The sequence below is a fragment of the Sapajus apella genome, unplaced genomic scaffold, assembly GCF_009761245.1.
Source record: "Sapajus apella isolate SASKATOON/1434 unplaced genomic scaffold, GSC_monkey_1.0 scaffold146, whole genome shotgun sequence".
In the NCBI taxonomy this organism is placed as follows: Eukaryota; Metazoa; Chordata; class Mammalia; order Primates; family Cebidae; genus Sapajus; species Sapajus apella.
Window position 1 is genome coordinate 897479 of NW_022437086.1, and position 143803 is coordinate 1041281.

The following is a 143803-nucleotide window of genomic DNA, read 5'->3' on the forward strand; positions in this document are numbered from 1 at the left end:
AGTTCAGAGCCCTTTAATGTAAACACCTTTCACACTTGCGTCAGATACTTAAAAATATATATATTTAGCCAGGCGTGGTGGCTCACGCCTGTAATCCCAGCACTTTGGGAGGCCGAGGCGCGTGGATCACTTGAGGTCAGGGGTTCGAAACCAGGCTGTCCAGCATGGTGAAACCCTGTCTCTACTAAAAATACAAAATTAGCTGGGCATGGTGGCAGGCGCCTGTAATCCCAGCTACTCGGGAGGCTGAGGCAGGAGAATCGCTTGAACCTGGGAGGCGGAGGTTGTAGTGAGCCAAGATCGTGCCACTGCACCCCAGTCTGGGCAACAAGAGCAAAACTCCATTTCAAAAGAAAGTGTGTGTGTGTGTGTGTGTGTGTGTGTGTGTGTGTGTATAGTGATGCATCTAAATTCCTAAAAATGTTTTTAAAATGTACCTATTTTTTCAAAAGCAGTTTTTTAGATCAAAGGTGAAAAGGAAGGGAGTTCAAATGACATAGGGAGGTCACCAGAAGATGCACAGTTAAGTTCTATCAGGAGATTACACACCATGTGTTACCCAGTCAACCCATACCACTCTGCCCAGGCTCTGGCCTGAAGTCTCAGTCACATTAGGGTCCCACAGCTGACAAGACTTGGGAAGACAGATTCATTCTAATTCATTCAAAAGAGCTGGCAGCATATAAACAAGGATAGCAACCTACTAATACTGACGGTAAAAGACGTCACTCTCAAGGCACAAGATGCTTGAGTTGGCCTGGCTGAGCATTCTCTTCCTGGAGGCAAACCTCATATGTACTGAATGACGACATCTCAAAAGGAGGAACAAAATCCAAGCAAGAGTGATTTCTTGTGAGTGATGAAGTCTTTCCACAGGCAGGGTCTCACTCTGTCACCCAGACTGGAGCACAGTGGCTCAGCTGACTGCAGCCTTGAATGCTTGGGCTCGAGGGAGCCTCCTGCCTTGGCCTCCTGACTAGTTGAAACTTTAGCCCTGCACCACTAAGCACAGCCAATTCTTTTTTTTTTTTCTTTTTTTTAGAGACAGGGCCTTGCTATGTTGCCCGGGCTGGTCTTGAACTCCTGGGCTCAAGCGATCCAGTCTCCTTAAAATCACTCGACACCTCTGCTCTAATCCACCTTGAGCTAAATGCCACAATGGGGACCTTACCTAAGCACTCCGGTTCCTTTAGGATAAAAAAGGGACTTCTTGCTATTGTCCCCATAGATTTTTAGCCACAAATAAGATGACATCTTTAATCTTAACATTGAGAATTAAGTGATCAATATCTTCCCACAAAATTACAAATCTGATTATTGAAATTAAGCAAATCACTCCAATGTGCATTCTAACTCTATTCAGAAGAACAAAACCTGGCTTTCATTAATAGTAATAAATATTCCAGATTATTCATTTCATTCTGAATTTTTGTAATTTAGTTGTGATAGGCAAACAAAACATACTTGCCTTAGCCTGGTAACAATCAGAAGCCTGTATAGACGAGGTGTTCACCATCTTAAATAGTTACCTATGTGCCAAAATATAAATTGAATGCTGAACTGGCTTTATAAATAACTTTTTTTTTTGAGACAGACTTTTGCTCCTGTTGCTGGGGCTGGAGTGCAGTGGTGCAATCTCGGCTCACTGCAACCTCCACCTCCCGGGTTCCAGTGATTCTCCTGCCTCAGCCTCCTGAGTAGCTGGGATTACAGGCATGCACCACCATGCCCAGCTAATTCTGTATTTTTAGTAGAGACGGGGTTTCTCCATGTTGGTCAGGCTGGTCTTGAACTCCCGACCTCAGGTGATCCACCCGCCTCAGACACCCAAAGTGCTGGTATTACAGGTGTGTGCCTCTGCACCCGGACAAATTTTAAAAGTTAACTGAATAACCTAGGTATGTCCCTGTGGATTCCACGAGGATCACATCTTGATCAGCAATGTGCAAAAACTGAACCAGTGAGTGATCCTGTTCTGTCAACAGCTCAATGATGAACACCAGTAGTCCAAAAACAAAAGCACAAAAATTGTATATAATTGTTGCATATAATCAAATATGTATGTCTTAGTTTTCAAATAAGAAATTCTAACTTGTATGATTTAGCCTTTGATGATCTAATGAGGAAAGATTCATTAGAAATAAAGATGACAGAACTATTTGTTGGAGGTAGAGGGGATCTCAGGAATTATTTCATGCACAGCAGGAAACTTCCTAACGAAAACAAGAGAAAAACAGGGGCTGGGCACAGTGGCTCATGCCTGTAATCCTGGCACTTTCGGAGCTAGGGCAAGCAGGTCACTTGAAGTAGGAGTTTGAGAACAGCCTGGCCAACATGGCAAAATCCTGTCTCTACTAAAAATACAAAAAATTAGCCAGGTGTGGTGGTGCATGCCTGTAATCCCAATTACTTGGGAAACTGAGGCAGGTGACTCGCTTGAACCCTGGAGGGAGAGGCTGCAGTGAGCCAAGATCACGGCACTGCACTCCAGCCTGGGTGACAGAGCAAAACTCCATCTCAAAAAAAAAAAAAAAAAAAAAACACGATATAAGTTGAATATAAGAAAAAGGCACAAGGATATAAGTTCTCATTTAAAGGTAAAGAAGCTAAGAGTAGCCACGTGCAGTGGTTCACGCCTGTAATCCCAGCACTTTGGGAGGCCAAGGCAGGGGGATCACAATGTCTGGAGTTCGAGACCAGCCTGATCAACATGGTAAAACCCGTCTCTACTAAAAATACAAAACTTAGCCAAGCGTGATGGTGGGTGCCTGCAATCCCAGCTACCTGGGTGGCTGAGGCCGGAGAAGTGTTTGAACCTGAAAGGTGGAGGTTGCAGTGAGCTGAGATCATGCCACTGCACTCCAGCCTGGGCAACAGAATGAGACCCTGTCTCAAAAAGAAAAAGGAAGCCAAGAGTGAGAGCTGTCAAGTAACTCACACTCAGGGCTTTTTCTCAGCACCATGTGGCCTCCCTCTTTGCAGGTGAATAATGTTATGAAATGCCTGTAGGAAACAGAAATGGCACGTTTCCAAAGAAAAGTAAGTTAACAGGCCGGGCGCGGTGGCTCAAGCCTGTAATCCCAGCACTTTGGGAGGCCGAGGCGGGTGGATCACGAGGTCAAGAGATCGAGATCATCCTGGTCAACATGGTGAAACCCCGTCTCTACTAAAAATACAAAAAATTAGCTGGGCATGGTGGTGCGTGCCTGTAATCCCAGCTACTCAGGAGGCTGAGGCAGGAGAATTGCCTGAACCCAGGAGGCGGAGGTTGCGGTGAGCCGAGATCGCGCCATTGCACTCCAGCCTGGGTAACAAGAGCGAAACTCCGTCTCAAAAAAAAAAAAAAAAAAGAAAAGTAAGTTAACGTAACTACTTCAAAGGAACACACACCCCCTCCAACAAAAGAAAAAAAAAAACTGAGGTACAGAAATGTCAAGTTTCAAAGAAAAAAAAGCCCAAAATCTTTTATTGAATTAGATAAACATGTATGCTTACTTCAGATTCTTTTAGGAAACTACTCCAGTGTTTCAAAATTAATATATATAGTTTGAGATGGAGTCTCGCTCTGTCACCCAGGCTGGAGTGCAGTGGTGCCATCTCGGCTCACTGCAGCCTCACTGCTGGGACTACAGGTGTGGCCACCATGCCCAGGTAATTTTTTTTTTTTTGTATCTTTAGTACAGACAGGGTTTTACCATGTTGGCCAGTCTGGTCTCAAACTCCTGACCGCAAGTCATCTGTCTGCCTTGGCCTCCCAAAGTGCTGGATTACAGGTGTGAGCCACCAGGCCCGGCCAATAGTTTAAGCTTCCAAAGAAATCTCATAATGAAATATGGAGGCTGGTAAAAAGCAAACAGCAACAATCTCACCATCACAGAACCCTACACGTCACCAGTGCTTTTCTTTCCATTTCCTGTCCCGGGCACTGACTTCAGCTAACCAATGACCAATAGTTTATCCCTGCATCCCTCTTAATCATCGAGGCATTTTTTTTTTTTTTTTTTTTGAGACAGGTCTTGCTCTGTTGCCCAGGCTGGAGTGTAGTGGCATGATCATAGCTCACTGCAGCCTCAACCTCCTGGGTTCAGTGATCTTACTGCTCAGCCTTCAGAGTAGCTGTGACTACAGGTATGCACCACTGCACCTGGCTAATTTTGCATTTTTTGTAGTGGATGAGGTTTTACTATGTTGCCAAGGCTGGTCTTGAACTCCTGGGCTCAAGGGACCTTCCCACCTTAGCCGCCCAGTATTGAGATTAAAGGCATAGGCCATAGCACCCAGCCTACCGAGGATTTATATGTCTTCTTATCTTTTAATAGTCAGGATATCCCAAAAGTGTTGTATCATAATGGTGAAAGCTGGTATTTTGTTACAATTGTATCAGTGTGCTTCTTGTGTTTCACCATTCAGTTTAAGGTAGTTGCTGGGAGGACAAGAACAGATTTATGATTTAAATCAGGGCTGGTAAACTGGCCCTCTGGCTAAACCGCACCATCTGTTGATGGGCATTTGGGTTCTTTCTACCTGTTGGCTGTTATAAAACATGCTGCTATGAGCACTTACAGTTTATATGGATGTTTGCTTTCTAACTTGCATTATTTAGGCTTTGATGACCCAAGAAGTAAAGATTTTCACTTATACACATAAGTGTCCACATGGATGGTATCTTTTGGGTAGACACCCAGGAGTGGAACTGCAGGGTCATATGTGTATTTTTTGTTTGTTTGTCTGAGATGGAGTCTTGCTCTGTTGCCCAGGCTGGAGTGCAGAGGCATGATTTCCCCTCACTGCAACCTCCACCTCCTGGGCTCAAGCGATTCTCGTGCCTCAGACTCCTGGGTAGCTAGGATTGCATGTGCCCACTCCCACGCCTGGCTAAGTTTTTGACATATATATTTTTTAGTACAGACAGGGTCTTGCCATGTTGGCCTGGCTGGTCTCAAATTCCTGACCTCAGATGATCCGCCCCCCTCAGCCTCCGGAAGTGTTGGGAGTACAGGCATGGGCCACCGCATCTGGCCCATATGTAATTTCGTGTTCACTATTGTGAGGGACTACTAGACTATTTTCCAAAGTGGCTGCACCATTTTACATTCCCACCGGCAATACAGGAAGGGTCCACTTCTTCCTCACCTAACCAACACGTTATTATCCATCTCTGTTTAGTCACAGCCCTCCCAGGCCAGGAACTGGTATCTCATCACAGTTTCACTTTGCATTTCCATGACTAAGGATGCTGGGTCCCTTTTCATAAGCTTATGAAGCATTCATGTGTTTTCTTTGGTGAAATGCCTATCCAAATCCTTTGCTGGTTAAAAAGCAGTTTTACAATTTATTTTATTAATTTTTTATTTAATTTAAAAAATTTTATTTAATTTTAATTTACAATTATTTAATTCTTATTTTGAGACAGGGTCTGTATAGCCCAGGCTGAAGTGCGGTGGCATGATCTCAGCTCACTGCAACCACTGCCTTCCAGGTTCAGGTAGTTCTTGTGCCTCAGGCTCCCGAGTAGATGAGATTACAGGCATGTGCCACCACACCTGGTTAATTTTTTTTTTTTTTTTTTTTTTTTTTGAGATGGAGTCTCGCTCTGCTGCCAGGCTGGAGTGCAGTGGCACGATCTTGGGTCACTGCAACCTCCGGCTCCTGGATTGAAGCGATTCTCCTGCCTCAGTCTCCCGAGCAGCTGAGACCACAGGCGCCTGCCACCACACCCAGCTAATGTTTGTATTTTTAGTAGAGACACAGTTTCACCATGTTGGCCAGGATGGTCTGGATCTCTTGACCTTGTAATCGGCCCGCCTTGGCCTCCCAAAGTGCTGGGATTACAGGCATGAGCCACCGTGCCTGGCCTAAAAATTTTTTAAATGTATTTTTTATTTTGGTAAAAAACGCCTAAAATTGAAGTTACCATCTTACCTATTTTTATGTTTACAGTTCAGTAGTGTCAAGTATATTTACACTGTTGTGCCACAGATCTCCAAAACATTTTCATTTTGTAAAACTGAAACTCTATACTCATTAAATTCAAACTCTGTCTTCTCCTCTGCCCAGCCCCTGGCAACCATTTTTTCCATTTTCTGTTTCTGTTTTTTTTTTTTTTTTTTTAAGACAATCTCTCCATCACTAGGCTGGAGCGTAGTGGCACAATCTCGGCTCACTGCAACCTCCACTTCCTGGGTCCAAGTGATTGTCCTGCCTCAGCCTCCTGAGTAGCTGGGATTACAGGCATGCACCACCATACCCAGCTAATTCTTATATTTTTAGTAGAGATGGGGTTTGGCCATGTTGGCCACGCTGGTCTCAAACTCCTGAGCTCAGGTGATCCACCCACCTTAGCCTTCCAAAGTGCTGGGATTACAGGTGTGCCCCACAATACCCAGCCAACAATTTCTTTATCCATATATCTATTGATGGATATGTGGGTTGCTTCTACCTCTTGGCTACCACAAATAAAGCTATGATAAACAGGGGTATGCAAATATCCTTTAGATGTGCTTTGAATTCTTTTGGATATATACCCAGAAGTGGAACTGGTAAATCACACTGAATTCCATTTTCAATGTATGTATCTACTTATTTTCTGAGAGTTTCACTCGTTACCCAGGCTGAAGTGCAATGGTGTGATCTTGGCTCACTGCAACCTCTGCCTCCCAGGTTCAAGTGATTCTCCTGCCTCAGCCTCCCAAGTAGCTGGGATTACAGGCATGCACCACCACGCCCGGTTAATTTTGCATGTTTAGTAGAGATGGGATTTCTCCATGTTGGTCAGGCTGGTCTCAAACTCTTGACCTCAGGTGATCAACCCATCGTGGACTCCCAAAGTGCTGGGATTACAGGTGTGAGCCACCGCACCCAGTCTATTTATGTATTGTTTATTTTTGTGAGAAAAGGTCTCGCTGTATCCCACAGGTGGGAGTACAGTGGCATGATCACAGCTCACTGCAGTCTCCATCTCCCCAGGCTCCAGCCATCCTCCCACCTCAGCTCCTGAGCAGCTGAGACTACAGGCATGTGCCACCACCAAGCCTGGCTAGTTTTTTTTTTTTTTTTTTTTTTTTTTTTTTTTAATAGAGACAGGGTTTTGCTATGTTGCCCAGGCTGGTCACCAACTCCCAGGATCAAGGGATCCTCCCGCCTTGGCCTCTTAAAATCCTGGGATTACAGGTATGAGCTACCACGCCTGGCTGCTATCATTTAAAGTTCTTTACCTATTTTTTAATTGAGTTATCTGTAATCTTATTATTGAGTTGTAAGAATTCTTTGTATATTCTGAATCCAATTTGCTTCTCAGATATACGATAAGCAAATATTTTATTCCAGTATATGAATTGTCTTTTTAATTAAAAAACATTTTTTTTAATATCACTGAGAGTAAGGTATTATTTTTGGTTTCAAGACAGTCTTGCTGTCACCCAGGCTGTAGTGCAATGGGGTGATCTCGGCTCACTATAAACTCTGTCTCTCAGGCTCAAGTGATTCTCCTGCCTCAGCCTCCTTAGGAGCTGCAACTACAGGCACACAGCACCCCAACAGGCTAATTTTTGTATTTTTAGTAGAGATAGGGTTTCACCATGTTGTCCAGGCTGGTCTCAAACTCCTGACCTCAGGCGATCTTTCCACCTTGGCCTCCCAAAGTGCTGGGATTACAGCTGTGAGCCACCATGCTCAGACTAATTTTTTATTGTTTTGAGACAGGGTCTTATTCTGTCACTCAGGCTGGAGAGTAGTGGCACAATCGTGGCTCACTGCAGCCTTGACCTTTCAGGTTCAGGTGATCCTCCCACCTCTCAGCCTCTCGAGGAGCTAGGACTACAAGTACATCCCACCATGCCTGGTTAATTTTTGTATTTTTTTTGTAGAGTCGGGGTTTTGTTATGTTGCCCAGGCTGCGAAAGTCTCAGATGTCTGGGTTCAAGGAATCCTCCTGCCTCAGCCTCCCAAAAGCGCTTGAATTACAGGCATGAGTCATGCCTGGCCTTTATTTTTATTTTTAATTTATTTTATTTATTTGAGACACAGTCTCACTCTGTCATCTTGGCTGAAGTGCAGTGGCATGATCTTGGCTCACTGCAACCTCTGCCTCCTAGGTTCAACCAATTCTTCTGCCTTAGCCTCCCAAGTAGCTGGGACTACAGGCATGCACCACCATGCCCAGCTAATTTTTTTTAATTTTTAATAGAGACAGGGTTTCACCATGTTGGCCAGGATGGTATTATCTCCTGACCTTGTGATCTGCCTGCCTTGGCCTTCCAAAGTGCTGGGATTACAGGCATGAGCCACCGCACCCAGCCAACTATTTTTATTTTTGAGACAGTGTTTCACTCTGTTGCCCAGGTTGGAATGCAGTGGTGTGATCTTGGCTCACTGCAACCTCTGTCTTCTGGGCTTAAGCAATTCTCCAACTCAGCTTCCCAAAAAATAGCTGTGACCTCAGGCATGTGGCATCACAGCTCGCTAGTTTAATTAATTTATTTATTTTGGTAGAGATAGTAGTCTTGCCATGTTGCCCAGACTGGTCTTGAACTCCTGGGCTCAAGTGATTCCCCTGCCTTGGCCTCTCAAAGAGCTGGGATTATAGGCATGAGCCACACTGCACCTGGCCAGTCTTTCTCATTTCTAAAGCCTACTGGGACTGACAGGGATTCTGTTGAATCTATAGATCAACTAGTGGAAAAATTGGTTTTCTACTCAAACTAGCAGGGAAAAAAAAGAAGAAACTATTAGTGACGTGCTCTGTATATGTGACAAAAGTAATGTTTCAGAAAAGATGATATCCAAGAAGTATTTAAATTAACCTTCTGCAATATTGGTGTTTCCTTTAAAAAAAAAAAAAAAGGTGCTTATCTTTTAAAAATATATACAGTACTGAACCATTTATGAATGAAACAGAATGTTGTCTGGGATCTAATTCCAAACAATCTGGGTTGAAGGAGTTAAACCTAAACGAGATTGGCCACATGTTAATTATTGAAGCAAAGTGATGGATGTGGCCAGAGTACCCCATTATTCTCTCTAGTTTTGTATGTTTGAAAAACCTCATAATAAGAACATCAAACAAAACGTTAGTCTAGTGTCAAGCCATGGTAGTATCCTTAGATTTTTTTTCCCTAGAATTAACACTATGGCCTAAACTAATCTGTCAATAAGACTTAAAAACTCACCATTTAGTAATACACTCACCAGTAATTGCCCCATTCAATCATGGTTCCTGGCTGAAAACAGATTTAGATTTGGTTTGTTAGTTCTTCTGTGGAAAAAATACAGAAACAGCAAATAGCAGTATAAAAAAACATTAAGTGACAAAACTACTTTAAAAAACCTTTTTCTTTTTTTGAGACAAAGTCTTGCTCTGTTGCCCAGGCTGGAGTGCCGTAGCTCAATCTCAGCTACTGCAACCTCTGCCTCGAGTTCAATTGATTCTCCTGCCTCAGCCTCCCGAGTAGCTGGTATTACAGGCGGCTGCCACCATGTCCGGCTAAGTTTTTGTATTTTTAGTAGAGACAGAGTTTCACTGTGTTGGCCAGGCTAGTCTCAAACTCCTGGCCTCAAGTGATCCACCCATCTTGGTCTCCCATAGTGCTGGGATTATGGGAGTGAGCCATTGCACCCAGCCAAAACTTTATTTTTTTAATTTAATAGAGACAGGGTCTCACTATGTTGTTTAGGCTGGTCTCAAACTTCCAGGCTCAAGCGATCCTTCAACCTTGGCCTCCCAAAGTGTTAGGATTACAGGCGTTAGCCACTGTACTTGGCCTGTATCCCTTTTAATGATGCTGTTACATGGGGCTTTCTTTCTAGTCCTCAGTAGGAAAATGTCTAGAAAGTGTTATGAAATATTATTGCCCTTTATTCTTATCACATTGTATAATTTTTCAACAGTTACAATATTGATTAGCTGCTCTCGTTTAACCACAATAGATGGTGCATATTGTACTTCGTCCTGCACTTTAGGTCTTTCTTCTTAAAAACAGAAATGCTAGGCCGGGTGCGGTGGCTCAAGCCTGTAATCCCAGCACTGTGGGAGGCCGAGGCGGGTGGATCACGAGGTCAAGAGATCGAGACCATCCTGGTCAACATGGTGAAACCCCGTCTCTATTAAAAAAAAATACAAAAAATTAGCTGGGCATGGTGGCGCGTGCCTGTAATCCCAGCTACTCAGGAGGCTGAGGCAGGAGAATTGCCTGAACCCAAGAGGCGGAGGTTGCGGTGAGCCGAGATCTCGCCATTGCCCTCCAGCCTGGGTAACAAGAGTGAAACTCCGTCTCAAAAAAAAAAAAAAAAAAAAAAAAAACAGAAATGCTGTTTGGAAAAATATCAAATAATAAGCATTATGTGGTGTAAGGCCATAAAACGCAAAAGAGCTTAGCCTGGTGACAGTGTGAGACCCAGTCTTAAAATATACATGTATATTTATATATATATGTGTGTGTGTGTGCGTGTATATATATAGAATGCTAAACACACATCACAGAAGGTAAACACAAGTTCTGTTGTCAGCCTTACAAAGTGCTTGTGCTTATTCACAGAACAGCAAAAGGAATAACTCATATTTCTGTACTTACTCGGAGTTGGTAAGACCTGAGTTCATATATATTAGGTCCTGATCGTGGGACAGGCTCATTCCAGAAACTGAACTCCAATAGGAGCTGATTCTTCCTAGAGAGAAGCATGTCACTTCTTGCCTTACGGAATTCCAAAAAGTCCTTTGAGTAAAAAAAATGTGCTCATGAAATCTTCTAATACTTATATATAAGCCCATTTCAGTAACATTTATATTTCTACAGAATACTATAATAATAAGCAGGTCCCAGTTGGCCTGAGACAGTCCCAGGTTACATCTGTTTAGCTGGTGTAATCATTAATAGCATTCCTTTTCAGTCTCATAAGTGTCCAGGTTTAGATGACAAATTACATAGTGATCCTAATTATTTAGATGGCAATGTAAACCAATTTAATTTTCTTTATTTTTAGATTCTTCTAACAGTGTTTGATGGCACATCAATAGAAGTGGCATGCAGACTATGAAACAGCAGATAATTCAAAAGCTATTTATATTTGTCTGGAAAGCTATACAAAAGATTTTCTTTCCTAGTGATGTGTAGCTGTTAAATTTCTCCCTACTGCTGAGTACCTGCTAGTGAAGAGAGGGTGGAAAGCAAAGTCAGCCCAAGATAAAGTATATGTGTTTGGAAGACAGTTCCTGAAGTAGACAGATTTAGGTCATCCAGGGCTAATTGTGTCTGCCATGCTAATTGATACTCCAGTCACCAATTTTTTTTTTTTTTTTTTTGAGACAGTCTCACTCTGTTGCCCAGGCTGGAGTGCAGTGGTATGATCTCGGCTCACTGCAACCTCTGCCTCTCAGAATCAAGTGATCCTCATGCCTCAGCCTCCCACGTAGCTGGGATTACAGGTGTGCACCAACACGCCTGGCTAATTCTTGCATTTTTAGTAGAGATGAGGTTTTACCATGTTGGCCAGGCTGATCTCAAACTCCTGGCCTCAACTGATATGCCTGCCTTGGCCTCCCAAAGTGCTGGGATTATAGGCGTGAGCCACTACGCCCGGCCCAGTCATCAGTTTCAAGGTACCACCTTATCAGTTTCAAAGTACAATTGACTTTTTTTCTTTTTTGAGATGGAGTCTTACTCTTTCGCCAGGTTGGAGCGCAATGGCACGATCTCAGCTCACTGCAACCTCCGCTTCCCAGGTTCAAGCTATTCCCCTGCATCAGCCTCCTGAGTAGCTGGGATTACAGGCACACACCACCATGCCCGGCTAATTTTTTGTATTTTAGCAGAGACAGGATTTCACCATTGCCAGGATGGTCTAAATCTCCTGACCTCATGATCCACTCGCCTCGGCTTCCTAAAGTTCTGGGATCACAGGCGTGAGCCGCCGCGCCCGGCCTACAATTGACTTTTACAATAAGAACTATTATTTTAACAGTATTACAACTGTTTATATTTAAATACAACTTCAGGAGTCTAAACAATAAAATTTGTGACAAAAATGAAGTTTATTAACAAAAGCTGAAGACAGAAAAGTCATTTAATTCTGTACTAACATCTATATATCATTAGTCTAAGTAAACGTTTTTCAAAACCATTACCTTATTTTCTCTGAGTTTATTCATGACTTCTGTGAGGGCTGGATAGCCTCCTTCATACCTCCAGAGGTGGACTGAAATGAATTTTTAAAAATATACATTCAGAATTTCATGATATTACTATTTGAAAATGTTCTAGATAGGTGTAATGTTATCACAACACAAAACTGTAGACTGGGTGTGGTGGCTTGAGCCTGTAATCCCAGCACTGTGGGGGGCTTATGCAGGAGGATCACTTGAGGTCAGGAGTTCCAGACCAGACTGGCCAACATGGTGAAACCCCATCTCTACTACAAATACAAAAATTAGCTGGGTGTGGTGGCACGCGACTGTAATCCCAGCTACTTGGGAGGCCGAGGCAGGAGAATCGCTGGAACCCAGGAGGCGGAGGTTGCAGTGAGCCGAGATACCATGCACTCCAGCCTGGGTGACAGAGTGAGTCTCCGTCTCAAAAAACAGAACAACTATAATGCGCCACGTGTTGGCCTATAAGTTACATCATAAAGTTTCAGTAATAGATTCAAACATTGAAAGCTATTTTAAAAGGTTTATTTTTTTTTTGCATGAATTGTTGAAGAAACTACTTTAATCATAAAATTAGACTGAGACTTGGAAAGCTTTGATAAGAACAAGCATTAAATTAGAAAATTACTTAAGTGTTACATAAGGCTTAAGGAAGAAGTGTTTATTCCAAAGACTTCGCTTCCTACCAGCTTGGTCCTGCTCGCCATACCACGTGTTCCAAGTCCCCACCAAAGTACAAGGGTAGTGTTTATCTTCGTGAATCTTTGGCAACACCTCTTGACTTAAAGAGAAGAAACAGCAACACTAATTAAACAACCAGCAAAATTTGACCAGGTGGACAGCACCTGATCAGTAACAGGAAAAAGACTACCTACTAGTGTTCTAACAACTGACCTTAGAATATCCTTATGATAAAATGACATGTGGAATTAACCTTCTGGATGAATTCTGTTGAACTCCAACACCCTGCTGTTCAGAAGCTTAGGTTTCTGATACCCCAACTATCTAGAAGAGCTGTTGAACCAGTATAAAGATGGTACAGAGAAACCAAAGGTCCCAGGATTTCGGGAGTCTACTATTTTCCATTTGAGGGAAAAACAAATACCACCAAAAAACGTTCTGTTGGTTCCAACGACAGGAAGAATGAGAGACAAGGGAAGAGCAGAAAAGAACGCAGAAGAAATAAGGAAGATGGAAGGGAAGAAAGTCATGTTCAAGACAGGCAGACAACACAAGCAACACCAGCAGGCAGAGGAAACAGAAGCAGAGAACAAGCTGGCCTTCAGGAAGGAGGAAGAAGACAGAGCTGGAACACAACACATTCTGGAAGCGACCCCAACCTCCAATAGTCCCCAAGGGCATCAACGTGGCAGAAGAATCAAAATTAAAGATACAACGTGACGCATAAATTACGTTCTACTCAATTCAATGGGCGGAGGGGATGTGAGGAGTGTCACGTAGTCTTATATCAAACACACCAACCAATTCATTCCCACTCATTGTGCAGGGATGGGGGCAAAGCCATGTCAGGTCACGGCAGTGTATGAATTTAACAGGGGTGTCAGAGGGCAGCCTGGTTCCATGCCTTCCTATGGTCTAGATTCTAACACACAGGGAAAGGCAAAGGGAAGAGTGCAACTGTTTTATACCATGAGAAAAGCTAAAGCCTGTACACTTTTTGAATAGAAAAATTATGATGAAAAAGTATCACACAGATTCAACAATGGATGCAAAAGGGGATCAAGGGCAAGAAATGGAACCTGTTCACATTACTTGCTGACACTGAGTGATACTTAGCTAGTGATTACCACCAGATGCTGGGGCTACAGGAGCGGGGTATTTAAGTACCATGCGCTAACCAATTGTGCCACTGGAGCTCCGGAGGACCAGGGATGTCTAAATGACAAACAGAGAAAAGTTCCAAACGGCCCATGTTTAACTAACTGAAAACCCATACACCTTTATGACCCAGTATAGTGACCACATCCTGTGTACTTTAGGAAGAGTAGCATTTACTTTTTAAATTCGGATCTGATATTAAATGTATCTGATGTGTACTCATGACCGTTCAGAGTAACATGGGATGCATGAGAACGGAGGACGGAGAAAGAGGAATTATGCTAGGAAAATGTCAAACATTTCCTTTTGGTCGCATGACATGAGCAGGAATAAACGACCCTGCATTGGAGGCAGCCCAGGAAGGACGCCCAGTACCCAAGTCCCAGGTGGGATCCAGAGAGGGGCCTGGAGACAGGACCTAGGTTCTTCATCAACACAAAGTCACACATGGATTTGTAGCCACTCCTCTTTGCTGGGGACCCCAAACCTGCTCTTGGGAGCCCTGGCCTTACCTGAATGGAGGTTGTAAGGCAGGCAGTACTTGTACCCAGAACTGGATGGGTTGGGCAGAATCCCATTACTGGGACCCCTAAAAACCAGGCAGGAATTAAGTCTTTATGTTCTGGAAACAGGGAGCTGCTGAAAGTTTCAGAGAAAAGAAAAAACGTGATGAAAAAAGAAAACAGAACTCAAGCAGATCAATCTGACAAACTCTGGAGTAATGTATCACAGGGCAGGGAGGAGACACAGGTATAGCCTGGAGCCCAGAAAGGGAGTAAAAAGGCTACTTGGGAATGGGGCTCAAGAGGCTTAGAGAGCGAGACAGAGAAGGAAATGAGAACGAAAATACATGTCCGATGAAGAATGCATGGATCTGGGTGACAGACTCATCACAGAGAGCTAAGGAACGGGCTGAGTAAAACAAGGTGAGCCGCGCAGACATGGAAGTTGGAATAGCAAGGTGATTCTACATGCCGAGTTTGAAGTGAGAACACGACATCAAATAGAAATATGAACAGACAGCCGGAAATCCGAGACAGGAGATGAAGTGATAAGACAGGACAGAAAAGGTAATCCAGGAAAACATCCGTATAGGGAAAAACTCCATTTTATGAGAAAAGACTTAGAAATAAATATCTGCTTTGTTTTAGGGCATTTTTAAATAAAGAGAAATGTGCTGAAATGAGCAAGAAATTCAATGCTAGTATTACATTTCATAAACTATCTTCAAAAATAAAACATAACAAAAGATTTTTCTTCTAAAAAGTATGCTGATTATAGGGACAAAATTGCTTTCTTATCAAAGTAGTAGATATTAAAGGTAAAAAAAAAAAACAACCAACTTTTTCTTAACATTTGCTCACAATGGATCATTAAAATGCCATCTCTTTTGAGAGCCAATAAGCTTAGCTCTCCCTTTCGTCTTAAAGTTCACAAATTCTGTAAGAAGGCTTGGGTCTCAAATCACAGGAGAATCAGCGGAAGAGACTTGGATCCCCGAGAACAGAGGAGTTGGGAAGAAATGGCAGCTATGTTCAAATATACACAGGACTCTCACAGGGCAGTTTCACTTAGGGGAATCAATGAAGGATTCAGAGATGTAAATTCTTATTCCTAGCAATCAGAGCTGTCCAGATATGGAACTTACTTCACGACAGGCAGTCAGGAAGGTCTGCCGAAAGGACTCCAGCATTGGATAAGCAGATGGGTTAGACATCCTTGCAAAGTTCCTCCAAACCTAAGAGTCTGGTGACATTCTATGTGATGATTTAGCTATGTGAGTGCTTAAAATCAAAATGCCTTTGGCAATCTTATACAAAGCTCAGTTTAAGAGGCTCTGAATGTTCAGGTTCAAAGGAGAGGGATGAAAGATCTCTCTCTATGCTATCAAGTGTTAGTGGAATTAACTAACAAATAACATCATTATTTTTCCCCAAGTAAAGGATAGTTTGGTATACACACCAAATTTTGTTGTATGCTTCTAGGCATTCCGGTTTAACATTGTGAACTGAAACAAAAGAAAATTCAACGATAAACTTAGGAACAAACGGGAAAAGAGAGACAACTATGAAGATAGCAAACCTGTCACTCACACTGTAATTTGTAGAGACTGCTTGTTTCCTTTTTGGCTAGGAGATTGGAGTGAGCATCTTTTCTTGGATCAACTTTCCGGACAAATAAGGATTGAAGCCAGCTGTCTTCTCGAGATCTGTGGCTGGAAGATGTCCATGTCCTACAGAATAACAATGCCAACTTTATTAACACATGATTTACTAATTTTCATCTTACAATTAAATTTCTACCATGAATGCTGTCAGAAAGTGAGGATAAATTTGACTGAAGTCACAAACTGTACTTTACTCATGAATTTTTTCATTTCTTTGAGATTGGGTCTTGCCCTGTCACCCAGGCTGAAGTGTCGTGGTGCAACAGCTCACCGTAGCTCACTGTAGCCTCAAATTCCTGGGATCAAGTGATCCTCCCATCTCAGCCTCCTGACAAGCTGGGACTAGAGGCATGTGTCATCTTGTGTGGTTAATTTTTTAAAAAAATTTTTGTGGGGGTAGGGTCTTGCTATGTTGCCCAAGCTGGTCTCAAACTCCTGGCCTCAAGCAGTGCTCCCACTTCAGCCTCTCAAAGTGCTGGGATTACAGGTATAAGCCACTGCGACCAGCCCTACTCACAAATTTCTTTTTTTTTTTTTTTTTGAGACGGAGTTTCACTCTTGTTACCCAGGCTGGAGTGCAATGGCGCGATCTTGGCTCACCGCAACCTCCGCCTCCTGGGTTCAGGCAATTCTCCTGCCTCAACCTCCTGAGTGGCTGGGATTACAGGCACACGCCACCATGCCCAGCTACCTACTCACAAATTTCTATGTGCAAGTTTAATTCCCATACACCAACTAACAGGAATACAAGTTTGTTGACCTCCCTAGAGGGCAGCGTGGCATCATCCATGTCAGAGTGGAAATCGTGTATGACTGTGGCCCAATGACACTTGTGCTTGTGTGCTACAGCCACAGCTACATTCAGCCAAAGCTGAACGCACGTCAACATTCACTGCGGTCTTGTTTCCAGCTCTTTCCTGGCACAGGCCTTTTCAATAGCCTTCACGCAGACTGGTTAAAAGAATCAGGAAATATGCCAGTCAGAAAATATGCACTCAATAAAACAATGAAGTACATCTACATATACTGATGTGCTGACATTTCCGAGACATGTAAAAAACCAGGCACAGAACAGCACTATACATACACCTGCAAAGTGAGCTGTTAAAGAGTGATTACTTTTCTTTTTTGTTTTTTTTTTTAAAAGATGGGGTTTCACCATGATGGCCAGGCTGGTCTTGAACTCCTGACCTCAGGTGATCCACCCACCTCAGCCTCCCAAAGTGCTAGGATTACAGGCCAAGCGTGAGCCACCACGCCCGGCCAAGAGTGATTACTTTCATGAAGGTGCAGAGGATTAAAAAAAAAAAAGAGTGATTACATCTGGGGGACATGACAGGGCCTGGGGTCGGAGTAAAGATTTTTTTCTTTTCTGTATAACCTTCTGGACTGTCTGAACAACTTCTACACCTACACACACACACACACACACACACACACACATTTGAGATAGAGTCTCACTTTGTCGCCCAGGCTAGAGTGCAGTGGCATGATCTTGGCTCCCTGCAACCTCCACCTCCCAGGTTCAAGTGATTGTCCTCCTGCCTCAGCCTCCTGAGCAGTTCGGACTACTGGCGCATGCCACCGTGCCCAGCTAATTTTTGTATTTTTAGTAGAGGTGGGTTTTCATCATGTTGGCCAGCCTGGTCTTGAACGCCTGACCTTAGGTGATCCACCCGCCTCAGCATCCCAAAGTGCTGGGATTGGTGTGAGCCACCACACCCGGCCAATTCCCCATGTTTATTTTACATTTTAAGTTCATTAAGCAGAAATTGTGTCCACAATTTTTCTGTTAAATAAATTGTAAAAGCTTAGGAATGACAATTATGAACAATTAAGAAAAGGATATAACAACCGTTTCTAAAAATATTGACTAGGCAGCTTCATTAAAATAAGAAATACAAGGCAATGACTACTAACAGTTTTAAGTATATCCTTCCAGAAATACAGAGGCAAACAAATATTATGTATATTTACAGATAGGTAATATTTTCACCAATAAAGGATGCCTTTGAAACAGAAATCTCCCCAACTGAGCATTTATTTCATATTTCAGTAATACCAAAGTCAGCCTGGGCAGCATAGCAAAACCCTGTCTCTATTAAAAAAAAAAAAAAAGTAGCTGGGCATGGTGGCTCGTGCCTGTGGTCCTAGGTGCTTAGGAGCCTGAGGCAGGAGGATCGCTGGAGCCTGCAAGTTCAATGGTGCAGTGAGCTATGATCATGCACCGCACTCTAGCCTGGGCAACAGAGCAAGGCCTGCCTCTAAATCAAACAGATAATACCAAAGGGATTCCCCTTAGGATGGGTACAATGAGGCAAGGGATATACAAATGCTTTGTAATCTAAAAATGCAGAGCAGAGGGTGAGACTAAAACAATCAACACAGCGCACAAACGAGAACCTCTGAGTGGCATGTCCTTATGAACTTGGGCAGCAACCATCTTGACAAATGAAAAACAAGCTGGCCCAGTATCACCTCCAACCGTCACACTAAGATCTCTGAGTGCCAGGTGACTAAAGCTGCCTAATATGCCCAGCCCGTCTAGTCATTCCAGTTGCAGCTATGCCAATGGCTGCCAGAGTGGAAGATCTGGCTTGGGTTCTTAACTGACAGTGACAAACGCCAAGATGTCAGGGGGCACTTTCCAGAGGGTAAGGAAGGACGCACTATACAAAACACTAGACTTGAGATGGAGTCAGCATTCTGTGCTGGGCTCTATGGATACAAAGATGAAACAGACGCCAAGCCTGTTCAGTCTCACAGAAAAAAACCTACTGGTAAACAGCCAGAGTGGCCACGGACACTGTAAACCTAGACATACGCTTCGGGAGCTCAAGTGAACCCACCATCAGCTTGGCCTGCGAGGCACAGGAGGGACTCCAAGAGGGACATTCTGGCTCTGTTTCAGAGGGCAAGCAAGACAGGTGGACAAGGCAGGTGCTAATTCCAGTCCAGGGGAACAACATGTACAGAGGCATGGTGCCAGGACACTGAATGGCGTATTTCTGGAACGGCAAGTTGTTTAGCAAGGTAGAAGGGCGTGCAGGAGAATGGCAAGATACAACCAGAGGGCGAGGCGAGGGCAACTTCATCCTGTGCGGAGTGCAACGCTGGCAAGTTTTCAAAAAAGATCTAAGTGTCAGCCAGGTACCGCGGCTCATGCCTGTAATCCCAGCACTTTGGCAGGCTAATGCGGGCAGATCATCTGAGGTCAGGAGTTCAAGACCAGCCTGGGCAACATGGTGAAATCCTGTGTCTACTAAAAAATTTTTAAAAATTGTCCAGCTGTGGTGTTGGGTACCTGTAGTCCCAGCTACTCTGAGGGCTGAGGCAGGAGAATCACTTGAACTAGGGGGGGCGGAGGCTGCAGTGAGCCAAGATCACTTCACTGCATTCCAGCCTGGATGAGAGAGCCAGAAAGAGCAGCCTGGGGACCAGCTCTAAAGAAGTACTTGTTGAGGGGAAGACTGGAAAGAAGAGGAGCAGATGGTCAGGTGGATACCCATGGAAAAAAGGAGATTCTAAGAACCAGTAACCTCCAAAGAAACGAGTGTGCAAACAGCACAGCATTCGGAAGCACGGGCCAGGGGAAAGGAGGCTGGCAGACCAGTGCCAAGAAGAGTTCTGCCTTAAAGCAGCAGCTCCTGACTTCCCTACCTACCACCTCGCTCCCTCCAGCCCCCACACTGTACCCTGTCTTACACACTGCAGCTGCAGAGACCCTGTTCCCACACCTTTCATTTTGAGAAACTTCAACTCAGAGGAGTTAAAACACGACAATGAAGACTTTTCAGGATCTAGATTTTAAAAACAAACATTTTACCATGAAAAATGTTCCTCTCTGTATATACATTTGCTTTTTAATTTCTTGTTTTTTGAGACAGGGCTGTGTTCTGCTGTGTCAGCTACAGTACAGTGGCATGATCTCGGCTCACTGCAACCTTGGCCTCCTGGGCTCGAGCAATTCTCTTGCTTCAGCAACCCATGTAGTGGGACTACAGGCGTGTGCCATCACGCCCAGCTAATTTTTGTATTTTTAGTAGAGACAGGATTTCACCATGTTGACCAGGCCGGTCTTGAACTTCTGGCCTCATGTGATCCATCCGCCTTGGCCTCCCAAAGTGCTGGGATTACAAGCATACGCCACTGCACATGGCCCTATGTTTGCTTTTTAATTTCTTTTTTTTTTTTTTTTTTTTGAGATGGAGTCTCATTTGGTTGCCAGGCTAAAGGGCAGTGGCGCAATCTCGGCTCACTGCAACTTCCGCCTCCTGGGTTCAAACGATTCTCCTGCCTCAACCTCCTGAGTAGCTGGGACTACAGGTGCATGCCACCACGCCCAGCTAATTTCTCTATTTTTAGTGGAGATGGGGTTTCACCATGTTGGCTAGGATGGTCTCGATCTCCTGACCTCATGATCCACCCGCTTCAGCCTCCCAAAGTGCTGGGATTACAGGTGTGAGCCACTGCGCCTGGCCTTAAGAATTCTTTAGATGTGTGGCTGGGCACAGTGGCTCACACCTGTAATCCCAGCACTTTCAGAGGTAGAGAGTAGGCGGGCTACTTGAGGCCAGGAGTTCGAGACTAGCCTCTCTACAAAAAATTTAAAAATTAGCTGGGCAGCTGGGTGCGGTGATTCATCCCTGTAATACCAGCACTTTGGGAGGCTGAGGTGGGTGCATCACTGGAGGTCAGGGGCTTGAGATCAGCCTGGGCAACGTGGTGAAATCCTGTCTCTACCAAAAATACAAAAATTAGACAGGCATGGTGGTGCACGCCTATAGTCCCAGCTGCTCAGGAGGCTGAGGCAGGAGAATTGCTTGAACTCAGGAGGTGGAGGTTGCAGTGAGCCAAGATCACGCCACTACACTCCAGCCTGGGCGACAGAGTGAGACTTCACCTCAAAAAAAATAAATAAATAAAATAAATAAGAAAATAAAAATTAGCTGGGCTCGTGGTGTGGGCCTGTAGTCCCAGCTACTTGGGAGGCTGAGGTAGGAGGATCCCTCAAGCCCAGTGAGCCAAGGCTGCAGTGAGCCATGGTAATGCCATTACACTCAAGCCAGGGCAACAGAGCAAGATTATATCTATAAGGAGAAAAAAAAAAGAATTCTTTAGTTGTCCCCTCCACTGACAGGGAATCCACACAAGTGGTGCTGAGGGTTGAGCCAGGGCAGTGGCAGTGGAGAGGGTAGATTCAAAGCATACTAGAGGCAGATCTGACACATCTGGTAAATGACAGATGGGGGAAAAGAAGAGGACTGAGCTTGGGGAAAACTGTCTGGTTTCTGGCCTGGGCCACCACATGGAAGAGGTTTCATTACTGGAGAACGAGAACCCAAGAAAAGCAGGCCTCGTGGAAGGAGGAGGAGTTACATCCTGGGTACAGCAGCATTTTGAGCACCTGTGGGACACTCGTTCAATGTCCAGGAAGCGGCTGGGAATTCCAAGCTTGCTGCTGAGCAGCGCTAAGGGACATGTGCTGGCTGATGTACATGCACGGATGAGGCTCCCGGGAGGACTTTACTCTTCCTTTCTGAAACCGATCCGGCAAGGTCACCCACAACACCCCTGTTGGCAAACCCTGTTTTCTTCTGTCATTTTACCTCACCCTTTGGCAGCAGATGGCACTCGCTCCCTCCTCCTGGCCGCTGTCACATAGCAATGACCTTGCCAGCTCCCCTCCTACACACTCAGCCTGTAGAGGCTGCACACCCCAGGGCTTGTTTGGCAGCCCCCCTTCTCTCTCCACGCTCTACCTCACACAATCTCACACATTCTTACGGTTTTTCTTTTCTTTGAGACAGGGTCTGGCTCTGTCACCCGGGCTGGAATGCAGCAGTATAGTCTTGGCTCAATGCAACCTCTGCCTCCCAGGTTCAAGCCATACTCCCACCTCAGCCTCCCAAGTAGCTGGGACTACAGGTGCATGCCACCGCGCCAGGCTAATTTTTATATTTTTTGGAGAGACATGTTTTGCCATGTTGCCCAGGATGTTCTGTAGCTCCTGAGCTCAAGCAATCATCCCACCTCAGCCTCCCAAAGTGCTGGGATTACAGCCTGAACAACTGTGCCCTGCTTCCTATGGTTTAAAAAAAAAGTTTCATTATACAAATTTTTATTTATGTGCTTATTTATTATTAGGGACGGAGTTCCGCTATGTTGCCCAGGCTGGTCTCAAACTCCTGGGCTGAAGCAATACTCCTGCCTCAGCCTTCCAAAGTGCTGGGATTACAAGCGTTACCACACCTAGCCTCTATGATGAAAAATTTAAGTCAAATACGAAACAGTATAATGAAATCCATGAGTGTATTAACATTTAGCATTTCTTTATACTGACAACTCCCAAGTGTTACCTGTAGCCCAGACACCTCCTTTGAGGAGTCACATGGTTAAACGTCTATTTGCTTTCCACTTGAATAGCACACAGCCTTCTCAAGCTTTACCAGGTTCTAAACTGCTCTGAATTCTTCCTCCCCAGCTCTCCTGAGTTACTGGTAAGCTCCTGGGTGGCCCTGGGTGCCTTATTCACTGATGTTTCTCAAGAGTCAGCAGTACCTGGCATGTGGTAGGCACTTGTATGTTTGCGAAACAAAGAACTCTCAGCAAACTCTCAGCTCTCAGGGCCAGCACCCACTTAGCTGGCCACCACCCTTAATTCTGCCCCTCTCCCAAGTCAGAGTGATCTTTTAAAAAAATGATCAGGCCGGTGTGGTGGCTCACAACTGTAATCCCAGCACTTTTAGGAGGTCACAGCAGGTGGATCACCTGAGGTCAGAAGTTCGAGACCAGTCTGACCAACATGGTGAAAGCTGGCCTCTACAAAAATACAAAAATTAGCTGGGCATCATGGTGCATGCCTGTAATCCCAGCTACTCGAGAGGCTGAGGCAGGAGAATCAACTTGAACCCCGGAGGCAGAGGTTTCAGTGAGCCAAGATCGCAACATTGCACTCCAGCCTGGGCAATAAGAGTGAAACTCGTCTCAAAAAAAAAAAAAGAGATCAGGCTGGGCATGGTGACTCATGACTGTAAACCTAGCACTTTGGGAGACCAAGGCAGGTGGATCACTTGAGGCCAGGTGTTCAAGTCCAGCCTGGCCAATGTGGTAAAACCCTGTCTGTGGGTAACACCCCCATGGGCACTGTGGAAGGAGAACTGTCCAGACCCCAGGCACAATTAGTGCCTGAAGAATATCTTAGTTTATAGTGTTATTACTTAGCTATTTTCTTTATATAATTCTTTATATATAATCATATATTAGTTTATAGAATTAGTGCCTGAAGTGTAACTTACTGCTTACATATATCTAGCTTATATAATCATACTTAATACTTATATTTAGCATACTTAGTTCTATATAATCTTTCTATATAATCATATAGGTATTATAGTCAGAGCTGTACTGACACATTTAGTGCTGATTTATAGAATCCTTTTATATAACTATATAGTAGTTTATAGTAGGAGGAATGCCTAGAGCAGTCACAGAACAGAAGCAGTACTTGGGAAAACAGCCAGATCAGGACGAGAACCAAAGACCCAGGTGGTGGCGTCCCTGCTTGAAAGGGCATATGCTGTATGGCAGGGTTGGAGCAAGAGCCTCTCCTCCTGATAAAGGAGTTGTAGTACCTTACATCCAGTTCCTGTGGAAAGTCAGCCTCAGGCCTGAGATCCTGGAAGCAACTGAGGGAGAAGAACCCCTCTCGTGTGATTAATCACAGCGGCTGTACACCCTGTCAGTCTTTTCTTGCTTCTGTGCTAGCTCAAATCATCCTCTCATAAATATCTTTTTTTTTTTTTTTTTTTTTTTTGAGACGGAGTTTTGCTCTTGTTACCCAGGCTGGAGTGCAATGGCGCCATCTCGGCTCACCGCAACCTCCGTCTCCTGGGTTCAGGCAATTCTCCTGCCTCAGCCTCCTGAGTAGCTGGGATTACAGGCACGTGCCACCATGCCCAGCTAATTTTTTGTATTTTTAGTAGAGACGGGGTGTCACCGTGTTGACCAGGATGGTCTCGATCTCTTGACCTCGTGATCCACCCGTCTCGGCCTCCCAAAGTGCTGGGATAACAGGCTTGAGCCACCGCACCCAGCTTCATAAATATCTTAAGAGAAGAGCACAAGTCTGCCAGCTCCCACTGCATTGGCTTACAGTAAACTTCTATTAGAAATCCTTTGAAGCCTCCAGCCCCCAGATAAGAAGGGTTGCACACGACACCTGTTGTACACAGCCCACCTCCTTGCCTCGGTGACCTAATAGGGGTGGGTCCCTTTTCTGTACACAATCCTCTATTACTACGCACGGCACGGCCCCCTACAGCACACAGCCCACCTCTCTGCCCAGGTGACCTAATGGGGTGGCCCCCTTGCTTATGACTCACATGATTATGTATGCCCTATTACTAAGCCTATAGATGATGACCAGCCCCCTGCTTGGATCTAATAAACACAGACGCTTCTGGGCATTTGGGGCTTTCACTGATCTCCACTCACAGGTGGCATGGCCCCTGGAGTCCAACTACTCTTCACCAGTTCTTCAGTGTCCTGTCTCTTTACTTCTCGGATCCTGCACCTCAGCACAGCATAAGGGACACCCCACGACCCTATGGGGCCAACAGCCCTACATCTGCCTATACAAAAAACACAAAAAATTAGCTGCACATGGTGATACGTGCCTGTAGTCCCAGCTGGCTATTCAGGAGGCTGAGGCACGAGAATTACTTGAATCCGGGAGGCAGAGGTTGCAGTGGGCTGAAATCACAGCACTGCACTACAGCCTGCGTGGCACAGTGAGACCCTGTCTCAAAAACACAAAAAGATCAGCTCGATCATGTCACACTACAGCTTATACCTTTAAATGTCTTCCATGGCTCTTAGAATAAAGTCCAAGCTCTCTCAGCTGGCCTGCAAGGCCTGGAGTTATGGGACCCCCTTTCTGCCACCTCTCCTCTAGCTGCTCTTCCCTTCCCTCTTGCACTCCAGCCTACTAGACCGGTCTTGGTCTTGGGTTTCCAGTACCCCTGGCCTCTTCCCACTCAAGGCTTTTTCACATACCCTTCAGGTCTCAGCTTAATACCTTCTTCTTCGAGATGCCTTCCATGAATGCATGTGGTGGCTGCCTGATTTTGTCAGCCCCTATGTCAACTTGTGAGTCTGTGTTCTGACCGCTGCCGTGGCTCCCTGGGGATAGTGACCATGGCTATTATGCCCAATTCCACATGGCTTCAACCATATCATACACACTAATGTCCGGTAGAACTTGTAGATGAACTGAGTCTACCTAGGTTGAGTTCTAGACAATGTCTGTAGTTCTGAAGAAGCCAAGAAGTAGTTGTCAAAAGGTCCAGGAGGACCTAAGAGGTCAGACAGAGAAGGACTCAAGGTCAACACATCCAGCTGCAGTGGGAGGTGGGGGTGCTGGGCAGATGCAGGTCCAATGCTCACGGTGACTAGCTTTGTGACCCTGGGCACGTTAGGCTAACATGTTGGGTGTACAACTTCAGTGTCCTCTCTTTTGGAAAGAAAAAAAATACAAATATCATGGGCTCATATTTCCTGTGTGAAAAAAATGACTTCTGGCTGGGCATGGTGGCTCATGCCTATAATCTCAGCACTTTGGGAGGCTGAGGTGGATGGAGCACCTGAAGCAAGGAGTTAAGAGACCAGCCTGACCAACATGGTGAAACTCCATCTCTACAAAAATACAAAAAAAAAAAAAAAAAAAATTAGCCAGGCATGGTGGTAGGCGCCTGTAATCCTAGCTACTTGGGAAGCTGAGGCAGGAGAATCGCGTGAACCTAGGAGGCGGAGGCTGCAGTGGGCAGAGATCACCCCACTGCACTCCAGCCTGGGTGACAAGAGCGAGATTCCATCTCAAATTAAAATAGAAAAAAATAAGACAAGCCATAGATGCTCAGTAACAATAAAAATAAAAGGATATTGATTTGTTAATCAATTTGGAGACACAAATATCAAATTAAAATAATTTAAACATCCAAGTCAAGCATCAGTGTTACGAAAGGTCACTGGGCCTTCCTTGCAGCCTGACAACCTTGGGTTCAAACACCTTGTCTAGGCCAGGCATAATGGCTCACACCCATAATCCCAACACTTTGAAAGGCCGAGACAGAAGGATCGTTTGAGCCCATTTCAGACCAGCCTGGGCAACATGGTGAAATCTGTCTGTACAAAAAATTAAAAAATTAGCTGGATGTGGTGGTGTGTGACTGTAGTCCCAGCTACTCCGGAGGCTGAGGTGGGAGATCACCCGAGTCCAGGGGGTCAAGACTGAAGTGAGCCATGTCTGCATCACTGCATTCCACCTTGGGGGACAGGGCAAGACCTTGTCTCAAAAACAAAAACCTTTTCTAGGCTGGGTGGGGAGGCTCACATCTGTAATCCCAGCACTCTGGGAGGCCGAGGCAGGCGAATCACCTGAGGTTGGGAGTTCAAGGCCAGCCCGACCAACATGGAGAAACCCTGTCACTACCAAAATTACAAGATTAGCCGGGCGTGGTGACACAGGCCTGTAATCCTAGCTACTGGGGAGGCTGAGGCAGGAGAATCGCTTGAACCTGGGAAATGGAGGTTTGGTGACCCAAGATTGCACCAATGCACTCCAAGATCGAGACTCCATCTCAAAAGGAAAAAAAAAAAACAAAAAAAAAACCCACAACCACCACCAAAAAACCGTTTTCTAGTTATGTATCTCTTGGCCTTATCTCTAAAATGTAGATGCTGCTATTTATTCTTCAAACTACTACTGGGACTAAATTAAATAAGCCATGTTATGGCCAGGCCTGGTGACTCACATCTGTAATGTCAGCACTTTGGGAGGCTGGGGTGGGAGGATCACCTGGGTCAGGAGTTCGAGACCAGCCTGGCCAATATGGTGAAACCCCGTCTCTACTAAAAGTAAAAAAATTGACTGCGTGTGTTGGTGAGCGCATGTAGTAGTCTAGAGGCTAAGGCACAAGAATCGCTTGAACTTGGGAGCCAGAGGTTGCAGTGAGCAGAGATCGTGCTATTGCACTACAGCCTGAGCGAAAAGTGAGACTCTGTCTCAAAATACAAAAATAAAAATATGTAATCCCAGCTACTCAGGAGGCTGAGGCAGGAGAATTGCCTGAACCCAGGAGGCGGAGGTTGCAGTGAGCCAAGATCGCGCCATTGCACTCCAGCATGGGTAACAAGAGCGAAACTCCGTCTCAAAAAAAAAAAAAAATTAAATAAATAAATAAATAAATAAATAAAAATAAACCATGTTATTGAAAGCTCCCTGGCCTACGGGGAGTTTAACACACAGTTCCTTTTGTAATTTTTTTTTGAGACAGAAGTTTCGCTCTTGCCGCCCAGGCTGGAGTGCAATGGCGCAACCTTGGCTCACGGCAACCTGCGCCTTCAGGGTTCAAGCGATTCTCCTGCCTCAGGCTCTGAGTAGCTGGGATTACAGGCATGCGCCACCACGTCCAGCTAATTTTGTATATTTAGTAGAGAGACAGGGTTTCTCCATGTTGACCAGGCTGGTCTCTAACTCCCAAACTCAGGCGATCCGCCCCCTTGGCCTCCCGAAGTGCTGGGATTACAGATGTGAGCTCTTTTGGTAACTTAAACTACCCAAAGCAGTGAACACGAGAAAGCAACTCCGGGTAAGTCAGGTTAGGCTTTGCTGTCTGAATGTGGAAAATAACACGTGGAAACGTCAAGGTGATGAATCCGGACAACCAATCCACTGAAGTGAGAAAAACAAAAGTTTAAACAAGAGCCCCACGCCTGAACACTTGGTGCTGATAACGCTAAGTACTTTTAGAGCCACGGCCGGCTTTAAATTCCAAGTCAAAGACGCGAATGCTCTGACCTCCTCCAGGAGCTGCCTTCCCCAGCCTCCGCGGAGGGCTGGCCCGGGAGGATCCGCTTCGCGTCGTCTTATTTCCCACCCTCAGCACCTCAGAGACCGGGGTCACCAACGCCCTCTGCAGACGCGGCCACCCAGGCTCGGAGCAGCCTCCGGCGGGGACCCAGCAGGCGGCGTCCCGGGCCTGCGGCCTCAGGCGCGCGCTGTCCCCGCCCCCGGCCCCGGGACGCGCAGCTCAGGGCCCCGCAGGCCGGGCTAGCGCCGCAGGGAGGACGCGGCCTCCGCCCCGAGCCTCGAGCGCCTTCCCGAGCGAGGGCGGAGTCGCACCGCGGCCGGTCCCGCCGTGACCTTGAGCCCGCGGGCGCCCCCACCCCGCCCCCGCTCCGGCCCCGCCGCCCCGAAGCCGGGCGGCCCCCTGAGGTGGGAACGGGACCGGGACGCAGATCCGCGCCGGGGAGCCCCGCGCCCTCCGCCTCGCGGCGGCCCCTGCCCGGCCGCTCCAGGAAAGGGCGGTGCTGCTCACCGGAGCCCCGGCAGGAGGCTGCAGGGGGCTGCCCGCCGCAGGAGACCGCTGGCCCAGGCCGCTCCGCCGGCGCGCAGCACCCGCGCCGCCATCTTGCTCGGCGCCTCGGCCGCCGCCGCTGCTGACGACGCCGCCGCGCGACCCCTCCCCCGGCCGGGCCGGGCGCGGCCGCTGCAGTGCAGGGCACTGCCGCCAGGGGGAGCAGGGCGGGGCCGCGGGGGTTGGCGGGGTGCAGGTGCCCGCTCCCAGCAGGGCCGGAGGGCGCAAAGCCCAAGCGCGGCCGCTTCCAGCGAGAGGAGCTCGGTGCCCAGGAGCGCGGGTGCAGAAGGGACAAAGGCAAAGCTGCAGCGAGCAAGGAAAGCTCCACAGGGAACAAGTAACACTGTCGCCAGGGGAATGCAGGGCCTGGGCAGGGCAGTGGCAGTGGGGTTCCCCCACCCCATCCCGCCAACACCTTTTACATTTGGCAGTATGTGAATATATTGCCGTTTCAAAAAACAGATGTATTCTGCTGCTGGACACAATGGCTCATGCCTATTATCCCAGCATTTTGGAAGGCTGGGGCCAGAGGATCTTTTGAGGCCAGGAGTTCGAGACCAACCTAGCGAGCCCCCACTCTGCAAAAAATTTTATAATTACCCGGGCATGGAGGAGCGCGCCTGTGGTGTTAGCTACACTGAAGACTGAGGTGGAAGGATCGCTTGAGCCCAGGAAGTGGAGGCTGTATTGAACTATGATCATGCCACTGCACTCCAACCCAGGCAACACAGCCACATCCTGTCGCAAATAAAATAAAATAAAGAACTGTGAAGGTCTTTTTTTTCTGCCCCCCCACCCCCAAACTGTGAAGGTCTTGGGACGGCATGGTTCCCATTCATTTCAGCACCGGTGGGAACTGCTGTGGGGAGTCCTTGGTACCCACCCCCGAGCCATCCAGGTCTAGTGGGGACAGAATGTGCAATGATGATTGGACCGACTGTGACAAGTCGAAATGGACAGGTTCTCGAGACGCAAAAGAGGCACTGAAAAAAGCATGTAACCGGGGGTGGCTGTGAATTGGAGTATACATGGGGAAAAAGGTCCCCAAGGAGCTGGCAGGACAGCTCAGTCCTAGGGGAAGAAGGGAGGCCATCCCTGGCTCAAGAAATAACTTAAGCAAAGGCGTGGGTCTGGCAGGCTGGTGCTGTAGGGAAAAATGCATCCTCCAGGAAGATAAACCACAAATGTAGCTGGGTGCCATTGCTCACGCCTGTAATCCCAGCACTTTGGGAGGCCAAGGCGGGAGGATCACCTGCAGTCGGGAGTTTGAGACTATCCCGGCCAACATGGTGAAACCCCATCTCTACAAAAGTACAAAAATTAGCCAGGTGTGGTGGTGGGTGCCTATATAATCCCAGGTACTTGGGAGGCTGAGGTGGGAGAATTGGTTGAACCTGGGAGGTAGAGGTTGCAGTGGGCCGAGATCGAACTATTGCACTCCAGCCTGGGCAATGAGCGAGACTCTGTCTCAGAAAAAAAAAAAAAAAAGCCATAAATGTAACCATGAAAACTGCAACCAAGACAAGGGCAGCAGGAAGGGAGCTGGACCCTGGGGGTGGGGGAGAACCCGGGAGGACTAGGGGCTCCAGCGGCCAAAGGGAGCATTTCCAGGCTAGCGTGGGGCTGCAGAGGCGGAGAGGAAAGTGCCCTCAGGACTGGGCTGCTTGGAGGTCATAAGGTGGGCAGGAACTGGGAGGTTCCCTGAAGCTGGTAATCTTGGGAGCCAAGGGAGCATCAGGGCTCAAGGGGTGCAGTTTTCTGACTGGGGTAGAATTTGAACACGATATTATGGCAAGGAGCCACCAGCAAGGACAGGGTGGACTCTGTGGATAAAGGAAGGCTTTGCCTCAGAGCCGCTAGAGGCACCTGTCCCTTGGAGGCCAGTAAGATGGAGGCCAAGGGACACAAGGATAGCAGGCCAGAGGTGTGTGGCTGAGGACCTCCTGGCCTCAACTATCTTCATAAAGCTGTCGAGAACCCTGTAAGAAGTACTTCTTTTTTTTTTTTTTTTTTTTTTGAGACGGAGGTTCGCTCTTGTTACCCAGGCTGGAGTGCAATGGCACCATCTCGGCTCACCGCAATCTCCGCCTCCTGGGTTCAGGCAATTCTCCTGCCTCAGCCTCCTGAGTCGCTGGGATTACAGGCACGCGCCACCATGCCCAGCTACTTTTTCGTATTTTTAGTAGAGACGGGGTTTCACCATGTTGACCAGGATGGTCTCGATCTCTTGACCTCGTGATCCACCCACCTCGGCCTCCCAAAGTGCTGGGATTACAGGCGTGAGCCACCGCGCCCGGCCAATTAGTACTTCTTAACTGATCCATTTTCAGAAAACAGGCCTGGGCAAGTCCAGGCAGCTCCCTGCGGACATGACAAGCCCAACGGTACAGACATCAGGGAAGAGTGATAAAACTCACAGAAGTCAGCCAGGCGCGATGGCTCATGCCTGTAATCCCAGCACTTTGGGAGGCCGAGACGGGCAGATCACGAGGTCAGGAGATTGAGACCATCCTGGCCAACATGGTGAAACTCCGTCTCTACTAATACAAAAAAATTAGCTGGGCATGGTGGCACGTGCCTGTACTCCCAGCTACTCGGGAGGCTGAGGCAGGAGAATCACTTGAACCGGGAGGCAGAGGTTGCAGTGAGCCGAATTCCCGCCACTGCACCCCAGCCTGGTGACAGAGCGAGACTCCATCTCAAAAACAAACAAAAAACTCACAGAAGTCAGAGGAGAGGGAGAATAGCGGCGGGGTGGCTAATTCATAAAAGGAAAGAAAGTTTCACCACTAGGAAATCGAAACTTCAAGTAGGGACGGGGCCAAGATGTTTTTTTTTTTTTTTTGAGACGGAGTTTCACTCATGTTACCCAGGCTGGAGTGCAATGGCACGATCTCGGCTCACCGCAACCTCCGCCTCCTGGGTTCAGGCAATTCTCCTGCCTCAGCCTCCTGGGTCGCTGGGATTACAGGCACGCGCCACCATGCCCAGCTAATTTTTTGTAGTTTTAGTAGAGATGGGGTTTCACCACGTTGACCAGGATGGTCTCGATCTGTTGACCTCGTGATCCACCCGCCTCGGCCTCCCAAAGTGCTGGGATTACAGGCTTGAGCCACCGCGCCCGGCCTGTTTTTGTTTTTTTTTTAGACGTTGTCTTGCTCTTGTCGCCCAGGCTGGAGTGCAATGGCGCGATCTCAGCTCACCGCAACCTCTGCCTTCCAGGTTGAAGTGATTCTCCTGCCTCAGCCTTTGATTAGCTGTGATTACAGGTCCACCATTGCGCCTGGCTAATTTTTGTTTTTGGTAGAGACAGGTTTCACCATGTTGGCCAGGCTGGTCTCGTACTCCTGACCTCATGATCCACCTGCCTCAGCCTCCCAAAGTGTTGGGATTACAGGCGTGAGCCACTGTACCTGGCCAAGATGTCACATAAGGGGATAATGAAACTTAGGCAGAGTCCAGGAAGGCTGCAACCCTGTAGTACTCAGCCTGTGAGGAACGGGGGGAGGGACCTGCACACTAGGGGTTAATTGCTTGTTGAGACTGTACCGGGTGTGCCTGCCCATTAGACACCTGATCTTACATGACTGTTACTAAAAAGTCTCACTTTCGTCCAGGCATGGTGTCTCACTCCTGTAATCCCAGCATTTTGGGAGGCCTAGGCAGGTGGATCACCTGAAGTCAGGAGTTCAAGACCAGCCTGGCCAAGATGGTGAAAACCCGTCTGTACTAAAAATACAAAAATTAGCTGGGCATGATGGTGGGTGGCTGTAATCCCAGCTACTTGGGAGGCTGAGGCAGGAGAATTGCTTGAACACAGGAGGCAGAGGTTGCAGTGAGCTGAAATCGTGCCCTTGCACTCCCACCTAGGTGACAGAGCAAGACTCCCATCTTAAAATAAACAAACACTTATCAGCTGAGATTGAAATATTCACCTATTGGTTGGGCACCGTGGCTCATGCTTGTAATCCTAGCACTTTGGGAAGCTGAGGTGGGTAGATCACTTGAAGTCAAAGGTTCGAGACCAGCCCAGCCAATATGGTGAAACCTTGTCTCTAATAAAAATACATAAAACATTAGCTGGGTGCGGTGGCACACACCCAGCTACTCGGTAAGGCTGAGGCAGAAGAATCAGCTGAACCCAGGAGGTGGAGTTTGCAGTGAGCCAAGATCACGCCACTGCACTCCAGACTGGGTAACAGAGGGAGACTCCATCACAAAAACGAGAAAGAAAAAAAGAGAAGTATTCCCCTATTCTCCAAGGGTCAGAAAATGGAAATATACTGCTCAATGCTTCCTTAAGTCAAAATCTAAGTTGTCAAGGTGTATTAATGAATAGAAACAGAACTCACTTTCCATCTCAAATGCCAGTGGGAGAAGTCCTACAACTTAATGTGTCAGATTTTAGGATCTTACACCTATTTAATCTAGCCTAGGATAGAAGAAAAGTGACACAGAATTGTAAAATTTTATTTTCCACACGTCAACATTCTTATTAACACAGCTTGATCGAAAAAATTCTGACCATAAGCATATTATTTCCCTTTGGAACTGATGAAATCAGAAAAAGATTTATTTTGCATATATAGCATCAAAAATATTCACTTAATGTGGACTTATCTGTTTGTATTAAAAGGCTTTCTTCCAGCCAGGCGCAGTGGCTCACGCCTGTAATCCCAGCACTTTGGGAGGATGTGGTGGATGGATCACCTGAAGTCAGGAGTTTGAGACCAGCCTGACCAACATGGTGAAACCCCGTCTCTACTAAAAATACAAAATCAGCCAGGCGTGTTAGTGCGTGATTGTAATCCCAACTAGTCGGGAGCCTGAGGCAAGAGAATCATTTGAACCCGGGAGGTGGAGGCTGAGGTTGTGGTGAGCCAAGATCATGCCATTGCACTCCAGCCTGGGCAACAAGAGCGAAACTGTCTCCTAAAAAAAAAAAAAAAAAAAAAAAGGCTTTATTCCTTCAAAATAAAGGCTCTAAGATAAGTTCAAGATTCCTTTGAATGCAAAAAAGAAAACTGGCTGGGCACAGTGGCTCAGGCCTGTAATCCCAGCACTGTGGGAGGCCAAGATGGGCAGACTGTTCCCTGTTCAAGGCCAGCCTTGGTAACACACAGAGACTCTGTCTAAAAAATTTACAAAAAATCAGCAAGGTGTAGTGGCACGCTCCTATGTTCCCAGCTATGCAGAAGGCTGGGGTGGAAAGATGTTGGAGCCAGGGAGGTGAGGCTGCAGTAAGCCAAGATCATACCACTGCACTCCAGCCCAGGTAACAAAGCAAGACCCTGTCTCAAAAAACAAAAACAAAACCTTCTAAAACAGTGAGCTTACAAAATGCAACAGACTGACAGCCACACTTAGTGAAACATGAAAGTATGTTCACGGAGCAGACAATGTGAAACATGACCACAGACCGCTATGAAAAACCATAATGTGCCCTTTACTTCATTTGCTTTTAGCTATTTCATAAACACCACAGACCGAGTTTGAGATGAAACAGAAAACACTGTTTTTCCATAACATAAACATGGCAGTCTTTCCCTTTAGCTCCTTCTTCCACACCCCCTTCACTGTGCTGAAGAGATACTGAGTTCTTCCAGGTTTTTGCTTAGCTGCGTGACTTCTGAACTCAATGGACTCTCCAGGTAGGCAGTTCCTGCACAGGGCTTTCCTGTCACTGGATCTATGACTCTTCCAACTTTGAAAACGATCTCGGCTAGTTCATGTTTCACATGCTTTGTTCGTGGAACAGGTAAAGCTCTGAGCAGCACAATATCTCCGACTGTGCACTGCTGAAGGGCATCGTGGGCAAAGTAGGTTTTCCGCTTATTATAATACTGTTGAGAGAGGGAGAGAAACAAATCAGTAGTTCCCATCTGCGACTTGGTAAGGCACTACGTAATATGAAAAAGTAATGCACAGAAAACAAGCCAGGGCTTGGGAAAAGATAAGACACCTAAGGAGGCTTCTAGCACAAAAATTAGAGCCTGAATGATATAGTGAGACCCATTCTCTACCAAAAAAAATTTGCAAGGCATGGTGACATGCTTCTAGCCCCAGCCACCTAGGAAGCTGGGACAGGAGGACTGCTTGAGCCCAGGAGTTTGAGGATGCAGTGAGCTGAATCATGCCACTGTACTCCACCCTGGGGGACAGAGATCCTGTCTCAGAAACAAACCCTGGCCGGGCGCAGCGGCTCATGCCAGTAATCCCAGCACTTTGGGAGGCCGAGGCAGGCGGACTGCCTGAGTTCAGGAGTTCAAGACCAGCCTAGTCAACATGGTGAAACCCCCGTCTCTACTAAAAATACAAAAAAAATTAGCTTGGCGTGATGGTGTGTGTCTGCAATCCCAGCTACTCAGGAGACTGAGGCAGGGGAATTGCTTGAACCAGGGACGTGGAAGTTACAGTGAGCTGAGATCGTGCCACTGCACTCCAGCCTGGGTGACAGAGCAAAACTCCATCTCAAAAAAAAAAAAAAAAAAAAAAAAAAAACCCACAAAATTAGCTGCCTAATTTTTGGAAAATAGAATGATGCTTCCAGAGCATCATTGATCTTATCCCCAAGCTTTCCAGACCATTCCCTTCAGTACCGCTGCTCTATCAACATCTCTTCTATGCTATTTACATTCCTCTTTCCCACTGGAGCCCTCCATCTAGCCTGTAAGCATGCTGCTCTCACCACTACCACTAGCTGTGGGAGTCACTTACCCACTCCACTCTGAGCTGAGTGTTTTTCCACCATAAAATGAAGCTCCAATACCGGCACCTCTAAAGTTACCAAGACAATTCAACATTATAATATACATCAAGGACTTAGTTCTATGCCTGGCTCAACGTATTGCAAATAAACTACAAATGATAACTAGAATCACCTGTTCTATTTATTTACTGACAGAGTTTCAGCCTTGTTGCCCAGGCTGGAGTGCAATGGTGCAATCTTGGCTCACTGCAACTTCTGCCTCCAGGGTTCAAGCGATTCTCCTACCTCAGCCTCCCAAATAGCTGGGATTACAGGTACCCGCCACCATGCCTGGTTAATTTTTTATATATATATATTTTAATAAAGATGGGGTTTCACCATGTTGGCCAGGCTGGTCTCGAACTCCTGATATGAGGTGATCCACCAGCCTTGGCCTCCCAAAATGCTGGGATTATAGGCATGAGCCACCGTGCCCAGCCTAGAATCACCTATTCTTTATAACAAACCTGCTGTCGCAGGTGTTCCCATTTTAAATATGAAAAAAACAAGTTCAGGGAGGTTAAGCAATGTGCGTAGCTGTTAAAAAAAAAAAAAGAGTCAGTATTCAAACGAAGGTCTCCCAAGGTCAAGAATCAGGCAGTCACTCTTCCGCTTGCTCCTGTGTTTCTAATCCTTGATAATGAACAGCATGTCCACCTACCTGTGTGCCAAACCTTGGATGTGAAACCATCCCTGGCACCTATCGGTCCCCTGGCACAGCAAACAAATCAATGACTTGGTCCTTTCTTCCTGAAATAGTTTTTCCACTCCCTCCCTACTATATCAACTTTAATTCAGGCCCTATTTCCATCCCAGATTTTTGCAGTGGCCTCTTTGCTCATTCCCTTAACCCCAGTCTTCATCCCTACCCGTATTTCCAGGTCTGTCTTTGCTTGGCTTCAAGCAGGGATCCATAACCCCAAGGGCTGCACCAGCCCTCAGGACTGCAGGCTGATAGCACACAGTGGCCTGTCAGGAACAGGGCCACATGGCAGGAGGTGAGCAGCAGGTGAGGCAGCATGAGCATTCAGATCAGCAGCAGCATTAGATTCCCACAGGAGCACAAACCCTACTGTGAACTGTGCATGAGAGGGGTCTTGGGTTGTACGCTCCTTATGAGAATCTAACTAACGCCTGACGATCTGAGGTGGAACAGTTTCATCCTCCCGCTGCCCTACTTCCATAGGAAAATTGTCTTCCCTGAAACTGGTCCCTGGTGCCAAAAACGTTGACACTGCTGGCTTAAAGGATGAAATCTAGCTCCTTGGGAAGCTGATGCACAAGAATTGGTTGAACCAGGAAGCTGCAGTGAGCTGAGATCGCACTACTGAACTCCAGCCTGGGTGACAGAGCAAGACCCAGTCTCAAAAAAGAAAAAAAAAAAAAAAAAAGATGAAATCCAAAACACAAATGACCCTTCACAGTCTAGCTCCAACTGTCCTTGTCATTCATTCAAGAATGCCTACCATGCAAAGCTCTAGGCTCAATGTTGCCAAGCCACTGTATGTTCCTACAGAATATCATGCTCTATCATGGCTAAATGAGCTAAATGAACTTCCGCAAACCACTCACTATAGCTGAAATGACTTTCTCCCACCCAGTCCTCTGGATAAAACTTTTTTTTTTGTTTTTACATGGAGTTTCACTTTTGTTGCCCAGGCTGGAGTGCAGTGGCGCAATTCAGCTCACTGAAACCTCTGTTTCCCGGGTTCAAGCAATTCTCCTGCTTAGGCCTCCTGAGTAGCTGGGATTACAGGCACCTGCAACCATGCCTGGCTATTTTTTTTTTATTTTTAGTAGAGATGGGGTTTCCCCATGTTGGTCAGGCTGGTCTTGAACTCCTGACCTCAGGTGATCCTCCTGCCTTGGCCTCCCAAAATGCTGGGATTACAGGCGTGAGCCACTACAGCCCGTTGGATAAAATCCTTTTTCAGATTCAGCTAAAATGTCTCTTAATCAAGGTTACTCTCCCACAGCACCCAGAGAGGAAAGAATGAGATGCCCTGTTCTCTGTTGCCACAGTACTGTTTTGTTTTGAGATGGAGTTTCCCTCTTGTCACCCAGGCTTGAGTGCAATGGCTCACTGCAACCTCCACCTCCCGGGTTCAAGTGATTCTCCTGACTCAGCCTCCAGAGTAGCTAGGATTATAGGTGCGTACCACCATGCTCAGCTAATTTTTGTATTTTTAGTAGAGATGGGGTTTCACCATGTTGGCCAGGCTGGTCTCGAACTCCTGATCTCAGGTGATCCACCCACCTCGGCTTCCCAAAGTGCTGGGATTACAGGCATGAGCCACCTCCTCCAACCAGTGCTTTGCATACAGAATGACTATAGCAGTTAGAGTGGATTGACATTAACTCTATTTTCTTGGAAAGTGTAAACCGTGTTATGCCCACAGACCAGCAGACTGCCTGGCTGAAAGCAGATGAAAGACAAGAGAACTCTACTGAGAGAGAAATGTTTTTTGCTCAGGATCCAGGACATGCTGGTAATTTACCAAAGTCACGCGGAAACAGGAATGTTTCTCACCTTTAATAAATATGGATCCAGAACAAGCCTGGTTACTCTCACTTTAGCAGTCTTTTGCATTTTTGTCCCAATCACCTTCCCCACGATCCATTTGGCATGGACGGATGAACGAACTACGGACATTATGTGGCTTTGGTCACCTGAAAAGCAAATTCCAAAGTCTCATATTTTGGTGGTTATAATGCCAAATGAATTCTGTCTCAAGAACTGTCCAGGGCAGTTCAGAAAGTTTTTTCTTTTTTGTTCCCCCCTCAACCCAGAAACAGCTTTTATTTTTAAGCTTTCTTGAATTACCATTTTATTATTTACTGATTTAATTTTCTTGAGATGGAGTTTCGTTCTTTCCCCCAGGTTGCTGTGAAGTGGCGCGATCTCGGCTCACCGCAACTTCCGTCCCCGGGTTCAAGAGATTCTCCAATCGCTTGATCCCGGGAGGCAGAGGTTGCGGCGAGCCGAGATCACGCCACTGCACTCCAGCCTGGGCAACAAGGGCAGAAAAACTCTGTCTCAAAACAAAGAGATTCTCCTACCTCAGAGCCCCGAGTAGCTGAGACTAGAGTCCCGCGCCACCAAGCGGGACTCTATACAAAAAAATAATTTTTGTATTTTTAGTAGAGATGGGGGTTACGCCATGTTAGCCAGACTGGTCTCGAACTCCTGCCCACAGGTGATCCGCCCGCATCAGCCTCCAAAGTGCTGGGATTTACAGGCGTGAGCCACCACGCCCGGCCGGAATCACCATTTTAAAGATGCTCACACGTTCCCCATACCCAACCTCTCACCTTTACAGCGCTTACAAGGCGGTAACTTTAACGTCGCCAGGCCTCACATTCCCGCTCTGCACAATGGGCCTATTTCGCAGGAGTGCTTTGAGTGCCTGAGCCGCAGCACGATCGATACCAAGTTCCTTGTCTGTCACCACCCGCTGGGCAGCGTCCCCCCCCACAGGCTCGGCCCGGGTGGCACTGGGCGGGGCCACAACGGTGTCCCCGTCTCCGCCCCAGCGACCGAGGACACGGGCAGCGTTTGGGATCAGTTCATAATGAGGCCATTCCGCCAGGATTTGGAAAGGTTGGGGAGATTCGTCCCCTAGACCTGGACAGCTCTGAGGTCACGCGACGCGATTCGCTCTCAGGGCTCTCACGCGGCGGTGCCTCGGGTCCCCTGCAAACCCTCCCCGGGCAGCGACACCCCAGAGCCCGCGCTCACCTCCGCCACAGCTCCGCAGCCAGCTGCCCCGCGGAGCGCCGGTCGCAGCGGGATGGCGTCACGCCGCACGCACTGGCTCCGCCCCACGCCGGCCCCCGCCTGGTCCGCGGGCCTCCTCCGCGGGGCGCGAGTCGAAGGCAGGACCCCGCCCACTGTCCCTTAAAGAGACCCGCGGCGGGGAGCGCTGACCTCCTTCCTAACGTGCCCAGCGAGTGGACCGCGGCGCAGGAGGCTGCGGAGTGTTTTTTTTCTTTCTTTTCTGTTCTTTTCTTTCCTTTCACAGAGTCTCGCTCTGTCGCCCAGGCTGCTTTTCTTTCTTTCCTTTGTTGACTTGGAGTCTCGCTCTGTCCCCAGGCTGGAGTGCAGGGGCGCGATCTCGGCTCCCTGCAGCCTCCGCCTCCCGGGTCCGAGCGGTTCTCCCGCCTCAGCCTCCCGAGTAGCTGGGACTACAGGCGCGCACCACCACCACCACGCCCGGCTAATTTTTGTATTTTTAGTAGAGACGGGGTTTTGCCATGTTGGCCAGGCTGGTCTCGAACTCTTAACCTCAGGTGATCTGCTCGCCTCGGCCCCTCAAAGCGCTGGGATTACAGGCGTGAGCCGCCGCGCCCCGCCGGACTTTTCCTTTTTCTATTGCGTTTGGTTTCCGCTTCCTCTTGTGGTTTCCCAGGCATTGGACCAGGCCTTCCAAATCTAAGGAGCTTCTATTCATCAAACGTGGAAACACTGGAAACTTCTAAATGCTGAGATTAATACTATGCAGTCATAAAAAAAGAAGGAAATTATGTTTTTTGCAGCAACATGGATGGAACTGAAGACCGTCATCCTAACTGAAATAATTCAGAAACACAAAGTCAAATACTGCATGAGCTCACTCATAAGTGGGAGATAAATGATAGGTACACACGGACGGGAATAATCCACCCTGGAGACTGTGAAAGGTGGGAGGGTAGCGGGGCAGTGAGGATTGAAAATTACCTATTTGGGGTCGGGGGCGGTGTCTCACGCCTGTAATCCCAGCACTTTGGGAGGCCGAGGCAGGAGGATCACCTGAGGTCAGGAATTCGAGACCAGCCTGACTAACATGGCAAAACCCCGTCTCTACTAAAAATTACAAAAATTAGCTGGACATGGTGGCAGGTGTCTTGTAATCCCAGCTACTCCAGAGGCTGTGGCGGAGAATCACTTGAACCTGGGAGGTGGAGGTTGCATTGGGCCGAGATTGTAGACAGAGCCAGACTCCGTCTCAAAAACAAAAACAAACAAGTCTGCACGCCTAACCCCCAAATATAGAAAAATTAAAAATTAGGCCGGGCATGGTGGCTCACGCCTGTAATCTCAGCACTTTGGGAGGCTGAGGCGGGCAGATCACCCGAGGTCAGGAGTTCAAGACCAGCCTGGCCAACATGGTGAAACCCTGTCTTTTTTTAAAAAAATTAAAAAATTGTTAAAAAAAATTTTTTAAGTCACTCGTGCCCAGACAAACGTGCTTCTTTTTTTGGCAGCTCTGAGGAGTTACCAGCATAGTAAAACAAACTTTGTTCCTGCAGGCTTCTATCCCTCATCTTAATTTGTCTGCCTTATCTAGCCTCCAAAGAGAATCATTTACAAAATCATGTCTGCCTCCCAGGTCTATACCTCTCTTACCTATAAAAAGAGCATATAAGTCTCAATGATCTGGGCCCTTTTTGAGTCTGATACTATGTGTATGCAGTTTAAGTAAATTTCTATGCCGCCTTGTCCTAAAACATTTTTTAAAGTGCTGATATTGAAATAATTGCTTTTACCCCCTACAGCAAGCAGCTTTTAACATAAATTTTTGTAGGTTTTGTGTTCAGTATGATTTTAGTTATTCTTTCTTTTGTTTTTTCCTTCCTTCCTTCCTTCCTTTCCTCCTCTCTCCTCTTCCTCCTCCTCCTCCTTCTTCCTCTCTCTCTGTCTCTCTCTCTTTTATTTTGACACAGGGTCTCACTGTTACCCAAGCTGGAGTGCAGTGGTGTGATCATGGTTCAGCTTTGATCTAGGGGGCTCAAGTAATCCTCCGACCTCAGGATCCTAAGTAGCTGGAACTGTAGGTACATGTCATCATGCCCAGCTAATTAAAATTCTTTCTTTTTTTTTCTTCTTTCTTTCCCTCCCTTCCTCCCTCCCTCCCGCCCTCCCTCCCTTCCTTCCTTCCTTCCTTTTTTTAGAGATGGGGTCTCTTGAGGTTGCCCTGGCAGGTCTTGAACTCCTGAGCTGAAACAATCTTCCTGCCTTGGCCTCCCAAAATACTGGGATTATAGGCATGAGCCACCAAGCTAAGTGTTATTTCTTTCCTTTTCTTTTCTTCTTTTTTTTTTTTTTTTAGAGGGAGTCATGGTCTGTCACCCAGGCTGGAATGCAGTGGTGCAATCTCAGCTCACTTCACCTTCCACCTCCAAGGTTCAAGCGATTCTCTTGCCTCAGCCTCCCAAGTAGCTGGGATTACAGATGCCCACCACCACACCTGGCTAATTATATATATATATATATATATATATATATATATATATGTTTGTTTGTTTTTTAAAATTTTTTATATTTTTGGTAGAGATGGGGTTTCATCATGTTGGCCAGGCTGGTCTCCAACTCCTAACCTCAGATGATCCACCCACCTAAGCCTGTGCTGGGATTACTGGTGTGAGCCACTGCGCTGGCCAAGTTATTTCTTAATATCTGTGAGATGAAGGGAAGTCCCATATGGATATATATAGATGCATGCCAATTATGAAGAAGTGAGGTGGGCCATGAGCAGGCTGCCTCATGATGCTTTCTCAGTTAGAATGAAGACCAGGAGTTAATTAGGCTGTTGTTGGAAACTGCTAAGAGGAACTGCAAACAATAACCTACTGGAACAGACAATTTGAGGGCCAAAATACAGGTGTGGTCACTCTTCCTTGATCACCAAAACATCTAAGCAGCTGGTAAGGCAAGGCTAGGGAAATAATTCATCCATGCACTAGTTAGCCCAACATTCATTGACTTTTTCACCAACACTTATGTAAAACTTAGACTCCAGGGCATGCGCTGGGGCAAAAAGATGAATAAAAAGGACCTATTGGCTGGGCATGGTGGCTCAGCACTTTGGGAGGCTGAGGCAGGTGGATCACATGAGGTCAAGAGTTCGAGACCAGCCTGGCCAACATGGCAAAATTCCCTCTCTACTAAAAATACAAAAGTTTGCTGGGCGTGGTGGCAGGTGCCTGTAGTCCCAGCTACTCAGGAGACTGAGGCAGGAGAATCACTTGAGCCAGGGAGATGGAGGTTGCAGTGAGCTGAGATGGCACCACTGCACTCCAGCCTGGGTGACAGAGAGAGACTCCACCTCAAAAAAAAGGGGGGGGACATATTGCCCTCAAAGGTCCACAGACAGGGACAGATGAAAAAGAAACAATTATAAAACAGGGATGGGTACTGGGAGGCTAGAGAACAAAGCGCCTACTTTGGGGAGAGAGGAGACTTGGTCAATAAACCCTCACCCAGGGCACAGTGTGAGAGAAGACGGGTGTGGGGTGTGGGGTGCGGGGAGGGCATCTGAGGCAGGAAACAGCCTGTGCAGAAATGATTAGGTGTGAGAGAACATAGTATGATCAACAAGATCTGCTAGAGTATAGTGCGAGAGGAAGCGTGGCAGGGATTGAAGCTGGAAGCGCTAGGTCTGTGCCCAGAATGAAGATCTGGAGAAAGACGGTCCTTATTTTTCATTAAAGACCTTTGTCTTCAAAGTGATGAGCAGCCTTTGAAAACCACAAGTAGTTTTGCCAGTTTTCTTATTTAAGGATGGGGTCTCGCTCTGCTGCTCAGGCTAGGGTGCAATGGTGTGATCATAGCTCACTGAAACCTTGAACTCCTGGGCTCAAGTGATCCTCCTGCCTCAGCCTCCTGAGTAGCTGGAACTACAGACACATGGCACCACATTCTAATTAAAAAAATTTATTTTTGACTAGGTGTAGTGACTCACACCTATAATCCCAGCACTTTAGGAGGCCAAGGAGGACAGATCACTTGAGGTCAGGAGTTCAAGACCAGACTGGCCAACATGTCAAAGCCCCGTCTCTACTGAAAATACAAAACTTAGCTGGGCATGGTGGCGCACACTTGTAATCCCAGTTACTCAGGAGGGTGAGGCAGGAGAATCGCTTGAACCTGGGAGGCAGAGGTTGTTGTGAACTGAAACTGCGCCACTGCACTCCAGCCTGGGTGATGGACTGAGACTGTGTCTCAAAAAAAAAAAAATTCATATTTGTAGAGACAAGATTTCACTATTTTGCCCAGGCTGGCCTTGAACACTTGGACTCAAGTGATGCACCCACCTCGGCCTCCCAAAGCGTTGGTATTACAGGAATGAGCCACCACACTCGGCCAAGCTATAATAATTGTTAATAAGAGAGAGAAGCTAAATTTAAAGATGACAGAAAATATGCATCAGATCCCTTGTGGGACCTTAGAAAACCAATCACCTAATTTGGGTTATTTAAAAAACCTGTGCTGGGTGTGATGGCTCACACCTATAATTCCAGCACTTTGGGATGCTGAAGCAGGCAGATCGTTTGAGCTCAGGAGTTCAAGAACAGCCTAAGTAATATGACAAAACCCCATCCCTACAAAAAAGACAAAAATTAGTTGGGCATGGTAGTGCTTGCCTGTGGTCCTAACTACTTGGGAGGCTGAGGTGGGAGGACTGCTTGAGCCTGAGACGTCAAGGCTACAATGAGCCATGATTGCACCACTGCAATCCAGCCTGGGACAACAGAGTGAAACTGTCTCAAAAAAAAAAAAAAAAAATCTGTTGCAATTATGAAGCTTGCTATCTTATCTACATGCGTTTAACTTTAGCTGAGATGTTACTATGCAGTGCAGCAGTAGGAGTTTGCTATTTATTATACATACTGTGCTTTGTTTAGTTAGCAGGTAATTTAATTCAATACAATTATTATTTTTTGGTTTTTTTGTTTGTTTTTGAGAGGGAGTCTCAGTTTGTTGCCCAGGCTGGAGTGCGCTGGCATGATCTCGGCTCAGTGCAACCTCCGCCTCCCAGGTTCAAGCAATTCTCCTGCCTCAGCCTCCAGAATAGCTAGATTACAGGCAAGCGCCACCCCACCTGGCTAATTTTGCATTTTTAGTAGAGATGGGGTTTCATCATGTTGGCCTGCCTGGTCTCAAACTCCTGACTTCAAGTGATCCACCTGCCTTGGCCTCCCAAAGTGCTGGGATTACAGGCTTGAACCGCCATACCCAGCCATCAATACAATTATTTAAAACAATGTTAGCTAGCGAATTTAAAAACATTTGCTGTGCTGCAATAGTAGCAGCAATTTTATTAGCTATAATCCTTAAAGTAATGAGTAAGTTTCTTTTTTTTTTTTTTTTTTTTTTTTGAGACGGAGTCTCGTCCTGTCACCCAGGCTGGAGTGCAGTGGCACAATCTTGGCTTACCACAGCCTCCTCCTCCCCGGTTCAAGCAATTCTCCTGCCTCAGCCTCCCGAGTACCTGGGATTACAGGCATGCACCACACCCCCAGCCAATTTTTGTATTTTTCGAAGAGACAGGGTTTCACCATGTTGGTCAGGTTGGTCTTGAACTCTTGACCTCAGGTGATCCGCCCACCTTAGCCTCCCAAAGTGCTGGGATTACAGGCGTGAGCCACTGCGCCCAGCATTTTTTTTTTTTTTTTTGAGATAGAGTTTCACTCTTGTTGCCCAGGCTGGAGCAGTGGTGTGATCCTGGCTCAGTGCAATCTCCACCTCCCAGGTTCTAGTGATTCTCCTGCTTCAGCCTCCTGAGTAGCTGTGATTACAGGCCCCTGCCACAACGACCGGCTAATTTATTTTGGTATTTTTTAGTAGAGATGGGGTTTCAGTATGTTGGCCAGGCTGGTCTTGAACTCCTGGCCTCAGGTGATCTGCCTGCCTCAGTCTCCCAAAGTGCTGGAATTACAGGAATGAGCCACCAAGGCTGGCCGTATGTAGCATCCTTTAAGAATAGGAAGGGACATCCCAGTTGAGATGCCAGATAGAAACAAGGGGTTTTGGAGACCCATGTATGAGTCAGGTTATGTGTGCATGATATATTATTCTTCTGGTAGTGTTTGGATGTTGTAATGTGTAGCTAGGGATATTTGGAAGTTAATAAACTGCCTGGATCAGAGGGTTGTGATGATCTAAGACAGAATCAGCTTTAAGGTGACATATCCAACACTGGGATATATTAGCAGATGAAACTAGATTTTGTGAAATATGCCAATGAATTGCCCTTTCATGTAAAAGAAGCAAGCAAGGCCATCATGACTTAAACCATAAAGACCTAATTTATTTTATTTATCTGTCAGTAGGTTTGCTCGGCAACCTAAGATCATTTGGTCACAGGACCAAGCCTGTTTCTTTTCCAGTTCAGGTAGTGAAGAGTCAAGTTTTTCTTTTTTTTTTTTTCTTGCGACAGAGTCTTGCTCTGCCACCCAGGCTGGAGTGTAGTGGCACATCTTGGTTCACTGCAACCTCTGCCTCCCATGTTCAAGAGATTCTCCTGCATCAGCCTCCCAAGTAGCTGGGATTACAGGCACCCGCCACCATGCCCAGCTAATTTTTGTATTTTTATTAGAGTCAGGGCTTCGTCATGTTGGCCAGGCTAGTCTCAAACTCCTTGCCTCATGTGATCAGCCTGACTCGGCCTCCCAAAGTGTTGAGGCACCATGCCTGGCCTGAGTCAAGTTTTACTCAGGTGTGATGGATTCAAAGTTTTATTCTGGCTAGGCCTGACTGACAAATGGGTGGTCAGGAGTACTCTATAGGGACTGGTCCACTGGGGGATTGAGTTGGTCCTTTGGTCTAAACTCATTTTAGAATGTGAGGAGGACCCAGCCTCCCCATTTAAAGTGATGGAGGATCACGCTAGTCAAAAACAGCAGCCTTGTAGAAGAAGCAAACTCAAGAGCAGAGGTTAAAATTTTATTTAAGATTTTTTTTTTTTTTTTTTGAGACGGAATTTTGCTCTTGTTACCCAGGCTGGAGTGCAATGGCATGATCTCGGCTCACTGCAACCTCCGCCTCCTGGGTTCAGGCAATTCTCCTGCCTCAGCCTCCTGAGTAGCTGGGATTACAGGCACGCGCCACCATGCCCAGCTAATTTTTTTTTTGTAGTTTTAGTAGAGACAGGGTTTCACCGTGTTGACCAGGATGGTCTCGATCTCTTTACCTCGTGATCCACCTGCCTCGGCCTCCCAAAGTGCTGGGATTACAGGCGTAAGCCACTGCGCCCGGCTATTTAAGATTTTAAATATTGCCATGACCAGTTTTGACCAGCCACAGTTGGTTTATGCTGGTTCTGACTGATCATGGCCAGTTCTGACAGGTGTAGGCCGGTTCTGACAGGTATAGGCCTGTCTCAACTGGACAAAATTGGTTTAGACCAACTATAACCACCCTTGACCAGCTTTGACTGGTTTTGACTGGATGCAAACAGTTCATGACAGTCTGGCTGGTCATGGCTTGTTCTGACGGGTTTGGACCAGTTTAAACCAGCTACCAGTTTAACCACAGCAGCGTTAGACTGCCCATTGCCACCAGTTTTGGCCACTTCCCTGTGGAATCTATATCCTCATGTAAGCTTTGTCAGTTTGTTTTTGAAAGTCTTCTTAACAAATTGGGGACATCATTAAGAGTAGAACCTGGTCATGCACAGTGGCTCACGCCTGTAATCAGCTCTTTGGGAGGCTGAGATGGGCAGGTCACCTGAGGTCAGGAGTTTGAGACCAGCCTGGACAACATGGTGGAAACCTCGTCTCTACTAAAAATACAAAAATTAGCCAGGGGTGGTGGCAGGTGCCTGTGATCCCAGCTACCGGAGAGGCTGAGGCAGGAGCATCATCTGAATCTGGGAGGTGGAGGTTGTGGTGAGCCAAGATGACACCACCGCACTGCAGCCCGGGTGACAGACTGAGACTGTCTCAAACAAAACCGACAACAACAACAAAAAGGAGTAGAACGTGAACACTGCCAACAAGAAACACCCAAAGTTCTTTGGAAAAGGGTCACAATGTAGATTAAAGGAGACTGTCTACCTTATCCTTTAGACCTTAGAATCCTTTTCACTCTCCATTGTACAATTTTGAGCAGCTGTTTTTACCAGTTTTAGTTGATCACAATGGTTATATGCCTGTTTTGACTGGTCATGTCTAGTTCTGAGAGGTTTAGACCAGTTACAACTGGCCAAAAAATGGTTGAGACTGGTTCTAACCACGTGCAAGTACTTTAGACCCACTGGAACTGGCCATAGCTGGTTTAGACTGGTTCTGACCAGTTGCAATTAGTTTATACCTGTTTCAACTGGACTCAAATGATTGAGACTGGCTTTGAGTGGGTACAACCTGTTTTGATGGACGACAATTGGGTTATATTGATTCTGACTGGTTTTGGCCAGTTCTGGGTAGTTTAAATTGGCCACAACTAGTTTACACTGATTTTAACTGGCTACAACCAGTTTGGACCAGCTATGACTGGCCTCGACTTGCTTGGATGGGTTTTGACTGGTCACAATTGGTTTCATCTGATTCTGACTGGTCATGCTTGGTTCTGACCAGCATAGGCATAGGCTGTTTTCAACTGTCAGCTGATTTAGACCAAGTATAGCTGGCCTTAACTAGTTCTTACTGGTTTCAACTAGCCAAAATCAGTTTTTGCTGGTGTTGACTGGTCATGGTTGGTCTCAATCAATTTTAACTGGCCACAACTGGTTTTGATGGGCTGTAACTGGCTTTGACCAGCTATAGTCAGATTTATTAGGCTCTGACTGGTCAGGCTGGGTTCTGACTGGCTTAGATTGGTTTCAACTGACCACAAGAGCATCTTTTCTACTAACTTCCTGTTTTCTTTTTTTTTTTTTTTTCTTCATTTTTTTCATCAGAGATTTGTCCTCTCTGGAATAACTAACTTCCTGTTTTCAAACAATTTCACTGATCTGCTTTTAATTTTTATTCTTCATTTCTTTATTCTTACTTTGGTTTTCATTTGTTGCTCTTTTCCTAATTTCCTAAGGTGAAAGCCTAGATTAATAATTTTAGCTCTTTGGCTGGGTGCATGGCTCATGCCTGTAATCCCAGCACTTTGGGAGGCTGAGACGGGCAGATCACCTGAAATTAAGAGTTCAAGACCAGCCTGTCCAACATGGTGAAACCTCATCTCTACTAAAAATACAAAAATTAGCCATGGTGGTGGCAGTGCGTGCCTGTAATCCCAGCTACTGGAGGGGGACTGAGGCAGGTGAATCATTTGAACTTGGTAGGTGGAGGTTGCAGTGAGCCCAGATCATACCACTGGACTCCAACCTCAGTGACACAGCGAGACTCCATCTCAAAAAAACAAACAAAAAACAAAAAAACAAAGAAAAATTAGCTGGGCATGCTGGCAGGCACCTGTAATCCCAGCTACCCTGGAGGCTGAGGCAAAGAACTGCTTGAGCTGGGAGATCGAGGTTACAGTGAGTTGAGATCACACTACTGCACTCTAGCCTGGGCAACACAGCAAGACTCTGTCTCAAAATAGTAATAATAATTTTTGGCTCTTTCCTTTTTCCTAATGAATGCAATCCTTTGCTTTTTTTTTTTTTTGACAGAGTTTTGCTTGCTCCCCGGGCTCAAGTGCAAAAATGGCACAATCTTGGCTCACTGCAACTTCTGCCTTTTGGGTTCAAGTGATTCTCCTGCCTCAACCTCCCAAGTAGCTGGGATTACAGACATGTACCACCATGCCCAGCTTATTTATGTATTTTTAGTAGAGATGGGGTTTCACCATGTTGACCAGATTGGTCTCAAACTCCTGGCCTTAAGTGATCTAATCACCCCGGCCTTCCAAAGTGCTGGATTTACAGGTGTGAGCCATGGTGCCTGGCCTAAAAGTGTCTTTTTTTTGTTTTTTAGGGTCTCACTCTGTCACCCAGGGTGGAGTGTAGTGATGTAATGGCGGCTTACTGCAACCTCCGCCTCCCAGGTTCAAGGGATTCTCCTGCCTCAGCCTCCAGAGTAGCTGGGACTACAGGTGCCTGGCACCATATCCAGCTACTTTTGTGTACAGACAGGATTTCACCATGTTGGCCAGGTTGGTCTTGAACTCCTGACCTCTTAATCCACCTGCCTCTGGGATTACAGGCATGAGCCACTGTGCCTGGTGGGTCCAGATTTACCTATACTTTCCCTGCCCCAGTCATTGGATCAGAAGTTTTTCAAAGGAAAAATTTCAGTGGGAGTTGTACTTACGAACAAAGCTCTGGGTGCTAGATGAGCGACTCGCTACTGGGATTTTCCTGCTTGTAGGCTATTTCAGCAGATGTAGCTATCCATATATTGAAACACACACACACACACACACACACACACACACACACCCCTACCTTCAAACACCAGTGGGTTTCTTCTTTTCCTTCATCAGTTCCATATTTTTCTCTCCTTTCTTCCACAGTTAGAACCCTGGCCTCTATTCCGGCAACATCAATGATTAATGCTAAATCCTACAGTATACACTAAATGCTTTTGGAATGGTAGTAACAATATCCCGACTAGAAACAAACTTTCTAAGTTATATGGAGGCTACTTTTTGTGGTTCTTTTTGTCCTCAGATCATGCAATGACAGCACTAGGTTAAACATTTCTGGATTCTTTTTTTCCTTCTGTGTGATTATATCAACATTCTATACAATTAGATTCATTTTTATCTGTTTGTATACAATTTTGTATTCAAGGATAGAAAAAACACTATCCTTTTAATCTTATTTTCTGAATGTGTAAATCATTAAAATGGTTTAAAAATTAAGGCCTGGCGTGATGGCTCACGCCTGTAATCCCAGCACTTTGGGAGGCCGAGGCATGCGGATCACCTGAAGCCAGGAGTTTGAAATCAGCCTGGGGCAACATGGTGAAACCCCATCTCTACTAAAAATACAAAAATTAGCTGAACATGGTGACACACACCTGTAATCCCAGCTACTTAGGAAGCTGAGGCAGGAGAATCGCTTGAACCTGGAAGACAGAAGTTGAAGTGAGTAGAGATGGCATCACTGCACTCCAGCCTGGGTAAGGGAGTGAGACTGTCAAAAAAAAAAAAAAAAAAAAAGATAAAGGAAAAAACCCTAAAACTTTAAAAAGATACATGCAGAGAAGTTTCATTCCCTTCCAAATCTTTTTGACCTTGTACTTGTTTCCCATTGGTAAGCAATGCAGTGGGGTGATTTTGGCTCACTGCAAACTCTGCCTCCCGGGTTCAAGTGATTCTTTTGCCTCAGTCTCCTGAGTAGCTGGGATCACAGGCGCTTGCCACCATGCCGGGCTAATTTTTGTATTTTTAGTAGAGACAGGGTTTCATCCTGTTGGCAGGCTGCTCTCGAACTCCTGACCTCAAGTGATCTGCCTGCCCTGACTTCCCAAACTGTTGGGATTACAGGCATGAGCCACGACACCTGGCCTGCAATAGTCTTTAGAGGCAATCCAATTTCTGTTTTTTCTTTCTTTTCTTTCTCCTTCCTTCCTCCTTTTCTCCCTCACTCCCTTTCTCCCTCTCTCCCTCTCTCTCCTTCCTTCTTTCCTTTCATTGTTTCTTTTTTTTTTTTCTCTCTCTGTCAACACGGTCTTGCTCTGTCGCCCAGGCTGGAGTGCAGTGGCATCATCATAGCTCACCACAGCCTTGAACACCTAGGCTCAGGCAATCCTCCCACCTCCCCCTCTCTAGGTGCTGGGACCACAGCATTTCTCACCATGCCTGGCTAAATTTTGAGATTTTTTTTTTTTTTTGTAGAGACGAGTGCCCACTATGTTGAGCAGGAACAAATTTAGGATAGGTTCAGAATATCTCTGAAAACAGAATGGCTTAAGAGGTGATAGGAATAGTGCAAAACGCAGCTAGGTGAATGGAGCTTCCACTGGCAACAATGCTTAATTGGAACTAGATGAGTGCATAAGAAGCCAAGTGTTCACAATGACACATGAGCAAAGTTAATATAATCAACTGTGTTAAAATGAAGTTGTAAAGGATTAATACAATACGGTAGCTATCTTTTTTTTTTTTTTTTTCCTTTTTTTGAGACAGAGTCTTGCTCTGTCAGCCTGGTCTTGAATTCCTGACCTCAGGTGATCCACTCACCTTAGCCTCCCAAAGTGTTGGGATTACAGGCATGAGCCATTGTGTGCAGCAATTTTTTTTTTTTTAAAGTCAGAGTCTAGCTCTGTTGCCCAGGCTGAAGTGCAGTGGTACAATCTCGGTTCACAGCAACTTGTGCCTCCTGGGTTCAAATGATTCTTGTGCCGTAGCCTCCCAAATAGCTGGGATTGCAGGTGTGTGCCACTACGCTTGGCTAATTTTTTCATTTGTAATAGAAACGGGGTTTTGCCATGTTGGCCAGGTTGGTCTCAAACTTCCGGCCTCAAATGGTCTGCCTGCCTCGGCCTCCCAAGGTGCTGGGATTACAGACTTGATCCACTGCGCTCAGCCTCATTCATTATTGACCTAAAAAATATATATTTTTTTCTTTCCAGGTATGGGTGTATGCACACAGACACATACACATATGTGTATACAGATTTGTTCCTGTTTCACCAGGAAATAATAAACACAGGGGTGTCAGGCAAGCCCAGTAATCTTGGAAAAAGTTGGAACCCAGTCAAAAGATAAGAACCGAATCATTACTTCAACAAAGTAGAAAGATGGTCTTATAGTTAATTGGCTGTAATGTTTACATACAACAATAACCAAGGAGAAGCAGGATTCAATAATGTTTCAAAATGATTAAGCAGCCAAATGTTCTACGATGAAAAACTGACTACAGAAACTGCATTCTTCATGAAGAAGGAGCTGGGTGCACTTTAATTACACAAATAAAGTATATAAAAACGTGGGAATAATGCTAGCGAAAAAGACGATCATGTCCTGTCATAAAAATGCTTTTGGGAAAGTTCAAGTCTCAAACATTTAAAGTCTATATAAAAGGTCTTAAAATGTCCCACAACGTAACAAGTGATATTTTGTAAAAGGAGACCAAGAAGAGTTATTTGGTCCATGTGAGGTCTTATGGATGACCTGACCAAGGATGAGGCATTGCTAATGCCTATGCTGCAATTTCGTTTGAGAGAGTATGATTATTTTGGGCCTGGTAAGATTACTGACACTTGAGGAAGGTATAAAAAGAGTACATGGTAGAATAACGTAAACCCAGCCCGCGCAGTGCGGCCCACGCGGTGGCTCACGCCTGTAATCCAAGCACTTTGGGAGGCTGAGGCCGGCAGATCACTTGAGGTTAAGGGTTCCAAACCAGCCTGGCTCACATGGTCAAACCCCATCTCTACTGAAAAAACAAAGATTAGCTTGGCATGGTGGTGCGTGCCTGTAGTCCCAGCTACTCAGGAGACTGAGGCACGAGAATGACTTGAATCTAGGAGGCAGAGGTTGCAGTGAGCAGAGACTATGCCATTGCACTCCAGCCTGGGCAATAGAGCGAGACTCTCTTAAAAAAAAAAAAAAAAAGAATAACATAAGCCTAGAAACGTGGAAAATTGAAATCCTGGGGAAGTGCTCAAATAAGAGCAAGAAAAAAATCAAATCCATGCAGTGAGCGTTTTTATAACTGCTTTTGGTATAATGATTGTGACATTCTGGGTATGTCTTTTCTGTTTTTTCAAGTGTTTAAACATTTAATGGAATCTGACAGTTTAGGTTTGTATGTAATGAAACACTAAGATCTATTTACATCTGAAGTTAATGTTTAAAAGGGTGGGCATATATAATTTTAGAAATTCTTTTTTTTTTTTTTTTTTTTTGGGACGGAGTTTCGCTCTTGTTACCCAGGCTGGAGTGCAATGGCGCGATCTCGGCTCACCGCAACCTCTGCCTCCTGGGTTCAGGCAATTCTCCTGCCTCAGCCTCCTGAGTAGCTGGGATTACAGGCACGCACCACCATGCCCAGCTAATTTTTTGTATTTTTAGTAGAGACAGGGTTTCACCATGTTGACCAGGATGGTCTCGATCTCTTGACCTCGTGATCCACCCGCCTCGGCCTCCCAAAGTGCTGGGATTACAGGCTTGAGCCACCGCGCCCGGCCCAATTTTAGAAATTCTTAATTTTTATTTATTGATTGCAAATGTCTGAATAAGTAGAGGAATGCTGACTGTTTAAAGAATGTCAGGCTGGGCACGGTGGCTCATGCCTGTAATCCCAGCACTTTGGGAGGCTGAGGTGGGCGGATCATGAGGTCAGGAGTTGGAGACCAGCCTGGCCAACACGGCAAAACCAGTCTCTACTAAAAACACAAAAATTAGCTGGGCATGGTGGCACCTGCCTGTAATATCAGCTACTTGGGAGGCTGAGGCAAGAGAATCACTTGAACCTGGGAGGTGGTGGTTGCAGTGAGCTGAGATCATGCCATTGCACTCCAGTCTGGGCAACAAGAGTGAAACTCCATCTCAGAGAACAAAATAAAAAAAGAGCATCAATTGGTTTCTTAAATAAATACACAGGGCTAGGTGTCGTACCTCATGCCTGTAATCTCAGCACTTTGGGAGGCTGAGGCAGGGGGATCACTTGGGCCTAAGAGTCTGATTCTAGCCTGGGGATCATAGTGAGACTCTCTTAAAAAAAAACACATTGAACATTAATCAAAATACAAATTCTAATGAGTATTTGTATTAGTCTCCATTCACACTGCTATATAGAAATACTCAAGATTGGGTAATTTATAAAGGAAAGAGGTTTAACTGACTCACAATTTCACATGGCTGGGGAGGCCTTAGGAAACTTACAATCATAGCAAAAGAGGAAACAGGCATGTCTTACATGGTGGCAGGCAAGAGAGAGTGTGAGTGAGTGAAGGGGGAGGAGTCCATTATAAAACCATCAGATCTCATGAGAACTCACTCATTATCACAAGAACAGCACAGGGGAAAATGCTCCCATGACTGAATCACCTCCCACTGGATTTCTCTCTTGACACATGGGAATTACAATTTGAGAGGAGATTTGGGTGGGGACACAAAGCCAAATCCTATCAGTATTTTCCTCCATGCTACCAAGTTCTTTGGACATAAGGAATCAATCAACAGGACAATCCTTTACTAACACTCTGAGCCTATGAGAAATCGTCACACAGATCTTGGTGTTAAGCAGCAATCTTTCCTTTTATTAAAGTTCATATATTGACCAAATATTTTCAGAGTGTTATAAAAGACTGTTCCAGGCACTGTTTGTATCTACTGGATTAGGAGTAAAATGACTGATGTTATAGTGACATTTCAGTCAGAGAAACCCTAAATAGTAAGCCACCTACAACTATGTGTAGCTTAAGTATCTCTTCTCATAGAAGAAGGACAATAACACCTGGTTGGATGGACTGAGGAAACTACTACTGTATATGTGAAAGGGTAATGTATTACTCTCCTAGATAGATAGAAACAAGTCACAACAAACAAGTATTGCACTGTGTATGCCTCTGGCTCCCGTACTCTGGGAATACCAATATTTTGATTTAATGAACATATTTAGGCTTCACTCCTTAACTCGGAACATTTTGAACAGAACGAAGGACAGCATGAGAATGAATGTGCACCAAGTTTAGTGTACAATTAATATAAACAGAATCATTTATGACCCTAAGGAACATATAATAAGATTCTAATGTACAGTTCCTACATATGAAGAATGGGTAAAAGTTCTTGGCCAACTGTGGTCAGGTTCAGTCCAGACACCTTTTTTTCTGGGATGTCCAAGTTCTGCTGATCGTCTTCTGAGAATTCTATCTTGCTCTTGTTTTTCACCTGTGCTGTGATACAGATACACTGCCTTGTACTAGAGGCTTTAGAACTCTTTGCAAAAATTTTTTTCCTGGTTGCAAAATTAAGCTTTGATCAAAGATTTTACTGAGTGTGATTAACTGTTACTTTTAAAAAGTACATACCTCTGTTCTCTGAGACCTCACCTTTGCTCACTCTCTCCCTTCCTGAAATCTCAGTGCCTGACACCCTGTCTCATTATGGCAAGTGAATGTTAAATGTGGCTTTTTTGGGCAAGGATGCTTCCAGAATTAATTTGCCCTGAAAATCCATCTCTACTGCACAGAAGTTTGAACAACTTACTATTACCAATCCTCCCTGACTACAGTAACTCAAGGTTTTATTAACTATTTCATACCTACTATTACATGGGATGAAAATGCTCTTTGAAAGTTTAATTTCTACAATGAAATTAGCTTTTTTGGGAGGGGTTAGTATTTTCTTTTTTTTTTTTTTTTTTTTTTTGAGACGGAGTTTCACTCTTGTTACCCAGACTGGAGTGCAATGGCGCGATCTCGGCTCACCGCAATCTCCGCCTCCTGGGTTCAGGCAATTCTCCTGCCTCAGCCTCCTGAGTAGCTGGGATTACAGGCACGCACCACCATGCCCAGCTAATTTTTTTGGTATTTTTAGTAGAGACGGGGTTTCACCATGTTGACCAGGATGGTCTCAATCTCTTGACCTCGTGATCCACCCGCCTCGGCCTCCCAAAGTGCTGGGATTACAGGCTTGAGCCACCACGCCCGGCCGGGGTTAGTATTTTCATTTTTTAAAGTCTTTAAATCATTTCAGCTTTGACTCAGGGTCTATAAAATCCAGTCCTTTCTCAGGGAGAAGAAGTCAGGGAACTCTTAAGCCAGGGTCAAGTTAGAATAAAGGTGAGAAAGCAAGAGGGCTACACTCCTAACTTAACCTTATGGTTTCTTCAGCCATGCCTGAGAAGACAGATGAAACCTGAAAACTGAGAAACTGAAGTGTCTCTATACTTGCAGCTATTCATGGTTTATGACGGTTTCCTTTTTTTTTTTTTCCCCGAGACGGAGTTTCACTCTTGTTACCCAGGCTGGAGTGCAATGGCGCGATCTCGGCTCACGGCAACCTCTGCCTCCTGGGTTCAGACAATTCTCCTGCCTCAACCTCCTGAGTAGCTGGGATTACAGGCACGCGCCACCATGCCCAGCTGATGTTTTGTATTTTTTTTTAGTAGAGACGGGGTTTCACTATGTTGACCAGGATGGTCTCGATCTCTTGACCTCGTGATCCACCCGCCTCGGCCTCCCAAAGTGCTGGGATTACAGGCTTGAGCCACCGCGCCCAGCCGACGGTTTCCATTTAGAATGCTTTCAACATCAAATGTGGGGCTGGGCACAGTGGCTCACACCTGTAATCTCAGCATTTTGGGAGGCTGAGGCAGGTGGAGTTTGAGGTTAGGAGTTTGACACCAGCCTGACCAACATAGTGAAACCCCAACTCTAGTAAAAACACAAAAATTAGCCAGGGGGTGGTGGTGCACACCTGTATTCCCAGCTACTCAGGAGGCTGAGAGAAGAGAATTGCTTGAACCTAGGAGGCAGAGGTTGCAGTGAGCCAAGAATGCGCCACTGCACTTCAGCCTGGGCGACAGAGCCTGATTCCATCTCAAACAAACAAACAAAAACATCAAATGTGACTTCGTCCAACAAGGCAGCAATCATAAAAATTAAATGAAATCACCTTAGTTTCTGATATATTACACTTTGGATATCTGTCTCTTCCAATCTCAGGTTGAAGTGTGATCCCCAGTGTTGGAGGTGGGGCCTGGTGGGAGGCGTTTGGGCCGTGGGGGCGGATCCATCATGAATGTCTTAGTGTCCTCCCTGTGTCACTGAATGAATTCTTGCTCTGGTAGTTCATGTGAGAGCTGAGGGTTTAGCAGCTGGCAACCTCCCCTGTCTCTCTCCTGCCACTCTCCTCCATGTAATATGCTGGCTCCCATTCACCTTCTGCCATAACTGGAAGTTTTCTAAGGCCATCCACAGAAGCAGACACCAGCACCATGCTTCCTGGACAGCCTGCAGGACTGTGAGACAAATAAAGCTTCTTTTCTTTATAAACTACCTGGTTTCAGGTATTCCCTTAGAGCAATGCAAACAAACTAATATGAATTCTTTTTGAAAAAAAGTGTTACAGATACATATTTCTTTTTCTTTTTTTTTTGAGATGGACACTCGTTCTATCATCCAGGCTGGAATGCAGTGGTGCAATCTCAGCTCACCACAACCTTTGTCTCCCAGGTTTAAGCAATTCTCCTGTCTCAGCCTCCCAAGTAGCTGGGATTACAGGTGCGTGCCACCACGCTCAGCTACTTTTTGTATTTTTAGTAGAGACAGGGTCTCACCATGTTGGCCAGGATGGTCTCAAACTCCTGACCTTAAGTAATCCACCTGCCTCGGCCTCCCAAAGTGCTGGATTACAGGCAAGAGCCACAGCACACGGCCCAGATATATATTTCAATAAATAAAATAAGCGATTAAGCCAATTAGACTACTTTTTTTTTTTTTTTGAAACAGAGTCTTGCTCTGTCACCAGGCCCCAGGCTGGAGTGCAGTGGCACCATCTCGGTTCACTGCAAACTCTGCCTCCTGGGTTCATGCAATTCTCCTGTCTCAGTCTCCCGAGTAGCTGAGACTACAGGTGTGTGCCGCCACGCCCAGCTAATTTTTGCATTTTTTAGTAGAGACGGGATTTCACCCTGTTGGCCAGGATGGTCTCGATCTCTTGACCTTGTGATCTGCCCGCCTCGGCCTTCCAAAGTGCTGGAATTACAGGCATGAGCCACTGCTCCCGGCCTAACTTCTTTAGGTGTTTACATAACTGAGCTCTCCCGATTCCCACTCCCAACATGGCGCCATGGCTCACCTGCAGCTACAGCTCCTCACTCCTGCATCTTCCACAGTGGTACGGGATGGCATGGGGATTCTTAACCTCTGTCATTATTTTACAAACACCCAAAACTTCTACTCTGCAAACACAGCAGAAATAATTTTAACTGAAAAAATCTAGGCTTGCCACAGGGAAATTTAAAATGAAAACAAAAGAGAAAGGCAGACTTCTCCGAATCAGTATTTCAAAGTTCCTCAATAGGACCCTCAAGTCTCCTTCAAGGCTTTTCTCAAAGTGATCCCAGGGTGCGCAGGAAGAAAACAACGCCAAGATTGCAAACAGAACCATCACAGCATATTGCCACAAACTACCACACTGTTACTCACACAACGGCTACAAGATTTTGGGTGGTACAACAATGAATATTTTTAATTTCAGAGTTATGTATCTATTTTGATGAAAAGTAGAATAATTAGCAGATAAAACTAGCATATAACTTATTAGTTTTATATGCTAAATAGTATTTCCTAGAAGGTTAAAAATCATGGATCCCTTTATAAAGAATATTAAGTAAATACTATATATGGTAAAAACTGTAAAGAAAGCATACAGATAACTGATATTAGTGAAATATTGCTCTTTTATGTTTATTTCAAGTTAACGTGACTGGCTGCACTAGAGAATTGCCTTTACTTTTAAATTTTATTTATTTATTTAGAGACAGAGTCTCAGTCTGCCGCCCAGGCTGGAGTGGAGTGATCCTGACACTCTGTAACCTTCCCTCCCAGGTTCCAACAATTCTCCTGCCTCAGCCTCCTCAGTAGCTGGGACTAAAGGCGTGTGGCACCACACCCGGCTAATTTTTGAATTTTTAGTAGAGATGGGGTTTCACCATGTTGGCCAGGCTGGTCTTGAACTCCTGACCTCAGGTCATTATCCACCTTGGCCTCCTAAAGTGCTGGGATTACAGGCGTGGGCAATCACATACAGCCAGCACTGCCTTTAATTAATAAAAATTTCTGATTTAAAAGTTTTACACCATAAAACTTACAGGTGAGTAATTACGGTAATTACAGGTTGTTGCCTACAGGATTTTTCTTTTCTTTTCTTTTCTTTTCTTTTTGAGACAGAGTCTTGCTCTGTTGCCCAGGCTGGAGTGCAGTGGCGTGATCTCAGCTCACTGCAACCTCCGCCTCCCATGTTCAAGCCATTCTCATGCCTCAGTCTCCAGAGTAGCTGGGATTGCAGGTGTGCAACACCATGCCTGGACAAGGATTTCTGATTTCTTTTAAAGTTTTATATCAGATTTGGAACATGCCTCCAAATATAATCTCATTTGTCAAATAAATTACTTTCCCTTTTATAATCCCTCCTGGGAATGTGATATGCTGCTAGTTTAAGGTTTAACTTAATTTGGTTTGAAATGCATTGAAAGTTTATGGCCAGGTGCAGTGGCTCATGCCTGTAATCCCAGCACTTTGGGAGGCTGAGGTGGGTAAATCACCTGAGGTTAGGAGTTCGAGACCAGCCTGGCCAACATGGTAAAACACTGTCTCTACTAAAAATACAAAAAATTATCCAGGCATGATGGCGTGTGCCTGTGGCCCCAGCTGCTCGGGAGGCTGAGGCAGGAGAATTGCTTGAATCCAGGAGGCGGAGGTTGCAGGGAGCCAAGATCATGACACTGCACTGCAGCCAGGGTAGAGTGAGACTCTGTCTCAAAAAAACAAAAGTTTATGTAGAAGCTTTCTCTCCACTATGAATAATTTGATATTGAATGGGATAAAAATGTCTGACCAAAAATTTCCCACATTTATATATTTACATGATTTCCCCCACCATGAGTTATGTGCTGCTAAGTGACGGACTGTGGCTTAAGGTTTGCTCACATTTATATTCACATAATTTCTCCCGAGTATGGATTTTCCTGTGTTGATTAAGGTGCGCGCTCTGGCTAAAGGCTTTCCCACATTCATTACATTTATAGGGTTTCTCTCCTGTATGAGTTCTTTCGTGTTGATTCAGATGTGTCCTCTGGCTGAAGGCTTTGCCACAGAAACGGCATTCATAAGGTTTCTCTCCAGTATGAAGTCTATGATGTTCAGTAAGGGACGTGATACGGCTAAAGGCTTTACCACATTGATTACATTTATAGGGCTTTTCTCCCGTATGAATCCTCAGATGCTGAGTGAAGGATGAATGCTGACGGAAGGCTTTCCCACATCCATTGCATATAAAGGGCTTTTCTCCCGTGTGAATTCTCTGATGTTGAATGAGATGTATCCTCTGGCTGAATCTTTTTTCACATTCATCACACTTATAGGGCTTCTCTCCTGTAAGCGCCATCTGAGGCTGGGAAAGAGACGAGTTGTGGCTGAAGGCCTTCCCATACTCCCTGGGTTTCTCTGCAGTACGAATGTGATCAGTAAGAAGAATGTGTTGATTGAAGATTTTTCCACACTCATTGTATTCATAGGGAGTCTCTCTTGCATAATTTCCCTGATAGTAAATCAAGTCTGAATTATGTTTGATGCTGTTTCCCTGTGGGTCAGAATTCAGGGGTATTTTAATGGAAGGAATTCTCTGATGCCTAAGGGTTGAGCTCAGATTACAGTTTTCTGCAAACATGTTACGCTCAAGGTTTCTCTGCTGTGTGATCTTTTTGTGGTTCAAAGTTATTTGTCCTAAATATCTCTGCTGGTCTTCTTGGTTAAACTCTGGATGGTAATCAAAATCCCAGAGTCCTCCTAGGATGGAGTACCAGAAGCTGTCTCCTGTGAGTCTCTCCATTATCATCTCCTGGGTTTGATGTTCATCAGAAATATTCTGGCTTGTGGTTGACTTTTTGATTTCGGGTCTGTTTTCTCCATCTAAAACAAATTCAAAACATACAAATACTTTCCAATATTCTCATGTTCTCCATGCTTTGAAAAAGAAGAGTAAAAGAAATTGTTGCACAGCAAATTACCAAATAAAACTGACAATAATGTGTACAAGGCGTACGTGGCATTGAGTTTTCCACCGTGGCCGCATCGCAAAGGGAAAGACTATGAAAAATCACAAGCAAGGAGCAGGGGGAGATTTTAAATATGTGCGGTAACCGTAGAAAGAAGAGGTCATCCAGGAGTATCTGTGGTTGACAGCGGATGGACAGGAGAATAAGATGTATCAGAGAAAAGTCTCTGTTCAGTAGTGGGAGACAGAGGAATGATTAATTAGAGAAAACAGGTCTGAGGCCAGGCCCTTATAAACCCTCATATACAGATGACTCAATCGTAATGCCAGCTACTTGTTCATTTAAAAAGTATTTCTTCCTATTTTTATCTTTTGTTTAAAATGATAATACTAATACTTGCTGATAGAAACATATTCAAATAATGTGAGAATGTGTAAACAAAGAATTCCACCCGCTAGAGAAAATCCTTGTAAATAATTCGGAGCCTATTTTGTCAGATTTTCCCTGTGCTCACACAGGTATATATAAATACCATATTTTGGACAAGCATGACTTATGGATTATGATTTTAAAATTTCATTTTAGTTTCCCACAACTTCTTTAACCTTTAGTAAGCGGAGGTATTCTTCCTGTGCTTCTAGATGAAGACCTGAACAGATTCTATGGCTTTCTCCTTAATTTTTTTTTTTTTTTTTTTTTTTTTGAGATGGAGTCTCGTTCTATCACCCAGACTGGAGTGCAGTGGCGTGATCCTGGCTCACCACAACCTCCACCTCTTGTGTTCAAGTGATTCTCCTGCCTCAGCCTCCTGAGTAGCTGGGATTACAGGCATGCGCCACCATGCCCAGCTAATTTTTGTATTTTTAGTAGAGATGGTGTTTCACCATGTTGGCCAGGCTGGTCTCGAACTCCTGACCTCAGGTGATCCAGCTGCCTCGGCCTTCCAAAGTGCTGGGATTACAGGTGTGAGCCACTGCACCCAGCCTCTTCTTATTTTTTGAGAAAGTATCTCAATCTGTCACCCAGGCTGGAGTGTAGTGGCACGATCATAGCTCCCTGCTGCCACCTCCCAGTCTGAAGTAATCTTCCCACTTTGGCTCCTCAACTAGCTCAGATTATAGATGTGTGCCACCATGCCTAACTGTTTGATTTTTTTTTTAGAGACAGGGTCTCACTATGTTTCCCAGGCTGGTCTGGAATTCCTGGGCTCAAGTGATTCTCCTGCCTTGGCTTCCCAAAGTGCTGGGATTACAGGTGTGAGCCACCATGCCCAGCCTCCACTTGATTCTTAGGTAACAGATCTTCCTACTCTTTCATTGTCACAAACATAGTATTTACTCAATAATTAAAATGCTCAGTCCTGGGTAACAGTCAAAACCCCTAAAGTAATTCCCTTCCCTTCCCCCGGGACGGTTACAGAAAGGGTCGTGTTCTTCCTTTCTCCCTGCTTGAGCTGCTCCCTCACTCTCCCTCTCCCCGAGGCTCTTCCTTTTACCTCCACTCTCTTGCTTCTTCCCTGCTTAACTGCTTCCCGGCTCACCCCTTCCCTTACTCAGTCCTGTAATTTATTTTTATTTTTACTTTCTTTGGAGACAGAGTCTTGCTCTGTGCCCAAGCAGGAGTGCAGTGGTGTGATCTCGGCTCACTGCAACCTCAGCCTTCTGGGTTCAAGTGATTCTCATGCCTCAGCTTCCTGGGTACTGGGACGACAGGCATGCACCAGCACACCTGGGTAATTTTTTGTAGTTTTAGTAGAGACAGGGTTTTGCCATGTTGGTCAGGCTGCTCAAACTCCTGAGCTTAGGCAACCCACCCACCTTGGCCTCCCCAAATGCTGGGATTACAGGCATGAGCCACCGCACCCAGCCCTCTCACTATAGTTTAGTTTCTATCATACAAGAGTTAGGGATTAGGGACTGTGTGGAGGGAGGAGAGATTAAGAGAAAGGACTGTTTGTGTGGTTGAGTGGCTTCACATTCTTAGCTTGGCAAATAGTTAAACTGGACTCATTTTGGGAACTTTTACTACTTCTGGGAGGTTCTTGCTCCCCCCGTTGTGGTTTCCATGAGCTGGACAGATATGTCTCTACTTTGGGCATGCATCATATTTGACAAGCTCCGGGACCACGCTGGCTGACCCACAGGAAGCCCTTATGACACCTTGCCCAACGAAGCTGGGCAGTACAGACTCATCCCAATTCAACAGCTTCCCCTGGCTGACCCACAAAGGCCATTTAAGTCACCTCCTCCTGGTCTTGGGCTTTCTGAGCCGGTCAGCTTCAGTTTTCTTAGACATGAGGCCCACGCCAGTCTTCACTGTTCAGCCACAGAAAACACACCTTGCAGTTGCCAGAGTAGTTTCCTTGAAGCTGGGTAACCAGACAATTATTGTCTTAACTGGGACACTTGACGGTAAACGGCAGTATCATCAATAATTATGCCAGGACCTGCCATGGGAAAACTGGGAGGGGAGGATTTTGACCAGTCCACCTTGGCTCAACCCACTGTATGTGTCCTTCTACCTCTTCCCGTAAAAGGGGGTTAGGAATTTACAACCTGGTTTTCTGCCCTTTACCAATCTCCTCACAGAAGTCCCTCTCAGATCTCTCTCTCTCTTTTTTTTTTTGAGACAGAGTTTCGCTCTGTTGCGCAGGCTGGAGTGCAGTGGTGTGATCTCAGCTCACTGCAAACTTTGCTTCCTGGGTTCAAGTGATTCTCCCATCTCAGCCTCCCAAGTAGTCGAGATTACAGGTACTTGCCATCACACCCAGCTACTTTTTATATTTTTAGTAAAGACAGGGAGTTTCACAATGTTGGCCAGGCTGGTCTTGAGCTCCTGACCTCAAGTGATCCCCCTACCTCAGCCTCCTGAAGTGCTGGGATTGCAGGTGTGAGCCACCACACCTGGCCTCACTCAGATCTTTCTTACAGCCTTGTTCTTGCTGGCCGAGACATGAGGTTCATGAGGCCATTTCCTATGCTCACGGAGATGTAGGTGAGGGTTGCTGCACCTACTTTGGAACACAGGTATCTTCTGTCATCTCTCTGGGAGGAAAAGTCTCTTCTAAAACACGCATATAGATGAGTAACTATGTGTATGTATTTATACATATATAGTTTTAATTTATTTTTAAACCAAAACAGGATAATGTATGTAATGCCCATGTAACTTTATTACTTAACAATATTCTTTCTAAATGAGTATGTGTGTGTATATATATATATATATACACATATATACATATGTTTACTTCATTCTTTTTAAAGGGCATATCCTACTTTTAAAGAATCTTTTCTCCTGCTGTTAAGTTTTAGGTTTCCAATTTTCTCTGCTATTTCATACAATAATGCAATGAACATCCTTATACAAACATCTTATGGACCTAAGCTAGTATTTCAATATGGCAGACAATATGCAATGCCAGCCTGGGCATGGTGGCTCACGCCTGTAATGCCAGCACTTTGGGAGGCCAAGGCAGGTGGATGGTGAGGTCAGGAGTTCAAGACCAGCCTGGCCAACATGGTGAAACTCCATGTCTACTAAAAATACAAAAATTAGCTGGGCGTGGTGGCATGCACCTGCAGTCTCAGCTACTTGGGAGGCTGAGGCAGGAAAATCGCTTGAACCCGGAAGGCGGAGGCTGCAGTGAGCCAGATCACACCACTGCACTCCAGCCTAGTGACACAGCAAGACTTTGTCTCAAAAAAAAAAAAAAAAAAAGAAAAAAAAAAGCAAAGTCAGATCATAGGGTTTGTACATTATACATTTTGATAAATTGTCAAATTGTTCTCTTAAAAGGCTCTACCATGGCTGAGCATGGTGACTCACACCTGTAATCCCATCATTTTGGGAGGCCGAGTCAGGCAGATCACGAGGTCAGAAGATCGAGACTATCCCGGCTAACAGGCTAACATGGCGAAACCCTGTCTGTACTAAAAAAAAAAAAAAAAAATAGCCAGGTGTGGTGGCAAGCACCTGTAGTCACAGCTATTTGGGAGGCTGAGGAAGGAGAATCGCTTGAACCCAGGAGGTAGAGGTTGTAGTGAGCCAAGATCACGCCACTGTACTCCAGCCTGGTTGACACAGTGAGACTCTGTCTCCAAACAAACAAACAAAAAACTTAGCCAGGTGTGGTGGCATTTGCTTGCATGTCTAGCTACTAGGGAGGCTGAGGTGGGAGGACCACCTGAACCTGGGGAGGCTGGGGCTACAGTGAGCCATGATTGTGCCACTGCACCCAAGCCTGGGTGAGCAAATGCGTGGTGGCACATGTCTGTAATCCCAACGCACATAAGGCTCTACCAAATGTATGTAACAGTGTGAAATGTAACTCATTCACCCACATCATTCCCAATATAAGATGTGATAACTTTGATTTTGCCAATTTGGTGGGTGAAAAATGGTACCTCTTCCATGCTGTAATTTTATTTTATTTTTTATTTTTCTTTTTGAGACAGAGTTTTGCTCTTGTTAACCAAGATAGAGCACAACGGTGTGATCTTGGCTCACTGCAACCTCCGCTTCCCAGATTGAAGCAATTCTCCTGCCTCAGCCTCCAGAGAAGCTGGGGTTACAGGCATGTGCCACCATTCCTGGCTAACAATTTTTATTTATTTCATTATGTTAGCTTGAGCATTTCCTCATATATTTATGGGCTATTTTATTTCCTTTGTGAATATTTTGGCAGTACTGAGGATCTGCAGACCTGCTAAAATTGAACACAAAATTTTGTGGGCAAGTACATAAATGTATTTTTTCTGGAGAAAGAACCATAACTTTCATTAGATTTTCAAAGGGGTCCAAGATTCAAAAAAAGTTTACGTGCCTCTGTTTTAAGGATATCCTAACTAGTCTCTGCCAAGTCTTTTCTCCCATTTCATTATTCGGCACAATAAAACGAAATTATTCTTCCCAAGTCACTGATTTCATTATGTTCACACACACACAGTCTGGTAGCCCCAACCATTTTAAACTATCCTTAACAAAAATTAGGCTGGGTATGGTGGCTCATGCCTGTAATCCCAGAACTTTGGGACACCAAGGTGGGTGAACTGCTTCAGCCTGGGCAATAAGGCAAAACTCTACCTGTATAAAAAGATGCAAAAATTAGCCGGGCATCATGGTGGGCACCTATGGTCCCAGATACTGGGAAGGCTGAGGTGGGAGAATTGCTTGGGCCTGGAAAGCAGAGGTTGCCGTGAGCTGAGATTGTGCCACTGCACTTCAGCCCAGATGACAGAGCAAGACCCTATCTCACAAACAATGACAAAACAAAAATTAGAGTATGCATGGCCAAAAAGGTATTCCTACTCTTTCAGTACAGTAAATTCATATAAGTAAATTCAAGCATAAAATTATAGGTGGAAAAGTCCATTCCATTAACCCTTATGAATGGAATGGTCTTTTTTTTTTTTTTTTTTTTTTTTTTTGAGATGGAGTCTCACTCTGTTGCCTAGGCTGGAGTGCAGTGGCATGATCTTGGCTCACTGCAACCTCCACCTCCTGGGTTTAAGTGATTCTCCTGCTTCAGCCTTCTGAGTAGCTGGGATTACAGGCATGCGCCACCATGCCCAGCTAATTTTTGTATTTTTAGTAAAGATGCTGTCTCACCATATTGGTCAGGCTGGTCTTAAACTCCTGGCCTTGTGGTCTGCCCTCCTTGGCCTCCCAAAGTGCTAGGATTACAGGCATGAGCCACTGTGCTTGGCCAAAAACAACAACAACAACAAAAAAAAACCCCAAGAAAACAAAAAAACAGGGTCTTACTCTTTCACCCAAGCTGGAATGCAATGGTGTGATCTTGGCTTATTGCAAATTCCACCTCCCGGGTTCAAGCAATTCTTGTGCCTCAGCCTCCCTGATAGCTGGGATTATAGTGTACTTTTAATAGAGACGGGGGTTCACTATGTTGCCCAGGCTGGTCTGGAACTCTTGAGCTCAAGTGATCCACCTGTCGTGGCCTCCCAAAGGGCTGGGATTACAGACGTGAGCCACTGAGCCTGGCTCCTGTTTATATTTTTGTTTTCAAAAATCCCATATGTGCCGAAGAGGATTTAGTTGTTTCTGGAAGGGTGGAATTATGGATGGTGAAGTTTTGATTTTTCCACGATAAGCATATAGTTATTATAAAAAGAAAAAAAATTAAGGAACGACAATATTTTTACTTAAAAATATTTAAATATTTAGCACACTTTCATAATTTCAAAAATGTAACATGATAGAAAGTGAGTTTCCAATTACTAATTCATATGTTTAAGACATTTTTTTTTTTTTTTTGAGACGGAGTTTCGCTCTTGATACCCAGGCTGGAGTGCAATGGCGCAATCTCGGCTCACCGCAACCTCCGCCTCCTGGGTTCAAGCAATTCTCCTGCCTCAGCCTCCTGAGTAGCTGGGATTACAGGCACGCACCACCATGCCCAGCTAATGTTTTGTATTTTTAGTAGAGACGGGGTTTCACCATGTTGACCAGGATGGTCTCGATCTCTTGACCTCGTGATCCACCCGCCTCGGCCTCCCAAAGTGCTGGGATTACAGGCGTGAGCCACTGTGCCCGGCCTGACATTTTTTTTTTTTTTGAGACGGAGTGTCACTCTGTCACCAGGCTGGAGTGCAATGGCGTGATCTAGGCTTACTGCAACTTCCGCCTTCTGAGTTCAAGTGATTCTTTCTCTTGGCTCAGCTTCCTGAGTAGATGGGATTACAGACATGCACCACCACACCTAGCTAATTTTTGTATTTTTAGTAGAGATGGGGTTTCATCATGTTAGTCAGGCTGGTCTCAAACTCCTGACCTCATGAACCACCCGCCTCAGCCTCCCAAAGTGCAAGGATTACAGGTGTGAGCCACTGCACCTGGCCTGTTTAAGACTTTTGTGTCTAGCATGAAGGGCCTGTGTTGGGTCATGAGATGATGGAGGAATGTAATAAATGAAGAAAATAAAGGTTTACCATTCATCAACCTTACATACCCTGTATTGCTGGAGCAATACATGCTTAACTGGGATATACACTTAAAAATAAAATGGAATTACACCATCATACTGTTTTGTATCTTGCTTTTTTATAGTGTTGCATATCATGAACACATTTCCATGGCAACAAATACATTTCCACACTTTTTTTAAATGACTGTAAAATATCCAGTATTCTGTATGTACCAAGGTATTTTTAATCAATTCACATTTAGGTTGTAGCTTCTTGTTATTACAAATAGCACAGCAAGATCAATTAGTTGGCCAAACATATATTAAAACTAAATTATTATAAATAATTATGTGAACATAATGAAATCATATATTAGATTTTTTTTTTTTTTGAGACAGGGTCTTGCTCTGTCACCCAGGCTGGTATGCAGTGGTATGACCATAGCTCACATCAGCTTTGACCTCCTGGGCTCACGTGATCCTCTCGCCTCAGCTTCCAGAGTACGTGGAACCACAGGAACGTGCCATGACACCTAGCTTTTTTTTTTTTTTTTTTGGTAGAGACGAGGTCTCCCTATGTTGCTCAGGCTGGTCTCAGACTCCTGGGCTCAAGTGATCCTTCTGCCTTGGCCTCCCAAAGTGCTGGGATTACAGGTGTGAGCCACTGTGCCTGGCCAGAAATTTTTAAAAGAAAAAAAAAAGTCCAAGTCAGAAAGTTATGGAAAGTAGATCAATAGCTGTACAAAATATACAGAACTGACTCTACTCTAAGATTAAATTACATGTGAAAAAATTAAAAGTATATGTGATTATGGTTATACGTGGTTCAGAAGATTAATTTTAAACCAATGTATTACTTCTACCAAACTATCAACTGGAACACTTTATTTTCAGCCAAAAGGCTTCTGTTCGCACATGGACTTTGGCTCCAGAGTGTTTGAAATGATGGCTGGAGCTTACATACTGCCTTTCACGGTCTCTCAGCACTGAATCCACAGCCTGTGAACCTGGGTCCTGAACACACAGCAAAGTATGGTGCTCCAGGCTCCTACTGCCCAGGAATCTGGAGTTCAGGGCATTCACTGCCTAAGCTCTGGCTTCCAGAACTTTAGTTTATCCCTGGAAACAGGGCAGCTGGAACACCATGCTCACATCTACTATTGCTGATTTCCTTCCTTCCACATCTGGCCTCTGTGAGGGGAACGGAAAAACTCCTGCAGTTGCCTGACACGCTTGCTAACCGCTCACAGCAGGAGTGCCTGTGCATGCACTGTGAAGACACTGATCGCTCACTGAGGATGCCCCAAAGCATCCTCACATCTTCAGTCAAAGGGCAGCCTGTCTGCGTTCCAGCACCAAATTCCAGATGGAGGCAAAGATTGCCTTGGGCTTTGAGGCAGCTTTGAGGAACAAACTGTAGTCTATTTGCCCCAGCTCCTCAGCTATATTAGCAGATATGATTATAACTGCTCTAAAAAGAAGGTGGGCATTGCGGAACACGAAGCCCCACAAAGCCATGCCTAAGGGAGTGCGCGGAAATACTGGTCACTCATTATCCACTGTCCACTTCCTGCCTGGTTCGGTCTCACCTGGCTGGAGACCCAATCATCCATGGAAACCTCCACGCCCTTCTTGTACTTTCTCCTAAATCTGCTATCAGATTCATGTTGCCTACCCACCTGTTGTCTGAGACTACAGACAAAGTGCTCTTTGGGAAGAAACCGTTTTCAGACATGGGAGCAGAGGAGCTTCCCCTGCCCACAGTGAGAATGACATGAAATCTAACTTGTGTCCAAATCCCAAGTGACTGTAAGACCTCGGGCATAACTACAAACGAAGGCCCTCCAGTTTACGGCAACAGTTCATCAGGCTTGCATTACTCTTCCTGAGGGCTCTTTGTAAAAAATAACAAAACACTGGGATTAGCACAGATTACTGTAATCTCAACGTCTCTACTATTCTCACCCATTATCTGTCTCCACTGACTCTATATTCCCTGGATCCACTTTAGGGGTATGAGTCTTTAATAAAATTAGATGTCTGGGGCACCTATGACCTACTTTGTATCTATGACTGGATATGTTCGAGACAGGCCTGTGGTCAGTGTGAGCATGCTGTGACGCCACTGGGCGCCCTGAATAACATCTAACAGGGCCTTCTGCACCGGGGCATGCCTTGCTGATAGATGTTTCCTCTGCTCAGGACCATCCATGCCTTTTGAACTAAATTGTTTAGGAAATAGGAACGAAGGAAACAAGGAAGTAAGAAGGACAGAAGGAGAGAGGGAGAGAAGGGAGATGACAGAGGGAAAGAAGGAGGGAGAGAATTTGGTTAAAAGGGAGAGGGGAAAACAGTATTTTTGAAAAAATGTTAGTCCTTTCTACATATAAAGCATCATTGTATTTTCCCTTCTCTTTTATTTATTTTAAAATGTGTCACAATTTACAGGGAGTTATGATTTTAATAGTTAATTCAAATTAGAAACAAACATATTAAAAAAGAGTACAAAATGTCAGAGTTCATCAGACACAGTGATAAAGATAAATATTGTTTGGTAACACTTCTGTTTTAATTTCAATTTTTTTTTTTTTTTGAGGCAGAGTTGCACTCTTGTTGCCCAGGCTGGAATACAATAGTACGATCCCAGCTCGCTGCAACCTCCAACTCCTGGGTTCAAGCGATTCTCCTGACTCAGTTTCCTGAGTAGCTGGGATTACAGGGATGCACCACCACAATCGGCTATTTTTATTTATTTTTTTGAGATGGAGTTTCCCTCTTGCTACCCAGGCTGGAATGCAATGGCGCAATCTCAGCTCACCACAACCTCCACCTCCTGAGTTCAGGCAATTCTCCTGCCTCAGCCTCCCGAGTAGCTGGGACTACAGGCGTGCACCATCATGCCCAGCTAATTTTTGTATTTTTAGTAGAGACGGGGTTTCACCATGTTGACCAGGATGGTCTCGATCTCTTGACCTTGTGATCCACCCACCTTGGCCTCCCAAAGTGCTGGGATTACACCACCACATCCGGCTAAGTTTTGTATTTTTAGTAGAGACGAGGTTTCACCATGTTAGTCAGGCTGGTCTCTAACTCCCGACCTCAGGTGATCCACCTGCCTCGGCCTCCCAAAGTGCTGGGATTACAAGGATGCTCCATGGCGCCAGGCCCCAATTTCAATTTTATAGATTATATAGATCTTATGGATGGCAACAAAAATGCATTTTTTAAATGAGAGTGGTGTTCAACAGTAATTTACAACTATTGCTTTGGCAAGGATGAAAAGTCTTTTTCTGTAAAGGGCCATATAGTAAATATTTTAAGTTTTGTGGGCCATCTGGTCTCTGTCGTAGTGAGCTCTGCTGTTGCAAGGTGAAAGCATCCATAGACAATGCTTTCTTTTTTTTTGTTTTTGAGACAGAGTCTCCCTCTGTCGCCCAGGCTGGAGTGCAATGGCACGATCTCGGCTCACTGCAACCTCTGCCTCCCAGGCTCAAGCGATCCTCTTGGCTCAACCCTCAGCCTCCTGAGTACACAAAAAAATTTGGTATTTTTTGTGGCAATGGGTTTCACCACGTTGCCCAAGATGGTCCTGAACTCCTGAGCTCAAGCAATCCTCCCACCTCTTATATAAAAGAACGAGTGTGGCTGTGTTGCTATAAAACTTTATTAACGAAAACGTGTGACTCTAGACTACATTATTTTTCATCCAGAGAGCCTACAACGCCAACAAGGTATGTGGAATGGAAACTCGCTGGGTGGTCTAGGACATCTTTGTGTGACTCCTGCTTCATCTAATCCCAGCTATGTATGAGAGTGCTTCCCTCCTTATGGACCCAGCAGTGTGTATTACCAAACTTTTTGACTTTTGCTAAGCTGGTAGGCAAAAAAATATAATCTTTGTAGATTTAATTTGCATTTCTCTTATTATGACTGAGATTGAACATTTTTTCATACATTAAATGTATTTGGAATCCTTTAAGAACTGTTCATTCATAACCCGGAGACAGAGGTTGCAGTGAGCGGAGATCACGCCACTGCACTCCAGCCTGGGCAAGAGTGAGACTCTTTTTTTTTTTTTTAAAAAAAAGAACTGTTCATATTATTTTTATTGGGTTGTTGGTCTCTTATTGATTTAGAGGGGCATTTTATAATATTAATGGGAGATCAGTTCTTTAGATGTAAGTTGAAAATATTTTCATCTATTGCTGTTTATCTTTTTACTTAATTATTTTATATCATACAGAATTATTCTACAGAATATTTTTGGATTTGTGTGTATTGGATATATGAATCTCTTCTTTAATGTCTTCTAGATTTTAAATCATAGTCAGAAAAAAACTCCCACATTTCAAGGTTATTAAAGATTTCTCCTGTGTTTTCTTCAAGATCTCCCTCTTTTTTTTTTTAGATGGAGTCTTGCTCTGTTGCCAGGCTGGAGTGCAGTGGCATGATCTTGGCTCACTGCAACCTCTGCCTCCCGGGTTCAAGCGATTCTTCTGCCTCAGTCTCCCAAGTAGGTGGGACTACAGGCATGCATTACCACGCCCAGCTAATTTTTCCGGTATTTTTAGTAGAGACAGGGTTTCACCATCCTGGTCAGGTTGGTTTTAAACTTCTGACCTCATCATCCACCCGCCTTGGCCTCCTAAAGTGCTGAGATTACAGGCATAAGTCACTGCGCCTGACCTCCTTTATATATATATATTTTTTGAGAGGGTCTTGCTCTGTTACCCAGGCTAAAGTACAGTGACGCAGCCTCAGTTCACTGAAACCTCCACTTTCCAGGTTCAAGAGATTCTCATGCCTCAGCCTCCCAAATAGCTGGGACTACAGCTGTGTGCCACTACACCCAGCATCTTCCAGATCTCTTATAGTTTTGTTTTATGTGTAAAATCTCTGCTTCCTTTGGAGTTTATCTTGGCTCAAGGGGTAGGCTATAAATCCAATTTTGTCTCTCTGCAGATGGCTACCTACCATACATGAAGAGGTGCACATTTCAAAAGCACCAGTTGTCCCAACACTTTACTAACATGTCCACTTTTTACCTAATTTAAAATGATGTCATTATTTAAAATAATGCCTTTATATTAAATATCCACAAGTATTTGGGTTTACTTCTGAATTGTCTATTCTGTTCAGTTGGTCTGATTTAATTAATGAAATTTTACTGTATATTTAAAATATCTAGTAGGAATAATCTCCCTTATTGATTTTCCTTTTCAGAATTTTCTTTTCTTTTTTTTTTTTTGAGACAGAGTTTCACTTTTGTTGCCTAGGCTGGAGTGCAGTGGCGCGATCTCAGCTCACCGCCAACTCCGCCTCCCGTATTCAAGTGATTCTCCTGCCTCAGCCTCCCGAGTAGCTGGGATTATAGACATGTGCCACCACGTCCAGATAATTCCGTATTTTTAGTAGAGATGGGGATTCTCCATGTTGGTAAAGCTGGTCTTGAACTCCCAACCTCAGGTGATCTGCCTGCCTCAGCCTCCCAAAGTGCTATTCAGAATTTTCTTGATACTTTTTGTGTTTTGGATTTTCCATATGAACTTTAGATAAGCTTACCTAGCTTTCCCCTCAAATTCTTGTAGGAAATTTTTAAAAAAATTTTTGAGACCGGGACTCATGCTGTTGCCCAGGCTAGAGCGCAGTGGTACAATCATAGCTCACTGCAGCCTTGCGGCCTTGACCTCCAGGGCTCAATGGATCCTCCTGCTTCAGCATTTTGAATAGCTGGGACTACAGGCGTGTGCTACCACACCTGGCTAATTTTTTTTTTGGTAGAGATGGAGGCTGGTCTCAAACTCCTGGACTCAAGCAGTCTACCTGCCTCGGCCTCCCAAACTGCTGCGAGCACAGGTATGAGCCTAGGCACCTGGCCTGCAGACGCTTTTATGGAATTGCATTACATGTACAGTACAGACACTGTCATCTTATGTCTGTTTATTCAAGTTTATTTTTGTGTCTGTCAGAAGTATTTAAAGTTTCTCTGATGCAGGTATTGCATATTTCCTGTTGAAGTTTACTCCTGGGTGTTTATCGTTTCAGTGGCTAGTACATGAGTGCTTCTGTTCCATCTTGTATTCTAACCGGTAGCTGTTTGTGGCTTCGCCTTTGTTCCACTTCAACAGTCTACTTACTTGGCAATACATTCATATTCTGAACTGACCTTGCCTGCTCCACGTAAGCACTCTCCAACTCAGTGTACCACTCTCCTGCCTTACTCACATTCCACCTCTTTCTGACCTCATCTAGATCTCCATCTCTTTGACTCTTCCTTGGCCTTCTAGTTTTAAGGCCTCTTCGGGCCTCATTCCACTTCCAGTCACTTCCTAGACTGTGTCAAATCACTTGAATAAACTCTCACACAGTTTCACAGTTCCCCCCAATTAGTCCCACCAATCTAACACCCTCAACCCCTGTCCTATAAACGCTTTCCAGTGCTAAGCATAACAGGAGCAAGGGCATACTCAGGCAAATCAGAAACCATGACTGTAAGGGGCAGTCTCACTGGAGCCTCTGTCGCTGCTCAGTGCCACCTCTGCTCGTCTTTGGTTAGCTTCCGCTGACTCGTGGAAACTTCAACAAATGCACCATGAGTCCCCTGCCTGCCTTGCCAATTCCCTTACACTCAACAGAGGACACTGCTTCCCAATTGGCCAAGAAAACAGAAATCGTCAGGTGCGAACTCCCACAAATCTTCCATTGATGAATTTACTGACATATATAGTCACCCTAATGTCCTTTCCTCTAATCCCACTCCCATCTCTTCTAGAACCTGCTCCATCTCTTGTAGCTTTTTTTTTTTTTTTTTGAGACAGAATCTTGCTCTGTCACCCAGGCTAGAGTACAGTGATGTGATCTTGGCTCACTGCAACCTCCACCTCCCAAGGTTCAAGCGATTCTCGTGCCTCAGCCTCCCAAGTAGTTGGAATTACAGTCATGAGCCGCCATGCCCAGCTAATTTTTGTATTTTTAGTACAGATGGGGTTTCACCATGTTGGCCAGGCTGGTCTCGAACTCCTGACCTCAAGTGATCTGTCCACCCTGACCTCCTGAAGTGCTAGGATTACAGGTGTGAGCCACCTTGCCCGGCCAAATCTATTTTTTACTTGCTCTCTCTACTGGTTTCTTCCCTTCAGCATTATAAACAAGTAAAATCGTTCCTGCTCAGAACAATTCTTCTTTTTTTCAGACAATGTCTCATTCTACTGCCCAGGCTAGAGTGCAGTGGTACCATTGTAACACACTGCAGCCTTGATCTCCTGGGCTCAAGTGATCCTCCCATCTCAGTCTCCTAAGTAGCTGAGACTACAGGCTCACACCTCCATACCCAGCTAACTTTTAAATTTTCTGTTGACATAGTGTCTCACTATTTTGCCCAGAATGGTCTTGAACTTTTGGGCTCAAGGGACCCTTCCAAGTCTCCCAAAGTGTAGGCATGAGCCACTGAGCCTGGCCTAGAACAATCCTGTTTTGACACTGCCTTTTATTCTGGCTGCTAATATCCTCTTTATTTCCCCTTCCCACTCCTCACTCTAGCTAGCTGCTGCTTCTTTTTTTATTTTTTTTTTCCTTTTGAGACAAAGTCTTACTCTGTCACCCAGGCTGGAGTGCAGTGGCACAATCCTGGCTCACTGCAACCTCCGCCTCTCAGGTTCAAGTGATTCTCCAGCCTCAGCCTCCCAAGTAGCTATGATTATAGGCAGCCACCTCCATGCCCGGCTGAGTTTTGCATTTTAGGTAGAGCTGGGGTTTCACCATGTTGGTGAACCCCAGAAGGCTGGTGTCAAACTCCTGACCTAAAGTGATCCACCTGCTTTCATCTCCCAAAGTGCTGGGATCACAGGCGTGAGGTGTGAGCCATGAGCCACTGTGCCCAGCCCTCACTCTAGTTGCTTATAAAAATATTACATCACGCCTGTAATCCCAGCACTACTTTGGGAGCCTGAGCCAGGCGGATCACAAGGTCAGGAGTATGAGATCAGCCTGACCAACACGATGAAACCCCGTCTCTACTAAAAATACAAAGATTAGTTGGGTTTGGTGGTGTGCACCTGTAATCCCAGCTACTCAGGAGGCTGAGGCAGGAGAATCACTTGAACCCTGGAGTCGGAGGTTGCAGTGAGCCGAGATTGTGCCATTGCACTCCAGCCTGGGTGACAGAGTAAGACTCAGCCTCTGGAAAAAAAAAAAAAAAAAAAAGAATATTACATGCTTGCTAGCTCTACTTTTTTCTTTTTAACCTCCCTCTGCTGTTCTCATCCCCCTGTCACTTCCTTTATTAATATAATTACCAATCTTCTTGCTGCTAAATCTCCTGGGTATTTTCCAGGTCTCAGCTTAGCTTAGAAAAGATTTTAGATAAATAAGGACCAGCAAATGTCAATAACAATGAGACACTGAGTACCCTAGCGGGTGCGCAGAATTAGGTAGCATAAGTTCTATCATTCTCTTAGCCTGCTGACAAACAGAAACGTCTTACTACGCCCTCTCAGGAGAAGCACTGATTATGCCTCACAGGATAATGAAGAAATGCAAGCAGTCTCCTTAGAGAAGACGGTTCGGCTGCCTGTCCTTGAGAACAGATGTGAAAAAAATCATTTGCTCAAGCTTATCTGTGAATCTGTGAACCAAGAGCCTTGGACATCCACATATAGATGCACAACGAAATTTGGAAGTTTTCTTTTCTTTTTTTTTCTGGAGACAGAGTCTTGCTCTGTTGCCCAGGTTGGAGTGCAATGGTGCAATCTGGCTCACTGCAACCTCTGCCTCCCAGATTGATGCGATTCTCCTGCTTCCATCTCCTGAGTAGTTGGAATTCCAGGAATGTGCCACCACGCCCATTTTTATATTTTTAGTAGAGATGGGGTTTCACCGTGTTGGCCAGCTAGTCTCGAACTCCTGACCTCAAGTGATTTGCCCAACTCGGCCTCCCAAAGTGCTGGGATTACAGGCATGAGCCACTGTGTCTGGCCAAAATATGGAAGTTTTCCTAAGTTAGAAATTATTTTTTCAAGTTGGTAATCTGTGGAGAGGACACAATAGGAGACAGCAGGGGTCCTACAGACGGAAGAATATGTGCCCGGGAAAAGGAATAGCTCTGCTCTCTGCTGTAGTTCCCTGCCCTGGAAATTTACCTGAAAAGGGGGTTTTCCAATTTGTTCCTTTAGTTTCCTATTCCCCAGGTTTGGAATGTTGTAGAAATAAGTCCCAGTGTTGTCAGAGCTTCTTGACAAAATGTCTTAATTACTAGCCTCTATTCATGAAATGTGAACACTGGTTAGGTCAAAATTCTGGTTCAGAGAGGCTGAGAGATCTGAGGCTGAAACAAGAACAAGGTTTTCTACCTAGGATCACCTAGAGCATTAAAAGCAAGAAGGATAGCCAAGTCAAAGTCAACTGGGAAAGGCTGAAGAGTTCGAATGACAGAAAACAAGTTTAAATGATGATGCCAAGTACCAGAGCAGAGTCAGAGTGGGATTCACAGAGATCGGGTAGGTTCACCTGGTGTCACGAACCAGAGTAGAAACTGTCTCACTCAGCATCCGGCATACAGTCAGCAGTCCACTCCGTGTTAAAACAGCCAGGCAGAACATTGTAGGTGGTATGCCAGCAATAGGAAGCTAAGGTGGTTGGGATTTTTTTTTTCCAAGAAATTCCACATTTAAGGGAATACTTCAAACAAAAGAGTATAAAGCCAACAGATCCGGGTTTTGAAATATTTAAGTAAAATGACAGCATAACACTAATAAACAAAAATACAATCTAAATCTAAATTCTTTTTTTATTTTTCAGATGGAGTCAAGCTCTGTTACGCAGCCTGGAGTGCAGTGGCATGATTTTGGCTCACTGCGACCTCTGCTCCCAGGTGTAAGCAATTCTGCCTCAGTCTCCTGAGAAGCTGGGCCTATAGGTCAATGCCACCATGGCTGGCTAATTTTTTGTATTTTTAGTAGAGACATGGTTTCACCATGTTGGCCAGGCTGGTCTCGAACTCCTGACCTTAAGTGATCATCCGCCTCGGCCTCCCAAAATGCTGGGATTACAGGTGTGAACCGCCGTGCCCAGCCATCACCTAAATGCTGACAGAATGTGGGTGCAATACTGGGACTAGAAATGGAGAAATGGGAAAATGATATAGAAGGGCTAGTTAAAAGCACTTTACTGCAGAGTGGAACAGCCAGTCCATTGGGGTACATATCTTTAGGAAAATAAGGAAGAAGAAAATGCATAAAAGGGGCAGGTGGAGACAGACAGAGAGGCTGGACGAGACAAGAATCGTGTGCATCACAAGCCAGGGTGGAAGAACGTTTTCAGAAGGAAAAGTCAACACAATCCTAACTGGCTTTGTAGCCACTGGATTCGACTGGAAGGAAATTAGTGGTAATCTCCAAGAAAACAACGTTAGTAGCATAGGTAGGAATTGGGGTTATATCACACAGGACAGCAACAAAATTAGAAATTAGGCTGTCAGTTGCAGACAAGTTTAAAGAGCTTGATGATAAAAGGAAAAAGAAAAGATGAAAAATAGATTTAAATGGCAGAAGATTTTTGATATGGAAAAGAAAGATTTTTTAAAAATTTCTTCTAGGATCATCTCTCATGGAAAAGAAAGATTTAAAGAATCCTGAGAGGGGATGTGTAAATCAAAAATACAAAGAAAATGCTATGTGGATATCTGCAATATTAAGGTATTTATGGGTGTTTAAATGGATACCTTCAAAATAACCTCGTTTTGTGTGCATTTTTTAAAACAATAAGTATATGTTATCTGTTCAATGAGAAAAAATTAAGACAGCCATTTCAACTTTGGAAAAATATCAAATACAAACTGATTTTTTTCAAAAGCCTGAGTATTCCTTAAATCCCACAGGGAGATTTCTGGAGCACTGCACTGAGTGGTTCAGAAGTGGCTGCTTTCTCTCGCTAAGCAGCAGTGCCCAAGAGCGTGCACTTACCTGGACAGGTGTCTAGCAGGCTGTCTCCTTCTATCACCCACTCTTCCTCTAGCTCCAACTGTGTGATTACCTCTGGCTTATAAAGCTGATGCCCTATTCACGGGAGAAACATACATCTTAGGAGTTTATACTGGGAACAAAATTCTCGTTCAGACACATTCCCAACCCTTTTAGTCTTTAGAGCCTCTGGAGGGGAGACTTCAGAGGCAACAAAATAAAGCTAACCATCTGAAACTCAATTAAGACGCTCCACTGGAGGAGAAACAGCAGAAAACAAAGGTCTCTGACTTCAACACTGATTAGCATTCTTCTGCCCTGGCCCAAACTGAATTCACAAAAGCTTTGGAGGCTTCCTCTACTTAAGGAAATAAAGCCATGTGAATGGTTTCCAGCTTCACAGGATGCCATCCTCACCCAGTGCGACCAGATTTCTGTAGTTCTCCAGCATCACATCTCGGTAGAGGTCCTTCTGGGCAGGGTACAGCTGGTCCCATTCCTCTCTGGTGAAGTCCACAGCCACATCCTGAAACGTCAGTGATTCCTGAAACATCAAGCACATCCCTGCTCAGGCAAAAACTGTTCTTACAGGGACCCTCAGGAGAGGGGGTAAAAGTGCAGCACCAGGATATCTACGCCATCGTGCTGACAGTCTTTAGGACTCTGAGTCATTTGGGTCAAACTTTTCTTTTAAAAAAAGTAGTTCCTTTCTATCATCTCTCAAGGCAAAAACATAAATGAAATAATTTCTGTGTTTAAATTTTTAGTTTGCTGCAGGGGGAAAATGACTCTCATTTCATCCAAATGATTAAAAAACAAGTATACCTCAGAGATACTGTGCGTTGAATTTCAGACAACACAATACACAATAATATTGCAATAAAGTGAGTCACATGAATTTGTTGGTTTCCCTATACCTATAAAAGTTAAATTTACTCTGTATTGTAGTCTATTAAGTGTGTAATGGCGATGTCTAAAGAAATGATGTAGGCCTGGCGCGGTGGCTCAAGCCTGTAATCCCAGTACTTTGGGAGGCTGAGGCGGGTGGATCACGAGGTCAAGAGATCGAGACCATCCAGGTCAACACGGTGAAACCCCGTCTCTACTAAAAGTACAAAAAGTTAGCTGGGCATGGTGGCGCATGCCTGTAATCCCAGCTACTCAGGAGGCTGAGGCAGGAGAATTGCCTAAACCCAGGAGGCGGAGGTTGCGGTGAGCTGAGATCGTGCCATTGCACTCCAGCCTGGGTAACATGAGGGAAAACCCCGCCGAAAAAAAAAAAAAAAAAAAGAAATGATGTGTTTACCTTAATTTAAAATACTCTATGGCTAAAAAATGGTAATGATCATCTGAGTCTTTAGCGAGTTGTAATCTTTTCACTGGGGGAGGGTCTTGCCTTGATGCTGATGGCTGCTGACTGATCCGGGTGGTGGTTGCTGAAGGATGGGGTAGCTGTGGCAACTTCTTAATATAAGACAACAATAAGGCCGGGTGCGGTGGCTCATGCCTGTAATCCCACACTTTGGGAGGCCGAGGTGGGTGGATCACTTGAGGTCAGGAGTTTGAGACCAGCCTGGCCAACATGGTGAAACCCCATCTCTATGAAAAATACAAAAAAATAGCCAGGCATTGTGGCCTGTGCCTGTAATCCCAGCTACTCAGGAGGCTGACGCAAGAGAGTTGCTTGAACCTGGAAGGTGGAGGTTACATTGAGCTGAGATCATGCTGGTGCACTCCAGCCTGGGCAACAGAGAAAGATTCTGTCTCAAAAAAAAAAAAAAAAAAAAGACAGCAATAAAGTTTGCTGTACTGACTCTTCCTTTTATAGAAGAGTTCTCTGTAGCATGTGATGCTGTTTTATAGCATTTTACCTGCAGAACTTATTTCAAAATTGGAGTCGGTCTTTGGTCTTTTCAAATCTTGCTGCTGCTTTATCTAATAAGTTTACGGAATATGCTAAATCCGTTGATGCCATTTCAGCAGTGTTCAAAGCATCTTCACCAGGAAATGATTCCATATCTAAAAACCACTTTTTTGGCTCATCCATAAGCAGCAATTCTGCACATCTGCAGGCTCCACCTCTAATTCAAGTTGTTCTGCTATTTCCACCATACCTGCAGTTTGTTTCTCCACGGAAGCCTTTTTTATTTTAGATGGAGTCTAGCTCTGTCACACAAGCTGGAATGCAGTGGCTCAATCTCAGCTCACTGCAACCTCCGCCTCCTGGGTCCAAGCGATTGTCCTGCCTCAGCCTCCCGAGTAGCTGGGATTACAGGCAAGCGCGACCATGCCTGGCTAATTTTTGTATTTTTAGTAGAGAAGGGGTTTCATCATGTTGGTCAGACTGGTCTCGAACTCCCGACCTCAGGCAATCTGCCTGCCTTGGCTTCCCAAAGTGCTGGGGTTACAGGCGAAAGCCATTGTGCCTGGTCCCTCCAAAGAAGTCTTGAAAGCCTCAGTCTCATGATGGTTGGAATCAACTTCTTCCAAACTCCTGTTAATGTTGATATTTAACCTTTTCTCCTGAACCACACATTTTTTTTTTTTTGAGACAGTTTTTGTCACATTGGCTGGAGTGCAATGGCACGATCTTGGCTCACTGCAACCTCTGCCTCCCAAGTTCAAGTCATTTTCCTGCCTCAGCCTCCTGAAGTAGCTGGGATTACAGGTGCCTGCCACACCCAGTTAAGTTTTTGGTATTTTTAATTGAGACAGGGTGTCACCATGTTGGCCAGGCTGGTCTTGAACTCCTGACCTTAGGTGATCCATCCACCTCGACCTCCCAAAGTGCTGAGATTACAGGCATCAGCCACCAAGCCCGGCCCACAAATGTTCTTAATGGCATCTAGAGTGGTTAAATTCTTTCCAGGAAGCTTTCAATTTACATTGCCCAGATCCATCAGAGGAATCACTATCTATGGCAGCTAGAGCCTGACAAAATGCATTTCTTAAATTTTGAAAGTCAAAATTACTCCTTGATCCATGGGCTGCAGAATGGATGTTGTGTTAGCAGACACGAGAACAGCATCAGTTTTCTTGTACATCTCCAGCAGAGCTCTTGGGTAACCAGGTGCATTGTCAATGAGCAGTAATTTTTAAAGGGATTTTTTTTTTTTTCCTCCTGAGCAGTGGTTCTCAACAGTGGGTTTAAAATATCCAGTAAACCATGCTTTAAACAGATGCACTGTCATGTAGGCTTTGTTGATCCATTTCTAGAGCACAGGCAAAGCAGACTTAGCATAATTCTTAAGGAACCCGGGATTTTTAGAACAGTATGAGCATTGGCTCCAGCTTAAAGCCCTTAACGGAAGAGTCAGTCTGTCTTTTGAAGCCATGCATTGACTTCTCCTTCTAGCTATTAAAGTCCTAGATTAGGCTGGGCATGCTGGCTCACGCCTGGAATCCCAGCACTTTCGGAGGCACAGGCAGGAAGATCACTTGAGGTCAGGAATTCCAGACCAGCCTGGCCAACAAGGTGGAACTCTGTCTCTACTAAGAAACAAAAATCAATCAATCAATCAAGTCCTAGATGGCATCTTCTTCCAACATAAGGCTATTTAATTCGCAATGAAAATCTGTTGTTTAGCACAGCCACCTTCATCAATGGTCCTGCCTAGGTCTTCTGGATAACGTGCTGCAGCTACACCAACACTTGATGCTTCACTTAGCACTTTCATGTTATGCAGGCAGCTTCTTTCCTTAAACCTCTTAGAGCTTCTAACTTTTCTTCTGCAGCTTCCTTACGTCTTTCAGCCTTCAGAGAATTGAGGGGTAGGGCTTTATTCTGGATTAGGCTTTGGCTTAAAGGAATGTTGTGGCTGGCTTTATCTTCTATCCAATCCATTAAAACTTTCTCTGTATCTACAACACAGCTGTTTTGTTTTCTTATCATTCGTGTGTTCACTGGAGTAGGAATTTCATTTTCTCCAATGGCTTTTCTTTCATACATGTGACTTGGCTGTTTGGCACAAGAGGCCAAGCTTTCAGCTTATTTCAGCATTCGACATGCTCTTCTCATTAATCTTAATCATTTTCAGCTTTTAAACAATGTTCAAAGCATTTTTACCAGGAGTAGATTCTATCTCAAGGAATTACTTTCTTTGCTCATCCATAAGCGGCAAAGGATTCCTGGTTCCTTTCAGTGAAGAATGCAACTCCTCCTTTCTCTTGAACACTCAGAGGCCATTTTAGGGTCATTATTTGCCCTACTTTCAATATTGTTGTGTCTCAGGAAATAGGAAATACCAGGAGGAGGGAGATGGGGGAACAGCCGGTTGGTGGAGCAGTCAGAACACACATTTATCAGTTAAGGTTGCTGTTTTACATGGGTGCAGTTCATGGCACCCCAAAACACAACAATAACATCAAAGATCACAAATTACAGGCCACCATAACAGATATAACAATAATTAAAACATTAGAAATATTACAAGAATTACTAAAGTGTGACACAGAGACATGACGTGAGCCACACGCTGTTGGAAAAATGCCAACGGGCTTTTCTTGAGGTAGTGTTGCCAAAACCCTCCAATTTGTTAAAAAAAAAAAAAATGTAGTATTTGCAAAGCACAGTAAAGTGAAGTGCAATAGGCTGGGCGAGGTGGCTCATGCTTGTAATCCTAGCATTTTGGGAGGCTGAGGCGGGTGGATCACCTGAGGTCAGTAGTTCGAGACCAGCCTGGCCAACATGGTAAAACACAAACTCTACGAAAAATACAAAAAGGTAGCCAAGTGTGGTGGCTCATGCCTGTAATCCTAGCTACTTGGGAGGCTGTGGAAGGAGAATCGCTTGAACCTAGGAGGCAGAGGTTGCACCACTGCACTCCAGCCTGGGCGACAGAACAAGACTCCGTCTCAAAAAAAAACAAAAAAGTTTCAGTACAATAAAATGAGATATGACAAATTCATTTCACAAATTAATTTAGGATGTGTTGGAATCATGAAAGTAGGTATCAAGTGGTTGAATCTTGTATAATTCCTTACCAGGTTTTCAAGCTTTGGATGCAAGAGAGAGGATATTCCAGTAGGTTTTTAAAAAATAAGCAACAAAGGCAAATAGGTTGGCAGTAGAAGGCACATAATGTATGCTAGGATCAGAGAATAAGCTGCCTTGCTTCACACAGGGATTCCAAATAAAAAAGGACAACCTCTAAATTTTCTCTATTGTCAATGCTTCTTAAACAGCCTCTTTGTCATAGGAGACACCGACATATATACCTCTCCCTCTTACCTTACTCCCTACCATGCCCCCAAAATACCACCACTTCATGGGTACAGTAACTCCTTAATTTTTCAGAATGAGTATGGTGTTCCAAATAAGTGCTTTTCCTGTAAGTTAAGCTTCAAGGCCGGGCATGGTAACTCACACCTGTAATCCCAGCACTTTGGAAGGCTGAGGTGGGTTTGATAATTTAACTTTCTAAAATGTATTTCAATTTAGTGACTTAGGCAATTTATAAAGCACTGAGACTTTAAGAAATGAGTTTATCCAAGGTCAAGCAGCTGGTGTTAATAAATTGCAACAGGATTTCATCTTAGCTTTTTTTTTTTTTTTTTTTTTTTGAGATGAAGTTTCACTCTTGTTGCCTGAGTTGATGGGCAATGGTGCAATCTTGGCTCACTGCAACCTTCGCGTCCTGGGTTCAAGTGATTCTCCTGCCTCAGCCTCTTGAGTAGCCGGGATTACAAGCAGGGCCTGCCACCACACCTGGATAATTTTTATATTTTTAGCAGAGATGGGGTTTCATCACGTTGGCCAGGCTGGTTTCGAACTCCTGACCTCAGGTGATCTGCCTGCCTTGGCCTCTGAAAGTGCTGCAATTACAGGTGTGAGCCACGGCACCCAGCCTAACTGACTTCTGTTTTGGGGTAAGTAATACATTAATATGGTATAGTAGCAAAAATATATGAAAAAGTATATAATAAGTCTCGCAGGCTTTTCCCCTCTCTGTCCAGCTCCTAGTCTCTACTAGATAATCAGTATTTTTAGCTTCCAGCATATTTTTTTCCAGAATTCTTTGTTACGCACATATGAAGATGCATTCTTATTTGCTCTCATTTATTTTTTCTCAAGGGTAACATATTTTATACAATGTAGTACTGACCCTGGCCTATATACTATGTTTTTTTAACTTAACAATTAATTCTGAAGCTCTTTCCTCTTTCCATGTCAGACCTATCAGGACATAGCTTCCTCACTACTGTTTTTTTTTTGAACAGTGTTTTACTCTGATGCCCAGGCATGGAGTGCAGCAGTGGTGCCATTATGGCTCACTGCAGCCTCAACCTCCCAGGCTCAAGCAGTCTCCCACCTCAGTCTCCCAAGTAACCAGGACTACAGGCACACACCACCAGCCAAGCTGATTTTTTTATTTTTATTATTTGTAGAGATGGCATCTTGTTATGTTGGCCAGGCTGGTCTTGAACTCCTGGGCTCCAGTGATCCTCCTGTCTTGGCCTCCCAAAAGTGTTCGGATTATAGGCATGAACCACTGTGTCCAGCCCACTATTGTTTTCAAATATTAAAAATTTTTGACATAATTTCAGACTTAAAATTTGCAAGAAAAATAAGTCTCCTCTCCCCTTTTCTCTAGGTAATTTTTTTAGACTGCTTAAGAGTAAGCTGCAGAAGTGATGCACCTTTAACTATGACTGGCATTTAGTTCCATTTTTTTTTTTAAGAGACAGGATCTCACTCTGTCATCCAGACTGGAGTGCAGTGGCGTAATGTCAGTCCACTGAAGTCTCAACCTTTCAGGCTCAAAGGACCCCCACCTCAGCCTTCTGAGTGGCTGGGACTACAGGCATGTGCCACCATGCTTTATTTCCTAAAAAAAAATAATTCTCTTATCAAAAGTAAGAAATTAACATTGATATGGTACTGTTGTCTAAAATATCTGCTTACTAAGATTTTACCAATTGCCCTAAAAATGTCCTTTATAACAAAAATACCCTCCAAGATCATATGCTGCATTTGGGTGTCTTGTACCTTTAGTCCTCTTTAATATCCAACAGTTCCTGATCCTTTCTTTGCATTTCAAAACACTGACAGTTTGAAAAGTACAGGCTAGTTATTTTGCAGAATAATCCTCAACTTGGGTTTGTCTGACGTTTCATGAACAGATTCACTTTTGGCAGAAACAGCACAGAATTAACAGATTTTTCTCAGTGAACTGTTATCAGGAGGCACACACTGCTGGTTAGTCCCATTACTGGCAATGCTAGCTTTGATAATCTAGTTATGGTACCTACCAATAATTTCCACTAGAAAATTACTATTTTAGGCCGGGCACGGTGGCTCAAGCCTGTAATCCCAGCACTGTGGGAGGCCGAGGCGGGTGGATCACGAGGTCAAGAGATCGAGACCATTCTGGTCAACATGGTGAAACCCTGTCTCTACTAAAAATACAAAAAATTAGCTGGGCATGGTGGCGTGTGCCTGTAATCCCAGCGACTCAGGAGGCTGGGGCAGAAGAATTGCCCGAACCCGGAAGGCGGAGGTTGCAGTGAGCCAAGATCGCGCCATTGCACTCCAGCCTGGGCAACAAGAGCGAAACTCCGTCTCAAAAAAAAAAAAAAAAGAAAATTACTATTTTATCCTTGTGGGGAAGTATTTTGAGGCCGTGTAAATATTTCATTTCTCTGCAAACTTTCAACTGCTGTTTTAGCATCCAATGATCATTCTTGCCTGCATTAATTACAAATGGTGCTTTTCTAATTCCACCATTCTTTATACATTATTAGTTGGCTTTCGACTGTGTGAAGAGGCTTCCTAATGATTTATTTATATTAGTGTGAATGTATGGATCCTTATTTTATGCAGTAAGTTTTAATGTTCAGATTGTCCTAGATTTAACCAGTAGGAGTCTCTTCAAAGTGATTTGTGTCCTTTTGACATGTCTCTCTCATTCTTTAAGCACTTCCTTACTTTTTGGGACAGAAAGATATTCTTTCAACGTTTATTTTGTGGTTTCCCTGCTTCAAGTCTGGAGTCAACAATTTCTCTAAGGATCCTTGGTTCCTTTCAATGAAGAATGCCATTTCAAAACCAAGATCTGGGCACTTGATCCATGTTACTGGAGTGCCACTGCTTTTAGGTCCTCTTAGTTGTATCTGCACGTGTGTGCATACGCATACACACAATGATGGATGTATACATGAACATGCACACATATATATGTATGTAAACACAAAACACACACACACACATATGTACACCTGTAGTTCTATATCCATTTCTGTATGTAGTTACATATATTAAAACCCATGAACTGGCTGGGCATGGTGGCTCATGCCTGTAATTCCAGCACTTTGGGAGGCTGACGTGGACAGATTGTTTGAGCCCAAGTGTTTGACAGCAGCCTGGGCAACATGGCAAAACCCCATCTCTACAAAAAAAAAAAGTAGCAGGGCATGGTGGTGCATGCCTGTAGGCCCAGCGACTTGGGAAGCTGACATAGGAGGATCACCTAAGCCCAGGAGGGTGACGCTGCAGTGAGATGTGACTGTGTCACTGCACTACAGCCCAGGTGACAGAGCAAGACCCTGTCTCAAACAAAAAAGCCAGGCATGGTGGCTCACACCTGTAATCCTAGCACTTGGGGAGGCCGAGGAGGGCGGAACACCTGAGGGTGGGAGTTTGAGACCAGCCTGACCAAAATGGAGAAACCCCACCTCTACTAAAAATACAAAAAATTAGCCGGGCCTGGTGGCACATGCCTACAATCCCAGCTTGCGAGGCTGAGGTAGGAGAGTTGCTTGAATGCAGGAGGCGAAAGTTGTGGTGAGCTGAGATCATGCCATTGCACTCCAGCCTGGGCAACGAGAGGGAAACTCCTCAAAACATCACCACCAACAGAAAACACAAACAAACCCAAAAAGCCCATGAGTTCACACGGATATCTCTAATTCTAATCCAACTCCGCAGGGTTCATTCTATCCTGTCTTCCCATATTTGTAATTCTCTTCTCTGACCATGAGAAAGCTGGCTACCATGATCTACAATGTATTCGCATATTTGTTGAGTCACAGGATGCAAAGAAAGTGGTTCTATACAAAAGCAGCCTATACATTAGAGTGCAGCATGTAAAGTTGTTTTGCTTTTAGCCTGAGGGCTAAAGTTCAAATACTTAGGTTCCAAGGGTACTTGGGTTAACTCCTTTTAGCTTTGGCCTCCTTCAGGGTGGTTCTATCAGTCACTTAAAATACAGTTAAGTTCATCTGTTTGTTTCCACCGAATTTTGGGCCCTTTCTCAATCTTTTTATTTTAATTTCTTACTGTATGTGAAACGTGAACATGGTTTCAAAAGTCAGGACTATACAAAAGGCATATTTAGTGAGGTCTCAAACTTCCCTACCTCCCCTTCCATTCCCTCCATTTTCTTCATCCCATTCCCATCCAAGCCCTACAGGTAACCGATCTCATTAGACTCAGGTTTATCCTTCCGGTGTCTTTTTGCTCAAATGAGCAGGTATGTGTATATGTATACTTTTATTTCCCTTTTTCCTTACACAAAAAGTAGCATATCATCTTTTGTGCTTTGCTTTTTTCACTGACAATTTATTGTTTTTTGTTTTTAGACAGTCTCGCTGTCGCCCAGGCTGGAGCGCAGTGGTGCAATCTTGGCTCACTGACCTCCTGGGCTCAGGCTGTTCTCCTGCCTCAGCCTCCCAAGTAGCCAAGACTACAGGTGCACATTGCCTTTTTTTTTTTTTTTTTTTTTTTTCCCCCCAGAGATGAGGTCTCACTATGTTGCCCAGGCTGGTCTTGAAATCCTGGGCTCAGGTTATCCTCCCCACTTGGCCTCCCAAAGTGCTAGAAATACAGGCATGAAACACCAAGCCTGGCCAACAGTTTATTCTGGAAATCCCTCCACTTCAGTGCACAGGTAGCTTCCTCATTCTTTTTTTTTTGAGCTGCCTCGTAACAGTTTGTGTAAAGGTGCCACCATTTATTTAACTAGTCTATTCACAGATATTTTGGCTGCTTCCTGCTCTTTTGCTATTACAAATAATGCTGCAGTGAATCTTATATCTGTATTATTTTGCAAATGTTGTAAGACTTTGTAGAATCAATTCCTCAAAATGCTGTGTCTGACAAAAGGCCGTATGCATCTCGAAGTTTGATACATATTATCAAAGCGACTTCTATAGGGGTGGTATCAACTTGCATTCTGTAATACTGATCTATCTCTGCATAACAAACTACCCCAAAATTTAGTGGCTCACAACAATCATTTATTTTGTTCACAAAAATGCTACATGGGCAGGACTCAGTGGGAACACCTCATTTTTGTTCCACATAGTTTCTGGTGGGGTGGCTAAACTTTGGCCTGTAGCATGGATGGCTCACTCATACGACTTGCAAATTGGTACTGCCCGTCAGCTTTGGGCTCAGCAAGGTCCTCAGTTTCTCCATGTGAACCTCTTCACAGGCTCTATGGGCTTCTCGTGGCACAGTGGCTGGATCCCAAGAGCAAAACTCCCCCAGAGAACCACCCTTGATGACTGAGTCTTGGAAGTCACACAACTTCACTTCCACCACATAAGCCTGCCCAGATCCAAGGGGAAGAAACAGATACCCTCGTCTCTTGATGGGAAGTGTATTTAATCCCATTAAAGAGAAGCCTGTTGGAAGGGAGAAATTGTACCATTTGGGAGAAATACAATCCGCCATAGTCTACCCTCTGGCTGTGAAAATTCACATCCTTCTCACATGCAAAATACACTCATATTCCCCAAAAACATCAAGTTTCATTCCATTATGGCAGTGGCTCAAAGTCCAAGATTGTTTCATCTAAACAGGTCTACACGTAGGTGAAGATCTTGGAGTGGTTTCTTTTTTCTTTCTTTTTTTTTTTTCTTTTTTGAGATGGAGTCTCATTCTGCTGCCCAGGATAGAGTGCAATGGCGCGATCTCAGCAACCTCTGCCTCCCAAATTCAAGCAATTCTCCTGCCTCAGCCTCCCAAGTAGTAGGGATTACAGGCACCTGCCACCATGCCTGGCTAATTTTTGTATTTTGGGTAGAGATGGGGGTTCACCATGTTGGCCAGACTGGCATCCAATTCCCGACCTTAGGTGATCCACCTGCCTCAGCCTCCCAAAGTGCTGAGATTACAGGCGTGGTGTGCAGTTTCTTGAATGGTTTCTCTCTTTCCGATGACCTGTGAACTGAAAAGTTATCTGGCCTCCCACCCCACACCTCACAAACATACACTGTGGAGAAGGCAAAGGAACAGCCACTAGGGACACTCTCACGCAAGTAAACAGCAGTTCGCAGCAATTCTAAAATGTAGCGGAGCTGGGCACAGGTGGCCAGTGTCTGAAATGGGGCTCAGGCCTACTTCTTGGGAGCTGTTCCTTGAGATTCTTGTCTCCACACACTGGGCTTTGGTTCTACTGAGTCATCTCTTTTCCATAAGGAGCCCGTGTTTGTAGCTGGGTGAGGTTTTCTCAGCCTGCTCACTGAGGTTTTAGGGTCCAAAAGCCTCTTTTCCTTTTACACTGTCTGTTCCTTCTCATTTAAGCTGATAAAATTGGACTATCGGCCGTGCGCAGTGGCTCATGCCTGTAACCCCAGCACTTTGGGAGGCTGAAGCGGGTGGATCACAAGGTCAGGAATTCGAGACTGCCCAATATGGTGAAACCCCATTTCTACTAAAAATGCAAAAATTAGCCAGGAGTGGTGGCATGCACCTATAATTCCAGCTACTCGGGAGACTGAAGCAGGAGAATCGCTTGAATCTGGGAGGCAGAGGTTGCAGTGAGCTGACATTGTGCCACTGTACTCCAGACTGGGCAACAGAGAGAGACTCTTTCTCAAAAAAAAAAAAAGTTGGACTTTCTGGCCAGGTCCAGTGGCTCATACATTTAATGCAGAGTGACTTGAGGTCAGGAGTTCGAGACCAGCCTGACCAACATGGAGACACCCCATCTCTAGTAAAAATACAAAATTAGCTGGGTACTGGTGGTGCATCCTGTAATCCTAGCTACTCGAGAGGCTGAGGCAAGAGAATCACTGGAACCCAGGAAGCAGTTTTCGGTGAGCTGAGATTGTGCCATTGCACTCCAGCCTTGGTGACAGAGCAAAACTCCATCTTAAAAAAAAAAAAGACAGAAAAAAAGAAAAGAAAGAAGAATTTCTGTCACGTACTAGGGGCTCAAAAAATATTTCCTGAATGAATGAATCATCTTCCTTCTGAACATCATAAATGGTTCCAGAAAATTAAGACTAACTCCTTGGGCTACAATGCGGAAAAGCAGACATGCCACCTTAGTTCTAGGTGTTTTTCCATTCCTGTCTTTGGGGAGTCTTACAGTTAATTAAGAATAAACTAAACGGGCCAGGTGTGGTGGCTTACGCCTGTAATCCCAGTACTTTGGGAGGCCGAGACAGGCAGATCCCTTGAGGTCAGGAGTTTAAGACCAGCCTGGCCAACATGGTGAAACCCTGTCTCTACTAAAAATAAAAAAAAAAAAAAAAATTAGCCAGGTGGTGAGCACTCAGGAGGCTAAGACAGGAGAATCGCTTGAACCCACGAGGTGGAGGTTGCAGTGAGCTAAGATTGCACCATGCACTCCAGCCTGGGTGATAGAGTAAGATTCCGTCCCAAAAAAAAAAAAGAATAAACCAAATGAATTTATCCCTTGAAACCGAAAGACCTCAACGCACTAAAATACCAAATAAAAGCTCAGCTCCAGCTGACAGTCTCCGCATTGTCCCTGCTCTTGCTCAAGTTTTATTTTCTGTCTGTAGTGGTCCCGTTTTCTCTTATCTCCAAACCCTACCTGTTGGTATGAGCACAAATTCCAACTATGCCTTTTTCACAAAGGCTTCCCTCACCCCTAGTCTCAGTCAGACTTATCCCTTCTCCCAGCACCTGTTGTATTTGCTGTCTTTTGCATTCACAGCAGCATCCAACAGTACACATTTTTTTTTTTTTTGAGACAGTCTTGCTCTGTCACCCAGGCTGGAGTGCAATGGCACAATCTCGGCTCATTGCAACCTCCGTCTCCCAGGTTCAAGCAATTCTCCTGCCTCAGCCTCCCGAGTAGCTGGGACTACAGGTGTGTGCTATTGCACCTGGCTAATTTTTGTATTTTCAGTAGAGATGGGGTTTCACTGTGTTAGCCAGGATGGTCTCAAACTCCTGGCCTTGTGATCCGCCCGCCTTGGCCCCCCAAAGTGCTGGATTACACGCCCAGAGTTTCTTTTTTTTTTTGAGACAGGAGTTTCGCTCTTGTTGCCCTGGCACCATCCTGGCTCACTGCAACTTCTGCTTCCTGGGTGCAAGTGATTCTCCTGCCTCAGCCTCCCAAGTAGCTGGGATTACAGGCATGTGCCCCCATGCTTGGCTAATTTTGTGTTTTTAGTAAAGATACGGTTTCTCCATGTTGGTCAGGCTGGTCTCAAACTCCTGACCTCAAACTCCCAAAGTGCTGGGATTACAGGCATGAGCCACCGTGCCCGGCCAATGCATTTTCAAATATTAGTTGTGTGATATGGGTTTTAAAAAGCCCCCAGGCTGCCTGTGGTGGCTCACACCTGCAATTCCAGCACTTTGGCAAGCAGAGGTGGCTTGAGACCAGGGGTTTGAGAACAGCTTGGGCAGCACAGTGAAACTTTGCCCCTACAAAAACAAACAAACAAAAATCCCCTTCAATGAGTTTATTGGCTACAAAAGGATAATGTTTATCACATGTAATTAGAATGACAGAAATCCTCCTATCGGAAGCAATTGAGACTGGTATCTGATGTGTCAAGCAAAAAGACGGTTAAACTAGAGATCCGTAAAAGAGATCTTAAATATTTTAACTTAAAACATAAATGTGCCTTCATTTTCTCATCTTTGGAAATGAAGCTAAGCCTTTTCTATGAGTGATTTTAAAGACTGAGTGCTCACACCTGTAATGCAACAGTTTCTGTTTCATGAAGCTGGAATAAGCAACTAACATTTGGGAAATAATACTCGTGGAGGAATCCTGAGATTCTAATAAGTTTTCTTCAGTGATTTAGTATTGTTCAGACCTAATTTGATAGCAATTATTTTTTCTTTTTCTTTTTTCCCACAGACCTTCCAGCCAGAGATGGCAATTTTTAAAAAGTGACAGCATTTATCAACTCTTTCTAAAGCATTTGACTAAACAACTCTCCTTGCACTCAAACTCATCGATGTATACAATGCTGAATCAGATTACAGAATCGTAACAGGCTTAAACCGGTTTTGGAAGAGATACAACAGATGCTTGAGAAACACTAATTTGTGATAGATGTTATCCTCAGGCATACTTAATAATCCCATTAGCTCCAAGCAGTGCTAGGGGCCTGGGCATCAGTCACTGTGTTCACAGACAGAATGTAAGCACCATTTAAATTCTAGTGAGCTATTTTAGGGTGATTACAAGACAATCCACTGTTCCATTGTTTTCTTCACAACATCCAGCATGGACAAGAATCCATGAAATTGAGTCTGGTGAAAATGCTGGAAGGAGAGAAGAGCTAGAAAGAGCTACAAAGGTAAATGGAAAACATACTGCAGAGAGTATATCATCTGTCACATGAATCTCCTGGGTTCTGGATTTTTGGGACTCAGAACTTTTGAGAAGTGAAAAAATAAAAAGAACTGTAATGGCATTTCAGAGGAGAGAAAAACTGAACTTACCTGGGACCTCACCATCTGTGAGCCATCATTCATTTCTTTCTCCTCCATGTTCTCTTCCGGAGAAAAAACAGCACTCTGAGAAGGCATAACTAGGAAAAGGAGAAGCACCTTGTTAATACATGATATGAAGGCTAAATTCAAATCCTGGAGCTTCTGCTTTGTGTAGACGTGGCAGACACTACAGAGAAGCCCTGTAAGACATAAGCTTAAAGGCTGTGCTGTTTCTATTCCTCTGTGACATTAGGGAATTCAATGCAGAACTGTCCTTCTTCTGTGGTGCAACTTCCCTTCTTGTGGCCTTGGTAAGCTCAGGGGTTTTCAGCCCTTGCTACATACTGGTGAAAATTTAAAAAGAAGCCAGTACTCAGCCCTGACACTCAGAGATTTGGATTTAATTGATCTGGGGTGGGTCTGAGCAACAGCATTTACAATTTTAAAGTTTCCAAGTGACTCTAAGTGTACATGAGAACTATTGGGATAAACTGATGGAGAGGACATTGGTGAGGGCCCATTCTTACTCTTTATCCTCACAAGAAATGAATTCACTCCAACACGTGCACTCCAGAGATCTGGCTCTCCTCTCCTCTAAGGCGATCCCTCTAATATACAAAGGAAACATCACTATTCTCATTTTTCTGAGTGTTTACCTTCCTTTGTGAGTCTCTGGATTTAGTCTTCCACTGGGATTACACCTTTTTGCAGTTCTGAGGTTGTAATGTCACCAAAGCTCTGTTTTCTTCTACATGACAGTCAGGAGATACACCAGCATCAGCAGCTTCAGGATCTGAGGCAGTTCCTGAAAGTTGATTTTCAGTGCCTTATGGGGAACAGCCACTCTCTGGTTCTAAAGGTGCCCCATCTCTGATGACAGCCTCAGGAGCCAGTGGATAGCCACAAGAATGATTTCTGCGCACTCTCAGAATCTTGCCTTGTTCATGCTGAGTTGAGATGTAGGGGGTCTCGAAGGTTGTTATTACCTTTTTTCTCTCTCTCTAAAAGCATCAATTCCTCATGTACACATTTCACTATGGTATTCAAATCTGCATCCTGGCAGGGATCTTGTAAGATAGAATTTCAGGTTGAAGACCTGTAATGAGATACACCAGGGTCAGCAGAAGAAATCCAGCAGTTTCAGCCACCTAGGGGTTTACATACAAACCATTCATACAGACAGAGCACAGTAAGCTGTGGCGTTCTTTAATCAAAAAGCACTCTTAGAATTTCTCAGATTCACACATTACAAAAGGCAGAGATGTGTACATGTGTCAATGACAACAAATTCAGCCTCAGTCCTTTCCTAAACTTTTACAGAACAGAGAACACATGCTCTTTGCCTAGAGAAAAAGTGATGGTTTTCTTTAGAAAGATGGAAAAACACGTGTTTCATCAACAGAGTAAGACTGTGTTGATTTCCTAATAATCATGAAGGAATACATTTTTTTTCTGTTCACAAAGGTTGACCTGGGAAATCTTTTAAAATGCGAGTGGGCCGCGCATGGTGGCTCACGCCTATAATCCCAGCACTTTGGGAGGCCGAGGCGGGTGGATCACGAGGTCAAGAGATCGAGACCATCCTGGCCAACATGCTGAAACCCCGTCTCTACTAAAAATACAAAAAATTAGCCGGGCATGGTGGTGCACGCCTGTAGTCCCAGCTACTCGGGAGGCTGAGGCAGGAGAATTGCTTGAGCCCAGGAGGTGGAGGTTGCAGTGAGCCGAGATCACGCCATTGCACTCCAGCCTGAGTTAACAAGAGCAAAACTCTGTCTCAAAAAAAAAAAAAAAAAATGCGAGTGATGGAAGTAAAGAAAGAAGCCATTTCTGAGGAGCAATTTTTTGAAAAAGAAAACTGCAGTTCCAGTGAAATGGCCCTGTGAGGTGAGGCAGCCTTTCACGGCCCAAGGCATGGCAACAATCTGACATTTCAAAACCCTTCACTAAAACCTTTCAGGAGTGAGTCGAAAGCACTTTAAGAACTAGGTTCTTCACTCCCCAGGCATAAGCTTGGGAGAAACCCCACAGTCAGGAGAAGCAGATAGGTTTTTCCCCAAGATGGGTGACTAGCGATGATAAAGCCAGTTCTCCCCAAAAAGAACCAAAGTTACAGGTAAATGACTGTGACCAGAGGGGAAGGCTGAGGGAAGAGTGCTGGAACCTGTCAGAGAACCCACAGGAAGAAGCTAGGGTGCAGTGGAGCTGGGTGTGGTGGCTCACACTTGAAATCCCAGTACTTTGGGAGGCTGAGATAGGCAGGTCATGAAGGCCAGGAATTTTGAGACCAGCCAGGGCAACATGATGAGGCCCTGTTTCTATAAAACACACAAAAATTAACTAGGTGTGATGGCTTGTGCCTGTAGTCCCAGCTACTTGGGGGGCTAAGGTGGAAAGATTGCTTGAGCCTGGGAGGTGGAGGTTGCAATGAACCAAAATCATGCCACTGCACTGAAGCCTGGGCAACAGGGCAAGACCCTGTCTCAAAAAACAAAAACCAAACCAAAAAGCCCTCAACAAACCGGGCATCAAAGGAACATACCTCAAAATAATAAAAGCCCCCAGCACTTTGGGAGGCCAAGGCGCGGGCAGATCATGAGGTCAGGAGATTGAGAACATCCTAGCCAATATGGTGAAACCCTGTCTTTACTAAACTAAAAAAAAAAAAAAAAATACCTGGGCATGGTGGCACACGCCTGTAATCCCAGCTACTCGCGAAGCTGAGGCAGGAGAATAGCCTGAACCCAGGAGGCAGAGATTGTAGTGAGCTGAGATCACACCTCTGCACAACAGCCTGGGAAACAGTGCGAGACTCCGCCTCAAAAAATAACAATGGTAAAATAAATAAAAGCCATATGTGACAAACCCACAGCCAACATCACACTGAATGGGGAAAAGTTGAAAGCACCCACCTAAGAACTAGAACAAGACAAGGATGCACACTCTCACCACTCCTATTCAACACAGTACCAGAAGTCCAGCCAGAGAAATCAGGCAAGAAAAAGAAATAAAGGGCATGCACACTGCAAAAGAGCAAGTCAAATGACCTCTGTTTGCTGATGACATAATCTTATACCTAGAAAACCCTAAAGATTTGATAAATGACTTCAGTAAAAGCTTCAAGATACAAATTGGTAGGCCGGGCGCGGTGGCTGAAGCCTGTAATCCTAGCACTTTGGGAGGCCGAGGCGGGTGGATCACAAGGTCAAGAGATCAAGACCATCCTGGTCAACATGGTGAAACCCCGTCTCTACTAAAACTACAAAAAATTAGCTGGGCATGGTGGCGCGTGCCTGTAGCCCCAGCTACTCAGGAGGCTGAGGCAGGAGAATTGGCTGAACCCAGGAGGCGGAGGTTGCGGTGAGTCGAGATCGCGCCATTGCACTCCAGCCTGGGTAACAAGAGCGAAACTCCATCTCAAAAAAAAAAAAAAAAAGATACAAATTGGTGTACAGTGGCTCACATCTATAATCCCAGCATTTTGGGAGGCTGAGGTGGGAGGATAGCTTGAGCCTAGGAGTTTCAAGACCAGCTTGGGCAACATAGTGACACCTTGTGTCTATTAAAAATAATATATATATATATATATATATACGTATACACATATACATAAATATGTACACACACACCCACACACACACACACACACCCCTAGGAACACATTTAACCAAAGATGTGAAATATTTCTACAAGGAGAATTACAAAACACTGATGAAAGACATAGTTGATGACATAAACAAATGAAAAAACCTCCTATGCTTACGGATTTGAAGAATCAATATCGTTAAAATGGCCATACTGTTCAAAGCAATCTACAGATTCAACACAATTCCTATCAAATTACCAATGTTATTTTTTCACAGAATTAGAAATAACAATCCTAAAATTCATAAGGAACCAAAAAAGAGTCTGAATAATCAAAGCAATCCTAAGCAAAAAAATTAAGTTGGAGGCATCATATTATGTAACTGCACATGATACGACAAGGCTAGTAAACAAAGTAGCATGGTACTGGTACAAAAACAGACACACAGATCAACTGAACAGAATACAAAATCAATCAATAAAGCCACATACCTACAGTCAACTGGTCTTTGACAAAGTTAACAAAAATATACATGGGGAAAAGACATCCTATTCAATAAATGATGCTGGAAAACTCGGATAGCCGCATGTAGAATGATACAGGACCCCTGTCTTTTTTTTTTTTTTTTTTTTTTTGAGACGGAGGTTCGCTCTTGTTACCCAGGCTGGAGTGCAATGGCGCGATCTCAGCTCACTGCAACCTCCAACTCCCTGCTTCAAGTGATTCTCCTGCCTCAGCCTCCAAAGTATCTGGGATTACAGGTATGTGCCACCATGCCCAGCTAATTTTTTGTATTTTAGTAGAGATGGGGTTTCACCATGTTGGCGAGGCTGGTCTCAACCTCCTGACTTCGTGATCCACCTGCCTTAGCCTCCCAAAATGCTGGGATTACAGGCGTGAGCCACCACGTTCAGCAGGGACCCCTATCTTTTACCATCTTTTTTTACAAAAATTAACTCAAGATGGATTAAATTAAAACCTAAGCATAAGACCTGAAATTGTAAGAAACCTGCAAGAAAACCTAGGAAAACCCTTTGTGGACATTGGCCCTGGCAAAGAATTTATGATTACCACCTCAAAAGCAAATTCAACAAAAGCAAAACAGAGAACCGGGGCTTAAACTAGAAAGCTTCTGTACCACAAAAAAAGTTTTCAACAGAGTAAACAGACATCCTACATGACAGGAGAAAATATTTGCAAATCATGCTATCTGACAAAGGACTAATATCTAGAATCTACAAGTAACTCAACAAGAAAAAAACCAAGTAACTCCATCAAAAAGTAAAGCATACAAGTGAGCAACAAACATGAAACCATGTTCAACATCACTTATCAACAGTGAAATGCAAATTCAAACCACAAGGCTATATAAGGCAATATCATAACATCAGTCAGAATGGCTACGATTAAATAGTCAAGGCCAGGTGCGTAGCTCATGCCTGTAATCCTAGCACTTTGGCAAGCCAAGGTGAGCAGATCATGAGGTCAGGAGTTCGAGACCAGACTGGCCAACATGGTGAAACCCCATCTCTACTAAAAAATACAAAAATTAGCTGGGCGTGGTGGCGGGTGCCTGTAATCCCAGCTACTTGGGAGGCTGAGGCAGTGAACTGCTCGAACCTGGGAGGTGGAGGTTGCAGTCAGGCACAATCATGCCACTGCATTCCAGCCTGGGCAACTGAGCGAGACTCTGTCTCAAAAAAACTAGCATGGTGATTTCTCAAAGAACTACCAATTGAGATTTCTCAATAGAATTACCATTAGACCCAGCAATCCCACTACTGGGTAACTATCCAAAGATAAATACATTATTATATAAAAAAAGACACCTGCACTTATGTGCTTATTATAGCACCATTCACAATAGCAAAGTCATGGAATCAACCTCAGTGTCCATCAATGGATGATTCGATAAATAAAATGTCATATATATACACTATGGAATACTAGGCAGCCATAAAAAAGAATGAAATCATGCCTTCTGCAGCAACATGGAGGCAGCTGGAGGCCGTCATCCTAAGTGAAATAACTCAGACATAAAATCAAAGACTGCACGTTCTCACTTGTAAATGGGAGCTAAACAACGGGTACATGTGGACATACAGAGGGGAACAACAGACACAGGGGACTCAAAAAGGAGGGAGGGTGGGACAGGGGTTAGGGGTGAAAGATTGCATACTAGGTGCAGTGTTCACTACTGGAGTGTGGGTACAGCAGAAACCCAGACCTCATCACTATGCAACATGTCTATGTAACAAACCTGCACATGGAATACTATGCAGCCATGAAAAAGAATGAAATCAGAGCTGCTGCAGAAACATGAATGAACTGATTTCAGAGTGAAGCCCGTTAATGAATACAGGACAAAGAAAGTATCTGCAGTTTCTACAGCCTAATATTTAAATACATGAAAGGCAGGCACAATTGGAAGGCAGTGAACCTAAACATTTAAAAATTAAAAATCTCAGGCTGGCTGTGGTGGCTCACACCTATAATCCCAGTACTTTCGGAGGTTGAAGCGGGCAGCGTACCTGAGGTCAGGAGTTTGTGACCAGCCTGACCAACGTGGAGAAATCCTGTCTCTACTAAAAATACAAAATTATCGGGTCATGGTGGTGGTACATGCCTGTAATCCCAGCTACTTCGGAGGTTGAGGCAGGAGAATCGCTTGAACCCAGGAGGCAGAGGTTGCGGTGAGCCGAGATCACACCACTGTACTCCAGCCTGAACAACAAGAGCAAAACTCCATCTCAAAAATAAAAAAAATCTCACCTCTCCACTGACTCTCCAGTGCCCCAAATGAAGGAAACACAATACCAGGCTATGCAATACGTCCGCAGTGCTCCTTGCTACAAAAGCTTTCAAAAAGGACAATGAAATTTTACATTTTTCTCAGCAAAAATGCCAACATAGGAAGCACACAGGGATGGAACACATTTAAAAAGGGATTTCAGCTGGCTATTAATCCCCAGAAACAGGATCTAAAAGACAAAAAAGTGGAGAGGCCTTCCCTGCTGCAGAAAATGTTATAACCTAAATATCGGCTTTTAATTAAGCTGATTTCTGACCACAGAGCTCTAAAATAAAAAGTCTTTCCAAACCTCTTACCAGATTTCAGCCAGGGCAAACCTCAAGTAGACCTCCCCCTTCAGGTTTTGATTCTAAAACCAGCTTTCCCCGACTAATTGTGCATGCAAATGAATTACTTTACATTTCAAAGGATCCCATTTTGGCTACTGCCTCTTATGACCACCCCATGTTAGGTGAGTCCAGTTTCCTAGATATTTACAAGAGGACACCCCATAAGTGTCATACACAAGCCCAGCTGGTGATGGTCACAAATGAAAAACCAAGCCCCAAACCCCAAAAATAAAACACAGATGCAATCTTAAAAGCACACTCTATAAAACAAGACCATAGGAGCCACACTGCCAATCCAATCCCTTACCCTAACCTCCCATCCTGAGGCACAGGCAGAAACACTTTGACATGAATTTTCTGCTGTGACACAGGCAGGAAAAAAAAAGTAGTTTTTTGCAGATTTTTTTTTTTTAACCCAAATCTCATCTTGAATCTGCAGATATCTTGACTTGCATCTCCTGTCCAGAGACAGAGATTGAAGCCTTCACTCTTAAGGAAAAGGGAAGATCTGAAAAACAGCCCAAATAATGTCTACACCTTCACCTGAAGAATGGTAAGTCTGAATTCAGGAGAATTTACCCAAAACCCCTGGTGGGACGTCTGAGGCCGGGGAGTTCATGCTGGTGCCAAGTGCCCCTTTCAAAGAGAAAGCCCGGTGGTGGGTGAGAGTCACTCTCAGTCCTGCCTCCCTATGCCAGGCATTTGACCTAAAAGAAAGAAGTTGAGGCAAACTAAGTGAAGAGCTTATTTGGGCCAAGCTTGAGGACTGCAATTTGGGAGCACAGATTCAAGTTGCCATAAAAATACACTCTGATTAACAGTAGTTATGATTATTTATTTATTTAGTTTTTAGACGGAGTCTTGCTCTGTCACCCAGGCTGGAGCACAGTGGCAAGATCTCGGCTCCAGTGTAACCTCCGCCTCCTTGGTTCAAGTGATTCTTCTGCCTCAGTCTCCTGAGCAGCTGATACTAAAGGCGCATGCCACAAGGCCAGCTCAGTTTTGTATTTTTAGTAGAGACGGGGTTTCACAATTTGGCCAGGCTGGTCCCAAACTCCTGACCTTGTGATCCACCCTCCTCAGCCTCCCAAAGTGCTAGGATTACAGGTATGAGCCACTGCGTCTGGCCATAAGTGGATTTTTAAAGGAAAATAAGACGCAGTTCCTGAGTTATTTACAAAAAATCCACATCAAAATCACATAAGGTATTGATTGGCTATACACTGTTCTTTGTATCATAAACTCCAGGAATGTGAAGATCATGGGCGAGTCTGGAACAAAATGAATCTAAACAAGTGTCCCCTGCATGGGTGCAGTGGGGCAGTGTTTTTATTCCATTTTTATTTTCTCAGTACAAACTGAAGAGGACTCCAGAGATTACCTAATTGTAGTTTCCCCAACATGTGCTAAATTAGTATTTTATGTCTGTTACAAAAACGGCACAAACTGAATTTGGAAAATGCTGGCTTCAACAAAGTTAAATATGTTTCTTTCCTATAATCTTTAGAGATTTTCATATGGTAATATACATCCTAGATCCCAGAAACCCCCAAAGGGATGTCAAATATATTATGTATTATATACATTATTTCCCACATATATTTAATTTGAAAATATTTTTTATGGCAACTGATGGGACTAGGGTTCCACAGAATACACCTTTGGAAGTGCTGATTTAGTTCTCAGTTCTTTGGTTTAAGGAAGGATCCTGAAGTTAAAGACTGTGAAAGAGCTGGTTCTAGAAGCTGGGTCTCCTGATTCAGTCTTGGGTTCTTCCTAGTGCCTCGTTATCCATGGGAGATTGGTTCCAGAACCCCCATGGGTACCAAAATCCCTGCCTAAGGAACACCAGTGAAGCTCACTGCCGTGTAGTGGTTCCATCTGAGCTATGCATTAGACACGCTTGCAGTGACTTTAAAACACACAGACGTGGCCGGGCGCGGTGGCTCAAGCCTGTAATCCCAGCACTTTGGGAGGCCGAGGCGGGTGGATCACGAGGTCAAGAGATCGAGACCATCCTGGTCAACATGGTGAAACCCCGTCTCTATTAAAAATACAAAAAATCAGCTGGGCATGGTGGCGCGTGCCTGTAGTCCCAACTACTCAGGAGGCTGAGGCAGGAGAATTGCCTGAACCCAGGAGGCGGAGGTTGCGGTGAGCTGAGATCGCGCCATTGCACTCCAGCCTGGGTAACAAGAGCGAAACTCCGTCTCAAAAAAAAAAAAAAAAAAAAAAACCCACACAGACGTGAATACAGACTCCAGGTTCCACCTGAGAGCGACTAAGTCAGAATGTGCAGAGGTGAAGTCTGCCATCTACATAGTTTTTAAATGCCCCACAAGTGATTTTGATCCAAGCCAGAGTTCAGAACAATTATCAGAACCTTTCATTTCCTTGACTTCCTCAACCCCAATGTTTTTCACCATCTTTCCACTTCGGTCACCCATTTATGGAGTCACACCAGTTCTGAAATCTTTCTTATCTTAGAAAAAACTAGATAGTGAGATCTAGACTGGATAGGAAGGAAAGTGAAGACAAGAGTGGCTTAAAAGGGAAGAAAATAGGCCGCTCACACCTGTAATTCAGCACTTTGGGAGGACGAGGCAGGTGGATCATTTAAGGTCAGGAGTTTGAGACCAGGCTGACCAACATGGTGAAACCCTGTCTCTACTAAAAATCCAAAAATTAGCCGGGCGTGGTGGTGCATGCCTATAATCCCAGCTACTCCGGAGGCTGAAGCATGAGAATGGCTTGCTTTGGGGGGTGAAGACTGCAGTAAGCAGAGATCACGGCACTGTGCTCCGGCCTGGGTGACAAGAGCAAGACCCTGTCCCAAAATAATAATTTAATGTCTCTCCAACATTAAAACTCTCCTGGCCACACACCCCTTTTGCAACTCCCATCCTCTCTTTTTTCAAGGCCACAACTCTTCAAAAAATTGTCAATACTTACTCTCTCCACTTCCTCATTGCCCATTTCTGAATTCTCTATAATCTAGCTTTTGTTTCTACCCTCAAACTGCTCTGGTTATGGCCACCAAAAACCTTTACGATGTTCATGCAACCAACCCCATTACTTCTTTTTTTGGCTCTGTTGTCCTGCCTAGGGTGCAATGGTGTGATCTTAACTCACTGCAACCTCTGCCTCCTGGACCCAAGCCATCCTCCCAAGTCAGCCTCCTGAGTAGCTGGGACTACAGGAGGTGCACACCACCACACCTGGCTGTTTTTTTTTATTTTTAGTAGAGGTGAGGTTTCATCATGTTGCCCAGGCTGCTCTCAAACTCCTGAGCTCAAGTGATCCGCCCGCCTCAGCCTCTCAAAGTGCTGGGATTATAGGTGTGAGCCACCAGGCCTGGCCTGACCTCATTACTTCTTCCAAGACAGTATCTAATACTGGTGATGGGTGACTCTTGCTTTACTTCCACTCTCTCTCAGGGGTCTGTGATCTAATCTCTTTTCCTTTGCCTGCCTTTTACATATTGCTGCTTCTTAGGTTTTCCCAAGATCTACTCTCATTTCTCTGTAGTTGACTTACAGGGATCTTAAAGAGATACAAACCTGATCCTATCAGTCTCACACTTAAAATTCTTCAGGGCATCCTGCCACTCTCAGGTTGGAGTAGAAAGCCATAAAGAATCCTATGACTGGGCTGGGCACGGTGGCTCGTGCCTGTAATGCCAGCACTTTGAGAGGCAGAGGCAGGCGGACCACCTGAGGTCAGGAGTTTGAGACCAGCCTGACCAACATGGAGAAACCCCGTCTTTACTAAAAATACATAATTAGCTGAGTGTGGTGGCAGGCGCCTGTAATCCCAGCTACTCAGGAGGCTGAGGCAGGAGACTCACTTGAACCCAGGAGGCAGAGGTTGCAGTGAGCCAAAATCACTCCATTGCACTCCAGCCTGGGCAACAAGAGCAAAACTCCGTCTCAAAAAAAGGAGAGAAAAAAGAATCCTATGACTGACTGCTTCCTGCTCTCTGCAGTCACTCTCCGGTTTGCTCCTGAGGCTTCATTCACAGTGACCAGCTTTTAGGTGCTGAAATGTGCCATGTGACAACCCTCCACCACCATGACGACACCTACTCCTTTTTCTGGTCTCAGGAAAGATTCTGACACCACAGACCAGGTGAGGGTCACTCATTTACATCTTCCTTTTCTAGGTAGCTTTTTTTTTTTTTTTTTTGAGACAGAGTCTTGCTCTGTTGCCCAGGCTGGATTGCAGTGGTGTGATCTCAGCTCACTGCAACCTCTGTCTCCCGGGCTCAAGTGATTTTCCTGCCTCAGCCTCCCAAGTAGCTGGAATTACAGGCGTGTGCCACCAAGCCTGGCTAAATTTTGTGTTTTGTTATGTTTTGTTTTTTGAGACGGAGCCTCGCTCTGTTGCCAGGCTGGAGTGCAGTGGCACAATCTTGGCTCATTGCAACCTCCGCCTCCCGGGCTCAAGTGATTCTACCACCTCAGCCTCCCGAGTAGCTGTGACTACAGGCACACACCACCGCGCCCAACTAATTTTTCTATTTTTTAGTAGAGAGGGGGTTTTACCATGTTGGCCAGACTGGTCTCGATCTACTGACCTCGTGATCCACTTAAAGTGCTGGGATTACAGGCATGAGCCACTGCACCTGGCCAGTTTTTGTATTTTTAGTAGAGATGGGTTTCACCATATTGGTCAAGCTGGTCTTGAACTCCTGATCTCAAGTGATCCTCCCGCCTTGACCTCCCAAAGTGCTAGGATTACAGGTGTGAGCCACAACACCTGGCCATAGGTAGCATTTAAAAAAAATCACTGTTATTTGTCTAGTAACCCATGTTTATACTTCACCATTGTGTTATGTTAATCTCCATGAAAACAGGAACCTGCTCTATCTGGTTAACTATTTTATTAATATTTTTAATATCCAGTGCCTGGCACATAGAAGGTACTTAATAAATATTTGCTAAATTTATAAATGAAAGGATTCCAGTGTTTGCTTTCCAATTTTTTTTTAAAGATGTGGTTTCACCATGTTGGTCAGGCTGGTCTTGAACTCCCAACCTCACGTGATCCGCCTGCCTTGGCCTCCAAAGTGCTTGATTACAGGCCTGAGCCACCACACACGGCCTGCTTTTCTATTTTTAATTTTTAAAAAACTTTTAATTTTAAACGCATTTTAGAATTACAGGAAAGTTGTAAAGTAGTGGAGTTCCTGTATACCACTCACTCTGCTTCTCCTAATGTTAACGGTTTACAAAACCATGGTACAATGCTCAAAACCAGGAAATTAACACTAGTACAGTTTTTTTTTTTTTTTTGAAGGTGGAGTTCTGCTCTTGATGAGGCTGGAGTGCAATAGCATGGTCTCAGTTCACTGCAACCTCCGCCTCCCTGGTTCAAGGGATTCTCCTGCCTCAGCCTTCCAAGTAGCTGGAATTACAGGCACTGGCTACCACGCCTGGCTACCGGTACAATAGTATTAACTCAAATTATTCACATTTCATTACTGTTCTTTCTCTGATCTAGGTACTGCAGTAAGGTTTATTTTTCCTTAGTTTTCTCCAACCTGTAATAGTTCCTTAGGCTATGTTTCACGAGCTTGATGCTTTTTTAAAAGACTAAAAAGCATTTTATAACAGTACATATATTTAAGAGATAGGGCAAAAGTTGAGAGATATAGGTCATATGCCTGAGCATCAAGCTTGCAAGACCACCTCCCTGTTCAGACCCAGGCTCTGGAGTTCATTCTGAGCAATGCCATTCTGATTATGTAGTAAGATGAAAATTTGTCTTTACGATTGTTACAGTGACAAGAGAAATTCACACTATGTATCAAACAGCAAATTGATGAGGTGAATTATAACAGCATGACAATGCAGGAGCAAGTAACCAATAGATTAACATTACTTTGTCTATTAAATGCTTCAGCGCCCTTGTACACTTACCAATGATTTAATGGTTTAATAAACATCTAGTTTTATTACACTTTGTACTAGAATAATCTCAAGGATACAACATAATGTATTTTGGCAAAAAAGAAAAATCCTATCAGTTTTCTGTTCCTTCTTGTATATTGACATTCTTTTTATTTTTATTTTTCTGAGATGGAGTCTCACTTTGTCACTCAGGCTGGACAACCTCAGCTCACTGCAACCCCTGGCTTCCGGGTGTAAGGTTTATTCTCTGTAAGGTTTATTGCTGAGTTTAAAATGAGGAAACTGAGGCTTACATAAGAACAATTAGACGCCAATTTATTCGGCTCCCGGGCGAGGTTCTATGGTCCAGGGAACGGGGGCCAGAGAAGTCGCGCCTGACTCCGCTCAGGTGTGGGGTTACATAAGGAGGGAAGGCGCTCTGATTGGCTGTGGAGAAACAGGACGTGGACGTGGCAAGCTGCTATAGGTAAGCAGACGGGACTTCTGGTGAGCGGGCTGGATGGGGCAATGTGCTATTGGGCAGGTTTTGGTGGGGCTTCTGTTAAATTTTGGTGGGGTTTTCCAACAGCTGGCTAGGTGCCCAGTGCAGAGTTTAGTGGAGTGCAGAGGTAGGCGTGGTGAAACTAGATGCTGAGTGCTGATTCTGGTGACGTAATTTTCAGGCGTGGAAAGGGATGGGCGTGTCCGAGCTCCCAGCAAGGCAACCGGCCTTACACCGTGTTCAAACAATTCTCCTGCCTCAGCCTCCTGAGCAGCTGGGATTACAGGCACACCTCACCACACCTGACTGATTTTTGTATTTTTACTAGAGATGAGGTTTTGCCATGTTGACCAGGCTGGTCTCGAACTCCTGACCTCAAGTGATCTGCCTGCCTTGGCCTCCCAAAGTGCCAGGATTGCAGGCATGAGGCACTGTGCCCAGCCATACTGACATTCTTAACTGTCCTGCCAGTTGATGCAGCAACTTGTGATACAAAGGTTTGCTCTGTAGACTTAAGCCGCACTATGGCTGCAGTGAAATCACAGCGTATGATCTGTTTAGTGAAGGTTAAATCCTTCGTGTTCACTTAACTCAGGAACAGCCAAAGGTAAGAGGTTAACTGAGCAAGGGGTGGGGGGTGATTGGTGGGTGCAGAGCTTTCATGCCCTCTCGGCATGGCAACCTTCACCAATCTAGAAGTTCTCCAGATTCCTTTTTTCAGAGTTTCTATGGAGGATGCATTGAAAAGGCAAGATTGATTAAACTACTGGACATCGATAACTTTAAATAACTGGACAAATAATAATTATATATATTTATAGAGTGCAATGTGATGTTATTATTTTTTTTTCAGATGGAGTTTCGCTCTTGTTACCCAGGCTGGAGTGCAATGGCACCATCTCGGCTCACCGCAACCTCCAACTCCTGGGTTCAAGCAATTCTCCCGCCGCAGCCTCCCGAGTAGCTGGGACTACAGGCATGTGCCACCATGCCCAGCTAATTTTTGTATTTTTTAGTAGAGACAGGGTTTCACCATGTTGACCAGGATGGTCTCGATCTCTTAACCTCATGATCTACCCGCCCCAGCCTCCCAAAGTGTGGGATTACAGGTGTGAGCCAACGTGCCCGGCCTAATGTGATGTATTAATATCTATTTACATTGTTGATGTGGTTTGGCTGTGTCCCCACCCAAATCTCATCTTGAATTCGCACATGTTGTGGGAGGGACCCAGTGGGAGGTAACTGAATCATGGGGACAGGTCTTTCCCATGCTGTTCTTGTGATAGTGAGTAAGTCTCAAGATAACTTTATAAGGTAGAGATTCTCTGCACAAGCACTCTCTCTGCCTGCTGCCATCCATGTAAGATGTGACTTGCTCCTCCTTGTCTTCTGCCATAATTTTGAGTCCTCCCCAGCCATTTGGAACTGTAAGTCCATTAAACCTCTTTCTTTTGTAAATTGCCCAGTCTTGGGTATGTCTTTATCAGCAATGTGAAAGCGGCCTAATACATATTGTGCAACAGCTAATTATAGTATATGTCACCTGACATACTTTTCAATTATTTGTGGTGAAAACTTTAAAACCAGCACTTTGGGAGGCTGAGGTAGGCAGATCACTTGAGGTCAGGATTTCGAGACCAGCCTGGCTAACATGGTAAAACCCCGTCTCTTAAAAAAAAAAAAAAAAAAAAAAAAAAGAAAGAAAACAATGCATTATTATTTTAGTTACCATTCTGTGCAATAGATCACTAAAGCTTATTCTTCCTGTCTCACTGAAACTTTGTATCCTTTGGTTAACATCTCTCTAGCCCCCTCCCACACAGCCCCAGATTCTAGTAATAAACATCCTACTCTCTACAAATTCAACATTCTTAAATTCCACATTTTAAGTGAGATCATGCACTTTTTGATTTTCTGTGCTTGGCTTATTTTACTTAATACAATGTCCTCCAGGTTTATTTGTATTGTCACAAATAACATAATTTCCTTCTTTTTAAAGGCTGAATAGTATTCTATTGTGTAAATATACATTTTTTAAATCTATTCATCCAGTGGACATCTAGGTTGCTTCCATATCTTGACTACTGTGAATAATGTTGCAAAAACACAGAAATACAGATATCTCTTCGGCATACCCATTTTAATTCCTTTGAATATATATTCAGGGCCTGCCACAGTGGCTCACACCTGTAATTCTAGCACTGTGGGAGGCCGACACGGGTGGATCATCTGAGGTTAGGAATTCGAGACCAGCCTGGCCAACACGGTGAGCCCCGTCTCTACTAAAAATATAAAAATTAGCTGGGTGTGTTGACACATGTCTGTAATTCCAGCTGCTTGGGAGGCTGAGGTATGAAAATCACTTGAACCTGGGAGGCAGAGGTTTCAGTAAGTCAAGATTGTGCCACTGCATTCCAGCCTGGCTGATGGAAGGAGAGTCTGTTTCAAATAATAATAATAATAATGTATACTCAGAAGTGGGACTGCTGGATCATACTGTAGTTCGATTTTTTAATTTTTTTGAGGAACTCCTGTAGTTTGTTGCAATGGCTGCATTAATTTACAATCCCACAGTGTATAAGCATTCCCTTTTCTCTACTCTTGGCAATACTTATCTTTCCTCTTTTTGATAATAGTCATTCTAACAGGTGTGAGTGCTCTCTCATCGTGGTTTTAATATGTATTTCCATCATGATCAGTGATAAGCATTTCTTCATGTCTCTGATGGCCATTTGTATGTCTTTTTTTTTTTTTTTTAAGAGGTAAATGGGAAATTTTCAATTTAATTTTCCGTGAATGAGAATGTCTATTCAGGACATTTGTCCATCTTAAAATTGGGTTACTTGTTTTCTTACTATTGAATTCCTTATAAATGTTGCATATTAGTCCCTGATATGGTTTGGATTTGTGTCCCCACCCAAATCTCATGTTGGATTGGAAGGTAATTGGATCACAGGGTGGATTTCCCTCTTGCTGTTCTTGTGATAATGAGTTCTCAGGAGATCTGATAGTTTAAATGCTTGTGGCACTTCCACCTTTGCACTCTCTCCTCCCGCCACATGAAGAAGGTGCTTGCTTCCCCTTTGCCTTCTGCCATGCTTTTAAGTTTCCTGAGGCCTCCCAGCCATGCTTCCTGTAAAGCCTACGGAATCGTGAGTCAATTAAACCTCTTGTCTTCATAAATTACCCAGTCTCGGGTAGTTCTTTATTAGCAGTGTGAGAACAGACTAATACAGTCCCATCTCAGATGTATGGTTGGCAAACATTTTCTCCCAATCCTTAGTTTTTCTCTTCATCTATTGATTGTTTCCTTTGCGGTATAAAAGCTTTTCAGGTTGATTCAACCCTACTTGTTTACTTTTGCATTTGTGGTCATATCCAAGCAATCTTTGTCTAGACAAATTTCATGGAGCATTTTCCTCTCTGGTAGTTTTATAGCTTCAGATCTTCTCTTTAAGTCCTTAATCCATTTTGAGTTGATTGTCCATTGGTGATTAACTCTATCTTCAACCCCTCTCTTCTCCTTAGAGGTGGGGTGGGGTTTGGGGTTGGGACTTAAAGTTCAACCCTCTAATTACATGGTAGGTTCCTTTAGCCAGTAGCCTCCATCCTGAAGCTATGTAGGGACTTTGAGTCACCAGCCATCTCACTGGTTATGAATAATAAAAGATACTCCTATCATCCCTATCACTCAGAAAATGATGAGGGTTGGGCCGGGTGCGGTGGCTCACGCCTGTAATCTCAGCACTTTGGGAGGCTGAGGTGGGAGGATCACAAGGTCAAGAGATCGAGACCATCCCGGCCAACATGGTGAAACCCCGTCTCTACTAAAAATATAAAAATTAACTGGGTTTAGTGGCACAGGCCTGTAGTCCCAGCTACTTGGGAGGCTGGGCAGGAGAATCACTTGAACCTGTGAAGTGGAGGTTGAAGTAAGCCGAGATGAGGCCACTGTACTCCAGCCTGGCAACAGTGAGACTCCATCTCAAAAAAAAAAAAAAAAACAAACAAAACAAAAAAAAAAACGAGGGTTTTAGGAGCTCCATGACAAGAACTGGACATGAAGACCTACTCTATATGATGTCAATTTGTCTATGATGTTTACAATGTCAATATGTCTCATTAACGGCAATATGTCTCATTAATGGCAATATTTACCATTATCACTTGGTTAAGGTGGTATCTACCAAATTTTTCTATGGTAAAAGTTACTATCTTTCCTTTTGTTGCTAATAAATATCCTGGGGGAAGATACTTTAAGACTACCTACAGGACTGGCACAGTGGCTCATGACTGTAATCCTAACACTTTGGGAGGTGGAGACGGGAGGATGGCTTGAGCCCAGGAGTTTGAGACCAGCCTAGGCAATACAACGAGACCCTCATCTCTACAAAAAAAAGAAAAAATTAGCTGGATGTGGTGGCGAGTGCCTGTTGTCCCAGCTACTTGGGAGGCTGAGGTGAGACGGTTGCTTGAGCCTGGAAGGTTGAGGCCACAGTAAGCTCTCATCATGCCACTGCACTCCAGCCTGGGTGAAAGAGTGAGACCCTGTCTCAAAAAAAAAAAAAAAAAAAAAAGATGTACATATTTTGATTCTCAAACCCACTAATTTTAGCATCATCAGTGTAACTCATCTGCAACAATTATTATTTTTTTTTGAGATGGAGTCTCACTATGTTGCCCAGGCTGGAGTGCAGTGGCATAATCTTGGCTCACTACAACCTCTGCTTCCTGGGTTCAAGCAATTCTCCTGCCTCAGCCTCCTGAGTAGCTAGGATTACAGGCGCATGCCATCACAGCCTGGCTAATTTTTGTATTTTTAGTAGCAACAGGGTTTCACCATATTGGCCAGGCTAGACTCGAACTCCTCACCTCATGATCCACCTGCCTAGGCCTCCCAAAGTGCTGGGATCACAGGCGTGAGCCACTGCACCAGGCCTACAACAATTATTAATGTGGTGTTTGCCTAATGGCGTTTTTCTATTTCCCTCTTACTATTATTGGAATTTTTCCATAAGGAAAACCTGCTTCTTATCCCCTATTCATTCATTTATTAGATTATTTGTTTATATCTATAGAGACTCATGGATACTTATTTTATTCTATGAGTTAAATGTTGAATACTTTATTTTATTGCACAAATTGTTCCAGCTTTGGCCATTAGGAAACTCCTGTGTTACTTCAGTGTGTTACTTCAGCTCACTTCAATCTTTACCTCCTGGGTTCAAGCAATTCTCCTGCCTTAGCCTTCTGAGTAGCTGGGACTACGGGGTGCACCACCACACCGGCTAATTTTTTGTATTTTAGTAGAGATGGGGTTTTATCATGTTGGCCAGGGTGGTCTTGATCTCCTGACCTCATGATCCTTGCAACTTGGCCTCCCAAAGTGCTGGGATCAAAGGTGTGGACCACCACGCCCAGCCAGTATTTTTCCTTTCTTAAGCACTTTCTCACTTCCTGGCAACATAATGTTTCAGGCTCTTGCATTTTCCTGCCCAGTCCCGGAATCCACCATTTCTCCAACATGCCCTGGTTCCTTTTACTGGAGAACAGGATTTAGAAACAAAGATTTGGGTGCTAGGTATGCTTATTGCTACTGGGGTATCATTGCTTCTAGGCCCTCTTAGCAGACATAGCTAGGAAATATGTAATATTTATATACGTACACACACACATACTAACCATGTATATAGACACATCGATTGCGTGTGTGTTTGGGTATATATACATACACGCATACACATATATTAAATACCATGAGTTCATACTGATACCTGATTCCAATCTAATACCACAAGGTTCATTTTAGTCTTCCCTTTTTCCTTACTGGTAACTTGCTTCTTCAACAGTAAAAAAAATGGTGGCTGGGCGTGGTGGCTCACGTCTGTAATCCCAGCACTTTGGGAGGCCAAGGCAGGCAGATCACAAGGTCAGGAGTTCGAGACCAGTTTGGTCAACATAGTGAAACCCCGTCTCAACTAAAAATACAAAAAATTAGCCAGGTGTGGTGGTGGGCACCTGTAATCACAGCTACTCAGGAGGCTGAGGCAGGAGAACTTTGTGAACCCAGGAGGTGAAGGTTGCTGGGAGCTGACAGCACACTGCAGCCCAGGCGACAGAGAGAGCCTGTCTCAAACAAACAAACAAACAAAAAATTGGTGGCTCTCATTATCCACTTACTTGTTCAATTGTGATAAATATATAACATAGTTTTATAATAGAGTTGCTAACTCATACCCTTGTGAGAAACACATTTACTAACTTGATTACAGCATTTATGTGGAATTCTTTTCATCTTTAGCCTTACAGTACCCAGTTAAGATACTGTTTCCTAAAGTTATTTAAGGTTAGTTTTCTTTCCCACCTCTTTCAATGTGGCTACATCCTTCCTCTGTAACGAAGTTAGGTCCAATTTACTAGTGTTTATATTTGGTATCCTCTATTTTTATTGTATTTATTCTCAGGTGGCTTCTCTCATTGCCTTGGTTTCACTGCTCATCCTTTCTGAGCTATAGAAACACAAACAAATGTAATCACCCTCCTGGACACCCCCAGGTAGATGTCCCTCGTATTTCTCAAGCCTAAGATGTCCAACACTCATTCTCAATTCTCTTGCCATTAATTTGCCAAACAAAAAGGCAGGTCAGAATGGTGACTCCACAGCCAAACCGAATTGGTTTAATTCCCAGTTCCATGACTTTAGTTCTATGAGTCTGGCTGGGTAAATTACTCGACCTCTCCAGGCTTCAATTTTCTCATCTATAAAACTAGGAAAAATAATAGTATCTACCTGGGGGTTTCCTGTGAGGATTAAGGCAAAGTAAAAATTTGTAAATACTTAGAATGTAACAGCACATAATAAGCATTCCCCCCCCCCCCCCTCTCTCTATATATATATATATATCTTAATTTTAATTCTCTATTATATTCCCCATCTCAATGAATAGCAGCACTAAGCCTGAAACCCGAATGGCGTCTTGACTCCCTCTTTCTCCCTCAGGCTGTCCAGTCAATGTCACATCCTGGTATACGTATCCCTTCAATATCTCGTCAATGTTTCTGATCTTCATCTTCGTGTCTACTACCTACCTTGGTTCAGGCCACCATCACTTCACACTTTGATTACTGCCATTCCCATCTAACTTGTCTCCTTGACTTCAGTCTAACCTTTTCTTCATACTGCAGCCAGAGTGATCTTTCCTATACCCCTCTCTACCATGGAAATACCCTCATTTTACTTTTTGGCAAATCTTAAAACACAAATTTTAGTAAATATTAAAAAATAACGAAAATCACCTATAATGTTATCACCTAGAGATAACCAGTTACCTTACTTTGGGATATATCATTTCAGGCTTTTTCCATGCATACACATACTTGCATACACATGCACATATCATTAAATGCATAATTTTCCTTTTAGAAACCTACATTTTAATTGACAATACTGTGGATCTCACTTCATGACAGAAAACAGAAGTTGAAACATTAATTTTCTTAATAGATTCATAATATATTCCTTTACATGCAATAACCAAAATTTATTTCGTTATTAATAGACCTTTAGGTTGTTTTACTTCCTTTATTTCTTGTGGTTATAGACAACAGCAAACACTGTTAGACATACAGTTTTAGAATGATTTTGCCTGATTAGTTCCTTAGGAAAAGTATAGCTGCAGGGTCAAAGAAAAGACAAAACACTGTACAGGAAGGTTGTATCAATTTACATATTCATCACCAATATATGAGACCATTAACCAATGCCAGGCCTTGTTCTTTTGAAATACATAAACATATTTAACCACTGCTTTAACATGTACTTCTTAGATATATGAGACAGAAGTTTTTATACTTTTAGCTTGATTTTCAAAATAAATTACCCTTTTGTGTCATCGTCCATTTTCTACTCTTATCTTTTTCTTACTGATTTGCAAGAGTTCTTTATACAGAAGGTAGCGTGCAGTAAAGGCATTAACTCAGCAGAACCAGATGGTCCAAACCCTGAACATTTCAAGCAAAGGCTCCCTGGCCTGTCTCCTTGGGAGACAACCTCTACCCCTGGAATATCCTACCAGTTAAGAGTGTCTTTGTTTACCTGAGGCCATGGGACACGTCCAGAAGTTAATGCTAACAAAGGGAGCCTGTTACGTTGAGAACCTCAGGCCATGTGGTATTAGGTCCTCCTTTGGAAGGGCTGGAGAGTGAAGGTCAGCCACAAGGGTGGTCAGCTAAGCCTACGTGACTGGTGCTGGGGCTCAGAAAATGATATCGCCTCAAAAAAAGGCGATGGAAAAAAAAGAAAAGCCTCAAAAGCAGAAGTTTCTCTCTGGCCTTCTCCTGCCCTCCTGCCTCTCACCCCTCATTCTCCTCCGAAGCTAGGCTTAGAAACTAGAATTCTTCTTCCCCAAAACAGGTTACAGAAACAAAAAGCCTTGGCCAGGTGTGGCTCAAGTCTGTAATCCCAGCACTTTGGGAGGCCAAGGCAGGCAGATCATTTGAGGTCAGGAGTTTGAGATCAGCCTGGTACACATGGTGAAACCCTGTCTCTACTAAAAATACAAAAATTAGCCAGGCGTGGTGGCGGGTGCCTATAATCCCAGCTACTCTGGAGGCTGAGGCAGGAGAATGGCTTGAACCTGGGAGGCGGAGGTTGCAATGAGCTGAGATTGGGCCACTGCACTTCTGCCTGGGCAACAAGCAAAACTCCGTCTCAAAAAAACAAAGAAGAGGCCAGGTGCAGTGGTTCATGCCTGTAATCCCAGCACTTTGGGACGCCAAGGTGGGTGGATCACCAAGTCAAAAAATTGAGAACGGCCTGGCCAACATAGTGAAACCCCGTCTCTACTAGAACTATAAAAATTAGCTGGGCGTGGTGGCGCACACCTGGACTTCCAGCTACTTGGGAGGCTGAGGCAGGAGAATCACTTGAACCCGGGAGGGGGAAGTTGCAGTGAGCCAAGATCGTGCCACCACATTCAGCCTGCTAACAGAGTGAGACTCTGTCAAAAAAAAAAAACAAAAAAACCCACAAAACTCAAACAAAACAAAACAAAACAAAAACAAGAACACTTTTTCTTCAAAGGCAGTCATAAAACCTAAAAATATCACCCGAATTCCCTGCTTTCTGTGTAAGAACTGGCCATAAATTATTTGACCTTGGCCAGGCGCGGTGGCTCACACCTGTAATCCCAGCACTTTGGGAAGCCAAGGCGAGCGGATCATCTGAGGTCAGGAGTTTGAGACCAGCTGGCCAACATGGTAAAACACTGTCTCTATTAAAAATACAAAAATTAGCCAGGTGTGGTGGCGGAGGCCTATAATCCAAGCTACTTGGGAGGCTGAGACAGAGAATTGCTTGAACCTGGGAGGCGGAGGTTGCAATGGGCTGAGATTGCACTATTATACTCCAGCCTGGGTGACAATAGGGAAACTCCCTCAATAAATAAATAAATAAATAAATTCGTTTCATTGTAGGTCATAAAACCCCCATTCCAGAGTGGTCCTACCCCATACTGGGCAGGAAGGAATGCTTCCCAAAGAGAACAAGGAGAGTCTGAACAAACAGGCCTGGCTGCATTTTCCCATTCAATCTATAGCATGAGATCATACCCTTTTGTCCAGTCGTATTTCTAAACGGCTGTCCATACCTAAACATAAACTGGATAGTTTTCCCTGTATCATTGGGTCTTCATTCTGAAGCCTCCCATGTCACATAAAACTATGATCAAATAAATTTGTATGCCTTGTCTCCTATTACTCTGCCTTTTTTTTTCTTTTTTCTTTTTTTTGTTAATGCTTTGCAGTGAACCTTCAGAGAGCAAAGGGGAAATTATAAAACTATGATCAAATACATTTGTTATGCTTTCCTCTTGTTAACCTGTCTTTTGTTATAGAGTTTTCTGTCATGACACTTACGATAGGGAGAAAGGGGATCACCCCTACACCAGCCCCCAATTAAAACCCTGAACACCAAGCTTGAGTGATCTGCCCTGGTTCCAAACGGCACGAACACAAATCTCTCATACATCATTCCTGGGAGATTTAAATGTTACCTGTAAAATTCCATGGAAAGAGAGGACAAAGGGAAGCTTGCACCTGGTCTCTCCTGGACCTTGCACCTTGCTCTATGTGTTTTTTTTTCCTGTTGCTGATTTTTTTTTTCTTTTTCAGATCTAGAATCTAGACCTGAAGACTGTTGCTGACTTTTTTTTTTTTTTTTTTTGAGACAGAATCTCACGCTGTCGCACAGGCTGGAGTGCAGTGGCCTGATCTCAGCTCAATGCAACTTCCACCTCCCAGGTTCAAGTGATTCTCATGCCTCAGCCTCCCAAGTGGCTGGGATTATAGGCAGCTGCCACCATGGCCAGCTAATTTTTGTATTTTTAGTAGAGATGGAGTTTTGCCATCTTGGCCAGACTGGTCTTGATCTGACCTCAGGTGATCCACCAACTTTGGCCTTCCAAAGTGCTACACAGTACTTGCTGAATTCTAGGAGTTCTAGCAAATCACTGAACCCGGGGAGCGGGGGTGGTCTCGGGGACCCAAGAAAATAGGCAGTAAACAGCAACTCCCTTGTCGTAACACACACACACACACACACACACACTCTCTCTCTCTCTCTCTCTCTCTCTCTCCATTCCACCATCTTCTTTTATTTTTGCTGCTTTTTAAAGTAGCTATTTTGTAAAATTTCTGCATTGTAAAATTTGTTTTTTCCTCTGTGGAGAGGTCCTAATTGTGTGTCAAGGTTTTGTTCTTTCTATTCTTTATATAAGTTAAACACATTAAGTCATATTTTTAACTCAAGTTCCACATATTTTTTAACATAAGCTCACAAGGGAAAAACATGGGAATATGTACAGCAAAATATGAGGGCCTTTCAGCTCCTTTTTTTTTTTTTTTGAGACGGAGTTTGGCTCTTACTGCCCAGGCTGGAGTGCAATCTCGGCTCACCGCAACCTCCGCCTCCTGGGTTCAGGCAATTCTCCTGCCTCAGCCTCCCGAGTAGCTGGGACTACAGACACGCGGCACCATGCCCAGCTCATTTTTTGTAGTTTTTAGTAGAGACAGGGTTTCACCGTGTTGACCAGGATGGTCTCGATCTCTTGACCTCGTGATCCACCCGCCTCGGCCTTCCAAAGTGCTGGGATTACAGGCTTGAGCCACCGCGCCCGGCCCAAGACTGTAATTTTTTTTGTTGTTGTTGAGGCAGTCTTACTCTGTTGCCCAGGCTGGAGTGCAATAGTGTGATCTCTGCTAACTAGAACCTCAAGCAATTCTCCTGCCTCACCTTCCCAAGTAGCTGGAATTACAGCAGCCCACCACCACCCCTGGCTAGTTTTTGTATTTTTAATACAGATGGGGTTTTGCCATGTTGGCCAAGTTGGTCTTGAACTCCTGACCTCAGGTGATCTGCCTGGCCTGTAATTAAAGTTAAATAAGGTAATAAAGGTGGGGTCTTAATCCAATAGCAGTAGTATCCTCACAAAAAGAGGGAGAGACACCAAGAGTGCATGCACACAATGGAAAGGCCAACAGAAGAGGACACAGAGAGAAGCCAGCTATCTGCAGGTCAAGAAGAGAGGTTACCAGAAACCAACAGGGCAGGCACTTTGATTTTGAGCTTCCCACCTCTAAAACTGTGACAAAACACATTTCCGTTGTTTACAGCCAGTCTGCAGTATTGTATAGCAGACTGAGCAGGCTAAGACAGTTACCAAAGATGCATACTCTAAGGTAAAATTAAAAGCATGGTCTTCACAGTTGACATCAGTTGAAAATGACACCAACACACACACACACACACACACACACACACACACACATGTTTTTGAGATGGTTCACTCTTGTTACCCAGGCTGGAGTGCAATGGTGCGATCTCGGCTCACTGCAACCTCCGCCTCCTCGGTTCAAGCAATTCTCCTGCCTCTGCCTCCTGAGTAGCTGGGACTACAGGCACTCACCACCATGTTCTGCTAATTTTTTTGTATTTTTAGTAGAGACGGGGTTTCAGCATGTTGACCAGGATATTGACCAGGATAGTCTCGATCTCTTGACCTCGTGATCCACCAGCCTTGGCCTCCCAAAGTTCTGGGATTATAGGCGTGAGCCACCGCGCCCAGCGACACCAACATATTATAAGAACTATAACTTATACAGATTTATATAGTCCTCTTTCCTAATGAAATTCACATACAAATCTGAACTCCAACAAATTAAACTGCTTTTTTGGCAGGGAAAAAAAAGAAAAACAAAGTGCAAGAGTGTAAAGCAAAGCCAGACACAATATCAAGATCATAAAGGGCTGTGAGGGCATCGCTAAGGAAGTAGAACATTTTCCTGATGGCAGCAGGGAACCACATGCAAGTTTTCAGCAACAGAGTGACTTTCAAGCAACATTCATTGCTGAATGACTATCTAGTTAGAACCTATTAATTGCTACAACCTATTAAGTGCTACAATCTACCTTTTAGAAAATTATGTTTTTTTTTTTTTTTCCTAACCATTCTGTATCTTTTAAATGTCTCACAATTCAAGTTAAAAGAAATAGATCAGGCCAGGCATGGTGGCTCACATCTGTAATCCCAGCACTTTGGGAGGCCAAGGCGGGCAGATCATCTGAAGTCAGGAGTTCAAGACCAACCTGACCAACATGATGAAACCCCATCTCTACTAAAAGTACAAAAATTAGTCAGGCATAGTGGCATGTGCCTGCAATCCCAGCTACTCGGGAGGCTGAGACAGGAAAATCGCTTGAACCCAGGAGGCAGAGGTTGCAGTGAGCAGAGATCGCGCCATTGCACTCTAGCTTGGGCAACAAGAGCAAAACTCCGGGAAAAAAAAAAAAGAAAAGAAAAAGATCATTCTGTGAAAGGGCATAATTAAAGGAAATTTGCTTAAAACATTTATTTTACATTTTGAGACAAGGTCTAATTCTATCACCCAGGATAGAGTACAGTGGCATGATTCTGGCTCACTGCCACCTCCATCTCCTGGGCCCAAGCCATTCTCCCACCCAGTCCCCCGAGTAGCTGGGAACTACAGGCACACAGCACCAAGCACAGCTAATTTTTCTAGTGTTTTTGTAGCGACGGGGTCTTGCCATGCTGCCCAGGCTGGTCTCCAACTCATGAGCTCAAGTGATCCTCCTGCCTCTGCCTCCCAGTGCTGCAATTACAGGTGTGAGTCACCACAACTGGCCTAAACATTTTAAAATAAATAAATACACATATAATTAGTGCAGAAACTATCAGGGCAGTAAAAGGAAAGAATCTAGAAACATCCGGGAGAACGCCTTGGCTCAGGCCTTTAATCCCAGCACTTTGAGTGGCCAAGGCGGGAGGATTACTTGCGCTCAGGAGTTCAAGACCAGCCTGGGCAAGATGGTGAGACCCAGTCTCTGAACAACAACAACAAAAAGCCGGACGTGGTGGTGCGCACCTGTGGTCCCAGCTACTAGGGAGGCTGAGGCAGGAAGAGCTCTTGAGCCCAGGCGTTCGAGGCTGCAGTGAGCCATGATTGCACCACTACACTGCAGCCTGTGACCAAGTGAGATCCTGTCTCAAAACAAAAACATCAATAAACAGAAACACCTATGAGTATATACACGCCTGCAAAATGTAATTAAACTGTCACTGCAATTCCGTGGAAAAGTGACTCAACGGAGTCAAGATAATGAGAGAAAACGGCAAATCTCTACCTAACTCCTTACCACAAATATCATACCCAATGAAATACAGATAAAAAGGGGAAAAAGAAAAATATTCTTCAAATTATTTAAATGTCTTAGAAGAAAATAAAGGCAACGTTTGCATAATGCTAAGACCCCAAAATGATACGTATGGACGCCTGCCCAAAAATAAATTGCAGATTTTTTTTCAGCCTTAGAGTCATTCGCAGATAGTAGTGGACAATGTGTTTATAGTACTGGGACGGGGAAGACCTTCCTATAAAAGACCAAAACTCAGAAAGGTACACGGGGCGGGTGACAGGAAAAGGGACAGCTGCCGCCCCTCCCCCGCCGCCCGCCTCCTCCCGCCTCCTCCCGCCTCCTCCTCTTCCCAGAGCGCACTTACCTTTGCAGACAAAGGGCGCTCCGCAGGCTCCGCCCCCCGCCGCCGCCGCCACCAGTGTGGACCTGGGCGGGAGAGGGTGCCGACGGCCCCGCCGCCTAAGCGGATGACGCCGGGTGACTGGGCTGCTGGGGCCGGTCCAGCCTCGGGCGCGCCAGATCCGCTCTGACTCCAGCCTCCCCGCAATGGCGGCGCGCGGTGCTGGCCTCGGACCCCCAGTACGCATGCGCCGGCTGCGTCCGCCCGTGCTCCTCATCGCTGGGGCTCCTGACTCCCACCAGCTCCCCCCGCCTGCTTTCCACCTGTGCTGTGCAGACCCCAGGGGCCGCGGCCTTGGCCTCCAGCCCTCCCAGAACCACCCGGTCGGAGAGGGCCGATGGGGGCGGGCCGAGGACCCATCCCGTGGTCCCTGCCAATCAGAAGCGTTGGACCGTCCGTCTCCATGATGACAGTACAAGCCTGCTCTCAGTGCTGGAACCACCCCTTCTTCCCATCAATTTCACATTGACGAAACTCAAAATATAATGATCATGATATCGGCCGGGCGCGGTGGCTCACGCCTGTAATCCTAGCACTTTCTGAGGCCCAGGCTGAGAATCACCTGAGGTCAGGAGTTCCAGACTAGCCTGGCCAACATGGTGAATTCCCGTCTCCAATAAACATACAAAAATTAGCTGGGTGTGGTGATGGTCGCCTGTAATCCCAGCTACTCGGGAGGCTGAGGCAGGAGAATCGCTTGAACTCAGAAGGCGGAGACGGCAGTAGGCTGAGATCAAACCACTGCACTCCAGCCTAGGTAACAGAGTGAGACTCCATCTCAAAAAAAAGAAAAGATAATGATGTCATTATATAATAACGCTACTGATACTACTGATGAGAAGAATGGACTTTTTTTGTTTAGGCATATTTTGCTTAATTGGAGTTCAGAGTTAGTGAGTTTTTTGTTTTATTTTGTTCTGTTTTTCAGAAGGGATTTTTTCTGTTGCCCAAGCTGGAGTGCAGTGGTGTCATTACAGCTCATTGCAGCCTTGCTTTCCTGGGCTCAAGCAATTTTCACCTCACCCTCCTCAGTCCCACCTGGGATTACAGGTGCAGTCCACCATGCCTGGCTGATTTTTGTATTTTTTGTAGAGACAGGGTGTCACCACGTTGCCCAGGCTAGTCTTGAACTCCTGAGCTCAAGTGATCCTCCCACCTGGGCCTCCCAGAGTGCTGGGATTACAGGCATGAGCCATTACACTAGCTCCCAACTTTTGTGTTGGATAGAGGGGGTACATATGCAATTTGTTACAAGGGTATTTTGCACCCAGGTAGTGAGCATAGCACCTGAAAGGTAGTTTTTCAACCTACGTACGCCCCTTTCCCCACTTCCCCATCCAGTAGTCTACAGTGTCTATTGTTCCCTTTTTTTATTTTTATTTTTCTGAGACAAAGTCCCACTCTGTTGCTAGGCTAGAATGCAGTGGTGTGATATTTTGGCTCGCTGCAACCTCCGACTCCCTGGTTCAAGCAATTCTCCTGCCTTAGCCTCCCAAGTACCTGGGATTACAGGTACCCGCCACCACGCCCTACTAATTTTTTTTTTTTTTTTTTTTTGTATTTTTAGTAGAGACAGGGTTTCACCATGTTGGCCAGGATGGTCTCGATCACCTGACCTAATGATTCACCTGCCTTGGCTTCCCAAAGTGCTGGGATTACAGGCGTGAGCCACCGCCCCAGGCCTATTGTTACCTATTTATAAAATTTAAAAATTAGGCTGGGCGTGGTGGCTCATGTCTGTCATTCCAGAACTTTGGGAGGCTGAGGCAGGCGGATCACTTGAAGTCAAGAGTTTGAGACCAGGCTGACCAACCTGGTGAAACTCCATCTCTATTGAAAATACAAATTTTCAATAGCCAGGCGTGGTGGCGGGCACCTTTAATGTCAACTACTAGGAAGGCCGAGGCAGGAGAATTGCTTGAACCCGGGAGACAGAGGTTGCAGTCAGCCAAGATCACACTGTTGCACTCCAGTCTGGGTGACAGAGTGAATAAAAATAAAAATAAAAAATAAAAAATTTAAAAATTTAAAAAATGAGCACATGAGATGGCAGAACTTCTTGCAACCACCTTGGAAAATATCATCTGCCATGAAGGGCAAGTAGAAAGAATATTGGAGTTTAAGATTTCAGAAATCTAGCCATCTGAAAGGATCACAAGAGCCTTTCCTGGGGTGGCTTAAGGGGAGTGGAAGCAAAGGTCATCAGAGCTGAGGAAGACGTGGGATGGTGAGTCAGGCAAATTGCATGCTCGTGCTCGTGGACGCTGACATCCTCAGGAAAGCAGGAGGACTTCAGAGAACAGAGGGCAAAACACAGTTTTGTTTTTTTTTTTAGAGACACGGTGTTTCTCTGTTGCCCAGGCTGGAGTGCAGTGGCGCGATCATAGCTCACTGTAGCCTTGAACTCTTGAGCTCAAGCAATCCTTCTGCCTCAGCATCCTGAATAGCTAGGGCTACAATGTATGCCATCATGCCTGGCTAATTTTGTATTTTTATTTTTTGTAGAGATTGGGTCTTACTATGTTGCCCAGGCTCCTTTATAACTCCTGGCCTCAAGCCATACTCCCACGCTGGCCTCCCAAAGTGTTGGGATTATAGGTGTGAGCCACTGTGCTTTGCCACAAAACATTCTTAAAGGTTTTGGTTGGCCAGGTGCGGTGGCTCATGCCTGTAATCCCAACACTTGGGAGGCCAAGGTGGGTGGCTCACAAGATTCCATCCTGGCCAACATGGTGAAACCCCATCTCTACTAAAAAAAAAGTACAAAAAATTAGCCTATAGTGGTGGTGCATGCCTGTAGTCCTAGCTACTGGGGAGGCTGAGGCAGGAGAATTGCTTGAACGCAGGAGGTAGAGGTTGCAGTGAGCCAAGATTGCGCCATTGCACTCCACCCTCGCAACAGAGTGACTCCGTCTCAAAAAAAAAAAAAAAAGCTTTTGTCTTTTGTTTCTGGAGTGGTGAAATAATCTGTGGTGAGGACTTCCTTTTTTTTTTTTTTTGAGACAGTCTTGCTCCATTGCCAGGTGCCAGGCTGGAGTGCAGTGGTGTGATCTCGGCTCACTGCAACCTCCACCTCCTGGGTTCAAGCAGTTATCCTGCTTCAGCCTCCCAAGTAGGTGGGACGACGGGCGTGCATTACCACGCCCAGTTAATTTTTGTATTTTTAGTAGAGACGGGGTTTCACCATGTTGGCCATGATGGTCTCCATCTCTTTACCTCATGATCTGCCCGCCTCGGCCTCCTAAAGTGCTGGGGTTACAGGCGTGAGCCACCATGCCTGGCTGAGGACTTCCTCTTTTTTTTTTTTTTTTTATTTTTGAGACAGAGTTTCGCTCTTGTTACCCAGGCTGGAGGGCAATGGCACAATCTTGGCTCACCGCAACCTCCGCCTCCTGGGTTCAGGCAATTCTCCTGCCTCAGCCTCCTGAGTAGCTGGGATTACAGGCATGCGCCACCATGCTCACCTAATTTTCTGTAATTTTAGTAGAGACGGAGTTTCACCATGTTGACCAGGATGGTCTCAATCTCTTGACCTCGTGATCCACCTGCCTCGGCCTCCCAAAGTGCTGGGATTACAGGCGTGAGCCACCGCACCCGGCTAAGGACTTCCTTTTTATTTGGGAAAAGATATTTGCTGTGGGCCTGTTGTTTGTGCAAAGATTCTAATAGCTAAAAATTTTTGTGTCCATTCATTCATTTATTCATTCAAAATATATATACTGGGGCCCAGCCTGGTGGCTCACGCCTATAATCCCAGCACTTTGGGAGACAGGTAAATCACCTGAGGTCAGGAGTTCAAGACCAGCCTGGCCAACATGGTGAAACCCTGCTGCTACTGAAAATACAAAAATAATCTGGGCGTGGTGGCATGTGCCTGCAGTCCCAGCTACTCTGGAGGCTGAGGCAGGAGAATCACTTGAACCCAGGAGGCAGAGGTTGCAGTGAGCCGAGATCATGACACTGCACAGACTCTTTCAAATAAATAAATAAAATTGTGTAAATATATATGTACTGGGTACCTCCTCTATGGTTGGGATCTATTTTAACTGCTGATACAGTTAATAAAACAAATATCTTTGCCCTTGTGAAGCTTATAGTCTAGTGGGAGACACAGACATAACAAGATAAATAAGTATAATACATATTATGTTATTTGGTGGTAAATGCTAAAGAAAATAATCAAAATTCTTCATGTGTTATTAGCTTACAGCACAGGAGTTAAGAGCTTGGGTCCAGGAAATAGACTTGGAGTTTGAATTCTAGGCATACTACATTGCATGCTACAGATGTTTCCTCATCTGTAAGACATACAAAACAATAGTTTTCTATATCAAAAGTCGTTATGATTAAATAATTTAATACAGACAAAAAATGAAGAATAAGATGGCAGAGGTGTGAGAAGTCATGGACTTCAGGGTTCCTCAAATTACTGAGCTCTGAGACTAAGTTTGGACTGGTGGCCAGGGTGCTAGTGCTGGGGTTCACGGAGCTTGGAGAAGACCCCAGTTGAGACGCATCACAGGGACCTTGGGATGGCACCATGCAGTGGAATCTTAGCACTCTTCAGGATTTAAGCCTAGGTCTAGCTTGCTGCAGAACACAGGGGAGCCATCTCTGTTTCACAAGGGAAGACTCTGGCCCTTGATTACAATGATAGATAGCACAGAGGAATTGAGTTGTGAAATAATCCATTCATTATATTCTGGGAATGAACAGAGCCTCCACATCAAATTGAGTGGTGATGTATTAAAGGGAAGCCAAGGCCTGGTGCAGGGCTCATGCCTGTAATCCCAGCACTTTGGGAGGCCGAGATGGGTGGATTATGTGAGGTCAGGAGACGGAGACCATTCTGGTCGACATGGTGAAACTCAGTCTCTACTAAAAAGACAAAAAATTAGCTGGGCTTGGCAGTGTGTGCCTGTAATCCCAGCTACTTGGGAGGCTGAGACAGGAGAATCACTTGAACCACGGAGGCGGAGGTTGCAGTGAGCTGAGATTGCACCACTGCACTCCAGCTTGGCGACAGAGCTAGACTCCATCTCAAAAAAAAAAAAAAAAAAAAAAAAACAGAATCCATTATCTTTTAAAAAATTCAATTTTTTTTTGAGACAGGATCTCACTGTGTCACATAGGCTAGAGTGCAGTGGCAGGATCATAGCTTATTGCAGCCTCTAATTCCTGGGTTTAAGTGATCCTCCCGCCATAGCCTCCCAAGTAGGGGAAACTACAGGTGTGCACCACCACTCCTGGCTAATTTTTATACTTCGTGGAGATGAGGCTGCTATGTTGCCCAGGGTTAGCCTATTTTTTAAAGCAAGCAAAAGACTTGAATGGCACTTCACAAAAGAGAACATCTAAGTGGTAAACAAACACATTTTAAAAATGCTCAAATTCATTAGTCATTAGAGAAAAGTGATTTTAAAAACTACAAAAAGCAGCCAGGCATGGTGGCTTATACCTGTAATCCCAGCACTTTGGGAGCCCAGGAGTTTGAGACCAGCGTGGGCAACAGAGACCCCATCTCTCCAAAAAAAAAAGAAGACCGTATGCGATGGCTCTCATGCTTGTAATCCCAGCACTCTGGGAGGCTGAAGCAGGCGGATCACCTTAGGCGGGGAGATCCAGACCAACCTGGCCCACATGAAGAAAGCCTGTCTCTACGAAAAATACAAAATTAGCTAGGCATGGTGGCAGGCACCTGTGATCCCAGCTACTCAGGAGGCTGAGGCAGGAGAATTGCTTGAATCCAGGAGGCAGAGGTTGCAGCGAGCCAAGATAGTGCCACTGCACTCCAGCTTGGACAACAGAGCAAGACTGTCTCAAAAAAAAAAAAAAAAAGGGGGGGATAGCAGTATGTACCTCGAAAAATTATGGTGGGAGAGAACCTACCATAATTATGGTGCAGAGAACCTAGCAACTATTAAAAAAAATTCAGGACCTTCCATAAATTTATCATGCCAAGAGGGAAGTTACACACTGACCAAATCACATAGCATGTTTGTAACTTCTGGTTCTTAAATTATAATTCATTATTTCCTTATTATTTTCATTGTGTAAGTGACTATGAGACAGCAGAGACTAGACCTTTCCTTCCAATTACTCATCTTTGCTATAGATTAACTGCCTCTTTTGTTATTCTGTACCTAACCCACACCTGATGGCACAAAAGACCCCATGACTTACATCTTCAGTGTGAAAGGTTAAATACACCTTTCCTGGAAAAAGACCAGCTTGTCTGGGCACAGTAGCTCATGCCTGTAATCCCAGCACTTTGGGAGGCTAAGGTGAAGGGACTTCTTAAGCCCAGGAGTTTGAGACCAGCTTGGGCAAAGTAGCTAAACCCTGTCTCTACAAAAAAATACAAAAATTAGTCGGCTATGATGGTGCATGCCTGTAGTCCCAGCTACCAGGGATGGTGAGGTGGGCGGATCGCTGGAGCCTGGGAGGTTGAGGCTGTAGTGATCTGTGATTGCGCCCCTGCACTCCAGCCTGCGTGAGAGAGTGAAAGAAAGACCGCCTGGACTAGGATTGTTTTAACTATGTATTAAGCCATAAACAAAAAGATGATGAAATTTTGTTAAGCTTCCCAAAACTTTGTCTATGTAAGTGATCCCAAACTTCTGGCATTGGAACACTGACTTCCACTCTCGGGAATTTGTGCTTCCCAGGTGGCCCTCCTTAAACTCTGTGCATGAATAAACTCCCTTTAAGGTAGATTCTGACCCTTCTGATGATGAGGTAGACACATTGTGCAATATACATTATAATACGCAAATATTCACCTTCAGAGTAGTCTATGATATTTAGGTAGAAATATTTTTGTTTTGAGACGGAGCCTTGCTCTGTCGCCCAGGCTGGAGCGCAGTGGCGTGATTTCGACTCACTGCAACCTCGGCCTCCCAGGTTCAAGCGATTTTCCTGCCTCAACCGCAGGCCAGGAAGTAGCGCAGGTAGTAGTAGTCCAGGCAGTGGTAAAGCTCCTTCTCGTGGCTATGGGTGGGGGCGGCCTGGCCGGAGCCTGCGGACACAGAAAGGCCCGCTCAGCGACCACGTCCATGTGTCCGGTGGCCGCCTGCTCAAGCGCGCTCCTGGAAGACTCAGCAGTTCAAGACCTTCCAGCTACTTGAACCCCAAATTTCTTTTTTTTTTTTTTTTTAAATAAAGATGGGGTTTCACCCTGATGGCCAGGCTGGTCTTGAAGTCCTGACCTCAGGTGATCCACCCACCTCGGCCTCCAAAGTGCTAGGATTACAGGCGTGAGCCACTGCGCCCGGCCGAACCCCAAATTTCAAGGCTGCAATGAGCTATGATCCCTGCACAGCACTGCACCCTGCGAGACTGAGGTAAACCCTGCATAAAAACATAAAAAATAAAACTATGCAGATGTGTAACAGGAAGGGACTGTTAAAACAGTCCGATTGGCTCCACGTGAGGGGCGGGCCTTCAGTGACGTCACAGGAGCGCGCCCTTGTGTTAGTGACGCCATATGCCGGGCCCTCGGCGTCGGTGACGTCACAGACGCGGGCCATTGGCGTCAGCTACGACAGGGACTGTACAGCGCCTGGAGCTGAGCTGCGTTCTCGTCAGAGTGGAGCCTTGCAACCATGATCTCCCCGCCAGGTCCTGTGTGTTGTTGGCTGAAGAAGGATAATTGACAAACTCCGGCTCAATACAGAGTTTATGTCGGTCAGAGCTAGAAAGCTGTATCCCGCGGAGGCGGAGGATCCCTTCAGTCCAGGAGTTCTGCCTGGACAACATGGCGCAACCCCATCTCTGTAGTCCCACCTCAGCCTCCCAGCTACTTGAACCCCAAGGGTCAAGGCTGCAGTGAGCTATGATCCCCCCACCGCACTCCAGCCTGCGAAACTGAGGTAAACCCTGTCTAAAAAATAAAAAAAACTATCCAAGTGGGCAACAGGGGGGGACTGTTTAAAGAAAACATGAGCCTGGTTGGGCCCTGTAATCCCAGCACTTTGGGAGGCCGAGGCAGGAGGATGGCTTGGGCTTAGAAGTGCGAGATCGGCATAGGCAACATGATGAAACTCCATCTCTGTGAAAGATACAAAACAGCCGGAAGTGGTGCACGCCTATCCTGATTTTTGTATTTTTTGTAGAAATGGGTGTCACGCTATTTTGCCTAGGCTGATCTCGAACTCCTGGATTCAAGCAATCTTCTCACCTTGGCCTTCAGAGTTGCTGGAATTACAGGCATGAGCCACCTCGCCTGCCTGGGTTAGGCTGCTTAATAACATAAGAAAATGTTCGGCCCAGCTCTGTGGTTCACGCCTGTAATCCCAGCACTTTGGGATGCCGAGGTGGGAAGATGATATGAGGTCAGGAGTTTGAGACCAGCCTGGCTGACACAGTGAAACCTGATCTCTACAAAAAATATAAAAATTAGTCGGGTGTGGTAGTGCATGCCTGTAGTGCCAGCTACTCGAGAGGCTGAGACAGAAGAATCAGTTGAACTGGGGAGACACCACTCCTGGGTGGCAGAGCGAGACTCCAGAGTTTGAGATCAGCCTGGGTAATGTAGTGAAACCCTGTCTCTAGCAAAAAAAAAAAAAAAAAAAAAAAAAAAAAAAAGTCAGGTGTAACTGTGTTCACCTGTGGCCCCTGCTACTTAGGAGGTGGAGGCAGGAGATTCACCTGAGGCCAGGAGCTCAAGGCTGCAGTGAGTTATGATCATCTTACTGCTCTCTATCCTGAGCAATGGAATGAGACCTTGTCTCTAGATAGCTAGCTAACTAGATAATTGATGTGTAGTTTTCTATCAAATTTTTTTTCTAGATTTGAAATTTTTTTTTTTAGACGAAGTCTTGCTCTTGTTGCCCAGGCTGCAGTGCAAGTTATGATCTATCTCTGCTCACTGCAACCTCCGCCTCCTGAGTTCAAGCGATTCTCCTGCCTCAGCCTCTCGAGTAGCTGGGACTACAGGAGCCCTCAATGACACGCGGCTAATTTTGTATTTTTAGTAGAGAGGGAGTTTCCTCTATGTTGGTCAGGCTGGTCTAGAACTCCCGACTTCAGGTGATCCACCCACCTCGGCCTCCCAAAGTGCTGGGATTACAGGCATGAGCCACCGCGTCTGGCCTGAACATGTTTTTCTAAAGTAGCATTCAACACATCAGCATTTTATGGTGCTATTAATTGTTAATATGATTATGATTTTCTGAAATACAGTATCCTTTACAAAAGCAGTTTTGTCTTTCAAAGAACATAGATACGTCCTCAAGTGAATTTGTCTGATGTTGATGACCTTGGTATCGTTTTCTCCAGTTGATTGGCACAGTCAGTCAGTCAATAATTTCAGGTCACTGTTGGCCTTTGAGGAAGAGCCAAAAGGCAACAAGCAAGGGCGCTCGTGTCCAGTCGCCTTCCAGAAGCATTTTCACCTTCCCTTAAGGTTCCCCTTCATGAATGTAGAAGTACTATATGTAGAATTGACCCAATGCTGCCCTGGCAACTTTGTATATTAGGCCAAATTTACATTTCTTACCTTTATTGGCTAGTGGAGTCAGGAGTCACTGTCTGGAGATGCAACAGGGTCCAATCAAATAACATTCCCTGAGTCCATTTCTTTAGCTGTAAAATAAGAATAACAATTATATCCATCTAAAAAGACAGCTTATTGTACTTGAGTATTCTTTTTTTTTTCTGAGGTGGAGTTTTGCTCTTGTTGCCAAGGCTGGAGTGCAATGGCGTGACCTTGACTCACTGCAACCTCCACCTCCTGGGTTCAAGCAGTTATCCTGCCTCGGCATCATGAGTAGCTGGGGTTACAGATACGTGCCTCCACAGCCAGCTAATTTTTGTATCTTTAGTAGAAACAGGGTTTCGCCATGTCGGGAGGCTGGTCTTGAAATCCTAACCTCTTGATCTGTCCGTATCAGCTTCCCAAAGTGCTGGGATTACAAGTGTGAGCCACTGTGCCCTGCCGGATTTCTTTTTCTTTTTTTTTTTTTTCTTTTTTGAGACGGAGTTTCACTCATGTTACCCAGGCTGGAGTGCAATGGCGCGATCTCAGCTCACTGCAACCTCCGCCTCCTGGGTTCAGGCAATTCTCCTGCCTCAGCCTCCTGAGTAGCTGGGATTACAGGCACGCACCACCATGCCCAGCTAATTTTTTGTATTTTTAGTAGAGACGGGGTTTCACCATGTTGACCAGGATGGTCTCAATCTCTTGACCTCGTGATCCACCCACCTCAGCCTCCCAAAGTGCTGGGATTACAGGCTTGAGCCACCGCGCCCGGCCTGCCGGATTTCTTAAAATGATATTTTCAGTATTTGATAGATGATGTGTGAGCAGCAATCTTAATAACACATTACCTGACACTTTGGGAGACTAGAAGATGATAGTAACAGCTGATTTGACCCAGATGTCTCTAATTCTATCATGAGGTGTCTTGGAGGATCATTGCAGAGTGAGTTGCTGGTGTGTCCACAAGGAAATGAGCATGGAACTCTGACGACAGATGTCCTGAGTAGTGTGTGTGTGCTGTGCTTGAATATCTCACTGCTCATTTATGCACAGGCTTTCTGGTGACTCAGTCAACAGTGTTTGTTTAATAAATAATGTAGCTCTATTTCTTTTCTTTTCTTTTTTTTTTTTTTTTTTGAGAAAGGGTCTTGCTCTGTTACCCAGGCTGGTGTGCAGTGGTGCGATCTTGGCTTACTGCAGCTTCAGCCTTTCTAGTACAAGTTGTTCTCCTTCCTGAGTAGCTGGGATTATAGGCACTACTATGCCTGACTAGATTTTGTATTCTTAATAGAGATGGGGTTTCACCATGTTGGCCAGGCTGGTCTTGAATTCCTGACCTCAACTGATAAACCTGCCTTAGCCTCCCAAAGTGTTGGAATTACAGGTGTGAGCCACCGTGCCCAGTCAGCCCCATTTATTTATTTATTTATTTATTTTCTTCTTTTTGCCTTAGCCATGCATGAGCATATTTCTTTAAGCCTATACATTTTGCACTTGTTAAAAGAATTTGAACATACAGTTATCCGGCTTCCCTTGTTTTTGTATGCTTGAATTTTGTATAAACTTAAATGTGTTTTCCAATCTAAACTTTATTTTATCCCCTTATATATTTGTATAACTTTAGGTGACTGTCTTCATTGACAATTTTTTCTCAAAAGCTTAAAATAGATTATAGTTATTGGCAGCAATTTCAAAGTTATTTGAGGAGAAGGGGAGATTTATAATGTTGATTCAAATGAAGCAGACTAAAAATTAATGAAGCAAGACAGAGGAAAAAGCCATATTCACCTGAGCACATCCCAAAAGAATAAAATTTCAAATGTAACTAGAAAAAATTAAGCTGAAGATCTCAATACAGAAAGAATTATTAATACTCAAAATAGCTTTAAAGCCCTGCTTACATTTTGAATGTTGTAAGTATGGCTGTAACTGTAAGATGGTTACTTCAGTAATGACTATTTTCTTTTTCAAGATGATGATGATTCTCCACCTTTTTTTTTTTTTTTTTTTGACTGGGGATTGCTTTTTGCTCTGTTGCCAGGCTGGAGTGCAATGGCGCAATCTTGGCTCACTGCAACCTCCGTCTCCTGGGTTCAAGTGATTCTTCCACCTCAGCCTCCCGAGTAGCTGGGACCACAGGTGCATGCCACCATGCCAGGCTAATTTTTGTATTTTTAGTAAAGACAGGCTTTCACCATGTTGGCAAGGATAGTCTCGATCTCTTGACCTCTTGATCTGCCTACCTCGGCCTTCCAAAGTGCTGAGATTACAGGCATGAGCCACCACGCCTGGCCAATTCTCCACCTTCTAAGAGACCAAAGACCAATGAGCTACTACAGCCACCAGTCCCAGAACCCACCAGTGCTGGGCAGCAGAAAGTGAGGGAGTGCAACTTTGGTAAGTTCTCAGCGAAATCCATGACCTTTTCCTTCATCTCTGGACTCTCAATGTGACTGATGAAAGTTACATCATGCTCTGTAGGGGGAAATGCTTTAGCGTGTATTACTGTAGTATAATGTCATCTTTGTAAAGCTAGAAGCCATTCTAAGTGGCGTGAGGTGGTATCTCAATGTGGTTTTGATTAGCATTTCTCTAATGATCAGTGATGATGAGCATTTTTTCATATGTTTGTTGGCCTCATATATGTTTTCTTTTGAAAAGTGTCTGTTCATATCCTTTGCCCACTTTTGGATGGGTTTGTTTTTTCTTGTAAAGCTGTTTCCGTTCTTTGCAGATTCTGGATATGAGCCCGTTGTCAGATGGTTAGATTGCAAAAATTTTTTCCCATTCTGTTGGTTGCTGGTTCACTCTAATGATTGTTTCTTTTGCTGTACAGAAGCTCTGAAGTTTAATTAGATCCCATTTGTCTGTCTTGGCTTTTGTTGCCTCTGCTTTTGGTGTTTTATTCATGAAGTCCTTGCCTATGCCTATGTCCTGAATGATTTTGCCTAGATTTTCTTCTAGGGTTTTTATGGTGTTAGGTCTTATGTTTAAGTCCTTAATCCATCTGGAGTTAATTTTAGTGTAAGGTGTCAGGAAGTGGTACAGTCCAGTTTCTGCTTTCTGCACATTGCTAGCCAATTTTCCCAATACCATTTATTAAACAGAGGATGCTTTCCCCATTGCTTGTTTCTCTCAGGTTTGTCAAAGGTCAGATGGTTATAGATGTGTGGTGTTGCTCTGGAGGCCTCTGTTCTGTTCCATTGGTCTATGTCTCTGTTTTGATACCAGTACCATGCTGTTTTGATTACTGTTGCCTTGTAGTATAGCTTGAAGTCTGGCAGTGTGATGCCACCAGCTTTGTTCTTTTTGCTTAGGAGTGTCTTGGCTATACAGGTTCTTTTTTGGTTCTATATGAAATTTAAAGTGTTTTTTTTCCAGTTCTATGAAGAAGGTCATTGGTAGTTTGATGGGGATATCATTAAATCTATAAATTACTTTGGGCAGTATGGCCATTTTCACAATATTGATTCTTCCTAACCATGAGCATGGAATGTTTCTCCATCTGTTTATGTCCTCTCTTATTTCATTGAGCAGTGGTTTGTAGTTCTCTTTGAAGAGGTCCTTTACCTCCTTTGTTAGTTGTGTTCCTAGGTATTTTATTCTCTTTGTAGCAGTTGTGAATGGGAGTTCGCTCTTGATTTGGCTCTCTGTCTGTTATTGGTGTATAGGAATGCTTGTGATTTCTGCACATTGATTTTGTATCCTGAGACTTTGCTGAAGTTGCTTATCAGCCTAAGGAGAGTTTGAGGTGAGGTGATGGGGTCTTCTAAATATACAATCATGTCTTCTGCAAATAGAGACAATTCGACTTCCTCCTTTTTCTAATTGAATACCCTTTATGTCTTTTTCTTGCCTGATTACTCTGGCTGAAACTTACAATACTATATTGAATAGGAGTGGAGAGATAGGCCATCCTTGTCTAGTGCCAGATTTCAAAGGGAATGCTTCCAGTTTTTGCCCATTCAGTATGATACTGGCAGTGGGTTTGTTGTAAATAGCTTTTATTATTTGTGATAGGTTGCATCAATACCTAGTTTTTTGACGGTTTTTAGTATAAAGGGCTGTTGAATTTTGTCGAAGGCCTTCTTTGCATCTATTGATATAATCATGAGGTTTTTGTCTTTGGTTTTATTTATGTGGTGGTTTATGTTTATGGACTTGCATATGTTGAACCAGCCTTGCATCACCAGGATGAAGCCTACTTGATCATGCTGGATAACCTTTTTGGTGTGCTGTTGCAATCAGTTTGCCAGTATTTTATTGAAGATTTTTACATCTGTGTTCATCATGGATATTGGCCTGAAGCTTTCTTTTTTTGTTGAGTCTCTGCTGGGTTTTGGTATCTGGATGATGTTGGTCTCATAAACTGAGTTGGGGAGGATTCCCTCTTTTTGTATTGTTTGGAATAGTTTCAGAATTATTGGTACCAGCTCATCTTTGTAGGTCTGGTAGAATTCGGCTGTGAACCTATCTGGACCTGGACTTTTTTGGGTTAGTAGGCTGTTAATTGCTGACTCAACTTCAGTCCTTGTTATTGGTCTGTTCATGGTTTCAACTTCATCCTGGTTTAGTTTTGGTAGGGTGCAGGTGTCCATGAATTTATCCATTTCTTCCAGGTTTGCTGGTTTATGTGCATAGAGTTGTTTGTAGTAATCTCTGATGGTAGTTTGTATTTCTGTGGGATCGGTGGTGATACACCTTTATCTTTTTTTTTTTTTTTTTTTGAGACGGAGTTTCACTCTTGTCACCCAGGCTGGAGTGCAATGGCGCCATCTCGGCTCACCGCAACCTCCGCCTCCTGGGTTCAGGCAATTCTCCTGCCTCAACCTCCTGAGTAGCTGGGATTACAGGCACGCACCACCATGCCCAGCTAATGTTTTGTATTTTTAGTAGAGACAGGGTTTCACCATGTTAACCAGGATGGTCTCGATCTCTTGACCTCATGATCCACCCGCCTTGGCCTCCCAAAGTGCCGGGATTACAGGCGTGAGCCACCGCGCCCGGCCCCTTTATCATTTTTTATTGCATCTATTTGATTCTTCTCTCTTTTCTTTGTAGTTAATCTGGTTAGCAGTCTATTTTGTTGATCTATTCAAAAAACCAGCTCCTGGGTTTATTGATTTTTTTAAAGGGTTTTTTTTTGTGTGTCTCTATTTCCTTCATTTCTGCTCTGATCTCCATTATTTCTTGTCTTATGCTAGCTTTTGAGTTTTTTTGATATTACTCCTCTAGCTCTTTCAATTTTGACGATAGGGTGTCGATGTTAGATATTTCCTCATTTCTCATGTGGGCATTTATTGCTATAAATTTCCGTCTAGACACTGCTTTAAATGTGTCCCAGAGATTCTGGTATGTTGTGTCCTTGTTCTCGTTGGTTTCGAAGAACATCTTTATTTCTGCCTTCATTTCATTGTTTATGCAGTCAATATTCAGGAGTCAGTTGTTCAGTTTCCATGAAGTTGTGTGGTTTTGAGTTAGTTTCTTAATCCTGAGATGTAATTTGATTGCCTTGTGGTCTGAGAGACTGTTATGATTTCTGTTTTTTTTTTTTTTTTTTTTTTTTTCATTTGCTAAGGAGTGATTTACTTCCCATTATGTGGTCATTTTAGAGTAAGTGCAATGTGGTGCTGAGAAGAATGTATATTCTGTGGCTGTGGGGTGGAGAGTTCTGTAGATGTCTGTTAGGTCCACTTATTCCAGTTCTGCATTTAAGTCCTGTATATCCTTGTTGATTTTCTGTCTTGTTGATCTGTCTAATGTTGACAGTGGAGTGTAAAGTCTCCCACTGTTATTGTGTGGGAGTCTAAGTCTCTTTGTAGGTCATAATAGAACTTGCTTTATGTATGTGGGTGCTCCTGTATTGGGTGCATATATATTTAGAATCGTTAGCTCTTCTTGTTATATTGATCCTTTCACCATTATGTAATGTCCTTCTTTGTCTCTTCTGATCTTTGTTGGTTTAAAGTCAATTTTATCAGAGACTAAAATTGCAGTCCCTGCTTTTTTTTGCTCTCCATTTGCTTCGTAGATCTTCTTCCATCCCTTTATTTTGAGTTTATGTGTGTCTTTGCATGTGAGATGGGTCTCCTGAATACAGCACTCCAATGGGTTTTGACTTTTTACCTAGTTTGCCGGTCTGTGTCTTTTGATTGGGGCATTTAGGCCATTTACATTTAACGTTAATATTATTATGTGTGAATTTGATCCTGCCATTTTGTTACTGGTTGTTTGTTTTACCTGTTGGTCAATGCAGTTTCCTCATTGCATCTTTGGACTTTACCATTTGGTATGTTTTTGCAGTGGCTGGTGCTGGATGTTTTCTGTGTTTAGTGCTTTCTTCAGGAGGTCTTGTAGGGCAGATCTGGTGGTGACAAAATCTCTCAGTAATTGCTTGTCTGTAAAGGATTTTATTTCTCCTTCACTTATGAAGCTTAGTTTGGCTGGATATGAAATTCTGGGTTGAAAGTTCTTTTCTTTAAGGCTGTTGAATATTGGCCCCCACTCTCTTCCGGCTTGTAGGTTTTTTGCCGAGAGATCCGCTGTGAGTCTGATGGGCTTCCCTTTGTGGATAACTCGACCTTTCTCTCTGGCTGTCCTTAGCATTTTTTCTTTCATTTCAACCCTGGTTAATCCGACGCTTTTGTCCCTTGAGGTTGCTCTTCTTGAGGAATATCTTTGTGGTGTTTTGTGTATTTTCTGGACTCGAATGGTGGCCTGGCTTGCTAGGTTGGGGAAGTTCTCCTGGATAATATTTTGAAGTGTTTTCCAGCTTGGATTCATTTTCCCTGTCCTCTTCACGTATAACAATCAAGCGTAGATTAGGTCTTTTCACATAATCCCATATTTCTGGAGGCTTTGTTCATTTCTTTTCACTCTTTTTTCTCTTTTCTTGCCTTCTCTTTTTATTTTGTTGAGTTGATCTTTGATCTCTGATATCCTTTCTTCTGCTTGGTCGATTTGGCTATTGAAACTTGTGTATGCTTCACGAAGTTCTCATGCTGTGTTTTTCAGCTCCATCAAGTCGTTTATGTTCTTCTCTAGACTGGTTATTCTTTTTTGTTTGTTTGTTTGATTTAATAAAGTTTTATTTTTCCAAATGTACAGTTGGTTGGACCTTTCATGCATCTTCACTAGCAGCTGGAGCATCTCCACCCTTGGTATTTCTGGTATAAATTACTTGAGCTCTGTGCTTTGAAACCAGTTTGATAAGTCCTTTGCTGAGGAACTCCTGAAGGGCTGCCCTGGCAAGGGAGCCTCAAATCTTTAGTCTCTCAGAGACCACAGCTGGGGTTATAAGTTTATAGTTGAGAACTTCCTTGCAGAGTTTGTCATAGGTAGCTTTGTCAAACAAGACTAAGTTATTGAGCTTGTCCTGAACTTTGCCTTTGGACCACTTCTTTTTGGCCTTGCCCCTGGATTTGTTCACTGGGTCTTTGTCTTTCTTGGCCAACTTTCCATCGTCTTTCTTCTTCTTCTCGTCCTTGGGTAGTATTGCGAAGCTCAGAGAGCAGCGGCGAACCCTGCAACCACCCTAAGATATCAGACGACAAAAAGTAGGTTGGGTATTCTAGTTAGCATTTCATCTAATCTTTCTTCAAGGTTCTTAAGTTTTTTTTGCATTGTGTTAAAACATGTTCTTTTAGCTCAGAGAAGTTTGTTATTACCCGTCTTCTGAAGCCTGCTTCTGTCAGTTCGTCAAAATTGTTTTCCAACCTGTTTTGTTGCCATGCTGGTGAGTTGTGATCTCTCTGGGGAGCAGAGGTGTTCTGGACTTTGATGTTTTCATCCTTTTTGCACTGGTTTCTTTCCATCTTCTGTGAGTGGACATCCTTTCTGTTATAGTTGGAGGTGCTGCTGGGCTGCCTTGGTTCCAGCCAGGCTGCTGTTTAATCTTCGCCTGGTTTTGGTACTGGTGGGGTTAGCTCTGCCTTCCCAATGGCGGGCTCTTTCCCTCTGTCAAGCCCTCTGTTCCCAGATGGAGGATGTGTTAATTGCGAAACTCTTCCAGGAGAGGAACTCCGGTTGCTGGATCTTGTTGGGGAGGGTCCTGTCTGGTCGTATTCCCCTCCGCGCTTTCAACTCTCCCGTCTGTGGGATGGGCAGTTCCTTTTTGCAAGCTTTCTTGATATTAGTCCAAATCTCTGCCCTGGTCTGCGCTAACAAGGCACTTGTCAGCCTGGGCTGTAGCCCGGGTCTGCGACTCTGGATGGTTCTCAGCAAGGTGGCGTTTTCCTGGTCTGTGTGCTGCCGAAGAGTGAGTTGCTGTATATGCTTCAGAGAACCGAGGAGGTGATGCCCCCCACCATCCTCCGCGCCTGTTACACTTTCCAGGTGGGGTAGTGCACTGCCTTGCCTCAGCTGGATGCCCTTGGGCTACTTTCGCTGCCTTTTTTGGGGGTTAATCCTGCTGTTCAACCAGTTCCTTTAAAATAAAACTGGTACCTCGCTTGGAGGCATGGATATCTCTCTGGTTCTGTCTCACTCAGTGGTAGCCGCACTCCAGAGAAGCTTCCTTTCGGCCGTCTTCCCCGCTTCACCAGCAAAGTTGATGATTTATATTTTGAATAAATAGAATGTTAAGCTTGTATACATTTTCAAATTATTATATTGATATTCTACTGTGTCATAGTCACAATGATTGCATATGTATTGAATTTATATGTACATTAAATTGTAATATGTTTATGTTCTTTAGCATTCTAAAGAACTGCAACTGTGTATCTGTAAAGTTTTTTTTTTTTTTTTTAAGAACATCAGATCTGATTTATTGAGGCATTTGTTGTTTGATGCCAAGTTAAGTGGCCCAGTCTCTGTGTAGGGGGTGAGGTTGAAGCAGGAAGAAGGGTGGTGAGGGGCAAGGGTGCCAGGATTAGGTTGGAAAACTTCAGGGTGCTCTGAGTCTCCTCAAGTTTTCCTGGCTGGCTGTGCTGCTGGCCTGGGCATCTGATGAGCCTGCAAAGGTGACTTTGAGAGGTGGGTTGTCCAGGGACTAGGACAGGGACTTTACAGTCATGCTGTTGGCTTTGAATCCAGATTCCTACACTTGGTAGCTGTGACCTCTCCATGCCTCAGTGACCTGCAGAACTGAGCTCTGTTTGAGCCAGGTCCCATCCAGGCACTGTGATCCATCCAGAGGGAAACCGCCCCAGGTTGCCCACTGTCCACTGCCAGCTTTGTGTGATGTCTCAAGGACTTTCTCAAGCAGATCTTGTCTCTTTCAAGGCCCTGATAATCTAGTGGAGGAGGTGAAACTCATCTGCCTCTGTCCCTCTAGGCGCACCTCATGCCAGGTGCATCTGTAGACACGGGCCATGCTCCCAGTCTTCCAAAGTTGGAGAATGTCTCCAGGCTCAAATGGGTATGTTAGAGGAGCTGCTGCCCTCTGGACACAGTGACAAAAGAACACTCTGGGCCTGGAGCCTTTATCTGGGGCATTGGACCAAGGCTCTTGCACTTCTCTGAGCTCATTTCCCCATCTGGAATGTGCGCCAATTTTATCTCCTTGTGGGTACTGAGGGCTCAGTGTTAGTTTGAGAGCCACAGTCTGGGGGTTTGGGCTGTAATTCTCCTTCAGCCCCATAGCTAGGGGGAACCAGGGACTTTGTTGGGATTACCCTAGGTGTCAGTCTAGCTTCCTGCCCTTGGCTTTTGGATTCAGCATCTGAAGTAGTCTAGGGGACAGGTGGTCCTCGTGGGACTTGGGGCTTCTCCCCAAACTGAGGTCACACTCAGAGCTAGAAATCTTGGTGCCTGCTCTGTGCTAAGGATGCACCTGGTCCCCAGGGTGCAGGTAACTGCCCATCTTACCTGGTTTCTGCCTGCTAGGGCCCATCTTCAGACCTTGGGACTTCCTATCCTATTCCTCTCTGGCCTCCCTCTATGGCCAGCCTTGAGCCTTTGCGGGTCCAGCACTTTTTCTAGGTCATCTCCTGGTTGTCTTTCTGCCCTGAGGCCTGGCTCATGTTGCTCTCCCTCCCACTCACCATGACCCACAAGGACCACTCCACACCCAGCTCAGCCCCATCCCCTCTGATAGTCCTTTCTCTTTCCTCAGTGACCAGGTGCGTATCTTGGTGTCAGGATCTTCCCTGCACCTGGGAATGCCTACTGGTCACCTCGGTCACAGAGACCAAGGCATTTACTTGATATGAGTGCCCTTGGTTCACTGTCTGCATGGCCAGGGAGGGAGTCAATCATAGGCTTTTCACTTGCTGCAAGAGCTCTTTCTCCTGGCCCCATGGCTCTAGGGTTGGAGCATGCTGTAGGAGACATACCTCTCACTTCCTGGCTGAGGACTGTGGGTCATCTCAGGTGATTTCACAGTCTCCACATGCCCCATCCCCTCAGCTCTGCAAAAACTAAGCAGCGTAGCCTGCCTAGGGGACACCGAGCTGCTGTCACAGCTCTTTGGCAAGATTTTTAACCTTTTTCAAGTGTGGAGCCTGCTGAGAATGAGAGCTGTTGACTGTTTTCCCAGAAACACATGTGCACACTCCCCACACAGAACGTTTCTTTGATATTGAAAGTTCTATCATCCTCTTCCTCCTGGATATTACCAACAATATCACAGGCAGGATGTACACCCTTCCCTATCTTGAAAGTAATATCATTCTCTTATCCTTGGGTATTAGTAACAATATTACAAAAGGAGTGTACACCCTCTGTGATATTAAGAGTAATACTATCCACTTTCCTTCTAGATATTAGGAACAATATCACTGGGGACCATGTACACCACGTGCAATGTTGGGAGCAATATCATCTTCTTTTCCCCTGGATATTAGGAAGGATATATCTTTCTGTGAGAACAGGAGATTAGGAACAATATACACCTTTTGCTCAATCAGGAGTAATGTTATTTTCTCCCACCGCTGAATATTAGAAACAACATCGCAGGGGGATGTGTGCAGCTTCTGCAATATTGGAGTAATGTGATCCTCTCTACCTTAGAATATTAGAAACAATATCACAGGAGGGGGGTGTACACGCCCTTCGATATTGATAGTAATATCATCTACCCCTGGATATTAGGAACAATATCACGGGGAGGTGTACACCTTGTGTGATACTGGGAGTAATATCATCCTATCACCCTGGAGATTAAAAAGGAGCTACAGAGGTGTACACACACCCACTGCGATATTAGGAATATTATTCTCTACCCCACTAGATATTAGGAACAATATCACAGGGAGCGGGGCTACATGCCATGCGATATTGGCAGTAATATCCCCCCCCCAAATATTAGAAACAATATCAGAGTGAGGGTGTACATCCCCGGCGATGTTGGGAGTAATATCATTTTCTTCCCCCACCTCCATTTATTAGAAACAATATCATAGGTGGGGTGTACACCCTCTGCAATATTGGGAGTAATAATTTCTCCCTTCCTGGATATTAGGCACAGTATCACAGGGGAGGTTTATACCCCCTGCAATATTTGTTAGTAATATCTCCCTCTCCCCATGGATATTAGAAAGAATATCATGGGGAAGGAGTATATTCCCTGTTATATTGGGAGTAATATAATCCTCCTTTGCCCTGGATATTAGAAATAATGTCACAAAAGGGGTGTACACCCCCAGCGATATGGGCAGTAATATCACCCTCTCCTTCCCTGGATACTAGGAACAATATCACAGGGGTGAATGTACAGCCCCAGCCACATTGGGAGTAATATCTCTCATCCCCTAGATATTAGGAATAAAATCACAGGGGGATTGTGTGCTTCCTGAGATATTTGGAATAATATCCTCTCTGGTTTTGGATATTAGAAACAATATTACAGTGGTGGCATATACTTCCTGTGATATTGAGAGTATAATCATCCTCACTTCCCTGGATATTAGGAACTGTATCACAGCAATATCACAGGGGCGTGTGCACTTAATGCAATATTGTGAGTAATATTATCCTCTCCCCCCTAAGTATTAGAAACAATATCACAAGGGGTAATACATCCCTTGTGTTGTACATCCCTGGATATTAGGGCCGATATCGGGGCGGGGCGTGGTGAACACCTTCTAGGATATTGGGAGTAATATCATCCTCTTTCCCCCTGGATATTAAAAACAATATCACAGGGGGGTGGACACTGCTGCTTTATTGGGAATAATATTATTCTGTTCCCCCCCCGATATTAGGAACAGTATCATAGAGGTGGTGTACACCCCCTGCGATATGAAGAGTAATATCCCCCTCTGCCCCTTTAGCTATTAGGAACAATGCTAAAGACGGTGTGTACACCACCAGCAGTACTGGGAGGAATGTTATCCTCTACCCCCCAGATACCAGGGAAAATAGCCCAGCATGGGTGTACAATTCTTACGATATTGGGAGTAAAATCATTCCTCTCCCTCCCCCCGATATTAGAAACAACACCACAGGGGGCGTGTACACCCGCTGCGGTATTGGGAGCAATATAATCCTCTCCCTTCTGGGATATTGGAAAAAAATATCACAGTGGGGCATACACCTTCTGCGATATTGGAAGTCATATCCTCTCCTCCTCTGGATATTAGAAACGCTATCATAGTGGGGGTATACATCTGTGATATTGGGAGTAATATCATCCTCTCTGCCACCCTCACCCCGGATATTAGGAACAATCACAGAAGTGGGGTTAACACCCCTATGATATTAGGAGTAATATTATCCTCTTCCCATGTGGATATTGGGAACCATATCACAGAATGGGTGTACACCCCCTTCTTTGACATTAATTCCAAGATATTGGAATTAATATCGTTTTCTCCTGGATATTAGGATCAGTATCACAGGAAGTTGTATAAGCCCTGTGATACTGGGTGTAATATTATCTTCTTTCCCCCTGGTAATTATGAACAGTATTACAGAAAGGTGTACATCTTCTGTGATCTTTGGAGTAATATTATCTTCTTCCCTTCTGGAAATTAATAACAATATCACAATGGGGGTGTACACACCCTGTGATGTTGGGAGCAATATCAGCCTATCTCGATCTGGTGCAATGGCTCATGCCTGTAATCCCAGCACTTTGGGAGGCTGAGGCAGGTGGATCACTTGAGGTTGGGAGTTCGAGACCAGCCTGACTCAACATGGAGAAACCCCATCTCTACAAAAACACAAAAAATTAACCGGATGTGGTGGCGCATGCCTATAATCCCAGCTACTTGGGAGGCTGAGGCGGAAGAATCGCTTGAACACAGGAGGCAGCAGTTGAAGTGAAGTGAGATCACACCACTGCTGCACTCCAGCCTGGTGACAGAGCAAGATTCTGTCTCCAAAAAAAAAAAAAAAAAAGGATATTTATGAATAGTTTCCAAACTTTGGAGGGATCAAGAAGCGAGAGGAAAAACAAACGCTTCCACTTACCTTTGTTCACAAAATTGTGGTTTACCAAATCACTGTAAATTATAGATGACTTCTAAGAAAGACGTTTCTTAAATCTAGAAAACAAAACAAGTAAAGGTCCAGGCGCGGGGCTCACACCTGTAATCCCAGTACTTTGGGAGTCCCAGGCAGGGGGAGGGAGGGGGAACGGGAAGGGGAAGAAGGGGCTGGGATCACCTGAAATCAGAAGCTTGCAACCAGCCTGATCAACATGGTGAAACCCCATCTCTACTAAAAATACAAAAATTAGCTGGGTGTAGTGGCGTGTGCCTGCAGTCCCAGCTGCTTGGGAGGCTGACACAGGAGAATTGCTTGAACTCAGGAGGCAGAAGTTACGGGGAGCCGAGATTGCACCACTGCACTCCAGCCTGGGCAACAGAGTGACTCTCTCTCAAAAAAAAAAAAGTAATAAATCAAAAATGTTTCAAATACAAGTTATAAAAACATTGTCTTAATAGATTTTTTGTTTTGCTTGATTTTGCTTATCAGTTTTTTG

At 44.7% G+C, this 143803-nt stretch overlaps 3 protein-coding genes and 1 pseudogene across 11 annotated transcripts in view; all 4 read right to left on the reverse strand.

Moving 5' to 3' along the window:
• NIPSNAP2 (nipsnap homolog 2) overlaps positions 1–28674 on the reverse strand; it is a 35387-nt gene extending 6713 nt beyond the window's left edge. The window contains exons 1-8 of one of the 4 annotated variants that reach the window (XM_032264738.1): positions 28526–28674; positions 16072–16211; positions 15941–15986; positions 12826–12920; positions 12119–12189; positions 10569–10709; positions 9187–9218; positions 8309–9041 (exon numbers count right to left, since the gene is read on the reverse strand). In XM_032264738.1, the coding sequence (XP_032120629.1) occupies positions 8825–9041; positions 9187–9218; positions 10569–10709; positions 12119–12189; positions 12826–12920; positions 15941–15986; positions 16072–16211; positions 28526–28617 (834 nt within the window). In that variant the 5' untranslated portion in view covers positions 28618–28674 and the 3' untranslated portion in view covers positions 8309–8824. Of the gene's footprint in view, positions 1–8308; positions 9042–9186; positions 9219–10568; positions 10710–12118; positions 12190–12825; positions 12921–15940; positions 15987–16071; positions 16212–25224; positions 25410–28525 lie in introns of those variants that run through there. The other 3 variants (XM_032264741.1, XM_032264737.1, XM_032264739.1) reach the window with 3 other exon arrangements.
• A 4343-nt stretch (positions 28675–33017) lies between these two features.
• MRPS17 (mitochondrial ribosomal protein S17) lies at positions 33018–39163 on the reverse strand. Its single transcript, XM_032264742.1, has 3 exons — positions 39052–39163; positions 37843–37982; positions 33018–34407 (listed from the first exon to the last, which is right to left on the reverse strand). Exons 2-3 carry the CDS (start codon positions 37963–37965, stop codon positions 34138–34140), a joined length of 393 nt encoding a protein of 130 aa, XP_032120633.1. The 5' UTR covers positions 37966–37982; positions 39052–39163; the 3' UTR covers positions 33018–34137.
• An 18746-nt stretch (positions 39164–57909) lies between these two features.
• ZNF713 (zinc finger protein 713) lies at positions 57910–120740 on the reverse strand. Of its 6 annotated transcripts, XM_032264747.1 has the most exons (9): positions 120417–120704; positions 93878–94317; positions 93231–93319; positions 91249–91356; positions 88926–89194; positions 81611–81612; positions 78986–79112; positions 78572–78664; positions 57910–60602 (listed from the first exon to the last, which is right to left on the reverse strand). In XM_032264747.1, the coding sequence occupies exons 7-9, from the start codon at positions 79017–79019 to the stop codon at positions 59578–59580; spliced, it is 1152 nt and encodes a 383-aa protein (XP_032120638.1). In that variant the 5' UTR covers positions 79020–79112; positions 81611–81612; positions 88926–89194; positions 91249–91356; positions 93231–93319; positions 93878–94317; positions 120417–120704; the 3' UTR covers positions 57910–59577. The 6 variants fall into 6 exon arrangements, with proteins under 6 accessions (XP_032120638.1, XP_032120639.1, XP_032120635.1 ...); XM_032264748.1 differs by lacking the exon at positions 91249–91356; XM_032264744.1 differs by lacking the exons at positions 81611–81612; positions 88926–89194; positions 91249–91356; positions 120417–120704 and adding an exon at positions 120716–120740.
• A 16268-nt stretch (positions 120741–137008) lies between these two features.
• On the reverse strand, positions 137009–139249 carry LOC116540946 (annotated as a pseudogene).
• Between the last annotated feature and the right edge of the window lie 4554 nt (positions 139250–143803).

Bases quoted from the DNA above. Each gene is read 5' to 3' on its own strand.
- ZNF713 (XM_032264744.1), bottom strand. From the start codon at position 93,317: ATGCCTTCTCAGAGTGCTGTTTTTTCTCCGGAAGAGAACATGGAGGAG. The intron at 78,665-78,985 runs GTGAGGATGGCA...TCCCGTGAATAG, and splicing joins CAGAAATCTGGTCGCACTGG to GGCATCAGCTTTATAAGCCA. The intron at 60,603-78,571 runs GTAAGTGCACGC...AATTTGTTTTAG, and splicing joins CCTGCTAGACACCTGTCCAG to ATGGAGAAAACAGACCCGAA.
- MRPS17 (XM_032264742.1), bottom strand. From the start codon at position 37,965: ATGTCCGTAGTTCGTTCATCCGTCCATGCCAAATGGATCGTGGGGAAG. The intron at 34,408-37,842 runs GTGAGAAACATT...CTCTCTCAACAG, and splicing joins TGGATCCATATTTATTAAAG to TATTATAATAAGCGGAAAAC.